The sequence below is a fragment of the Anomaloglossus baeobatrachus genome, chromosome 3, assembly GCF_048569485.1.
Source record: "Anomaloglossus baeobatrachus isolate aAnoBae1 chromosome 3, aAnoBae1.hap1, whole genome shotgun sequence".
NCBI classification, from domain to species: Eukaryota; Metazoa; Chordata; class Amphibia; order Anura; family Aromobatidae; genus Anomaloglossus; species Anomaloglossus baeobatrachus.
Window position 1 is genome coordinate 149922146 of NC_134355.1, and position 144179 is coordinate 150066324.

The 144179-nt window shown below is 46.0% G+C and overlaps 1 protein-coding gene and 2 non-coding genes across 3 annotated transcripts; 1 reads left to right on the top strand and 2 right to left on the bottom strand.

The window, feature by feature from the left end:
- TRNAL-UAA (transfer RNA leucine (anticodon UAA)) lies at positions 1-83 on the top strand. Its single transcript has one exon. It is a non-coding gene; the product is annotated as a tRNA-Leu (tRNA).
- A 269-nt stretch (positions 84-352) lies between these two features.
- Positions 353-435, bottom strand: TRNAL-UAA (transfer RNA leucine (anticodon UAA)). The gene has a single exon. It is a non-coding gene; the product is annotated as a tRNA-Leu (tRNA).
- A 23502-nt stretch (positions 436-23937) lies between these two features.
- On the bottom strand, positions 23938-108074 carry STX11 (syntaxin 11). Its single transcript, XM_075338152.1, has 2 exons — positions 107902-108074; positions 23938-27213 (listed from the first exon to the last, which is right to left on the bottom strand). Exon 2 carries the CDS (start codon positions 27206-27208, stop codon positions 26351-26353), a length of 858 nt encoding a protein of 285 aa, XP_075194267.1. The 5' UTR covers positions 27209-27213; positions 107902-108074; the 3' UTR covers positions 23938-26350.
- Positions 108075-144179: the final 36105 nt, after the last annotated feature.

The following is a 144179-nucleotide window of genomic DNA, read 5'->3' on the forward strand; positions in this document are numbered from 1 at the left end:
ACCAGGATGGCCGAGTGGTTAAGGCGTTGGACTTAAGATCCAATGGACATATGTCCGCGTGGGTTCGAACCCCACTCCTGGTAAGGTTTTTGCATACAAAAAAAATACAACTCATTAAATAGTTAAAAATCTCAGGTTTCACAGTCTTATAAATTACTATGGAATAAGCATGTTGCATATAATTTTAGATATATATATTATATGTGCATGTAAATTAATTTTTGAGTCACTGCTAGAAAGGTGTATGAAGACACTGAGCCTAATATCAGCTTTATGTGCTTTCTGTATCAACTAAGAAAAAAATATATATCTATAAAATATAAAAAAAAATATCAAAAACAAAAAAAAATTCTACCAGGAGTGGGGTTCGAACCCACGCGGACATATGTCCATTGGATCTTAAGTCCAACGCCTTAACCACTCGGCCATCCTGGTGAACACAGGGAGGAGGCGCTCACAGTCTCTTACACGTACTGTGTGATGTAGTATGCTGTATAAGGACGGGGCGGTGCAGACACTTAGCGTTATCATGTGCTTGTAACTATCCTCGCAGAGACTATCCGCCATTACTGGAGTACAGGGAGTGCGGGCTGAGAGAGGACAACACACGCTACACGGCCATTAATACAGCTGAGCTGGAGCGCTAGTCTGACCACCTCACGTTATTTCCGGAGTTACTGTTACCTCAGATGTTACTCATGTCAGCCTATCACTAATTTCACGGAGCGCTGTTTTCCAAGCCTGCACTACAACACTACAAGCCCCAGCATGCGTTGTTATATACTCGCAAGGCATGCTGGGTGATGGCTGGCTGCTTCCGCCTCACACAGATAGTAACAGTAATGGCAGCCGCGCTCCAGTCAGTCACTGTGCTCAGGGACAGCGCCACAGCCAGAGCAGCTGCCAGTATACAGAGTCTGCCCCCATGACAACACCCACTGGAGCTCACCAACATAATGAGCTGCATTTACCTCAGTGACAACCGTAGCAATAGTGAAAATAATCTCTCCTCTTCTAGAACATGTAACATGTAAGCAGTGAAGGAAAGGCTGACATTTCTCCTGGTGGTTCTGTGGATTATACAAGGAGAATAAACTCAAATAAAGCGATATATTTCTGCAGGTTCTTCAGAGTAAAATCTACCTGAGATGCTGCCATATTTTAGGGAATTTTACAGCAAATGAAGCAGGACCGTGGCACTGATCGTCACCTGAGCCACCGCTCTAATCCCTGTCAGTAACGCTAGGGTCACACCACCGCTTTCATCCCTGTCAGTAAGGGTCTCACCACACTCTAATCCCTGTCAGTAAGGCTAAAGTCACACCACCGCACTAATCCCTGTCAGTAAGGGTCACACCACCTGTTTAATCCCTGTCAGTAAAACTAAAGTCACACCACCACTCTAATCCCTGTCAGTAACGTTAGGGTCACACCACCGCTCTAATCCCTGTCAGTAAAGGTCTCACCACACTCTAATCCCTGTGAGTAACGCTAGGGTCACACCACCGCTCTAATCCCTGTCAGTAAGGGTCACACCACCACTCTAATCCCTGTCAGGGTCACACCACCACTCTAATCCCTGTCAGTAAGGGTCACACGACCACTCTAATCCCTGTCAGTTAGGGTCACACCACCACTCTAATCCCTGTCAGTAAGGGTCACACCACTACTCTAATCCCTGTCAATTAGGGTCACACTACCACTCTAATCCCTGTCAGTAAGGGTCACACTACCACTCTAATCCCTGTCAGTAACGTTAGGGTCACACCACCGCTCTAATCCCTGTCAGTAAGGGTCTCACCACACTCTAATCCATGTGAGTAACGCTAGGGCCACACCACCGCTCTAATCCCTGTCAGTAAGGGTCACACCACCACTCTAATCCCTGTCAGTAAGGGTCTCACCACACTCTAATCCCTGTGAGTAACGCTAGGGTCACACCACCGCTCTAATCCCTGTCAGTAAGGGTCACACGACCACTCTAATCCCTGTCAGTAAGGGTCACACCACCACTCTAATCCCTGTCAGTTAGGGTCACACCACCACTCTAATCCCTGTCAGTAAGGGTCACACCACTGCTCTAATCCCTGTCAGTAAGGCTAAGGTCACACCACCGCTCTAATCCCTGTCAGTATCGCTAGGGTCACACCACGCTCTAATCCCTGTCAGAAGCACTAAGGTCACACCACTGCTCTAATCTCTGTCAGTAAGGGTCACACCACCACTCTAATCCCTGTCAGTTAGGGTCACACCACCACGCTAATCCCTGTCAGTAAGGGTCACACCACCGCTCTAATCCCTGTCAGTAAGGGTCACACCACCGCTCTAATCCCTGTCAGTAACGCTAGGGTCACACCACCGCTCTAATCCCTGTCAGTGAGGCTAAATTCACACTACCGCTGAGAAAGTGACTGATAAAACTCTTTTCTGATTTTCTCAATGATTGAGAAGATTAAAAAAAAAATAAAAAATTCCATCTTCTCCATTCTGTCAGTCCACGAAAATCGGATCACACTCAAATGTCATCCAAGTAGTGGACAATTTTTTTGACGGACCCGTAAACTTCCCTGGTCAAGTGCAATCTGATTTACAGAGGCAAATTGTGCATTCTGAGGTTTATTTTAGGTCCGAGGAAACATTTGGATTTGTGCATGGTCTCAGAATAACACGGGGAGAGTGTGGTTCGTCACAAAGACACATAACATCCATCCAATTATTATGGTTGTGTGCACGAGCCATTAGGGTTAGCTTAACTCCTTCATGACCTAGGACGTAACGGTACTTCTTAAGTCATGAAAGGGTGATCACCAGCGGCTGCTGCAGTGAGCTGGCGGTAATCCCTACACATCTGCTGATTTGAACAGCAGACGTGTGCCTCACAAGTGCAGGTGGATCTGCACCTTTCCCCGCCGCCATCGGAGGCCATGTCAGGAGAAAGGAATTAGCGATCAGACTGCTGATCCTTATAGCCCCCTAGGGATACTAGTAAAGTTAAAAAAAAAAGAAACCTAAAAGTTGAAATCAACCCCGATTCGCCCCATTGAAAATAAAAGGGTTAAAAAAATGTACAAAAAACAACCAAATACATATTTGGTATCACCACGTTCAGAAAGGACTGATCTATGAAAGTATAAAATCGGTAAACGGCGTAGCGTCAAAAAAATTCCAAACAACAAAATTTAGTTTTTTGGTCATCGCAAATTTTGCACAAAATGCAATAACAGTCGATCAAAACATAGCATCTGCGCAAAAATGGTACCATTAAAAACATCAGCTCAAGACACAAAATATAAGCCATCACTGAGCCCCGTATCCCGCAAAATGAGAACGTTACTAGTCGTAGAAAATGGTGCAAAAAATACGCCACTTTTTTTTCAAACAAACTTCATAATTGTTTTAACCCCTTAAATAAAAGTAAACCCATGAATGTTTGGTGTCTACAAACTCGCACCTACCTGAGACATCACACCCACACATCAGTTTTACCATATAGTGAACACGGTGAATAAAATACCTTCAAAACAATCGTTGAATCACACTATTTTTGCAATTTTTCCGCACTTGGAATTTTTAATTTCTTACCTGATTTTTATTAATTTGTTTTTTCTTTTAGTTATTTTACACATTACGCCCTTTAGGAGGTCAGAAACAACATGTTGGGGGCATTTCAATATTTAGCTTTTTTGTTTGTTTATTTTCAACCAATTTTACATATAACTGGGAACGGCATATTAGCCCCAATTACAGAAGACTGTCAGCCTCCTGGCTGCATAGCATAGATGACTGGCTCTCCTAGGACTCAGAAGCGCCTACTTTATTCCTAGACCCAAAGATCACATGACCATTGGGTCTGAAGGAGGAAGTGCCATTAGTGTTTTCTAATGTGTATACTGTGAACGAGAACACAGACACGATAACAAACCATCTCTGCCTTCTCTTTGGGGAGCCCAGCTGTGTCTGACTGCCAGATCACCACTCTACTATATACTACTATGTGCTTTAGAACATCGCTGCAGAGTAGAATATGGACCACACTAACAATTATCATCTATGGTTGGTCCAGAAGTAGTTAAAGGGGTACTCCAGGGAGATGAAAAAATTGCACTATCCCTACCCTCATGCACTATGAAGCTGAGCTGACCACTGCAGTTTTCATATCTTTAGATCACTTGTAAATCAATAAACTATGAGCTGTTCCTCACCCCTCCCATATAGTACATTACGGGAGAAACTCCATAATAATACTTATGGAATTAGAACAGGTATCCTAAAAACTCCTGTAGGTGTCCAAATTCTTTTGCCCATATTCTGTGCTTTTATGTAGTGTAGTTCTAGGAAAGATCAAATGCTTATGAAGATTTAGGCCATTTGCGCACATGTGCGTTTTGCATGCGTTTACGCGGCGCTTTGCACTGCAACATAAACGCATGCGTCCTGCGTTCCCAGCAAAGTCTATGTAACTTGTGCAAATTCCATGCGCACGTTGCGATTTAGAACGCAGCGATTTGCATGCTGAAAATTGTGGCCAAATCGCTGCGTTCTAAAAAGCAACATGACCCTTCTTTTGTGCGTTTTGGATGCTTTTCCCACTCTGTCTATGGCAGAGCAAGCATCCCAAACGCATAAATTCTGCACTCAAAATACATCCAAAACGCAGCTTTTCGGCTGCATTTTGAAACGCACATGCAGTGACAAAACGCTGCAGAATATTTGTCACGGCAGAACGCAACGTGCGCACATAGGCTTAGGCCACTTTCACATTTGGGCCAGTTTTTGAATCGGTAATTGTAAGCAAAAACCATGAGCAGGTCAAAAACGTAAAAGATGTTCTTTCCAACCAAAATGATTAGTGTAAGCACTATGTAGCTTCTTATGTACATTTTTTTGTTCATCTCATATTTTGATACTTTTGTTTTCAGTTAAATTTCATTTTTCTCAGAAGGTTTTAATGCTCTGTTCATGTCTATAAGGCTATGTGCGCACGTCGCGTAAAAACATGCAGTTACGCTGCGCTTTGTAGCGCAGCGTAACTGCATGCGTCCTGCGTCCCCTGCACAGTCTATGGAGATTGTGCAGGGGCTGTGCGCACGTGGCGTTTAAGAGCGCAGCGCTTCGGCTACTGCTGAAGCGCTGCGCAAAAAGAAGTGACATGTCACTTCTTTCCTGCGCTTTGCCGGCAGCTCCTGCTCTGTCTATGGGAGGAGCTGCAGGCAGAGCGCATGGAATCGGCGCTCACTACGGACATTTCTGCAGCGATCTAAAGCGCACATGTGCTCTTCAGATCGCTGCAGAAATTTCTGCAGGGCTTGTACGCAACGTGCGCACATAGCCTAACACAGTATGAGGCATTTCATTTCAGTTGAAGATCATTAGGATTAGAATAATCTCACAAAACTTTTCTGATTGTGGCCAGAGGAAACAAAATGTTTATCTACAATGTTAACACAGTACTGCATTCATTAGATAAAATATCTGTAGCTGTGATGTAACCTTAAACTTGGTGGCACTTTTATATAAGGCTGACGCTAAACACCTAGCTAAATTAATATATAATGACAACAGTAGCATAGCTACTGGGGGACAGAGGGAGCAGGCACCACGGGCCCCGCAATCACAGGAGCCTATCCAGAACTACTGCCACTGTTAACTGTATCGGCCTCTGCAGCACAGCACACCGATATAGGGTAGTTAGTGTCTCCTGGCTCTGCTGCAGAGATTATGTCCCTGCTCTGCCGCTTTATGTTCTGTAGACCTCAGGGTTCAACCCCTTCACCCCGGGCAATTTTCCATTTTTCGTTTTTTCCCCTGCCCATCTTCCAAGAACCATAGATTTTTTATATTTCCGTCATTATAGCCATATGGGGCTTGTTTTTTGCGGGACGAATTATACTTCTGAATGACACCATTCATTCTGCCCCATATTGTACTGAAAAACAGGTAAAAAAAAAAAAGTCTGAGTGCCGCAAAATTGCAAAACAAAGTGCAATTCCACAATTATTTTTGGATTTTTTTTAATTTAACATGTTCACTATATGGTGAAACTGACCTGAAATTATGATTCCCCAGGTCAGTAGGCGTTTGTAGATACCAAACATGTCTAGTTTTACCTTTATATAATTGGTGAAAAAAAAAATCCGAATTTTGTATAAAAAGAAAAAAAAAAAGCACTTTTGTTGCCATTTTCCGAGACCCATTGCGTTCTCATTTTTGGGTAGATCTGATATATTGATCACCTGTTATTGCATTGTATTTGAATGTTACGGCAACCAAAAAAACGTAATTCTGGCGTTTTTAATTTTTTTTTCTTCATTATGCCCTTTACCATTCAGATTACTTGATTTTTTTTTATTTTGATAGATCGGGCATTTCCGAACTCAGTGATACCAAATATGTGTTTTGTTTTGTTTTGTATTATTATGTTATTTTCTATGGGGCAAAAGGGAGGTGATTTGATCTTCTAGTTATTTTTTTTCTTTTCATATTTTTGAAAACTTTAATATTTTTTATTGATTTTACTAGTCCCATTAGGAGACTTTATGCCTACACTATCCGATCGCTTCTGCTGATTACAGCGATGCTTTAGCATCTCTCTGATCAGCAGAAATACTGATTTCCTGTGAATGCTGGCACTCTGCTGGCACACAGGAAGTGAGTTGTGACAGCAACAGAAGTTATCAGCTGAACCCATGCGGTCATGGCAACCCATTAGCGCCCCATGATCGTGTCACAGGGCAGCTGATGGCAGCATGGAACAGCGCGATCCCACCAGAGTGCGTTAGATTGTGCTGTCAGAGTTTGACAGCGCAATCTAAGGGGTTAACACACCCAATCTAAGGGGTTAACAGAACACATCTGCTAATCAGATCAGCAGACATGTGCGGGGAACAGTGCGGGCTTGCCTTGCGAAACCGCATTAAAGGGACAGACATGGCCAAGGATGTATATATACATCCTTGGTCATGAAGGGGTTTAGCCTCCAGTCTAAAGAACAGCAGGATGATAGCGCATACACAGGATATCAGAGTCCCAGCATGGTGACGTCAGTGCGCAGTAACTGGACTTGGACATCCGGTGCGGGCAATGAACGGCCTGTGATGAACTAATCAGGACCCTGGATCTTGGATTAGAGGAGTATATGATATTTGTTTGTTTTTTTAATGCAGAACGGGGGACTTGTATACCAGGATGAAGGACATATATATCATGATGTGCCCAGGATGGGAACATATATACCAGGAAGGGGCTCAGGATAAGGGATGTTAGTACAGGATGAGGTAAATTACGACAAAGAAGGTGGAGCAACACATTTCTGTATAGGATTTAGAAATCTACAAGGGACCATGTATTTGCCCAACATGCAGATAGGTGGGAATGGGTGGGACCAGGTCCAAATCTTGCACTAGGGCCTATCGGACTCTTTACGCCACTAGTGTGGAGGGCCCTTATAGAGTGTGGGGGGGCCATTACACAGTGTGAAAGCTAATGTGGTGTTCATTATACAGTGTGGGAGATAATCTGAGGTCTGTAATAAACTCTGGGGACTACTTTGAGGGCCCTCATACAGTGTGGTGGCTATACTATGGTGGCCATTATACAACGTGGGAGCTACTCTGGGGATCATTAAACAGTGTGTCAGAAAAATGCTCTAGTCCCTCATTGACTTCCATTGAACTCGGGTACTCAAGTCACACCCATCCAAGCATCCGACTGCTTATTACGAGCACACGAGCATGGTAGTGCTCGCTCATCACTAGTGTGGACTACATGGGATCAGCAAGGGATTTCAAAGATAAGTCTTAGAAAAAAAATTACAACATTCTATACCTAATAATAATATTCTAAACTCCTTTTGTTAAGTAATTGAACAAAATCTCTTTTCTTACATATCTGGTTACATTCCTACATGGTGGAAAATAAACTGAGTGTCAAACTTGGATTATAAGGAAGGCTAAATTCCAAGAATGTGTTAGCCATCTAGGGTTCTTCATTGACTATCATGACTGTTTGGGTATGCTCACATTAATGTACAGCATTCAATGTGAGAATCGTATGTGATATGCTAATGACATTCAGCTCAAACTCTGCTGCGAGTGTGAACTGAATGTCACTCACTGTGCAGAGAAGATGGAAAAATTAATCTCTCCATCTTCTCCATTGTTTGTCTCCATTTATCGGACTGCAGTTGGATGACATCTGACTGCAGTCCGGGTGCATCTTGTAAGGGTGCGAGTGAGCCGAGATACTCTGCCATTCACAGCATGCTGTGATTTCTTTCTCATGCTGAAATCGGCATGACAAAAGAAAGATATTGCAGATCTGACCTGCATCGTTGATTAACATTGGTCAAAGTGCAATGCGACATTTTCTCGCATTGAACTCCTCCGCGTTATACGGCAGTGTGAGCATACCCTGATTAGACATCAAAAATACAGAGCCGAAGCTATGTTATTAACATTTTATGGTTGTTTTATTTAGACATAATGTACCACTCCACATTTTTTTTTATTGTAAAACTGAAGAAATGCACTGCTACACCTGTTGGTACAAGTGCAATGGTACATTCACACTGTGGCGATTAATAGACAAAGCCTAGAATGAAAACAAGTGAGCAAAATATCATGTAATAAGTAAATATACAGTACAGACCAAAAGTTAGGACACACCTCATTCAAAGAGTTTTCTATATTTTCAGGACTCTGAAAATTGTAGATTCACATTGAAGACATCAAAACTATGAATTAACACGTGTAGAATGAAATACTTAAAAAAAGTGTGAAACAACTGAAAATATGTCTTATATTCTAGGTTCTTCAAAGTAGCTACCTGTTGCTTTCATAACTGCTTTGCACACTCTTGGCATTCTCTTGATAAACTTCAAGAGGTAGTCACCGGAAATGGTTTTCCAACAGTCTTGAAGGAGTTCCCAGAGATGCTTAGCACTTGTTGGCCCTTTTGCCTTCACTCTGCGGTCCAGCTCACCCCAAACCATCTTGATTGGATTCAGGTCTGGTGACTGGAGGCCAGATCATCTGGCATAGCACCCCATCACTCTCCTTCTTAGTTAAATAGCCCTTACACAGCCTGGAGGTGTGTTTGGGGTCATTGTCCTGTTGAAAAATAAATGATGGTCCAACTAAACGCAAACCGGATGGAATAGCACACCGCTGCAAGATGCTGTAGTAGCCATGCTGGTTCAGTATGCCTTCAATTTGGAATAAATCCCTAACAGTGTCACCAGCAAAGCACCCCTACACCATCACACCTCCTCCTCCATGCTTCACGGTGGGAACCAGACATGTAGAGTCCATCCGTTCACCTTTTCTACAAAGACACGGTGGTTAGATCCAAAGATCTCAAATTTGGACTCATCAGACCAAAGCACAGATTTCCACTGGTCTAATGTCCATTCCTTGTGTTCTTTAGCCCAAACAAGTCTCTTCTGCTTGTTGCCTGTCCTTAGCAGTGGTTTCCTAGCAGCTATTTTACCATGAAGGCCTGCTGCACAAAGTCTCCTCTTAACAGTTGTTCTAGAGATGAGAAGGTGTGTCTAAACCTTTGGTCTGTACTGTATATATACTGCTCAAAAAAATAAAAGGGAACACTAAAATACCATTGTGCGGTTGAAGTGTTCCCTTTATTTTTTTGGAGCAGTATAGTAATAGTACATGTAAATTACATAGAGCACTTAAGTAGCACTTAGTTTTTTATTGTGTATTACCTGTGCTGTCAGTGTCACTGTTACTTAGTTTGAATGGTATTTTTGGAGGATATTATTTAGGCCACGTTTGGTCATTTTGTGCCAGGTTATGCTACTGAAAGACCCTGCTTGGTGGTACTCCCTTTATTCCCAAGCAACTGAAAATTATTATCAGTGCACATTTTTTTGTATAGTCTGCGAGGTAGTCTGGGCATCTTTCAGTGTTAGGCATCACTCATGTTCACATATTAACACAGAAAAAACAGCTGTGGAAAAACAAGCGCAATAGGGTCTTACCCCAATATGTAAGGGGTGGGGATAGGGGAGTAAACCTACTCACCAATTGTAGTTGTGAGAAGCCACAACTACTATAATCGCATATATCAACCGATCCAAGGCTGCAGCCACCAAATGGTAGATAACAGAGAGCACAAGAGAGAGGTGTTCAATGCCGCGCCAATAGATCACTTCAGAAGATGTTCAGATCAGTGTCACTTTATTGTGATTCAGGTCGACGCGTTTCTGGGGCATCTGCCCCCTTCATCAGGACCACCAGAAAAAGAAATAACATCCAATCTGTCCATTTAAGACAGTGCATACAATATATAGACATAGTGACGTCATAGGAACATCCCTCAAAAAAAAAAAAAACGAGCGGGAAAGAATGCCACGTTGCAGGTTGTGACGTCCTATATACATTTAACATAAAAATACAAAAATTCTCCAAGTGTAACATATATTAGTAGATAATGAACATATATTTCCTTATAAAAAGGACACAAACTATTTTTCATATTTATACAAAAAGAAAAGAAAAACCATGGACAGTGTGTACAACACATTTGCCTCTATGAGTGAGAGTAAAATATATGTGCGTGTAGACCAGTGAGTACCATACTTGTCTCATGCGCCGGACAAGTCAGCGATCTCCCAAGGAAGGGAGAGAACCCACGACCTTATATGTTTATTTTACATCGTATGTAATGAAAACACGGCATTGTACCCTGCCGCCACCAGTGATTATACATCTTTCACCTTGAAAAAAGACATACAGGTGCTGTGTAATAAAGAAACATTGGAACATTAAGAAGAACCGCTACTGATCAATGAACTCAGACCGCAGTTCAAACAAGGGCAAGACCGTGGGAAAAAATGGAAAAGAGCATGTGCCGGAGCCCAGTTCAGATAATGAGCCGGCCCAAGTTCACGGGAGGGCAAGAGCATGGGAACCAACACCATTACGCATGCTCGGTCACTATTAGTCTTCGTGACACCGCACCAACCGATTAAACCCATCTGACCCTAGCTTTTTGGACAAACCGTGAAAAAAATCTAGATCACATAATTATCAACTGAAGTTCAGATCACCACCACAGATCCCAATAGTGATTAGACACACAATCAAGGCCGAGACATGTCTCAGAGCCACCCGTGTGGGATGAACAGGCAGAAGTGGAAACTTCAGACCTAGTCCTTAAATACATAAATAAATATATAAATATATAAATAGACAGAACATTAACCAACCCTTATTCCAAACTTAAAATGCAGATACATGGAAATAACATGCATGCAAAATGCAAAAAAAACACAGTAAACCCACCGAAACCACAAAATATAGAGAGGACGCTCATTAGTATATATACTCGGGGAAGAAAAGGCACGATCAATAGTATATCCAACAGCGACTAACGTTACTTCTCCCACCGGGGAACCTCATTTCCCACCGGAGAAATGAAGGATCAGTTATGTACAGGAAGCTTTAAGAATGCTGTCCAATAAAGCACATTATGAGGTGGTGCAGGGTTCTGCATACCAGGAATCTATTGGTGCATACCGTATTCTAATAAAAAATGCTTCTGACAGGGGAATTCTCAATCAAAATGAATACAAATTTTTGGATATTAAAAATCCTAGAACAGCATTTTATTACCATTTACCAAAGATTCATAAAAGCTTGACTGACCCCCCTGGGAGACCTATTATCTCAGGCATTGGGTCCCTGACCGAGAATTTGGCGGCATACGTTGATTCCATTCTAAGAATTCATGTGACAAATCTAAGGAGTTTCCTGAGAGACTCGCCTCACCTCATTAATATCCTAAAGGAGGTCGTTTGGAAGGAATCATTTCTTTTTATGACTCTAGATATTGCGTCCCTTTACACCAACATTTCACATAATTTAGGGCTTGAGTGTGTCAAACAGTATCTTGAGATGGATGACCGTCTACCTGCGGCACAAAAAAGTTTTGTTTTGGACAGTATGGAATTTATCTCTAAAAATAATTATTTTATGTTCCAGGACAATATGTACCATCAGCGGTGTGGCGTTGCTATGGGTTCTAAGGCAGCACCAACCTTTGCTAATCTGGTAATGGGACTATTTGAGATGCAGCATATTTACTCCTCGAGATTGTTTAAACATGTAGTTGTCTATAAAAGATATATAGATGACCTGTTCATCATTTGGGACAACACTGAAAACAATTATCTAAGTTTCCTGGAAGGGATAGAAAACAATAGTTGGGGCCTAAAATTCGCCCCCACTGTGGACAAGGCCTCTATTAACTTCTTAGATCTCACCATCTCACATGCGGAGGGCGCTCTCCTCACGAAAACCTTTTTCAAAAAAGTTGACAGCAACGGGTATATCAACTTCAATAGTAACCACTATGATAAGTGGTTACTTAATATCCCTAAAAATCAATATCAAAGAATAAGGAGGAATTGTACGTTAGACAATGACTTTAAGGTCCAAGCGAAGATTCTAAAAGAGAGGTTTTTGGATAAAAAGTATCCGCTTACAGTGGTGAAGAAGGCATATCGAGATGCTAGACTTCAGGGGCGAAATGTAAGCTCTAGTGCTGATAATAATGAGTCTGATAGAACGGTGTCCACCACCACTAATGGGATTTTCTCATCCAATTTTTTGACCACTTTTAGCTGTGATGGAGAGGCCATCAAGGGGATTTTAAAGAAACACTGGCCAATAATATGTAATGACCCATACCTTAAGGGAGTGGTGCCATCCCGACCGGGGGTCACCTTTCGCAGGGCCATGACAATAAAAAACCAGCTGGCCCCTAGTAGGTTAAAGGGTCCACCGAGCTATGTAGGGACCAATAAGCCCATGGGGTCCTACAAGTGCTTGACCAGAAATTGTCTGTGCTGCAGGTCGATCCAGCATGGACGGGTTAGTTTTGGAGGTAGTCCTGGAAGTATGGAATTTGTTATACGAGGACACCTCACGTGTCAATCAGATTATGTCATCTATCTGATTGAATGTGACTGCGACAAACGGTATGTAGGAAGAACTACTCAAGCCCTTCATAATCGTATCAACTCTCATAGGCACAACATCAGAATAGGGTACATGCTCCATGGTTTGTCCCGACATACTACTATTTGCCATGATAAGAAAATTGCCTTGAAGGTTACCCCGATTGAGCATATACCGTTGTTTGTTACGAATAGGATGGAGACCCTCAACAAAAAAGAAACATACTGGATCTATAAACTTAATACTTTAAAACCCCATGGCCTCAATGAGGTCACTGATTTGTTTCACTGATTTTATATATATGGTTTTATATATAGGTTTTTTATTAATTTTAATATGTATAATTGTTTTTTATATTCATATTCTGGTTTTATCGTTGTAATGGATTATATTTATGTTTTTATGCATTACGAATTTTCATTAGGTCACCAGATCTGCACCATATATATGTGTGGACAGATATATATATATATATATATTTTTGTCCGGTTTTACAGAATTTCAAAATAACGTGGTTTTATGGTTTATATTTATATACTCTGCTGGATTTGGTGCCTCTTGTAGGGACCGATCCTTCATTTCTCCGGTGGGAAATGAGGTTCCCCGGTGGGAGAAGTAACGTTAGTCGCTGTTGGATATACTATTGATCGTGCCTTTTCTTCCCCGAGTATATATACTAATGAGCGTCCTCTCTATATTTTGTGGTTTCGGTGGGTTTACTGTGTTTTTTTTGCATTTTGCATGCATGTTATTTCCATGTATCTGCATTTTAAGTTTGGAATAAGGGTTGGTTAATGTTCTGTCTATTTATATATTTATATATTTATTTATGTATTTAAGGACTAGGTCTGAAGTTTCCACTTCTGCCTGTTCATCCCACACGGGTGGCTCTGAGACATGTCTCGGCCTTGATTGTGTGTCTAATCACTATTGGGATCTGTGGTGGTGATTTGAACTTCAGTTGATAATTATGTGATCTAGATTTTTTTCACGGTTTGTCCAAAAAGCTAGGGTCAGATGGGTTTAATCGGTTGGTGCGGTGTCACGGAGACTAATAGTGGCCGAGCATGCGTAATGGTGTTGGTTCCCACGCTCTTGCCCTCCCGTGAACTTGGGCCGGCTCATTATCTGAACTGGGCTCCGGCGCATGCTCTTTTCCATTTTTTCCCACGGTCTTGCCCTTGTTTGAACTGCGGTCTGAGTTCATTGATCAGTAGCGGTTCTTCTTAATGTTCCAATGTTTCTTTATTACACAGCACCTGTATGTCTTTTTTCAAGGTGAAAGATGTATAATCACTGGTGGCGGCAGGGTACAATGCCGTGTTTTCATTACATACGATGTAAAATAAACATATAAGGTCGTGGGTTCTCTCCCTTCCTTGGGAGATCGCTGACTTGTCCGGCGCATGAGACAAGTATGATACTCACTGGTCTACACGCACATATATTTTACTCTCACTCATAGAGGCAAATGTGTTGTACACACTGTCCATGGTTTTTCTTTTCTTTTTGTATAAATATGAAAAATAGTTTGTGTCCTTTTTATAAGGAAATATATGTTCATTATCTACTAATATATGTTACACTTGGAGAATTTTTGTATTTTTATGTTAAATGTATATATGACGTCACAACCTGCAACGTGGCATTCTTTCCCGCTCGTTTTTTTTTTTTTGAGGGATGTTCCTATGACGTCACTATGTCTATATATTGTATGCACTGTCTTAAATGGACAGATTGGATGTTATTTCTTTTTCTGGTGGTCCTGATGAAGCGGGCAGATGCCCCAGAAACGCGTCGACCTGAATCACAATAAAGTGACACTGATCTGAACATCTTCTGAAGTGATCTATTGGCGCGGCATTGAACACCTCTCTCTTGTGCTCTATGTTCACATATTAGACACAGTTACTAGATGTGACCAGGTCACTAATTTAGTTGAAGAAATGTACAATATTATATTAAAAAAATCCTTGCGTTTATTTATTCTTATGTAAAATAAAAGTCAATTCACTCAATGCAAAATATCATGGCGTAATTTCTTGGCTACAGTTGACAGTTTAACCAGATAACTATTGTTAATAAAAATGCTTTATTATTCTGTGGATGCTTATTCTAAATGGAGTCAGACTTGCTCTTACCCATCAGTTTAATTGATACCTATACCTAGTAACAAGTCTTGAAAGAGCTTTGCAAAAGCTGGTTTCACTGCCTGTAATGTGGCAAAGTGAATTTAATTCCTCAAAACCTCAACACTATGTCTACACCGTAAATCTAACCTAGCTGAATTACTAGAAGTCTGCTTTATTTCAACCACTAATGGAGCCCAGCAGAAGAAAGATTTTGCATAGTTTCAAATCCTACTGTGATTGGGAAGTGGTGCCCAAGCTCATAACATATACAGTAGATAGCACAATGAAAAAGTTCCCAACTGTACAATGTAGAAAATACAGAAATGCAGCTCACCTAGTGTAGAAAAATGCACAAAAATCCATCAATTTTAACCTGTAGCACAGACCACCTAAAGTCTGTGCGGACGGCTACACCAAGCTAGGCAGCAGCACCCTTCTCCTGCTACTAGGCTATCATCTTCAATGCAGGAGCGACCGACATAGGATTTTACAGTGCTCGCGCCCATATGGAGGACAGTAGCAGTACGCTGCTTAGTTTAGTGTAAGCTGCAGCAGAGACTTAGGGTATATATTGCTCTTTATCACCAAAAATCACTGCCAGAGGCCTGCACTGTAATCATTTTCTTGTGAAAAGTGTAGGTATACATTCAAGAACAGAGGGTACAGTAAGTATTTGATACACTGCTGATTTTGCAAGTTTTCCCACTGACAATGGAGAGGTCTGTAATTTTCATCGTAGGTACACTTCAACTGTAACAGAATAAAAAAAAAAATCCAGAAAATCACATTGTATGATTTTTAAATAATATATTTGCATTTTATTGCATGAAATAAGTATTTGATACAACAGAAAAACAGAACTTAATATTTGGTACAGAAACCTTTGTTTGCAATTACAGGAGGTCAGACTTTTCCTGTAGTTCTTGACCAAATTTGCACACACTGCAGCAGGGATTTTGGCCCACTCCTCCATACAGATAGTCTCCAAATCTTTCAGGTGGTGGGGCTGTCGCTGTCAAACACTGAGTTTCAACTCCCTACAAACATTTTCTATTGGGTTCAGGTCTAGAGATTGGCTAGGCCACTTCAGAATCTTAAAATACTTTTTACGGAGCCACTCCTTAGTTGCCCTGGCGGCGTGTTTTTGGTCATGGTGATGCTGGAAGACCCAGCCACAACCCATCTTCAATGCTTTTAGTGGGAGAAAGAGGTTGTTGACTAAATCTCGCGATACATGACACCATCCATCCTCCCTTCAATACTCTGCAGTCATCTTATCCCCTTTGCAGAAAAGCACTCCCAGAGTATGATGTTTCCACCACCATGCTTCACAGTTGGGACGATGTTCTTGGAGTTGTACTCATCCTTCTTCCTACAAACATGGCAAGGGAACTGGCTACAAAAAAAAAAAAAAAAATTCTACTGTGGTCTCATCTGACCACATGACCTTCTCCCATATATCCTCTCGATCATCCAGATGGTCATAGGCAAAGGACTGGACATGTGCTGCCATGAGCAGGGAGACCTTGCGTGCTCTGCTGGATTTTAATCCATAATGGTGTAACGTGTTACTAAAAAGTAATCTTTGAGACTGTTGTCACAACTCTCTTCAGGTCATTGACCAGGTCCTCCTGTGTAGTTCTGCGCTGATTCTTGACCCGTCCCAGAATTATCCTTAACCCACTAGGCAAGATCTTGCATGGAGCCGCAGACCGAGTAAGACTGAGAGTCCTCTTGTGGTTTTTTCCATTTTCTAATAATTGCTCCAACAGTTGTTGCTTTCTTAGCAAGCTGCTTGCCTATTGTATTCGTAACGAGCAGTAGGACGCTTGACTCATGTACCAATATACTTTAAGTCAATGGGAAATTCTAGCACTTTTCCCGAAGATTTTCCAGAAAAATGCTCAAGTTCCCCATTGACTTCAATTACATTCGGTACACGATTCAAGCCCATCTAAGCATCCAACTGCTCATTACAAGTAGACATGAGCAAACTCTAAAAAGTTCACAAATCTCAAATTCGGCATGAGCCTTGCCCATTTGGGTTCGGATTCCCAAACACTTTCCAAAATCAGCAAAATTCGGCCTTTGTTTGTTAATTGTTCACGTTTGCACTGAAATTTTTCTTGTAACTTATTAGGATATGGCTAGGACAGTAGTGTTGTATGATGAACAGCGACAGGTGCTTGATGAGAGGAAGGGGTGGGTAGAGGTGAGAGGAGTGGCAGACTGCTTTTTTCCCCTTAACTTAATGTGTGGATGCTCCGGCAGCCAATCATACACAAAAAACCACACACAATGTTCAGACACAAGGGCTTGTGTCATTGGCTGCCTAAGTCACGTCCTTCTACATATGGTCCTCTGGCACAAATAGACATTTCAGCATATAAATACTGATTGTTATTTTAGTAATAAGTGACTGACAGGTGTGGGCCTAGGGTTGTGAAACAGCTGGTTAAAAGGGAGAAAGGATACATAAAACATGAGTGGGAAATACCGAGGTCATGGTGGAAGGGTGAATAGGCGTGGTGTTCGAGTTGTACGTGAGGTAGGTGTTACTGAAAGCGCTACTAAATTAACACTGGCTCATCCTAGCCAAAAACAACTGACAACTTCTGTAACTTGTGTGCTACTTGACTCCCTTTATTTGGCAGCCGCACAGAATGAGCATGTGCTACATTGGATGGCAAGTGCTGCATTAAGGGGCCTCTCCACCTCAATATCCTACACAGTACAGTCCTCAGAGGTGGCACCTAAATTATCCTAGTTTCCCCCCACGTTACAACTGTCCAACTTCCCAAGTGACTGAGTAACCACAGATGGGAGAGTCTGCAGCGCTGGTCACACATTCTATTCGATGGCCATTAGAAATCTTCTCCAAAGATTCACAGACTCAACAGGAGGAATGCATCTTAACCGATGCCTAAAATATTTGTCAGTTGGATCTGGGGCTGGATAAAGTAGGGTCAGAGCAGAATCCTGACTTTCGTCACCAGACATTAACCCCGGGGGTGGAGGTGATCATTATGAGACTCCGATACCTGAGGCGCACGCGTACTGTACTGTACAGTAAGGGGAGCATGAGAAGAGTGACTCTTAGGGCAATGAGTGAGACAATAGAGAGGATGATGATGATGAGGTTTTAGATCCTACTTGCTGTGAACACAGGCACACAGCTGAGCAGCTCAGCAGAGGAGGAGGAGGAAAACAAGGAGGTTACATTGCAGCTTCCTACACAGACATTAAGTGATGCAACCACAACAAGCACTGCATCCTCAGCCACAACTCTGGCTGTGGCCAGCAGCAGTCGCGGGTCTGCAGTTCGCATGGGCGGCAAAGGTTTCCTAGCCTGGGCCTTTGAGACCACAATGGATGATCCAACTTACATTATCTGCCAACTTTGTAAACAGCTCAGTAGAGGCAGAAATTTCAATAATTTGACTATTACCGTGTTTTCCCAAAACTAAGCCCTACCAAGAATATAAGCCCTAGCAAGAATTTTCAGCCTTTTCGGAATAAGGCATAAATATAAGACCTACCCCCCGAAAATAAGACCTAGTTGCAGTTCAATAATGAAGTGTCCATACAGCTAAAAAAAAAAAAAAAAAGTCAAAGAATACAGCAAGAACTTTATTATAGAAAGACACCCCCAAAAGAGAGAAAAAAAAGACAGAAGACCCCGCAATCATACTCGCTAGACCCCAAACTGAAGGACCTGTGGTGGAACACACACACATACACACTGCAGACTAGGCGATGGTGTAGTTTTCAGGGTCCTGCATTTATCTCGCATTATTGCAGTCTGACACCTTTGTCGTGGCTTCTGTTGCTACTGATGTTACTAACAATTGCCATGATGGCACAACAATCAAATTCTGTGTCCAACACTTACATTAAAAAAAGCCAAGGTGTAAAAGTATGAAGCACCTAACATTCCTTTTCATTTTGCTTCCTCCTGAGTCACGACAATACCAATTTTTTTGTAAATGGAGACTCTTATTCACGTGTCCTTGTGTGTTGCTTGAATTTAACAGCGCACCATGCTTACACTGCTCACTCATGCACCTCTGATTGATCAATATTCAAGGTAGGAATGCAGGGCCGAGTCTTGTTCCAGGCCCTACTCCCATGCATCCATGCTGCACCATTATACCATTTGTACTCTGGGGCAATTGATGCCACTTTAGTGGTGTCTGCTCCTAATTTTTTGAAATGTGGAGACTCCAAGTTGGGTCTCTATGTTGTGTGTTGCCTGTAGTGGCAGGGGTCTCATAGCATCAGGCCTACACCTGTCACTCATCCACTTGTTACAGATCAATTTATTTTTTTTAAAGGTAGAAATGCTGGGGCAAGCCCTGTCCCATGCATCCATGCTGCGCTATTATACTATTTGTAGTCTGCCCCTAATTTTGGGAAAATGGATATGGGGACTCTTAGTTAGGTCTCCTTGTTGTGTGTTACCTGTAGCAGTAGGACTCAGACTGACAAGCATGCAACTACCTTTCACTCGTCGACCTTAACTGTCTAGCAATAACAGTTTATGAATCTAATAATAGTGCCACCTCAGTGTAGCTGAGCAGAAAAGCAGTTTGAGCTGTTGAATGAGGGCTCCCAGCCCACCAGGCTCACACTTGTCACTCATCCACCTTATGCTAATAGTCTAGGAAGCTAATGTCTGTGCCTTGATCTGTTTTGGCAGCTTATGCCCCCGCCCCCTTCCCCTCCCCCCCAAAAGGTATTGTCTATGCCTTTAGTTTTGCCTCCCATTGAATTCAGAGGGGTTAGGTTAAAGTCGTTGAACATCGGGAAAGTTGGCAAACCGAACCTTGGAAAGTTCGCTCATCTCTAGTTTTGAATAGAGAGCACCTGAGCATGATTCTGCTCGCTTATCACTACTGCCAATGTCAAGTAGCATGGAACCAACTGTCAATCAGTATGATATTGGCTGTGTCTGCAGAGCAGATCGGAGGAGAAGAAACCGATTTGGTCAACATGACTGGAGGCCGCAGAATCACCTCCAGGAAAGATCAGTGACTGCTCATAGCCTTCAGAGATTGATATAGTGCAGAACAGGCAGCTCTTTCGCCATTACCTGCAAGTTCTTAGCTGCATACGTAAAAAAAAATAAAAACATAAGAGAAGTCCTGAGTAACCCCTTTAAGCTTGGCTCTTTTTACTCAGCTATAAAATATGTTTATACTTCAATCTGCACAGTGTAAATTGTAGCAGACACGACAACGAGTGACAATATACAGCAGCTCTTTGCCCTTAGGCAGTTCAACATGGTGTTTCAATCAACTTGTAACATATTACAATAGCTTTTGTTATGCAACTTGTAGGCTAATTGACTGAGTCGTGGAAGTTTAACATTCTTTAGACCATGTTCCACCTTGAAAACGATTTACAAAGTACATGCATTAGGTTTAATATTACAAGAATTGCTTTTGTGGAATATCGTAGTCACGTCACCTGCGCATGGGGAGAAACTCCCATTTTAACTACTAAAAATGGGAAAGAATATATACATTATTACATGTCACATTCTTGCAATGTTACCAATGTCGAGGAGCACCTATCACATGCAGAGAAAGTGGAGTGTCTTAAATACTTTGATTAGGCTGCTTTCACACATCCGGTTTTTGCTGAGCGGCACAATACGGCCCTTTGCAGAAAAAACGCAACTTTTTTTTTTTGCCGCCGGTTGCGTTTTTTCCGCATAGACTTGCATTAGCGCCATATTGTGCCGCATGGCCTTGCGTTGCGCCCGGTTTTTGCCGGATGCGGCATATTTAGCCCATTCGGCGGCCGGATGGAACGTTGCCTGGAACTTTTTTTGTGCGGCGAAAAAACCGTATCACGCATGCTCAGTATCAAGCCGCATCCGTCAAAAAACAGACGAGCCGCATGGAAAAACTTATGCAACGGATCAGTTTTTTTCGCCGCATCCGTTGCATAGGTTTTTGAGACGGATTGAGTCGCACTGCAAAAACCGGATGTGTGAAAGCAGCCTTGCCAGAGTGTAGATTCATATTACAAGAATAGACAAGTCATCCTAGAAGAGATGAATTTAGTGGCACCATAGAATTGGGAAGACTTCTCTGTAATTGAGGCTGTGTGCGCATGTTGCGTTTTCTCATGCGTTTACGCAGAGTTTTAAACTGCAGCGTAAATGCATGCATTGTGCATCCCCAGCAAAGTCTATGAGAATTAAGCAAATTCACATTCAGTTTTTAAATGCAGCGTTTTGGATGCCAAATATTTGACAAAATTGATGTGTTTAAAAAAGCATCATGTCACTTCTTTTGTGCGTTTTGGATGCTTTTCCTCTGTCTGTGGTAGAGCAAGCATCCAAACTGCATTCAAAATGCACCCAAAACGCGTTTTGGATGCATTTTGAAACGCACATGCAGTGACAAAATGCTGCAGTTTATCACGCCAGAACGCAGCGTGCGCACATACCCTGAATGTACTGAAGGTAAGTGCAGGCCAAGTAAAGCAATGCATTTGCAAACTTAACTTTTATTTATTGGGGATATTTCTCCTACGCCAGGGAACCCAAATGAGTAGCAGTGTGTTAGTTTCCTAACAGTGCTGTATTTGCAGTATTTGGAAATAGTCATGAAATTACTCAGTACCCTGACACCCTTGTTCTAGGCTTCAGGGATTCTCCCTAATCCAACAGGTTTAGAGTTTTATTTTGTTGTATGTGTTCACAAGCAATTAAAAAGGGCTTGCCCTGGCCAAGAGCAGGAGAGGTCTTAAAATAAAACTTGCTTTACTCACCTATTCAATCCATTCCCACTCCAATGATCCCCTCTAAACCTGCAGCAATCGTGAAAAAAAAATATCCATCATTCACTTAACTGCTGCAGCCCATCAAATGACCTCTGCGCTCTTGTGTATTACAAGCAACCATGATCTCACTGATTGTTATGATTGGCTGCAGTGGCTACGTGAATCATTGATGCGACATCATGCATACATTACCAGGAGTGCCCAACAAAATCAGTGATGGAATGAATAAGCGAGTAGTTTTAAGTTTTTTTAAAATGTACACACATCAGTTTTTTGCTGTGCGGCACAATTCGGCGCATTTCTGAAAAACCGGATGCGGCGACAGCTGTCGCCGGATCCGTTTTTTTCCCACATAGACTTTCATTAGCACTGGATTGTGCCGCATGGCTGTGCGTTCTCTCCGGTTTTTGCCGGATCCGGCGTAATTGTCTGATCTGGCGGTCGGAAAAAACGTAGACCTAGACGTTTTTGGTCTCATGAGAAAAATCGCATCCTGCCGCAATGTACAATGACTGTCTATGGATGCCGGATCCGGCAAAAAACGGAATACATGGACGGATCCGTTTTTTTAAACGGAGCATGCTCAAACTGGCACAACACAGCTATATACATCCCTCACTCCTCACTGTGATGACTGCCTGCCAACCAAGGCCAACACTGCCTGCTGCCCAACCCTGCCAGCCTGCTGAAACCCTGCCAGCCATCCGCCTGCAGCCAGCCATCCGCCAGCCAGGAGGTCCCCATTTTTGAGGCACGTTTGTTTTGTACTATTATGGTCCTTGTATTTTAATAAAGAGCCATGTAGCTCCTCCATTGCAGGAAAAAAAAAAAAAAAAAAAAAAAAAAAAGATTAAAAAAAGAAATATTAAACGTGTTCCAAAACCTTGTATTTGGTGTGTCATTTTAAAGGTAATGTTACATGATTGGGTTATTTCTCAAAGGAAAGCACCTATGGTACTTTGGGGGTCTTTATTTAAAAAAACATGGTGTATACAAATGGGGAAAAATGTTTTGTTTAGTTTTTTTTTTTAAATTAAGGGTTTTTAAACCTTACATATGTGTTATATATGTAATAAAGGGGGGATTAAGGGATTTATTTCACGACTGGCCGATTTTTCGCTTTTTTTTTTCGCCATTCTTCTGAGAGACGTAACTTTTTAATTTTTCAGTCAATATGGTCATGTGAGGGCTCATTTTTTGTGGAAAGAGCTGTACTTTTAAATGAAACCATCAGTTTTACCATATAGTGTACTGGAAAACGTCAAAAATCCAAATGCAGAAAAATTCCACAAAAAGTGCGATAACACTATGGTTTTTGAGATATTTTATTCACTGTGTTCACTATATGGTAAAACTAATGCGTGGGTGTGATGCCTCAGGTCAGTGAGAGTTCGTAGACACCAAAACATGTATAGGAAAGGGGCAAAGAAAAAAAAAAAAAATATCACCAAAAAAATGGGTCCGTAAAAAAAAAACTGACAGAAAACCGTATGCGCCGGATGAAAAACCGTATGCACAGGATCTGGTTTTTGACGAATCAGATATGCGAGATCCGGAAAAAAAACAAAAAAAAAAAACGGTCTAGCGCATCTGGTTTTTCACAAATTTTGCCGGATCCGTTGCGGGACTCACACGCCGGAGTCTGCCTGACGACAAAAACCTGATGTGTGCACTTAGCGTAACATATTTCCTTCCCTGGGCCTGTTTTTTTGGAAAAATCCAGGATTGTCCTTTTAAAAAAGGAAAGCTACCCCTGTCTAAATCTACTTTTAGGATGTTAAAATCATAGCCCCTAAGATTCAGGTTGGGAGTTCAGTGGGGGGCTCAGACAGCCTATATTTCATTGTCGGTCCTTTATCTGAATGGTTGCCATTTTCCTGCAGCGGCCACAATATCTGGCATTTTTCTGGAGATGCCAGGGAGGTGCAGAATATTCTGTAGTGTCACTAAATAATCCTGAGTGGCTTAAAATATTACATTTTAAAAGGTCAGCATATATAAATACAATGCAAGATTATCATTCAGCTCTGAGAATTTCAATTTTTATTCAAAAACAGGATACAAAATGTTATACAGAAGTGATACATTATGTGCAACAGCCTAAAAAGTGATTTACAATGATAACATGCATGAGTTTTGCTTATGTATAAAGATATAAACCAAAAAAATCGAAAGGGATTGTCTCATTTTGCCTATTTTTAATCCAAAGGGTTAGCAATATGTACAAAACTGAGCTCTACGTGTTTTTCCCCAGTCCAGCGATGTGTCTCCACAACAGCCCTGGTTTCAGTTGATCAGCCGCAGCGCAGATAAAAGCTACTGTAGTTGATCGCTGTCCTCAGTGGCTCAGCCAAAGTTGATGGCACAAGCCAGTGAGCTCGGTGATTGTTGATGTGACCACTCCAGTCATTGCAGTAATTTACAGTTCTCGGGGCCACAGTAGACACAGATGGACTCAAGAAGGGCAAGTATAACTCAGTTATTATACTTATGCCTGATCCTCAGTCCTAAAAATCAGTGAAAGGAGAAAACCGCTTACCAAAAATGTACCCAATCAGCCTTTACTCACTAACAAATATTAAAAATTGACCTAAAGTCTGAGACAAATCAATATAGGTGAATATATGCTGAAATCTGTACAACTGTGATCCTTCCTATAGGCAGAAAACATATTTAAAAGGAAACCCATCAGCTGGTTCATGTATCACACACAGTCTCCTACATTCCAAGCATCTCTGTTTTATACTGAACCATTGCAGAATATCAGGAGAAAAGAAAAAAAAGGTTGAACTCGTGGGCAGGTATAAAGTATCTAGCCCAAGAGGCAGGTCCCCATCGACTTCTCCCAGTCTGCTCAGCTGGACTGACAGTTCACTCGGAATGTGTGTGTTTGGGTTTAGTCTGACTATAAATGTACATAGTTAGAGACCTGTCAGTCTAGCAGATAAGACTGGGAGAAGTCAGTGGGACCTACTATTGTCATAAATAACTCGTCCTGGCCACACTTTCAAATAGATGTTTAGGAATACAGGATCCAGTTTCTGATTCATGGGGCCTGTGGTTCAGGTAGCATGAATCAGCCAACAGGTTCTCTTTAAAAGCACCTCCCTCAAGACATCCAACTAAGAAGAAGTACATAAGAGGATCATTGTGTTGCGCATTCGGCCCATCAATTGTGCATATCTGACACTCCTAGTGATGTTGATTACACAAAAGCATTCAGCCATTAATCCCCTCAGGTTTTTTTACCCACTACAGACACTGAATGTAGTGTCTATGGACAGTGGTGCTGTTAATCCTGCACAAGGTTTGAGCAAAAACATCCTATACCTCCAACACAAAGATGAGGACAAATCAAGCCTCATTCATTGGGAATATACCAAGCAGTGCATTTTCTTAGACAGTTTCTGTAGCACCGATTCATTTTAATTGGCAAAATCTTTTCATGTGTAAATGCTAATAATAGCTTCATGTAGAAGTCCACAGTATAGCTATAGAGAACCTCCAAATTTGGAGCAGGCTACCAAAGACTTCTACAGCTAGATATGTAGAGGGAACAATGATACAACTTTCCTGGGATTGGTGAGATCACAGTGCTGACACAATCAGTGCTTGGGACATTTTCTCCACTTAAAATCGTGAAAAGTTTTAGATTAAGAAAACCAAAATATAAATATAACAAAAAGGAATGTTGTGCTAATAGTTTGTATCAAGTGTACAAGTGTTAAACTACAAACTTGCATGTCAATGGCCACAGCATTAAAGCAATAGGATTTTAAGTGTAAATCTTTGTATGAGCAAATCCACGAACTATCAAAAATCATAAAAGATGCAACTACTGGGAGAGAAAAACAAAAAAAAAAACAAAAAAAAATAAATCCAAAAACACATCTTTTCTGCTCTTCAAAACAAAGTCATGACATCAAGGAACAAGAGTCTGTCATTACCCAGGTAATGGTTCAATATGCTGTATCATTAAGAAAAATATAAAAATAAATATGGGCAGTTATATCGTATTACTCCTCAAGCTTCTAAAAACATTTGGGATTTCAAAAACAAACATTGAAAAAAAAAATGTGACAGCTATGTATTCCATTTTTAAATGGGTTACCCCTCTAATTGTAGTGGAGAAGAGAAGAAACTGTTGTATGAATAAATAATTGAGTGTAAACAGTCAGGTTTGAGGGGTTGTTTTTTTCTAATATTGTTCCTTTTTATTAAGAGCTCCTTGAAACATCCATGTTAGTTTTGATACACAACATATAAAATAAGAACTATGCAAAGAATAAAACAAGACAAAAAAACTAAGTTGTATCCATACATACATTTTAAAACAATATGAAGCACTTGTTGGATTCTTATAAGGCACTACAATTCTATAAATACGGTTGGAAACTTTATGAAAGACTGTTCATAGTCCCACAGACTAGTGTATAGTTTAGGGCTTCAGTCACAGCAAGGACAACAACAACAGAACATCCTGCGGCATGGATTCTTTTTCTTGTACTCTACAGCTTGTTTGATTTGAGTTTTTGCTGCCCCAACATAATCTTTTACTTTCTCCATGTTTAATTCAACAACATTCAGAGTCTCAGCCTGCTCTTCAACTAGTAAGGCCATCTGCAAGAACAGATCATGGACCTCTTTTATACGGGTCTCTAACTTAATGAGCTCCTTGTGTCGTGTTTCTATTTCATTCAGTGCCGATCGCGCAACTTTAACATCAGAAAGTAGATTTTCAGAGAAGACATCCCATTTCCCTTGTTCAATCATATCTTCAATCTGGTTTCCAGAAACATCTTTCCCCATAATCTCAAGCTGACGTTGGATTCGAATTTTACAGTTCTCCCGTTGAACCATCTCAGCTTCATTGTATTCAACCATGGCTTGCTGGAAAGCACGTGTAAGGGTAACATATTGAGATTTGGACACACGTGCGATGACTGAATTTTCCCCATGCTTGCTTTCAGCATCTTCACTGAGGTTTTTGAGGTTCTGGAGTCTCCTGTGTATACCTTCTCCGCGTAGCTTAATATCTTTAGCGATACTGTTGGAGTCTCTTTTTATGCTGCTAAGGCGACGCATAGAAGTAAGAAAGCGAGTGGTTTGCTTCCCCAAACGTTTCACTTCAACCTTTAACAAATGGTTTTCTGTCCGAATGAGTTGTATTTCTCGGTACATGACTTCTAAAGAATGGTCAGTTTCAAACATAGCAATGTCCTGGGCAATGTTCTCATCAGTACTCTCAACATATTGACTGTGAAGTCTTGCATATTCCAACAGCTCGCTCAGACGGTCCTTCATGATGACTGTAAACAAAATAAAGAGATTTTAGTAAACATTGGTGGAGAAAAAAAAAAAAAAAAAAGATATACAATCTATATAAAACTAATCTGCCGACCAAGACCATAGTGCGTAGAATTTTGTGCTACATTGTACAAGAAGGACATAACTAAGCCAGAGCCAGCACAGAGAAGAGCAACCAAAGTTAAAAGAATGGGTGGACTTCAACAATAGGACAGGTTATCAAACTTGGGGTTACTCAGTTTGGAATAACGAAGACTTGGGTGTGATCTTGAGGCCTGTGACAGTGACAAGGGGTGCTAACAAGGTTTAATCATAATTACAGATGGCGATTCCTTAATGCATTTAGGTGTGAGATTACAAAAAAACTCATTGCCACATGACGTAATGGCTGATTTAAAGAAATTATATAAAAAAAAAAAAAAAAAAAAAAAAGTGTAAGTCCTGGATGCCTTACTTGAAAAATATAATAATAATATTACAGGTTAGGAGTACTTTACACTGGGTGGGTGGCACGGTGTCTCAGTGGTTAGCACTGCAGTCTTGCAGCGCTGGGATCCTAGGTTCAAATCCCACCAAGGACACCATCTACAAGGAGTTTGTATGTTATCCCCATGTTTGCCTGGGTTTCCTCCGGGTTCTCCGGTTTCCTCCCACACTCCAAAAACATACTTGTAGGAAACCTAGATTGGCAACACTGTCCCCATTGGAGTTCATAATGTATGTAAAGCGCTGTGGAATTAACAGCGCTATATAAATGAATAAATATATTACTATTATTATTATTAATATTATTATTGTGAAGGAACATTTATCTGGGGAACCTTAAAGAAGTTGTCCACTACTAGGACAACTCCTTCTGATTCCACTTGTTTTCCCCCAGTTAAAATAAAAGACCCTCTACTCCCCTCCATTCAGGCACCATTCCAGTGCTGTCTGTAACTGCGGTTCGGGATTCACGTGACATTGTGACTTTACGCTAGCCTTGCATCCAATCACCGCCGGCTTCTCTCTCCCTGGCGTAGAATCAAATGAGTTAATGAACCAGAAGTAATGCTGCGGCTGCCACTCATTTCCTGTTGATTGCTCATTTGGTCCAAAGGCGTGGAGAGAGAAACAGATGGTGATTAAACACAGGGCTCTTGCAATGTCAATGTCACATGAGCCCCAAACCGCAGTTACCAACAGCGCTGGAATAGTTTCTGAATGGGAAGAGAGTACAGGGTCTTATTTTAACTGGGGGAAACAAGTGGAGTCTCAAGGTATTGTCCTAGTAGTGGACAAACCCTTGATAAGGGTTGTCTGATCTAAAATGACAAGTCTGCAGTTACTCTGTGAAATTAACAAAAGGAAGAGAAATAGAAACGGGCAGAGTATTAAATGACTTAGGCTGGAGTCACACTTGCGATTAACTCGCACGAGTGCAATGCTAGAAAATCTCCCATTGCACTCAGACCAATGTTAATAAATGAGGCACCGCCGATCTGCTATTTTTTTCTCAGTTCAAAATCGGACTGAGAAAAAAAAAAAAAAAAAAAGAAGAGAAGAGAATCGCAGCATGCTACGTTTTGGTGAGTTTCTCGCGCGAGTCTCTTCAGTGCAATTCTATGGGTGCGTGGAAAAAAATGGATGTCATACGGACCATCCTAGTGACATCAGTTTTTCTCAAAACATTTATATCATGTAGCAGAGAACACTGTAAATGCTCCTGTACATAACCGTACATGAGTAGCAGCTGCTGAGGAAAAAAAAAAACTGATTGCACACTGATGAAATGTGAGAAGAAATAGTCCTACTTTCTAGCATGAGACTCGGTCCAATTTTACACTTGCAAGTGTGATTCCAGCCTAACAAATAGTCTCAAATCCCCAACAAAAATACTTTATTGATAAATTATTAAAATATACACCCCAAAAAAAAAAAAAAAAAAAAAAAAAACCCCAACAAACCACACAAATGCACAATTGCATGTAAAAATTAGTACTAGGTCAGGATGACCAGAAGAAAAGGGAAAAATATATGCATGGAAATGGGCCTGGCAAATCCTCAGGGAAGGATACGCCCCTAGCTAACAACGGAGGGTATGACACCTTAAGTTTCCGGGCACTCCCATTCCACGTCGCCTATCCTTTTCCCTGTCCCTAGATATAAGGGGCAACCCTGACAAGAAAAAGATGGACATCACCAAAGGGGTAAATTAAATATCCAAATGATGAAATGATGTGACTAAATATACAATTAAATTTACAGAAGGTGTTAGGTCACAATATTGAAAAATTGCCCCCACTGTAGGATTAGTATCAAATGGTGTACAGTGGGGGCGTTGCCACGATCTGGGTTCGGTGCGCTGCAGTCTCTCACTTGTGTTCTCCATACGGAGGACACTTGCGACTCCGCAGCAAACAACTGACATTTTGCGGCTCGGAAAGTCGCACTGCAGATCAGTGTTTGCTGTAAAAAGAAGAAAAAAAAAAAAAAAAAAAGGCAAAGTGGGCATGGGATTTCTAGAAATCCCATCCACTATGCTTGTACTGTACAATGCAGCGTTTTGGATGCAGCTGAAGTATGCTGCGTCCAAAACACTGAACACTGATCGTGGGCACGCACCCTAAAAGAAAACACAGTGCTAATGTTTCTGTGACTTTCTGTTTTACTCCTGAAGTGTGATCAGCTGCAGCGACAGATGCTAGGGTGTGGTCAATAAGCCGTGACTATTTTTAACTTTAAGGCTATGTGTCCACGTTGCTTTTTACCTGCTTTTTTGCTGCTTTTTCAACTGCAGCGTTTAATGCCAAAATGGATGTGTTCTGCTTTTCAAGCAAAGTCTATGGGAATTTGGGTTTCTTGTGCCCACTATGCTGTTCAAACTGCAGCCATTTTCTGGCAGAAATTTGTGAAAAAACTCTGCTTTGCAGTTCAAAACGCAAATGGCAAAAACAATTGACATGTCAATTGTTTTTGCCATTTGGGTTTTGCACTGCAAAGCTGAGTTTTTGTCCAAAGTTCTGCAACAAAAAGGCTGCAGTTTGAACTGCATAGTGGGCACAAGAAACCCAAATTCCCATAGACTTTGCTTGAAAAGCAGAACACATCCATTTTGGCATTAAACGCTGCAGTTGAAAAAGCAGCAAAAAAGCAGGTAAAAAGCAACGTGGACACATAGCCTAAAGGGGGTTTCTGATAAGCACTAATGGCATCTTTTATACAGATGCTTAGGCCACGTGCACACGTTGAGTATCTGGTGAGTTGTTTTTTTTTACCTCGGTCTGAGTCTCATGCTAGAGAGTAGCATGAGCTCTGTTCACGTTATGATCAGTGTGCAATGCAACAGCAATGCGAATCTCTGATTTTTCAATTGATTGTAGTCCGTGTGCAATCCTTGTTTGATGCGTATGGGATCTGTTTTTATTCTCAGCAGCTATGTCATCTGCCATTCAGCTCTGCTACATGGCCGCTGACAGCAGATACAGACAGAGCCATGTAGCAGAGCTGAATGGCCGCTGACAGCAGACACAGAGAGCCGCGCGATCAGAATTAAGTTGGATGAACTTCACCCGACTTCATTGTCATCCCGCGGCTCTGTCTGTGTGGCATGGCCTGATTTTCGGTCACCGGTGAAGGTCTCACCGGTGACCGCAAATCCCGAGTGACTGCAGTGATATGCGCTATCAGCGGTGCCATCACTGAGGTTACCCGCGGCCACAGCAGAAGTCCTCCAGCTGAGATCTGTGGCCGTGGGTAACCTGAGTGACGTCATTGCTGATAGCGAGACTCACTTCAGTCGCTGCGGGGAGCTCACAGAGAGCAGTCGTGGTCTGTGACCGCTCTGTCAGCTTCTGATGTAGCAGAGCTGAAAGAGTCGTGGGACCTCTGTGGATTACGTCGGACCTGGAGGGGTATATGGGGACTTTAATAAAATGGTGAAAGAGGTTGTTTTTTGTCATTTATTAGGATTTTTTGGATGTGTGTGTTTATTTTCTTTAACTAACAGGTTAATCATGGAAGGTATCTTGGGGAGACACCTGCCATGAATAACCTAGGACTTAGTGGCAGCTATGGGCTGCTGCCATTAACTCCTTATTACCTCGATTGCCACCGCACCAGGGCAATTCAGGATGAGCCGGGTACAGTCCCGGGACTGTCACATCTAATGGATGCAGCAATTCCGGGCGGCTGCAGGCTGATATTTTTAGGGTGGGGGGCTCCCCATAACGTGGAGCTCCCCATCCTAAGAATATCAGCCTTCAGCTGTGTGGCTTTACCCTGGCTGGTGTCAAAATTGGGGGGGACCGCACGCCATTTTTTTTTTAATTCTTTATTTATTTTACTTCATGATATAGACCCACCCACCGGCAGCTGTCATTGGTTGCAGTGAGACAGCTGTCACTCATCGTGGGGGCGTGTCTGACTGCAACCAATTATAGGCGCCGGTGGGCGGGGGAAGCAGGGAATACGAGATTGAATAATGAGCGGCCGGCTTTTTCAAAAGAGAAGCCGCCAGAGCAGTGTGAATGCCGTGCAGCGCCACGCTGGTGATCGGGGATCAGTGAGTATGAGAGAGAGGGGCTGGGGGGAGGGGGGGGTATAGACCGACATGGGCAAAGAGATATAGACAGAGAGGGAGAGACCGACTGACAGAGATAGAGATTGACCGACATTGTGAGACCTCACTCATTTCCAGTGTTTTCTGAAACATGCAATAAATGTATTTAGAAAAACTGATGTCACTAAAATGGTGTGTGCCGTCCGTGTGACATCCGTTTATTTACCCGCTCCCATAGAGTTGCATTGGAGAGAATCGCGCGAGAAACTCACCAAAACGCAGCATGCTGTGATTTTTTTTCTCAGTCAGATTTGGACTGAGAAAAAATAGCAGATGGGAGCTGCCTCATTGATTAACATTGGTCCGAGTGCAATGCGAGAATTTTTCGCATTGCACTCGTGCGAGTTAATCGCAAGTGTGAAGCCGGCCTTAAGGCCCAGTCACACTAAACAACATCGCTAGCAATATCGCTGCTAACGAACAACTTTTGTGACGTAACAGCGATGTTGCTAGTGATGTTGCTTAGTGTGACATCCAGCAACAACCCGGCCCCTGCTGTGAGGTCGTTGGTTGTTGCTAAATGTCCTGGGCCATTTTTTAGTTGTTGCTCTCCCGCTGTGAAGTACACATCGCTGTGTGTGACAGCGACAGAGCAACAACTAAATGTGCAGGCAGCAGGAGCCGGCTTCTGCGGACTCTGGTAACCACAGTAAACATCGGGTAACCAAGAAGCACTTACCTTGGTTACCCGATATTTACCTTCGTTACCAGCCTCCGCCGCTCTCACGCTGTCAGTGCCGGCTCCTGCTCTGTGCACATGTAGCTGCAGTACACATCGGGTAATTAACCCCATGTGTACTGGATCTAGGAGAGCAGGGAGCCAGCGCTAAGCAGTGTGCGCGGCTCCCTGCTCTGTGCACATGTAGCTGCAGTACACATTGGGTAATTAACCCCATGTGTACTGTAGCTAGGAGAGCAGGGAGCCAGCGCTAAGTGGTGTGTGCTGGTAACCAAGGTAAATATCGGGTTGGTTATCCGATATTTACCTTAGTTACCAAGCGCAGCATCGCTTCCACGCGGCGCTGCTGGCTGGGGGCTGGTCACTGGTTGCTGGTGAGCTCACCAGCAACTCGTGTAGCCACGCTCCTGCGATCCCTGCCAGGTCAGGTTGCTGGTGGGGTCGCTGGAGCATCGCAGTGTGACATCTCACCAGCAACCTCCTAGCAACTTACCAGCGATCCCTATCAGGTTGGATCGTTGTTGGGATCGCTGGTAAGTTGTTTAGTGTGACTGGGCCTTTAGTAAGACAAAACCAAGTGGAGTGGAGCCATCAGAGGAAAAGTATAATAGAAACACTGAACCACTTCTGCATTTTTTACCCACTCTTGGTTTTGACTTATACATACTAAAGTAAAAAAAAAAAAAGCCTCACCAAATACTCAGCGTGTGCATGTGGTCTAAGAGGGTCAAAGCTATAACACTATCGCTCTTTTCTCCCAAAAACGATATTGCTCCCAAGATCCCCAGTTGACATCTGCAGCAGGGTCTAATAATATTCAAAACTACCATAATATAAGCACGCAACGTTGAAATAAATCTTTTTTTTTAAATAAAAATATAAAGTCTTTATTCTAAAATAATTAAAGATATGACATAAGTCAGGTTATTCCTGGACTAGTAATAATTTGTGTTTAATCCCTGCTGAAAAAAGAATTTGCATTTTAATGCCATTTGGAGTGGAGTGGTCTACATGTAGTATTTCTTCCTTAGCCGATTCTTCTGCCACTCCAACCAACATCCAGCTGCAATCCCCAAGCTACATTTAAACGGAAGCTGTCACCAGATTTTTCCCTATTAAACAAAAAATATGACCTTCTGCAGCTCTTGGGCTGCATTCTATGAAGGTGCACCTTGTTGCTGGCCCCCTTTTCAGACAAAACTTTATAAAATATTACCTTTTCGTATGCAAATTAGTTTAGTTGGCCAGATGGGTGGGCTCAATTTCACCTTCTGTCCCCCCTTTTGACTCTGTTGGTCGTCCCCCAGTCTTGATTTGCATGGATGACGACGGCCCCGTCATCCTACACGCTGATGCCCATGTCTCGCGCAGGCGCAGTTAGCAGAGGCCAGTATCGCGGGCCTGAGCAAAAACTATCCCTCTCGCGCGCCGGTGATGCATTTGCGCAGGCTCAAGATTATGGGCGGCACTGTCCATGACCTCATCAGTGTCATCCTAGTACCTGCCCATAATCTCAAGCCTGTGCGCAAATACATCACCGGCGCGCGAGAGGGTTAGTTTCTGCTCAGGCCCACAATACTGGCCTTTGCTAACTGCGCCTGCGCGAGACATGGGCATCAGCATGTAGGATGACGGGGCCATCGTCATCCATGCAAATCAAGACTGGGGGACGATGAACAGTGTCAGGAGGGGGGACAGAAGGTGAAATTGAGCCCAACCATCTGGCCAACTAAACTAATTTGCATACGAAAAAGGTAATATTTTATAAAGTTGTTTTGATTGTCTGAAAAGGGGGCCAGCAACAAGGTGCACGTTCATAGAATGCAGCCCAGGAGCTGCAGAAGGTGATATTTTTGGTTTAATAGGGAAAAATCTGGTGACAGGTTCCCTTTAAGACACTCATAATATGGATTTTTTTATATGTTAAAATGCAGCATTCCTTTAAATAGTAACTACATTTTTTTAATTTTCATAAATCAACAGTACAGGTTAGATTAGAAACTTTGTTTTCTTAGTCACTTCTGGCCTTCATCCTCAACCTGCTCAAATCTGTTTACAGTTCTGCCTTCAGTGAGAAATCAACGTTACACCTGTTGCCTATAAAAAAAGTCTATGGAGAGGGGAGAATGAAATAGCCAGAAGGAAACAGAAGCAGGGAAACACAAATTAACTACTTTATTCATTAATAGTTTAATAAGTGTCTTGCTGTGCATGCTCTAAGAGAAAGGATACAATTCACCTAAAGATTATTAATATCAGACCCAATTCATTAAAGCTTTTATAAGAATTCTGGTGTAAAAAGCTTTGAAAACTCGCATAGATTTACCGCAACTTCAAGCTGCACTAAAATGTTGCAGCTCTTGGTGCTCACATGCCATTTTTGGCCATCTCTGGCGACCACTGCTTGTCAAATTCATGTTGAGCAGTGGCGTTCGCTACGTCCCAAGGCTGTGTCCGCACTTTGCGTTTTCACCTGCTTTTCTGCAGCGTTTTGAACTGCAGCGTTTTCATGCCAAAACGCATGCGTTTTGCTTTTCCTGCAAAGTCTATGGGAAAAGTGGATTTCTTATGCGCATTTTGTTGTTCAAAACGCTGCATTTAATTTGCATAAGTTTGGGCAAAAACTCTGTTCAAAGAAGCAGCAGGTCAATTGTTTTTGCCATTTGGGCTGAAGTCAATGAGAAGTTGTAAAAAGCAAGAAACATCAAAATTCCAGCGTTTTACCTGCTTTTTAGCTGCAGATAGAATGCGTTTTGGATTACATAAACGCATGCGTTTCTGACATCAAAATAATGGAATGATATGTCCCTTTACACACATACACAAAGTCCGACAATTAAATTAGTGAAAAATATTAATTTATTGCTATTTTAGCGAAAAATAGTATAAAACCGCTATAATTATATGAAATTAACTATTTTCGTTATGATTTCAATAATTATATATGTATTCCATTTTTTTTCCCTTTTTCAGTGTTTGACTGTTTAAACTTTATTTAGCAGTGATTTAAATGTTCAAAACACATCTGTCTAATTGCAATGGAAAAGCATGTAAAAAGCGCTAAAAATGTGGCTAAAACGCGGTAAAAACGCATACGTATTTACCACGATTCTGTGCTCAAAAGCAACTTTGGCAAAAGCAATTTCTGCCAGAGGATGAGTTTAGAACTGCAACTAGGATGACGCAAAGTGCAGACAGCCTAAATCTTAAGGTACCGTCACACATAGCAAGATCGCTAGCGAGATCGCAGCTGAGTCACGGTTTCTGTGACGCAGTAGCGATCCCGTTAGCGATCTCGTTATGTGTGACACCTACCAGCGATCAGGCCCCTGCTGTGAGATCTCTAGTCGTTGCAGAATGGTCCAGGCCATTTTCTTCAAAGGCAATGTCCTGCTGGGCAGGACACATCGCTGTGTTTGACACTGTGTGACAGGGTCACAGTGACTGCTGAGATCGTTATACAGGTCGCTACTGCAACCTGTATTGTTCCTGCATCGCTGGTAATATCTGACTGTGTGACATCTCACCTGCGACCTCCCAGCGACTTACCTGCGATCCCTATCAGGTTGCATCATTTTCGGGATCTCTGGTAAGGGTACCTTCACACTTTAGCAATGCAGCAGCGATCCGACCAGCGATCTGACCTGGTCAGGATCGCTGCTGCATCGCTACATGGTCGCTGGTGAGCTGTCAAACAGGCAGATCTCACCAGCGACCAGTGACCAGCCCCCAGTCAGCAGCGACGTGCAAGCGACGCTGCGCTTGCACGGAGCCGGCGTCTGGAAGCTGCGGACACTGGTAACTAAGGTAAACATCGGGTATGGTTACCCGATGTTTACCTTAGTTACCAACTCACACCGCTTAGCGTGTGCAGGGAGCAGGAGCCGGCACTGGCAGCGTGAGAGCTGCGGACGCTGGTAACAAAGGTAAATATCGGGTAACCACCTTGGTTACCCGATGTTTACCCTGGTTACAGCTTACCGCAGGCTGTCTGACGCCGGCTCCTGCTCCCTGGATATTCAGGATTGTTGCTCTCTCGCTGTCACACACAGCGATGTGTGCTTAACAGCGGGAGAGCAACAATAAAAAAACGAACCAGAGCTGTGTGTAACGATCAGCGATCTCACAGCAGGGGCCAGATCGCTGCTCAGTGTCACACACAGCGAGATCGCTAATGAGGTCACTGCTGCGTCACAAAAAACGTGACTCAGCAGCGATCTCGCTGTGTGTGAAGTACCCCTAAGTCGTTGTGTGTGACTGGGCCTTTAGGGGTGCTTAACACAGCGAGATCGCTGCTGAGTCACGTTTTTTTGTGACGCAGCAGTGACCTCATTAGCGATCTCGCTGTGTGTGACACTGAGCAGCGATCTGGCCCCTGCTGTGAGATCGCTGCTCGTTACACACAGCCCTGGTTCGTTTTTTTATTGTTGCTCTCCCGCTGTGACGCACAGATCGCTGTGTGTGACAGCGAGAGAGCGACGAAATGAAGCGAGCAGGGAGCAGGAGCCGGCATCTGGCAGCTGCAGTAAGCTGCAACCAGGGTAAACATCGGGTAACCAAGGTGGTTACCCGATATTTACCTTCGTTACCAGCCTCCGCCGCTCTCACGCTGCCAGTGCCAGGTCCTGCTTTCTGCACATGTAGCTGCAGTACACATCGGGTAATTAACCCGATGTGTACTGTAGCTAGGAGAGCAGGGAGCCAGCGCTAAGCAGTGTGCGCGGCTCCCTGCACATGTAGCGACGTTATGATCGCTGCTGCGTCGCTGTGTTTGACAGCTAAGCAGCGATCATAACAGCGACTTACAAGGTCGCTGTTACGTCATAGAAAATGGTGGCGTAACAGCGATGTCGCTGTCGCTATGTGTGAACCCAGCCTTACTCTACTCACCGACTCAAGTAAGATAGGCGGTGAGGAGCACACAAAAGGACCTGATCCATGAAGACGCCTCTTCATAACTCTGAAGCAGCAGATTCCAGCAACCCCCCCCCCACTCCCCCGCATCCAAACTGGTGTGAACAATGCCAGTCTTGGATTAAATCAGGCCCTTAATGTTAATCCTCATGTACACACACAGTTTATTCTAAAGTCAGGTGAACGGTCAGTTCCACTTTACGACAGTTGGATATCGACTAGGAGATTGCACATGTCTAAAGCTGGGGTCACACTAAACGACAGCGACAACGACGTCGTTGTTACGTCACCATTTTCTGTGACGTAGCAGCGACCTTGTAAGTCGCTGTTATGATCGCTGCTTAGCTGTCAAACACAGCAGCCGAAGCAGCGATCATAACGACACGTGTCGCTGTTCTGCAACATGTGCAGAGAGCAGGGAGCCGCGCACACTGCTTAGCGCTGGCTCCTTGCTCTCCTAGCTACAGTACACATCGGGTTAATTACACGATGTGTACTGCAGCTACATGTGCAGAGAGCAGGAGCCGGCACTGGCAGCGTGAGAGCGGCGGAGGCTGGTAACGAAGGTAAAGCAACAATAAAAAAACGAACCAGCACTGTGTGTAACGAGCAGCGATCTCACAGCAGGGGCCAGATCGCTGCTCAGTGTCACACACAGCGAGATCGCTAATGAGGTCACAAAAAAACGTGACTCAGTAGCGATCTCGCTGTGTGTGAAGTACCCCTAAGCTAAATCTTTCATCTTTGTGTCACATTCACTCCATTATGAAAATAACTAATCAGCATTAAATGTAAATAGGAAATGTATCAAAACTAGAAAATCTGTTAAATGACTCATTATTAAGATAAGATGCAAATAAATAGCCTGAAACCACATAGCTAAAACAAACATTTGTGTAAATGTTCTAGAAAATAAACCACACATTTAAAGTCAAAAGTATGCATGTTGTCTGCTCTGTTCACTTTGTTAGTGAGCGTGATGCAAAGCACAGAACCAAATTCTTTTCACTCAAAACAGGGCAATCCACTACAGAACCAACAAACCCAATTAGAAAGCAACAGTTCTGTCGAGCCTCGTGGTTTTCACCAGACAAAAGGATCTGGCAATTCTGTTAGCCAAAAAAAAAAAAAAAAAAAAAACCACACACACAAAACAGACTTTTTTGTGAAACTATTAGGGTGAGTGCACACAATCCGGATTGGCAGCTTTTTGGAAGCAGTGTATTTTCGCTTTGTCCAAATCACTGTGTTGTACAGTGCAAGCACAGTGGATGGGATTTATGGAAATCCCATGCCCACTGTGCTTTTGCGAGTATAAACTGACCTGCGGCGCGGCTTCCCAAGTCACAACAAGTCAGTTTATTCTTGCAGAGACGCAAGTGTTTTGGGGCGGGAGAACACCACGAAAATACGCTGTGTCACGTACAGTGCATTCTCCCATGGAGAACATTAGCTTCTCCGCAAGATCAATGATGCCATGTCTAGAACACCACATCTTCTGATTGTGTGCACATACCTTAGGTTTCATAAATGAGAGCCTCAGAGAGCACAAGATAAAAGAATAGAAGATCAGTAAATCCTGTCTGGTTTTGCCATGTGAATGTATAGGCAAATCTGAAGAGTTACTAAGAAGGGCCCATTAAGTAACAGATTTTTTCATATCTACAGGTCTTGCTTTCTAAACCTTTTTACATTAACTCAGACAACCCTTAGTAGGTGAATTACTGCTCTTGCACATGTAATATGGCTGTGTGATCAGATTCTTAAAAGGGAATGTGTCAGCAGGTTTTTGCTACCTCATTTGAGAGTAGTGCAATGTAGGTAAGGAGATGGATAAGGTTTCACTTAAGGTACCTTCACACATAACGACTTACCTGCGATCCCAAAAACGATGCGACCTGATAGGGATCGCAGGTAAGTCGCTGGGAGGTCGCAGGTGAGATGTCACACAGTGAGATCTTACCAGCGATGCAGAACAATACAGATCGCAGTAGCGACCTGTATAACGATCTCAGCAGTCATTGTTATCCTGTCACACAGTGTCAAACACAGCGATGTGTCCTGCCCAGCAGGACATCGCCTTTGAAGAAAATGACCTGGACCATTCTGCAACGACTAGAGATCTCACAGCAGGGGCCTGATCGCTGGTAAGTGTCACACATAACGAGATCGCTAACGGGATCGCTACTGCGTCACCAAAACGGTGACTCATCTGCGATCTCGCTAGCGATCTCGTTATGTGTGACAGTACCTTTAGATTACTGGCTGCAGTAATTCTAACACAATCAGAATTTTTAGGTTTAGTCATGTATCTGAGCCCAGGGAGCTGCCCCCACCCACACCAGGCTCTCTATAGAGATTGACATCTCATTGTTAGTGTACAATCCCAGCAGTGGGGGTGTTGAACTGCTGTGCAGGTGAGTTTCTAGTCCTGTAATAAGGGTCCTGGTGCTTAAACATACATAAACAAAATATTGGACTGATAAGAAAGGCTTCCCTGAACCTTCTGTGTTAACCCTTGCAGCATGCTGGTTTCAGCTTACAGATCAAAAATCTGCTAGCAGATTTCTCTTAAGGCCGGAGTCACATTTGCGAGTGACTCACGTGAATCTCGCATCACATCACCCGGCACAGCCGCACACTCCTGACAGGATAGGGTCGGCTGCATGCATTTCTATGCAGCCGACCCGCTCTTGTCAGGAAAGTGTGCGGCAGTGCCAGGTGTTGCGATGAGAGACTCGCACAAATCACTCACAAATGTAACTCCGGCTTAATAGTATAAGTTATGCTCACTGTGCAAATAGTTGCTTGTTCTTATATTTTATTACTGCTGGCAACTCTGAATACTTCCATAAATCTACATAAAAAGGTTCACATTACACATTAAAGTTGACCTACCCCTGCACGCTTCCCACCCCCAGAAAATTATATATATGCAAATAAAATTCAGACTGATACTTTGATTGTCCTAGTAAGTAAACCAGTGCCAGAACTTATCCTGCTCTCCCTAAAAATGAAGGCATTGGGAGACAATCAATCATTCAGCCTACTATAGCTTTTTCTCCCCATGATCCCCATTGCATAAAGCATGCAAGATGAGCAGGTTATAGACAAACCATAGTACAGTTTGCAATACTCCCCAAGAGCAAATGAAATGGAGCATAACAAAACAACACTAAGTACACAATAGGAAGTCATTTGAACCTTGCTGATATTAACATAGCCTTTATTTACTGCACAACACATGACAGCAGACCAGAAAAACAGGATTTGAGGCCCAACTTAGTTTTTATCATCATAAAAGGTTCACATGTTGATACTAATGAGCGATTCTTTTGGGGGGTGGGGGAGGAAAGAAAAAAAAGGAAAACCAAAAACATGGGTCACCATAAATATGCTGCAATTGGAGGATGAAGAAGAAGAAAAAAAAAAAAAAAAAAAAAAAAAGTAGTGTCTTGCAGAGGACTGTGGACTCCATCATGCTCCTCTCCCCACTAAGCCCACAATGATCAATACAGATTTAGTTGCATTATGCCTCCTGTAGTCTGGGCAGGATAAAACTTGTTGATGGGCAAATTTCAAAATGTGTCATTTCTAGACAGTACCCATGGGATTGGATATCTGGAGGGAATTGTAAAAGTATCCACTGAAATGTCCTGCAATCAATCTCACATTCACTCAGTACCAGGGCCAGTCACTTCTACAAACATTGGAAAAGGATACTTGCAAAATCACCGGTTAACAGAGGTTGGCCACTACTATTACATTGATGGCCTACCCTTAAGACAGGTCATCAATGTCTGATTGTCGGGAATGCCCGGTGTCAGACATTGGCCAATCAGCTGTTCTAGGTCCCAGCTGCTGCAGCCAGAAATGGTCACTTCTGGAGCTGCCCCATTAACAGATAGAGGCTGCAGACGGGTACTGCACATCCGCCTGCCATTGAAATAAAAAAGGGGGCAGATGTGTAGTACCCAGCTGCGATCAGGCGACAGGGCAGCTCCAAAATTGAGTATTTCCAGCTGGTTTCTGCTGCCGCCAGCATGGGAACTCCTGAAAGACCATCAATGTCCGATTAACCGCGGTCTGACACTTAGCATCCCCACCAAATAGCTGTTTTAAATCTTTAAATCTGTTTTCGGTTCCAGCGGCTGCAGCTAGAAATGCGCAGATCTGGAGTTGCTCAGTCTTGTGATAGAGGCCACGGACAGGTACAGCACATCCGCCTCCCATGCAAATCGACAGGAAACGGATGTGCAGTACTCAGCCACAGCCACTATCAGAAGACAGATCAGCTCCGGAACTGAGCATTTCTGGCAGCACTGAGAACAACTGATAGGCCATCAATGTAAACGTAGTGGGCAGCCTATCAGTTGTTCTCAGTGCTGCCAGAAATGCTAGTTGCTCTGGATGCACTGGCGACATGACAGGTTTCCTTTGTGTACAGTATATCTAACGGTCCCAGCATATAGCTTATATAAACAGATCTTTAGAAAAAGTTTATGCAAGATTGTTTACCAGATGCTAATGAGGGCTGCGACTAGTCACAGGGGCATCAGTTCCCTGGCTAGTCGACCCACTTAACATGTTATCCCACCCCTGTGGGTGTGATAACATGCTTTTACAATGTCTAGTGTCAGGGCAGCACAATACAAAGCCACATATCCACTTGGCATTGTACCCTTCAGCATTGAGCTTCTTTGATGCCGGGTGCATGCGTACCAAACTTCAAGATGCTCCCTGCCCATGATTGCATGCCATCTACACTACTTAGAAGCTGGGTGTATATGTCCCAGCTTCAGTGATGAGTACTGTGCATGACCGGAAGTGCGGACTTTGTATCGCACTGCCATGAAACTGGGCATTATAAAGCAAGTTATCAAGCCCACAGGGGTGTGATAACATGTTAAGTGGGTCAACTAGCCAGGGAACTAAAACCTCTAACTAGTCACAGCACCCATTAGAATCTCATAAATGATCTTTAGAAATGCTTTTTCTAAAAGATCTGTTGATGCATGTGTAGCGCCCCTGAGCCATCAGGAGCTAGGGAACTGCATCCTGTCAGATATGCAGGGCCTACCGCAGGTACCCAGAAGACCAGTGCCGGTAACACCCAAAACACTTGGACAAACCCGGTTTTCCTCTCCCCCAAAACTGGCGACGGGCTAGGGTGCGACTGATCCAGTCCACTAGACTACAACTAGGGAGGAGGGACCAGACAGTCAGTAAGTGTAAGTGAAAGGAGACAGACGTAACGGTACGGAAGGGAGGAGAGTGTAGCAGTGACCTGTCAGGCTCAGGCGTGTGGTTGCCGAGGGAGTATGGCGGAGTACTCTCGGAACCATAGCACCGACGGGGTGAAGAGCCCTATGTCAGGAAAACACTCCAGGCAGACCTGATAAAATCTGCACAGTGAGGGGACCATCAAAGACCTCACCGACCGTAAAGTCCGGGGCACAGCAGCGACGGGAGAATCTGGGAACCAGAACAGAAATCTGACTCAACAGGGTTCAAGTTACCTGCTGTACGGACTAAAGGCCCCGTCACACACAGATAAATCTTTGGCAGATCTGTGGTTGCAGTGAAATCATGGACATATTGTTCCATTTGTACACAGCCACAAACCTGGCACCGATTGTCCACAAATTCACTGCAACCACAGATCTGCCGCAGATCTATCTCTGTGTGTGACAGGGCCTTAAGACTGAAAGACAACCAGGAGGGGACCCCCAGACTCTCCAAGCCACAGGGACCCACCAACTAGAGACAGGTGCAGGGGAAAGAAGCCACCAGGTCACCACACCGGCACTGGAATGAAGGGGGCCAGTGGTGAGGACCAGCCTCCATCGGGTTGCCAGCAACATCTCTGTGAGTAAAGAGTTACACTGCAATCCCTTGTGTGGCCTACCTTCTTTCCACGCAGTGGTATTACTAACGGACATAAACAGCAACCACCATCACCATCATTTATCCCCTGGGGCGCAGCCCTACTTGTGGAGGGCCACAACATCCAGGCTGCCATTAACATCAGCTCAAGCGGTCAGAGACTGAGCAGTGGCAGTTCCATCTATACAGCCGCAACCCGCAATTGGCGTCACGACAAAAACTTTATTATCTCTGTAAATACTCCCCTTTTAAAAAGCGCCCCCGCGGGTCACAGAACCGGGCACCGGCCATCACACCTGTGACACTTCCCAGTGAACCCAGGCCTGGGACAAAGTACTCCAAAGCTCTGGGGCGCGACATATGCTACTATATGACTGGGTGCATATCTACAATCCCTGCCTACCATCCCAGAACTACTAGTGGTTCTAGGTGCACTGGGGACCTGAGAGCTGCAGCTCACCTGCCAATGCAGAAATGAGCATCGCTGATCAACTCCTCTAAAAGGATATATATTTAAAACATATTAAATGCAGTCCATCTGCCTGCAAGCACCATGTTAGGGTGTAGATTGATATACCGTATACAGCAGTTTTGAGAGAAAAGAGTTAGTATACTGTGTTTCAGATATCCTTGTATTCACACTTCATAGTTTCATATACAAATAAAGCTATCAAGAAATGATCGGACCGCACACTGGACCAAATATCCCAGAAAGAGCAAAGAATTAAATTATTAAAACAATATTGTGATACTTTTCGGACAAAATTATACATCAATCTGCTCAGCTCCCCCTGATCTATAACACAGTGGCTGCAGATTAAACGGGATTTTTCATTGTGACAGGTTATCTTTAAAAAGGGAACCTGTCAGGTCCCATACGCCTTTTGGCCTACAAGCAGGGTGATGTATGGCCTAAAAACCTCTTCCTACCCATCCCTGTGTTCTAATATTGTGTAAAATGAACGCATAAAAAAAAAGGTTTTATAACTTACGTGTTCCCTGACAGGTTCCTTTAAAAGGAAATCTGTCAGCAGGTTTTTGCTACCTCATCTAAAAACAACATGATTTAGACAAAGATCCTGAAAACAACGATGTATCAACGATGTATCACTTGATTTACTGGTGCAGCAGTTCTGACATAGAAGTTTTAGATTTAGCGTACAGCAGAGCTCAGAATGCAAACCCCATGCACTCCAGGCTCTCATCACAAAAGGGGATGTGTTGGACTGGTAAGAATGAGGTAATTAAGTCTGAACTATGATAAAGTCAAATGCTAAAACAAAATCACTGAAATCTGTTCTTTAAAGGGAACCTGTCAGCAGAATTTTCGCAATTAAACTAAAAGATTCCCCCTATGCAGCTCCTGGGCTGCATTCTAGAAAGGTTCCTCTTGCTATTGTGCCCCCTTTCAGACCTAAATAAACAAACACTTTATAAATTCTTACCTTTTGGTATGCTAATGTGGTTTTGTCGTCACGGGGGCGGCCTGTTTTTCGTCAGTTATTCGCCCTCCTGCCGCTGTTCGCCGTCCCCCATTGCTCATTTACATACATGAGGACGCCGCCCTCATGTAACTTTGTGCTCCCGAGGTCTCGCGCATGCCCAGTGGCACTCTCGCGGGACTGAGCACTGTGCAAAGCGTGACCGCTGGTGAGGTGATTGCGCAGGCGTGAGATTATGGGCGGCGCTGCGATTGTCATCAGCAGCGTCATCCAAGTACCCACCCATAATCTCGTGCCCGCGCTTTTCCCTCTGCCTCCACCGTTATGCGGTTATGATCGGTGGTGTGCTGCTCCTCCCATCTATTTCCTGCTCCAGGGAAAGATAGGTAATAGGTAATGTGGTTGATATGGCCAGCACTTGCGCATAACGGTGGAGGAAGAGGGAAAAGCGCGGGCACGAGATTATTGGCGGGTACTTGGATAACGCTGCTGATGACAATCACAGCGCCGCCCATAATCTCACGCCTGCACAATCACCTCACCAGCGTTCACGCTTTGCACAGTGCTCAGTCCCGAGATAGTGCCACTGGGCATGCGCGAGACCTCGGGAGCATGAAGTTACATGAGGGCGGCGTCCCCATGTATGTAAATGAGCAATGGGGGACGGCTAACAGCGGCAGGAGGGCGAATAACGGACGAAAAACAGCCTGCCCCCCTGATCATAAAACCACATTAGCATACCAAAAGGTAAGAATTGATAAAGTGTTTATTTAGGTCTGAAAGGGGGCACAATAGCAAGAGGAACCTTTCTAGAATGCAGCCCAGGAGCTGCAGAAGGGGATTCTTTTAGTTTAATTGCGAAAATTCTGCTGACAGGTTCCCTTTAACCCTTACTGAATTCGGTCTTCAGATTGCATAGCAAAAACCTGCTGACAGATTCCCTTTAATGTATTAAAAAACAGTAATTTTGTAGTGTGCTCTGCGGAATACAGACGGAAGAGGGCCCCTGTGCAGGAATAGTATGTAGTTCACTCTTTGTGACCGGTTTGCTACTCACTTTACCTTTAAAGCCATTAAAATCAATGTCATGTCCGCCCCCAACTCTGGGTCTCTAAAAGGACTTATTATGGATCAGGTGGCATTTAACTACTGAAAACATCAAATCAGTTCATGTATAGTCCATCCTACTGGTCTGCAGGAACATACATGCTCATTCCATGCTGTTCTCTCCTGCTTCTAGCTCTGTGCATTTGAGTTTATCACAGACAGCGCAGCTCATACAGGGATGTTGCTGTTTATTGACGGCGCCAAGGGCGAACAGTGGCGACATTAAGCTAGATAATAGATTGAGGGGTACTCGCTGCTGCAGGGGTGATAGAGCAGTTGAAGTACTATAGATCTCAAGAAGACAGACGGAGGAGCCACCACAGTTTTAGATCCTGCAATGATTCATGGAAACCAGAAGATGTAAACACACAGCGCACAACGAGATCATTAGAACGACTTTTTCTTTACACTTCTGCTCACATCTAGTTTTAGTATACTTGTTTCCCCCTTCTAGCTCAGGAAAATCCATTGAACACATTCCCCAGAGACGGCCTCTTCCGATGGCTACAGCTTTGGAGAATACATTCACTTGCAGGACTTTATGCTAAAAGCCATTTTTAATAATGCATTCAAGTTTAGGCAATAATAACTACATAATACGTTAGTTTAAATAAAGTCTATAAAACTATACATATGAAACTAAAAATCGATGTGAACTGTGTCACTCAGTTCTAAAACTAACATTCACAGGGTGTCTGTATTTCAGATAAAACTACCCAATACTTCCTACCACAAAGCTCAAGGAAGTTGCAACAGTCCAGATTAGCAGAGTCGCTAACGGACCATTGCGCTAGAATGGTTCAAAAAGCCACTTCTATAACAAAACATATACGCAGGAATGGGTATTGCAGAAAAAGAACGAGAAAGACCAAAAAGGTGTTAGGACACCATTTAGTTACAAAAGTACAAATTGTATATTTGCCGGGCAGGCCAAACCACATCTAGACAGTCCTTTCTGGGTGAGGGGAGAAAGGGGACAAACAAAAACTTTTGGAGTGGTGCAAGGAGCAGCATATTAGTAACAATACATCAAAATAGCTAAACTAAAGCACTCCAAGTATACTGCAAAGGCTTTTAACTACCGGTTAGTGCCATTAACATTCTGATGATACAGATATATAACACCAATTCACTGATCAACTAGTAACATTCTCTAAACAGGAACTAGATAAATGTTCTGCTTGATCAGTGGGGGATTAGGAGCGGACTATTAATTATTAATTAGAATGTTTAAAGCACCTTCGTTCCATGATGCTGTACATGAAAAGAGGTTACACAAAGCACAAGTATAAATTCCAATGAACAGACTGGTACAGAGGAGAGCGGGCCCTGACATTGTGGGCTTATATTGTACAATTAGTGTTTTTATGTTCGGTTATAATTTTTACATGTTTTACAAACTTCCTCTCACATTAATAGGCTTAATTTGTATGACCTAAAAAAGATAAAAAATATACTTCCTCCTTGAATAAATGCATCATTGTGATAAGTCCATTTAAACTTGTGAACCTTGTGCTCATAATAATACATTTTTTAATTCTATAGCAATAACATACATCACAATGCAACTTACAATACAATACAATTTATTTAGCTCCTTAGCCCCTTCACCCAACAATTTTCAGTTTTCGTTTATTTTTTACTCTTTCTTCCAATAGCCATAACTTTTTTTTATTTTTCTGTCAATATAGCTGTATGAGGGATTTTTTTTGCGGGACGAAATGTACTTTAGAATGACACCATTCAGTCTGCCACATAGTGTACTGGAAAAACAGGAAAAATAAAAAAAAAAAAAGTGCAATTCCAGAGTTTTTTTTTTTTTTTTTTTTTTAACTTACCATGGTCACTGTATGGTAAAGCTGACCTGGCAATATGATTCTCCAGGTCAGTATGAGTTCATAGATACCAAACATGTATAGTTTTATATTGAAGTGGTGAAAAAAAAAAAAAAAAAAAAAATATCAGAAATCAGTGAACAAGAAAAAAAAAAATAAAAATTTGGCTCATCAGATCAGCTGACCATGTGTGGAGAAACATGCAGGCTTGCTGCGCGACCTGCCTTAGGGGGTCACGCACATCTTATGATGTACCGGTACTTGATTGGTTCTTTTAAACCCCTTCCCGAGCGGTCATCAGGATCATGCATAGTGAATTAAAAAAAGGTATGGCCATAATGATTTAATAAATACCTTCAATGAAAACCTGTAGCCTGGTTTTGGATAAATCATTAGAAGTTTGGAGTGCATTGAGGGGGGACTGTGGGCTATGACTGTGGGCAGGGTCTTTGGCTCTGCCCCAGCCCCTCCGTTGCCTCTGGTGTTTTCATCTTAAATTTTCCATAGGTATTGAAGTTGCATTTGCGCAGATTGACCTAGTAGTAGGCTTCAGTAAATTGATGCCGATAGCGGTGCATGTACAGACAGATCTCTGTTCGTCACCAAGCTGAAATCTAATCTGCACATGCACTGCTACTCTCCTTAAGACCTCCTTCACTTGTCCGTGTCTCCGGTACGTATTTGGTCCATTTCCTCATGTGCCGGAGAGACACAGGCACACGTAGATCCATTAAAATCAATGGGTCTGCGCTCACGTGCGTGTTTTGTCATGGGCTGTGTGTCCTTTTTTTAGCATACGTATGCCCCACACAGACATGTCAGGTTTTTTTTCCCGGCATCACGGGTGTCACACGGATCGCACGGATGTGATCCATGTGACAGACCAGAAAAAAAAAAAAACACACGTATCTGTGAATTAAAAGAAATTTCTATACTCCCTTCTCCAGCGCTGCAGTCTCTGCCGCTGCTGTCACTTGCTTCCAACCTCCACTCCTTACATATGTACTCCACTGCGGGCCAGAAGCAGCAGCAGGGAGTGGGCAGGACCATAGATCAGAACCACGGACAGCAACGCCAGGGACAGGTGAGCAGAAAGTTCTCGTTCTCCGTGTGTTATGAGGGATAGCACACGGAGAACACACGTATGCCATAAACATGGCACACGGAGGGCAATACGCACCTTTGACACGTCCGTGAAAAACGTGTGATTGAAAGACTGCTTGAAAATCAAATCTGCTGCTAGGATGGCAAGACATATAAAACAGGAAGAGGAGAATGACACCGTAGGCAGTGAAGGGGCCGTGGCAGAGCCAATTACCTTACTCACAGTTCAAACCAATGCATGGAAACCAAAAACCTCTCATCAGGATTTAACAAAAACGAGGCTACAGATATCTTCATTGAAGTTATAACAACAGCGTCATTACGGTCATACTTACAGTTTACCATGCAGGATCTTAAATTACAGGTTCTCTTTAACCTCAGACAACACAACAATAATGTTCCATTACAGGTTTATGACACATTACTATGTACTAACTAGGCAGCATTTACTGTATGGAAAACTTGGAGGTGAAATTGAAAGCACATATGCAGTATATTAAAAACAGAACAGTTCCTTTAGATAACAAGTCAAGAGAACAATCCAGCAGCTCTCATCAAAATCATGAATATATATCAAGTAACTTTTATGACGGGCCCAATTGTGGCATTAGAGTTGAAATTGGGCAGAAAAAAAAATAAAAAAGCAAAAAAACAAAAAAACAAAACTATGCTTTTTGGGTGGTGCTTAGGACACAGCACCCACCCTTCCTGCTAACAGATTTCCAAGAATTTATTCAATAAATGGTCTTAAAAAGGGACTGTCACCAGATTTTTGCCACCTAATCTGAGAGCAGCATACTGAAGGAAAAGAGACCCTGATTGCAACGATGTGTCACTTACTGAGCTGCTTAGTGTAGCTTTTATAGAATCACTGTTTAATTAGCAGGAGATCATCATTAGAAGACTACTTGTCCTGCTGCCAGGTAGTTCAGCATATTCATGAGCTCTGGATAACTACTAGATCTGCAGCAGAGAAAACACATTTTATCAAACCGACAGCAAATAGCTCAGTAAGTGACACTTTGCTGCATTCAGGGTCTATTTTGACAAACACTGTAAAAACTTGAACAAGAAAGACAGTTACGTGATTTATATCTGAGGCTAAGAAAATGAGTACTAACTATTTTTTCTTATCAAGAACAGGCGTGACCCTCAAAACACATATTTAGGCTACATATCCATGAAACGCTGCGTATTTGCTGTAAGATATCAATGTGAAGAAGGTGCTGGACAAAAAAACAAAAAAAAAAAAAAAAAACACGTCACCTATGGATTTTCAAAATGTGAAATTAGCATCTATATACGCAGCATAAATGCACATATGGCGGATCTCAGGACACAGCTCCTGTCTGTTTACGCTGTGGATACATTTCACAGCCAGCAGGTAGATATTTCTTAAAATATTGTGCACTTTTGCTGGCCATGTAAAAATGCAGTGGAATTTCCGCATGCAAATATGCAGTGGATAAACTATGGCTGGTGAGTGTGCAGTATTTTTTCTCGAATTATTCAATAAAATGGCACCAAAATCAGCCTATGAGCACACCACGCTCTCCGATGCCATTTTACTGAGGACACTATATAGATGACTATGAACGAAGGCGATTAAAAAAAAAATAAATAAAATTCTATCTGCGCATGTGCCACCACTCATGTTTGGGTTTCCAGAGTCTTCAAGAAAATTGCGTGGTAGATCACAGTGTGCGCATGCGCCGATTCCAGCACCATTTTATTGACGAGTTGGAGAAAAACTTGAAAATAATATTGTGCACGTGCCGGCCATAGGGTTAATTGCGGCGCCAGAGTGGAGAAATGTAAACAGAAGGAAAGCAGGCAGCCAGAGGAGTAATCCTTACTGAAGGCCCAACCCACAAAGTCCTGCCCCGATGCACATGCCGCTCAACCAATGCGCTCATTTCTGGACCTTTGATAAAGTTTTTTTTCAGCAATCAAAGATCCAATCTCTAAACTATGATTTGATTCATCATCTTAGCGGGAGTATTGCACTGCCTTTATTGTATATGTGAAAATCCTGCTGGTTGGTTCCCTTTAAGCAAAACACTAGGACAAAATGCTCCAAAAAAAAAACCAAAAAAAAAACAAACAAACCCACATCCGGTCTGCGGGGCATCTTTTCATCTTATCCATTGCTTTGCATTCTAAAATTACAGAGCGTCGTCAGAGCAGAAAACTTCCTTTAACCAATTAGCGTTCTAAGAAACCTGAGTAAGAAATGTTCAAAAGCATGAACATATGAACAACAAGTTATGTTCATTCTTTTGAACTTTTTTTCCCCTGAAATAGGTTTCTCAAAGTGGTTTCCATCTGCAAAAGACAGTGTGAACAGTTTGCTTGTGTTTTTTTTTTATTGGTCTTCTCTGCCCTCAGAATCCTGACTGTAGATTCACGCTGGGTTTGTATAGAAATGCATAGATCTCTGGCATTGTAGGTAGCTCTGTTGGGGGCACGGATTTCTAAACTTTACAATCACAATCAGCATTTCTTGAAGCTATAGAACCTCAAATCAGTAGATGCACAATGAGAAAAAGTCCCCAACATCCGAAGTTATGTAAAATATGGCACAATACCACAAAATGTATGGAAATATTTACCTCTTAATAAAATGTGTGCATCTTTAGCTGTCAAAAAAAAAAAAAAAAAAAAAGGGGAGCATAAAAGATACTCCTTAGACTTTGAGAGCAGTGGCCCTTCATCAGTCACACATACACATTGGTAAACGTGACTGTGCCTCGACAATTTGAAAAAAAAATATTCTTATGGGCATATTATATATTTCTGGGTAAATTGAGAGATATATTATATACACACATACATATACACACACACACACATATCTATAACATGCATACAAACACACAGATATAGATATATATATATATATATATATATATATATATATACATACATATACACACACACACACACACACACACACACATATTTATATATACACACACACACACACACATTTATATATACATATATATACACACACACACACACACACATTTATATATACATATATATACACACACACACACACTTATATATATATATATGTATATATAAATATATATGTGTGTATATATATATGTATATATAAATATATATGTGTGTGTATATATAAATATATATGTGTGTATATATATATATATATATATAATATGTGTATACGTATATATAAATACATGTATATATAAATATAATATATACATACATACAGACACACATACACACACACACACACACACACACATAGCTCTATCTATATCTATCACACACAAAACTCAGCCCAGATTTTACACCTTGGGGAATGGATATCAATGGCTACAATTTTGTGCTTCAATTAGTCACCAGTCTCAAGACCTCCATTTGGTTTGAGTGAAAATTTTCAAAGATCTATTACTAAGAAAATTCAATATCCCCCCCGCCCCCCCCCCCCTCCTTGGAGTTAAATACAGTACACTTTGCTTCAAAGCATCAGTGTTGGTAAAATGTCTAAACTACCAGCTTTTCTCACAGAGAACTGCCTGGATTGGACACAGAAGTTGCCAATGCTCAGTGTTAGGGCTGTGTGAATATCTTGAAAATAGTGAGAGAGTTTTAAAATGAAATGCTTTATATATTAAAGAAAAAAAAAAAAAAGTTACCTAACTTTTGACTCTATACCACATTTCAACTAAAATCTCCCTTCATTCCTGCTCAATTACAATTTGTCATCATGTGTAAGAAAAGGGTCAATAAAGGAGCCGAGGGACTTCGCTATTTTTAGCAATGCTTAGATGGCTTTTTTTCAGTTTTCTATCAACTAATGTAAAAGGAAGCTGTATGCGATTGCAAATACTATTTAAAACAGGTTACAACGTTTGAGGGCTAAGGGCAGCATTCATATAAACTCAAACAAAACACTAACCTGGATTCTCAGCCTGCTCTGTTCTCGAATCCTCCATCTTGTTACTGGACTGGATTAAAAATTACCACCAGTAATTCAAATAAAACAAATTCTAAAATTAAAATATTTGACTGTGATAGAACTAATATCCCATTGAGCTTTTAATGAGTCTGACTACAGACAGCTGGTGGCTGGATTCTGAAGAGAGTAGCTGGCTCTTGCTTCTTTTACCAGAGCAATCAAATGACTCAAGTTGCCAAAAAGGAAAAAAGAGGATGTTTGATAAAAGCAGAAATAGTACACACTTCTGTTTTTTTTTTTCTTCATCAAATTTAAAGAGTGTCATGCGGGTCAGATTCTGTCATGGAGAGATATGAGCTGCTTATTTCATTCAGATAAATTGGGGAAATAGCCGTAATAATCTGGAAGGGAGGAGGAGGGCCCATCCAAATCCTTGGAGATGGGGGTTAATGGCAGGATCCTTGGATCGGCAGGCACTGCTATCCATGTCCTCATTATAAAAGATACAGCTCAACTATGACTATACTCTGCCACCAGCTCTGATTGGTATGGAATATTAATATATCTATATCTAAAAACACACACACACACACACACACACACACACACACACACACAGACACACACACACACACACACACACTTTGACTAGTAGGAAATTGTGTGTGTCCAAAAATACACATAAGAGTAGTTAAATGTCCAAATTTTATTTGACATATACACTATACAAAACATTGTAGAATATTTAGTGATGAGCGAGTACTAAAAAGCTCGGGTGCTCGAGGCTCGGGCCGAGCAGCCCAAGATACTCGTGTACTCGGCCCGAGCACCGAGCCCAAATGTTATCCTATGGAAGACCCGAGTATTTTTATGAAATGACCCCCGGCAGCATGTAGAAACCCTGAAAATGTCACAAAAGTCTCAGAAGAGTGCTCAAATGACATGGCAACAGCATGGGGAAGACCCCTTGAAGCATTTATCACTCAAAAGTCACAGCTGTGAACAATTTTGTCCGCGTTTTACGCCATTTTTACGGACTCGCCAGAAAACCTTCAAAAATGACACCAAAATGAATTTTCATGGCGGAAATGTTAAGGGCACATACCCAATAGTGAGATAGAGCTGGTGTATGTTACTTTTGGAGATTACATGAAAGATTTTACGCGAAAACATTGTGTGGCACTTCGATGTCCCTGAGAAGAGACGTACATGAAGGCCTCTTGAGTCTAATGTGCCCATTTTGAGGAAGTGAGTCTTTGTAGTATTTTCCTTTGCCAGGGCAGCCAAAAATTGGGAGGCTCCACGTTGTCCCTGGATAGAGACGTGCATGATGGCCTGTAAACCTGAAGTGCCCATTGTAAGGAAGTGGGTCTATTGTAGTATAGCCCTTTGGCAGGGCAGCGAAAAATTGGGAGGCTCCACATTGTCCCTGGATAGAGACCTGTTAGGTTCTTAGTGCGTCCGTGCTTGCATTTAAAAACCGCACGTGTGTGCCTGTCGGTGGCAGCGTTCAGGTGCACTTGTGTGTGTTTTGCACAAACTTGAATATAACGCACAAGTATAGTGAATACACATCAGCACAGCATTGCAAAATGCGCAAGGGCGTTGGCAACGAACAAGGAAGTGGACGTGATGGTGGTGCAGGCAGAGGCCGAGGTCGTGGGCAAGCTCTAATTTCGCCACAAGAAAGGGCCACATCTACTCGCTCGCACGTCCTGTCCCAAATTCTTGGGGACCGCAGCAGTACACCGCTCTTGAACCAAGACCAGTGTCAACAGGTTGTTAGTTGGATAGCGGATAATGCTTCCAGTCAGATTGGCACCACCACAAACACTCTGTCTTCCACACGGTCAAGTGTCAGTAGCCGTGATACTGCACCGCACATTTCAGAACCTGATCCTCCTTCCTACCACCAGGCCGAGTACACGTCCACGGACATTACTGATCCCACACTTGGACACTCGGAAGAGCTGTTCACGTTTCCATTCACACATTCTGGCCTCTCGCCAGCTCCTGTTGAAGTGGGCCATGACGAGATTGTATGTACAGATGCCCAAATATTTGAGCAGTCACGTTCTCACGAAGTTGGCAACGTGTCTCAACAAGGGGTGGACGATGATGAGACACAATTGTCAGGAAGTCAGGAGGAGGAGCAGGGTGCGGAGGAGGAAGACGACGTGGTGGATGATCCAGTAACTGACCCAACCTGGCAGGAGGATATGCAGAGCGAGGACAGCAGTGCACAGGGGGAGGGAGGCGTAGCATCCCAACAGGCAGTAAGAAGCAGGGTGGTGGCCCCAGGCAGACGTCAGGCAACCGTTCCCCGGAACAACAACACGACACAAGGTGCCTGTACAAATGTTAGGTCTTCCCGAGTCTGGCAGTTTTTTTAAGTTGGCTCCAGATGTTTCTAAAAAGGCCATTTGCAACACCTGCCGTGCCAGCATCAGCAGGGGTACCAAAACTAGCAGCCTGACCACCACCAGCATGATCAGGCACATGTCAGCCAAGCACCCGACTTTGTGGGAGGTACAACGCTTGTTGTGCATGCGAGCCAATCCCCTGTCCATGCTGCCCGCGAACAAGCCTCCTCCGGCCCTGCACCTGCCCACGCAGAAATAACACCATCATCAAGCACGTCCTTGTCCCAGCGCAGCGTTCAGTTATCCATTCAGCAAACCTTTGAACGCAGGCGCAAATACACTGCCAACGCCCCACATGCCACAGTTCTAAATGCCAACATTTCGCGCCTGCTTGCGCTGGAAAGGTTGCCTTTTAGGCTGGTGGAGACAGAAGCATTCCGCGACCTGATGGCGGCAGCTGTCCCACGTTACTCGGTCCCCAGCCGCCACTATTTCTCCCGGTGTACTGTCCCCGCATTGCATAACCACGTGTCACAAAACATCACACGTGCCCTGAACAACGCTGTTTCAGCCAAAGTCCACCTAACCACAGACACGTGGACAAGTGCTTGTGGCAAGGCCGCTACATCTCATTGACGGCACACTGGGTTAATATTGTGGAAGCTGGGACCCAGTCTGAGTGAGGGACGAAACACGTCCTTCCCACACCAAGTTTTGCAGGCCCTACCTCAGTCAGGGTTTCACCCACACAACAGCTCCGGAATGTTATGCTCCTCAGCCTCCTCCTCCTCCTGCGCATCCTCATCCACTTTACCCTCCACACCAGTCCAAGCTGGAAGGGTCGCGGGCGGAGGAGGGGACGCTGCACTCTCCCACTGCTCGGATCCGACTGCCGCTGCTCTACGGCTGCTGCTGCTCGGTGGCTTGAGCGATGGCCGGATCCCGGGGACTCGAGCGGCGCTCCTCGCCCGTGAGTGAAAAGGGGTGGTTTGGGTTTTGGGGATATTGTCCGTGAGGCCACCCACGGTTGTGGTGATGGTGTGGACACCACCGCTGCTCTGGAAGGGGATCCCGGGAGCGGTGACAGGGAGCAGCTTTGTTGTTATTTCTCCCCTCCGTGGGAAGGCGGGGTTGGTTGTCCCGGGGCCCGGTGATGGGTTAGAGATGGATGACAGGCGGGTTGCGGGGCCTGATGAGGTGCAGGGTCGCAGGGGCAGCGCTGTGCCGCACGGCACGGAGGTACTCACTCAGCCCAATGATGATGACACAGTTCACGGTAAAACAAGCGGCTGGATGGACGGGTCCCTCGGACGGCTGCGGTTGTTCCTCCCTGCAGGTTAGTGATGACTGTCTCTCCTTGCACCTAAGTTCAGTGTTGGTAGCAATGGGTTCCCACCGGTAACCCGCTCCCCGACCTGGATATGGGCCGGAGGAGACCCTTTGCCCGCAGGCGCTGGCCCTGGGAGACGGTTGCCCTTGGCGGTGGCGGTGTCTCCCCTTCACGGTTGGACGGTTGCCTTCTATCGGGACTTGGCTGTTTGGAAACCCGGAGGTCCCCTTCACTAATGGATTTGGCAAATTCACGGCGACTCCAAGCCTTGCCGGGATCCGAAAGGCTCCTGCCAATGGTGCTGGCTTCTCTTTGTATACCGGTCCGGTACCGCCGGGTCACCACCCGTCCACGGTCCTTACGGCAGACTCCAATCGGCCTCCACTGCAGACGGTCACCACTGGCTGCCAACCTTGCTGTCCTGTCCGGGCCACACACTCGGACCAACTTCAGGCTCTTTGCTGTCACTTTTCTCCTCTCTACTACTTTCCTCCTTCCACTTCCTTAGCTTAACTCTCACTGCCTGTGTTTACCCTCCTCCAGGACTGTGAACTCCTTGGTGGGTGGAGGCCAACCGCCTGGCTCCACCCCCTGGTGTGGACAACAGCCCCTGGGGAAGGCAACAAGGATTTTGTGTTTTGACTATGATGTGCCTGCAGGGAGTGTGGGGTGTGTAAGTGTTGTGCTCTGTGGCCACTGGCTTGTCCAGGGCGACACAGCAGCACTGCCTCGGCGAAGCGGCAACAGGCTGTGCTGAAGCTAATCTGCATAGGTGACAAACCCCACAATGCAGAAGAGGTGTGGACAGCTTTGAAACAGCAGGCAGATCACTGGCTCACACCTCTGAACCTAAAGACAGGAAAGGTCGTGTGTGACAATGGCCGGAACCTGGTGGTGGCTTTGAGGCGAGGCCAGCTGACATGTTCCATGTGTGGCCCATGTACTCAACCTCGTGGTTCAGCGGTTTCTAAAGTCAAACCCAGAGCTGTCTGATCTGCTGGTAAAAGTTCGCAACCTGTCTGCACATTTTCGAAAGTCACCTACTGCTTCAGCCGGCCTTGCCGGCTTTAAGCGCCGTTTGCATCTTCCGGCTCACAGACTGGTGTGTGATGTCCCCACGCGTTGGAATTCAACTCTGCACATGTTGGTCAGGATATGTGAGTAGAAGAGGGCAGTTGTTGAGTACCTGCATCACGTAAGCCGTCGGGAAATGGGTCAAACTCCACACAACACCTGAGGAGTAGAGATGGATGTCCGACCTATGTACCATCCGCCAAAACTTTGAGGACTCCACCAAGATGGTGAGCGGCGATGACGACATTATTAGCGTCACCATACCGCTTCTCTGCCTTCTAAAATGGTCACTGCTCAAAAACAAACATGATGCATTGCAGGCGGAGCGCGATGAGTTGGAGCAAGGAACAGTAGTGGGTGTGGGTGATAACACACAGTCCAGCCTCGTTTCATCACAACATGTAGTGGAGGACTATGACGAGGAGGAGGATGAAGACATGGAGCAACTCTCCAGCCAAATTGAGGATATGACATGCACACCAGTCATATCCTCGGTTCAGCGTGGCTGGCCGGAGGACAGGGTAGATGATGAGGTGGAGGAAGGAGGAGGAGGAGGAGGAGGACAGCATGTTCAGTCATCATGTTGGTCAGGATACTGAAGTGATGGCTGTTAAGAGTCTGGCACACATGGCTGACTTTATGGTAAGTTGCCTGTCTCGTGACCCTCGCGTTAAGAACATCTTGGCCGACAATCATTACTGGTTGGTAACACTGTTAGACCCACGCTAAAAGGAGAACTTTATGTCTCTTATTCCCGAGGCGGAGAGGTCAGGCAAAATGCAGCAGATCCAGAAGGCCATAGTCACGGAAGTAGGCAAAGCATTCCCCTCACAAAACGCTAGCGGCATAGGTCAGGAATCAGTGGACAACCAAGGCGTACAGCCGAGAGGGGCACAAGTCCAATCCGCCAGAGGTAGGGGAACAGTCTTTAAGATGTGGGACAGTTTTCTCAGCCCCTCACATACCACAGCCCCTGAGGTGCGGGGTAGTGCCACAAGAAATCCTAAGTTTGCCCAGATGCTCAAGGAGTACCTTGCAGATCGAACAACTGTACTCCGACATTCCTCTGTGCCTTACAATTATTGGGTATCCAAGCTGGACACGTGGCATGAATTGGCTCTCTACGCCTTGGAAGTCCTGGCCTGCCCTGCCGCTAGCGTTTTGTCAGAGCGTGTTTTTAGTGCCGCAGGTGGAATCATTACAGATAAACGCACCCGCCTGTCAACTGAAAATGCTGACAGGCTGACTCTGATCAAGATGAACAAGGGTTGGATTGGGCCAGACTTCACCACACCACCAGCAAATGACAGCGGAATTTAAAGTTTGTAACGGGAATTTGCCATGTACCTCCACTCACCCATGGGTACACACTTCTGGACTTTGGCTAATCGCTGGACTGCTCCTCCTTCTCCTCATGCGCCACCATGATGACCGTTACAATAGTTAGGCCGTTGTTTCAGGTATACCCCCAGTGGTAAATTTTTTCGCCCATCCTTTCAGAATGGGCATTACAACGACAGGAGATCCGCTCCTTTGCAATGGGAACAATGTTTTGAGGCCCTCTTGCACATCTCTATCCAGGGACAATGTGGAGCCTCCAAATTTTTGGCTGCCCTGCCAAAGGGCTATACTACAATAGACCCACTTCCTTACAATGGGCACTTCAGGTTTACAGGCCATCATGCACGTCTCTATCCAGGGACAATGTGGAGCCTGATGCTGCCACCGACAGCCACACACGTGCAGTTTTTAAATGCAAGCACGGACGCAATAAGAACCTAACAGGTTTTTAGGAGCGACAATTACTGAGAAGTTTGACACTATCAGACACTGCTGACTGACGTGTATTATTCACTAGACTTGTGCGTTATATACTAGTTTGTGAAAAACGCACACAAGTGCACCTGTATGCTGCCACCGACTGCCACACACGTGCAGTTTTTAAATGCAAGCACGGACGCAATAAGAACCTAACAGGTTTTTAGGAGCGACAATTACTGAGAAGTTTGACACTATCAGACACTGCTGACTGACGTGTATTATTCACTAGACTTGTGCGTTATATACTAGTTTGTGAAAAACGCACACAAGTGCACCTGTATGCTGCCACCGACTGCCACACACGTGCAGTTTTTAAATGCAAGCACGGACGCAATAAGAACCTAACAGGTTTTTAGGAGCGACAATTACTGAGAAGTTTGACACTATCAGACACTGCTGACTGACGTGTATTATTCACTAGACTTGTGCGTTATATACTAGTTTGTGAAAAACGCACACAAGTGCACCTGTATGCTGCCACCGACTGCCACACACGTGCAGTTTTTAAATGCAAGCACGGACGCAATAAGAACCTAACAGGTTTTTAGGAGCGACAATTACTGAGAAGTTTGACACTATCAGACACTGCTGACTGACGTGTGCGTTTTGCACAAACTAGTATATAACGCACAAGTCTAGTGAATAATACACGTCAGTCAGCAGTGTCTGATAGTGTCAAACTTCTCAGTAATTGTCGCTCCTAAAAACCTGTTAGGTTCTTAGTGCGTCCGTGCGTGCATTTAAAAACCGCACGTGTGTGCCTGTCTGTGGCAGCGTACAGGTGCACTTGTGTGCGTTTTGCACAAACTAGTATATAACGCACAAGTCTAGTGAATAATACACAAGTGCACCTGTACGCTGCCACCGACAGGCACACACGTGCGGTTTTTAAATGCACGCACGGACGCACTAAGAACCTAACAGGTTTTTAGGAGCGACAATTACTGAGAAGTCTGACACTATCAGGACTATTTTAGACTGTGTACACCAGCCCCAGATATGATGAAGGCTGGTATACGGTCACCACTAGGAATGGCTATATACCCTGCCTGCCTGCCTGTATACAGCTACAATAGTCCTGAGAAGGACTCTGCTCCTGTACTCCGACCTGGCTATACCCTGCCTGCCGGTATACAAACTACAATAGTCCTGAGAAGGACTTCTGGTCACACTGTTTGCAGCCCTGCTATGGAACTAACTATAAAGGGCCGCAAACCTTTCCCTGAAGCAGCAACACTCTCCCTGCACTGATGGCTGTGTGCAGAGCACAGCGCGCCCGCTGGTATAAAGGCTCGGTCACGCTCTGCAGGCCGGCCAATCACTGCAATTCCACAACTAACAGGGCTGTGGCATTGCAGTGGTCTGCTAGCCAATCCCTGCATGAGGGCTGGCTCTCAAAAGAGCGCCAACATGCAGGGATGAAGACCACGAGTACAGCACGAGTATCGCCAGATTACTCGGTCCCCGCCGAGTAGCCCGAGTACAGTGATACTCGTGCGAGTACCGAGTAGTGACAAGCATACTCGCTCAACACTAAATATTGTATACACCAAATCAGTGACAACTCATGGGTCAAAATGGGGTGTGTGAGACAAATACAAGGAGTAAAGAAAAACTCCACAGGGGTGGGAGCAAGGACAGCAATATTGAGAAGATAAAATAATAATAATAAATAATAATAATAATAATCATAATCATCATCATAATCATCATCATAATCATCAAAGGTACATTCCAATCAGCAAACAAATCTTGCACATAACCCATGGGTCACAGTGGGGTGTGTGAGACAAATACAGTTGTATTGGGGTTGTGTCACAGATGTGGTGCAGTGGCGTAGCAAAAGGGGGGGGGTCCGCCCCGGGGGCATGTGTCAGGGGGGGCGGCATTTTGGGGGTAAAAAATAAAAATAGAAAGCTTATAGAAAAGGGCCATTCGCAGCTGCATTCCTGAACATCTTTAACCCCTTAACAACCCATGACGTACCCAGAAATCGCAGCCCCAGAGAACCGGTGGCTGCGATCGGTGTGCAAAAAGATTCGGGGAGGAGGGGACCTCTGCCTGACCTCAGGAGGGGTGGTGTCTCCCCCCCGGACCTACAGAGGCTGTGAGTGGCTGACGAACGCCACTTAGCCAATCACTATGATGTTTCAGCCATTGAAAATGGCTGAAACATTAAAATCCAGCCATGATCAGTGTAGCTATAAGTACTGATCATTGGCTGGAGCTGGGTGAACTTTGTTTAACCCGCCCCCAGCTCTGATTGGAGAGATCGACCTTGTGACCAATCTCTCCAATCACCTTGGATCTGGGGCCGGTGACCTGTAGGTGACCACTCCCCTCAGCTTTACTCCATCCGTGAAAGCTGAGGAGAGTGATCCCTGCAAGTACCATTTTGTAAGTGCCCCGGATTCACCGCTGCGCCCGATCAGCCTCCACAGCGGCAGCAGTCACCACCCCGATCCACTGCCGCTACTACCTCTGATCTGTCACCGCCCTCCTCCATCTGCTGCCCCCCCTCCATCCGCCACCGGTCTCCCCATCAGCCGCTGCCCGCCTTCATCCACCTCCGCTCTCCCCATCAGCCGCTGCCCCCATCAGCCGCTTCCCCTCCCCGATCTGCTGCCCACTTTCTCCCACCTCTCACCCTCCTCCATCTGCTGTGATCCTGCTGTCTAGATCCATCCTGTAAGATAGCTATCCCCAATCTCACCTTCCACCCTCCCTCCCTCCTTCCTCCTCACCAACGGAGGGGGGCGGCAAATTTGACGACCGCCCCGGGCGGCAAAAGCAGTTGCTCCGCCACTGATGTGGTGTATACAATTTTTAATGTTTTGTATAGTATATGTCAAATAAAATTGTGTTGGACATTTAACTACTCTGTGTCTTTTTGGACACACAAATTTTGAATAGTATGGAGGAGTATGTCCCTTCATTGGGAAATCCGATAATATAGGGGATTCATTATGCATGCACAACAGTTGAAGTTTAAGATGAGGATGTTGTCCCCTGTGTCTTCTGTGAATTACCGTATATACTACCATTTCCTGCTAGGTTTACTTTAATCTGATTTTTGCTACTTCATCTGAGAGCAGCATACTGTAGGCAAAGATTCTGGAAGTAATGTTTGACTTTGCAGAAGGCTACACCCAGTAATCAATAGTAAGACCCTGTGCGCACACTGCGTTTTTACCCGTGTTTTTTGTGCTTTTTTGCTGCAGAAATTTCTTGAGAAAAAGAATGTGCATGTCACTTCTTTTCTGCAGGTACCTTCGATAATGGTAAAAAGCAAAAAACGCAGGGACCAACCTGTGGAAAAAAAAAAAAAAAAAACAACACCAAAACGAGGCAAATTGTGGTAAAAACGCATGCATTATTGGTGCGTTTTTTTTAACGCAATGCGCTAATCTTCCAGACTCAAGAAATTTCTTGCGAAAACTCTAGTGCACACAAGGCCTAAGAATTGAGTGTAAGAGTTGGGAGCTGTCCTCAATCACACCAGGCTCTCAATAGAGACTGTGCATTGACTAAAGGCCCAGTCACACTAAACAACTTACCAACGATCCCAACAACGATACAACCTAATAGGGATCGCTGGTAAGTTGCTAGGAGGTCGCTGGTGAGATGTCACACTAAGTGACGCTCCAGCGATCCCACCAGCAACCTGACCTGGCAGGGATCGCTGGAGCGTCGCTACACGTGGAAGCATGCTGCGCTTGGTAACTAAGGTAAATATCGGGTAACTAACCCAATATTTAGCTTGGTTACCACTGCACACCGCTTAGCGCTGGCTCCCTGCACACCTAGCCACAGTACACATCGGGTTAATTTCCCGATGTGTACTCTGCTACGTGTGCAGAGAGCCGGCACTGACAGCTGAGAGCGGCGGGGCTGGTAACGAAGGTAAATATCGGGTAACCAAGGAAAGGGCTTCTTGGTTACCCGATATTTACATTGGTTACCAGCGTCCGCAGAAGCCGGCTCCCTGCTCACTGCACATTCAGTTGTTGCTCTCTCGCTGTCACACACAGCGATGTGTGCTTCACAGCAGGAGAGCAACAACTAAAAAAATGGTCCAGGACATTCAGCAACAACCAACGACCTCACAGCAGGGGCCAGGTTGTTGCTGGATGTCACACACAGCAACATCGCTAGCAAGTTGTGCCTCAGCAGAGATGTTGCTTAGTGTGACGGTACCTTAAGGTGTCAATCACAGCAAGGGGCATGCCAGACAACATGGCCCACAACTTTCAAGTCCTCTAAAGCTAAATCACAGGGTAATAAACCCTTTAGATCAGGTAAACAAAGACTCACACACAAATAAAAGAAGCACCATTGTTTTTTCTCTTTTAACCCTTGCAGCATGCTGTCTTTAGCTTACATTGCAAAATCCTGCTGACAGATTCCTTTTAAGGCCCAGTCACACTAAACAACTTACCAGCGATCCCAACAACGATACAACCTGATAGGGATCGCTGATAAGTTGCTAGGAGGTCGCTGGTGAGATGTCACACTAAGCGACGCTCCAGTGATCCCACCAGCAACCTGACTTGGCAGGGATCGCTGGACCGTCGCTACACGGGTTGCTGGTGAGCTGTCACACAGGCAGATCTCACCAGCAACCAGTGACCAGCCCCCAGCGCCGCGTGGAAGCGATGATGCGCTTGGTAACTAAGGTAAATATCGGGTAACCAACCCGATATTTACCTTGGTTACCAGCGCATACCGCTTAGCACTGGCTCCCTGCACACCTTAGCCACAGTACACATCGGGTTAATTACCCGATGTGTACTCTGCTACGTGTGCAGGGAGCAGGAGCCAGCTTCTGCGGATATTGGTAACCACGGTAAACATCGGGTAACCAAGAAGCCCTTACCTTGGTTACCCGATATTTACCTTCGTTACCAGCGTCCGCCGCTCTCACACTGCCAGTGCCTGCTGTTCCCTGCACACCTAGCCACAGTACACATGGGGTTAATTACCCGATGTGTAGTCTGGCTATGTGTGCAGGGAGCAGGGAGCTGGCACTGACAGCTGAGAGCGGCGGACGCTGGTAACAAAGGTAAATATCGGGTAACCAAGGGAAGGGCTTCTTGGTTACCTGATGTTTACCGTGGTTACCAGCGTCCGCAGAAGCCGGCTCCTGCTGCCTGCACATTTAGTTGTTGCTCTGTCGCTGTCACACACAGCGATGTGCGCTTCACAGCAGGAGAGCAACAACTAAAAAAATGGCCCAGGACATTCAGCAACAACCAACGACCTCACAGCAGGGGCCGGGTTGTTCCTGGATGTCACACACATCAACATCGCTAGCAACATCGCTGCTACGTCACAAAAGTTGTTCCTTAGCAGCGATGTTGCTAGCGATGTTGCCTAGTGTGACGTGGCCTTTAAAGAGGTTGTGCACTACCTTTAACATTGATGGCCTCTATTTAAGATCGGCAACAATGTCTGACCATCCGGGGGTCCCACATTCTGCATTCCCTGCTGTTCAGCTGTTCTTGGTGCCAGGGACAGCAGGAAATGTTCAGTCCTGGAGCTGCCCAGTCTGATAGCAGTCAAGGACGGGTACTGTACAGCAGTCTCCTATCCTATTGATTTGAATGGACTGTTTGACAACAAGTGTCCCAAAGAATTTGGTGTGAAAATTATATATTTCTATTACACACACCACAATTTGTAATGCAATGTGTTTTGCAGTTTGTAATAACCCATATACTTTTAAAAAGAAAAAAAAACAAAAAAACTTTAGTTACAAGTAGGGCCCAAAATGGAATGGTAATTAGTCATTTTTTGACCAGTCATTTGAGAGAGAGAGATAAAAAAAAAAAAAAAAACAAACAAAACAAAACCTGCTTGGCAGCATGAGTTAAGGTTTCCAGTGCTCACATGTTCTTTTTAAATATATGACTTTTTGATTATTTTTTTTATGTAGAAATGTGGTAGGATAAAATGGGACATTACTCTATAGTTGAAAGGGACATTTATTACAGGGGGGTGGGGGGGGGGGGGGGTGGGAACAAAACATAAAAAAAAAAAAAAAAAAAAAAAAAAAGGAACAAGGGAGCAGAACTAGTTACCACAACATGATCATTGCATAGGTGTCAAATTGGACTCATTGTACAATGCTTTTTGTTCATTGTTATATGAAGTCAGTATATGGCAATATTAACTGTCCCTTAGTAGTTTTGGCCTTAAAATCCTTAAAATACTAGGACTTTTTCAGTAATATGCAGGGATTATTTAGCCAAAACTGTAAAACTATATCCATATCTAGACGTAGGTAACAACTTGTCCAATGCACAGGCAAAGATATCAAACTATAGAGGTCTATAACTTTAGTGATGTGCAATAATGAGAAATGAAAAAGGGTAAAGTATTGAACATGAAGAAAGAGGTGCAAAAAGCCAAAGAAAGTCATGACACCAGCAGAAATCTATTAGTAATTAGACAGTAATCCTGTCACTTAGTGAAAAATATTAGCTGGTTCAACTGATTGCCTATAAAAAAAAAAAAAAAAAAAAAAAAAAGACACCTCATTACCAAAGTGCCACACAAGAAATAACTCCCGATGGGTAAAACAAGCACGCTTTCTCAAGCTCTCCGCAACCTTATTATTGCAAAAAAACTGAACAAAACAGAGGAATTAAATCGTCCAATAGCTAAGCAATTACTCACAGAAAAATGGCAGATGTAAACTGCCCAGGCCAAAAAAACGAATGCACTACCAGGATGCAGCAAGAACTCCAATAAATTGAGGTATCACAGGTGCAAAAGGAGCACGCTTCAGTTTCCAATGATTGAGGGAAGCGATTGCTTGATGGTAAATTGCACACTTGTATATTGCACAGGGCACCGTTCACATACTGATGGCATTGGTTTCCGAAGAATTTCTAAACTACTGAAAATTTCAGTGAGCACTGTTGGGACCAATAATCTTTTCACCATATACCGGCCATGATGAGTAGTTCCTCTCAAGATATCAGACAGAGGAGTGAAAAGAATTACTAGAAGTTGTCCAAGAGCCAAGGACCACCTGTGGAGAGCTACAAAAAGACTGGGAATCAGCAGGTAAAATGGTTTCAAAAGAAAACAAAAGTAATGCAGTCAATCTCCATGGCCTGCATCCATAATCACTGCGCAAGACTATTGCTGAACAAAAACTATGTTCAAGCATGTTAAACGTTTGCTAAGCAACATTTAAACAAGCCTGTGAAATACTGGGAGAATATTGTCTGGTCAGATGAGACCAAAATTGAGCTTTTGAAGTTTGCAGGTGGTAACATCATGGTGTGGGGCTGTTTTTCAACAAACAGCACTGGAAAACTTCATATAAATTGCGGGGGGGGTGGGTGGGGGGGGGGATGAATGAACAAATTTACTGAGAGATTTATACAAATCTGCTGCCAACTGTATGTAATTACATCTATATTAACAGTATATCGCAAAAATGAATACACCCCCTCCCATTTTTGTAAATATTTTATGTGACAACACTGAAGATATGACACTGACTACTTTACATTGCATCAGTATAGAGCTTGTGCAACAGTGTAAAGTTGGTGTGCCCTCTAAATAACACAGACATTATTGTCAAAACCACTGGCAAGAAAAGTGTGTACACCCATAAGTGAAAATAGCTAAATTGTGACCAAATTGTTGATGTTTTGTGTGGCAACCATTATTTTTACATGCTGCGCTAACTCTCTTGGGCATGGAGTTAACAAGAGTTTCATAGGAGCCACTGGTTCCTCTACCATGACGACACCATGGAGTTGGTGGATGTTAGAGACTTTGCGCTCCTCCACCTTCTGTTTGCACATGCCTCAAAGATCTGGAGACATGATTGCTCAGTCCAACACCTTTACCCTCATTTCTTTAGCAAGGCTGTGGTTGTCTTGGAGGTGTGTTTGGGGTAGTTATGTTGGATTACTGCCCTCTGGTCCACTTTCCGAATAGAGGGGGATCATACTCTACATCAGTAGGTTACAGTACATGTTGGCATTCATGGTTCTCTCAATGAACTGTAGCTCCCCACAGTTGGCAGTACTCATGCAGCCCCAAATCATGACTCTCCCAAAACCATGCTTGACTATAGGCAAGACACACTTGTCGTCTTTGTATTTCTCAGCATGTTGCTGCTTGTCACCATCTAAACCAAATAAGTTTATCTTGGTCTTGTCAGACCACAGGACATGGTCCTTGTAATACATGCACTTAAGCTGGGTTCACACATAGCGACAACGACGTCGCTGTTACGTCACCATTTTCTGTGACGCAGCAGCGACCTAGTAAGTCTCTGTTATGATCGCTGCTTAGTCAAACACAGCAGACGCAGCAGTGATCATAACGACACGCGTCGCTGTGGAAGCCATGCTGCAGTTGGTAACTAAGGTAAATATCGGGTAACCATTAGCCGATATTTACCTTGGTTACCAGCGCACACGCTTAGCGCTGGCTCCCTGCTCTCCTAGCCTGGGTACACATCGGGTTAATTACCCGATGTGTACTCCGGCTACGCGTGCAGGGAGCCAGCGCTAAGCGGTGTGCTCTCACGCTGCCAGTGCCGGCTCCCTGCTCACGTAGCTGGAGTACACATCGGGTAATTAACCTGATGTGTACTCTGGCTAGGAGAACAGGGAGCAGGGAGCCGGCACTGGCAGCGTGAGAGCGGCGGTGCTAGTAACTAATATAAATATCGGGTAACCAAGGAAAGGGCTTCTTGATTACCCGATGTTTACCTTGTTTACAGCTTACCGCAGGCTGCCAGACGCCTGCTCCCTGCTCGCTTCAGTTTGTCGCTCTCTCGCTGTCACACACAGCGATGTGTGCTTCACAGCGGGAGAGCGACGAGCAAAAAATGAAGCAGGACATTAAGCAACAAGCGGCGACCTCACAGCAGGGGCCAGCTCGTTGCTGGATGTCACACACAGCGACAGAGACGTCGCTGCCACGTCACAGAAAATGGTGACATAGCAGCGATGTCGTTGTCGCTGGGTGAGACACCACCTTTAGTCTGCTTGTCTTTAGCAAACTGTTTGCGAGCTTTCTTATGCTGCAGCTCAATTTCAGGGTGATGGCCTAGGGTATAAGTAGGCTGCCATCTTTATGTGGAGCAACTATTTATTTTTTTTTTTTTTTAACAGATCCTCAGAGTTTTTTTTCGCCAGGTGGTGTCATGTTGAGATTCCTGTGACCATTATGAGAGAGCGTGTGAGCGATAACACCAACTTTAATACATCTGCTCCCCATTCACACCTGAGACCTTGTAACACTTAGGAGTCAAAATGACACCAGGGAGGGTCATTTGGCCATTTTCACTTAGGGGTGTACTCACTTTTGATACCACTAATATATTATAAGAACTATTTCTGAAATTTTCACAATTTTGAGGTCCATAGTAATTTTAAACCCATAGCATATAAGTAAAACTTAATATTACTTTCATGCTAAAATCTCACACAAAAAGTGATTCGGTGGTCAAGTACAGTATGTCTCCTGATCTGAACCCGATCGAATAACTCTGGGGAACTCTGAAGAGGTAAGTTGAACACCACTCTCCATCCAAAGTCGTTTTTGAAGAATGGAAAAAAGATAGATGTTGCAATATGCTGCCAACTTGTTCATTCCATGCCTAGAAGACTTGGTGTGGTCCTTAAAAATCATGAATGTTATACAAAATCCTAGATGTGTCAATTCATTTTTACATCAACTAGTTTGAGTAATACTGAAGATTTTGTAATTCATTATTAACCTTACTTTTATGTTATGCATTAAAGAAATTTTCTATGAAACAAATTGTCAAGATTTTGAAAATTGGTTCTTGTGCTCTGCAAGATATTTATTAACATCTTACTTCTCAAACGAGGTGTACTTGTGTAAGCTAAGCACCAATAGGGTACTTTTAGGGAATGAAGAATGTACCGTATTTTTCGAATTATAAGAAGCACTTTTCTTCCCAAACATTTGGGAGTAAAATGAGGGGTGCGTCTTATAATCTGAATGTAGCTTACCTGGGGTGGTGGAGAGGGATTACAGAAGGAATGCTGCAGTGGCTGGGCTGATGCTGTGTCAGCTGGGCTGGAGCTGCAGGGCGGGCGGTAAGGACTTCAAACAATGGTGCCCGGAATCAGCGCGTGTGAAGACGGAGCTCTTGGTTCAAGATCTCATATGCGCATGCGCCGCCTCCAACCCATTGATCTCCCAGTAGCGGAGTTAAGGAAAATGAGGCCCGGAGGTGGTGATTGCGCAGATCTCAGCTTGCCATTGAGAGGAGAGAGAGATCAATCTACACACGTATTGACTCCGGGCACCATTTTTTTTGAAGCCCTCACTGGCCACAGCCCCAGCTGCCGCCACCACTTCAGCCCAAGCCCCAGCACAGCTGCAGCCCCAGCACAGCCGACATTTTTTTTCCCTTTGAATTTGGGGTGCGTCTTATAATCCGTTGCATCTTATAAAACGTAAAATATGGTATGTAGATCTTAATTGGATTCACCCAACTAGGAGTCGAGGTCCAGAAGTTGTCCTGAGCCCCATAGGACTCTAGTTACGCACCTGTGTGGAGCAGACATCGCTTTACACTACCAAAACAAGGGGATTTTGTGGAAAAATCTATGGCTATGACTGACACATACACAGCAAACAAACAGTGAGGACATTTTAATAACATTACCTACTAACAATTGCACCTGTCATGGCATAGGATATATTAGGCAGCAAGTGAATGTCAGTTCTTATGTGGAAGCAGGAAAATGGACAACCCAAAGGATCAGACTAACTTAGAAGAGGGCAAAATTGTAATGGCTAGATGATTTGGTCAGATTATGTTCACAATGGCAGGTAGAAGGTATTACCAATATGGAGGGGATAGCACGTACCAAAAGTGGTAAAAGGAAGGACAGAAGTGAATCAGCAATAAGATTATAGGCATCGAAGGCTCAGTGATGCATGTGGGGAGCAAAAGCTAGTCTATGGCACAAACTGCTACAAATATTAAAGAAAAGTATCAGAACACAAAATTACTGTATATAGCAGTTCCTATGGACACGTTAGGATCAGATAGGTCTTATGCAAGGTATGGTACTTTCTGAGGTGGACAGGGTTCAGTATGGACATTCAGTGCAATAACAGAAAGTGGTCTTTTCTGATAAATTAGGTTTCCTTTTACATCAGTGTGACAGGTGTGTGCACGCAATGCTTACCAGAAGAAGACATGGCATCAGGGTGCACAATTATAAAAAGACGAGACTAAGCAGGCAGTGTGATGCTCTGAGCAATATTCTGTTGGAAATGTTGGGCCTTCACATATATGGGGATGTTACCTTGACAAATAACTGCCTAAACATTGCGAAAGGCTGAGCACACCCGTCATGGCAGTTTCATTTCCCAAAGAGAGACAGCATATCCATAATTCTATTTCTCCGGTAATCAATGGAAACGAATGAGAACACTTTTGTGTTCCTCTATATAAAGTATGTGTGCACAGCAGGCTACACGCACTAGATACAAACTGCATACTGAAAAGATTTCTACCACACTATAGTTGCTATATTTGCAGTTAGCCTTTACTGGATAATTGCCCTTTTTTAGGAAGTGGTAGTTAATTCGTGCCTGCCGCATTCTCCACATACTTTAGGAGAGATGTAGCTTTATGCAGACTCAGCCAACTTTCTATTCAAATGTAGAGAGAATGTTTGGGCAGGGACTTTATGAACAAAAAGGTCAAAAAGCAGTAATGAGCCCTCCAGAATGAATGTTGCTGATGGGCTCTTAGTAATATAGTTTGTCAAACTGGGGTACCAACAGTACATACATTAACAAAACCAAAAGCTGAATTATTTCAAATAGTAAGATTATAGTCGGCTCTCTAAGCCAATTCTCTGGAAATATAACAATGAATGCTCTCAGAGTTCTTTATTTGCAGTTCAATACTCTCTCGATTGTAGTGATCAATAGAAATACCACTGAGCGTATGAAAGTAAAGTTCAGAAGAATGAAGCAAAACTTGTTATATTACCCTTATTGCTATGGCAAAAACAGGAAAAATGTAACTGCTAACAAAAACAGCTGTTTATTTTTTTAATGTACATGTTAAAAGGAGGCTGTGATGTCATCCATTACCCATAGGCTAGAGTTGGCTCTGTTCAACAGTGTTTTGTTTTGGAAAAAGTTATCTATCCATAGGTTGGACAGTGCAGCCATGTCTGCTTGGAGCTGACCGATCAGTAGAATCATGTTTTTTTTATCCCCCATCAGAATGGAGTGGCAATGCGCATGCTCCACATACTCCATGTAAGTATGCCGAGTCTACTTTTTTAAATTGTATTGTGAAACGCTTTACCAGCGTACACACTGAATATGATATAAATAGTTCCTTACCTAGACAAATTATGGAAGCTTTTAAACCAATTTTATTCACCCTGTTTGACACCTTATGAACAATGCACATAAAATGTCATACTGTCTTAAGGTCCCTGACAAACAAACCTTCAACCCCCTCATGAGGTCTACAGCTAGTCAAGTTTCTTATTTCTATACCCAAAGTAAAACGTAAAATGTTAGTTTACCTTGTGCAAAATCTTCATCAGCATTAAGGCAACCACTAAGAAAATAAACTTTATTCAATAATAAGATCCCAACTGTTATAAAGCCCTCACTGAAACATGTCAAAAGAAAATCTATTGGACCAGCAAATTTTGAGCATCAAACAAATTACTGGTAGTTTCAAGATGTGGTCTATAATTATAAAACAGAGCATTGAGAAAAGAGTCTGTCACGCAAGGTACGGCGAAGTACCAAGCGAATGGTGAATTAAACCCTGTGTCTATGGAAGGGGAAGATAGTGACCCCTGACCAAACTTACAGCTGGGTCCTGGCTTTCCTCACTACCCTAGATTGGTTGGGCACATATGCACCGAACAGGATGCCAGACCCTGGCTGACACAAAAGTAGGCCCTAGTTGGGGAGCGGATGAGATTAGCGCTTAGTGAACTCCACCAAGCAATAAAGAAAACACAGGAATAAAACAGGGGGATAGTGAACAAACAACTTATTTCCAGATGGCTCAGGGAGATGAAGTGCAACAACCGCAAAAGATTCTCCAGGTGTATGCAAGCTGAATGCTTGCACTGAAGACTTGTTAAAGGGTATAAGAGCCATCACCAGTACCGAGTAATAGGAAGTGTAGGTATATAATGACACCAACAGAAAGTGCTGAGGAAAAGCAGCTAAAAGGCTGAGGAACTCTGCAGCGTCCGAAGGGGATGAAACTCAAGCAGAAATAATAGAAGGTCAGGGAGCAGTTTGCACAGCCAAACGCCGTGACCGTCTATAGCAGGACACCACAGGACTGTCACCTGTGAGGGGCACAGCCAGTAGGAGTTGGTCAAAAAGAAGAATCTGTATGCCTTAAAATGTCATGGACTCTTAACTAGGTGATGAATTTTATATGGACATCTAGGGCCCTAGAGCTAAAACATTGGTTTGTTGGAGGTATCTGCACAAGTGTGTTTTGTTTTCTGTGCGTTTTCTCTAGAACAGGGGGTGTACAAGATTCCTTGGTCCAAGGGCCACATTGTCATACTGAACCAAATCAGAAGGGCTGCACATTTTTTTTAAAAAGGTACTTACATAAATATAAATCACCAGAACAAGTCAGTCATTAATACATCATTTGAACCAGGGATTAAGAATTTATAAAAAATGTGTTCCAGAAAAACAAAAAAACCCCCCCAATTTACATAGTTTAGAGATTATGAGGAATGTGATTGAGTTACTGCTCCAAAAGCAAAGTTTTTTGGATATTTCAGTTTTAACATGAATCACGTTATATATTGGTACATGGTCAGAATGAAATCAATACATTAATGTAGTGCCTAAACTACAATGAGTACACGAAAACAGTGCCAGAACATGAATCACCTTATCCACTGTCAGTACAGGAATACATCACAAAGCTTAGCGCAGTGATCAATAGCAGTTTCAGGTCAGCCCCATATACACTTGTATCACGTGAACCTACAAGGTCCAGTATGTCCTTATCAATTGTAATACTGGGAGTAATTGTTACAGTCTTCAGACTGCGGACAATATAGGAACAACAGCACCAATGAGAATTAGGCAGGATCACAAACATTTACATCCTGGTATCTTATAGATTACACAATCCCTGATTGAAGCCCTTCTCATACCTTTTGTTTGCAAGACATTTGTCATAATACAGATGCCATGGTGAGATTTTATACTGAGAGCTAATCTCTCCAAACTTAAAAAAACAAACAAACACTGGAGTGGTGCTTTATAGGGAACCTGTCAGCAACAATAACTGTACACTGAAATTAGAGATATTATACACACACACACACACACACACACACACACACACACACACACAGTTTGCTAGTGCATTGGTGGGTTTATCAGCCCCACTTTATTATTGCAACAGCACCTCTGTCACGCTGTTACTCAAGAAGTGGACGGCAAGTGCATGGATCAAGAAAATACAAATTTCAGCATAATAATTTCATAGGGTAGCGTAAAACATTATGAAAGATGATGTGGCGTCTGGCATGAACACCCCAGCACTACAAGCAATTTATCAAGAACACCACTCGTTCGCACCACACGTCGTGCTACTGTAAATTGTGACGCCACTTCCCACACTCACTCAACTATTGAAATAGGCTGACATTGACATAAGCGGACCAACAGCCAGTTCTTACATCCATTCCACATATTTCGCTGCCACAGCTTTCTCTTTTGATAAGCCAGCAAGATGACTGCACTGGATCACACAGTAGCAGACACGCCACTCAGCAATATCGAGCACCTAATGGCGTGTTCCCTGAAAATAAGCCGAATTTTTCGGCGTTTTGGGAGGAGCTCGCTTAAAATATAAGCTCCAACTCCAAAAATGAGCCCTAGTTGTAGTTTATTTTTGCGCACCCTACTAACAATATCCTGAAGTAAGACTTGGGCAGTCCTTTCAGGATATGTAACTTTTATTGCTGTCTGTTGCCCCGTTGTGTTGCTGTAAGCCATGAAAAATGTATAGTTGCGCATCGGCTGGTAATGCAAAGTTAATATTCACACCTTCTCCCACCCATAATCCTGCCCACCACTCTGCACCAGCATCCATGATTGGCTGCAGTCAGGCTGTCTACTCTACTGACCTGAGCGTTACTTAATGCATTTCTATGCAGCTATCAATGTCAGGTCAGATTAGACAGCCAGCAGACAGCCAGTCCGAGGACTATGATGTGATCCTTGGGCACGTAACATGCAGTCTGACTCTTCCCAATCACTGATTGTGGTGCTAAGTGGTGGGTAGGATTATGGGCAGGAGAAGAGGTAAATATTCATTTTCCATTACCAGCCAATGCAAGACTATACATTTACTGGAGCTTACAGCAACACAACGGGTCAACGTAGAACAATAAATGTTACATATGCTGAAGGGGCTACCCAAGTCTTATTTCATGATAATAGGCATTAGCAAGGAATGAGAGGATATAGACTCCAGCTAGGCATACAACTTGGCAAAGATAAAATGTAACTGATTTCATGTAGATAAAATGGTATTACAACAGTGAATACACTGACCATGTACAACGGTCTCACAAGACTACGCGTTTCAGCAAGGGTCAGCCTCTTCAGGTCCAAACAAACATTTATCAAACAGATTTTATTTCATTTATTAAATCAGTTTGATCAAATGTTTGTTTAGACCTTGAAAAAGGCGACACTCGCAAACACGTAGTCTCGTGAGACTGCTGTACATATTCAGTTGGATGCCTGGCTGGAATCTCTATCCTCTCATTCAATACATACTATGCGGTTAGCTACCGCTCTGTCTGTGCCAGGATCCCAGGCAGCAATTGGGAGAGCGATCAAGGCCACCTCAGGAATGGTGAGCTGACTCAGTTTTCTCCTACCTAATTTTTTTCACATCGGTATTCGGGCTTCTGCGCACGTTGTGTAATTGCAGGCATTTATGCTGCGTATTGTACTGCAGTGTAAATGCATGCATCCTGTGTCCCCTGCACAATCTATGTAGATTGTGTATGAGACGTGTGCACGATTCTTTTATGAACGCAGCAATTTGGATGCCAAACGTTTGACCCAAATACGTGCATTCATAAAATGAGCATGTCAATTATTCCGTGCGCCATGGATGCAGCTCCCACTCTGTTTATGGTGGAGGCAGCAGCCATAGCGCATGAAATCGGCTTTTTTCTACAAAAAAAACTGCATCCATTATGCAATGTTTGTGCAGCGATTTGAAGCGCACATGTGCTGTCAAATCGCTGCAGAATATTCAGCAGTTACGTGCGCCTGAGCCCTTAAAAGGGGTTGTCCACTAATTTTACATTGATGGCCTATCCTTAGGATCAGTCATCAATGTCTGATCAGCCAGGGTCCGACACCGTCCACCCCTGCAAACAGCTGCTCAGTCTCAGCGGCAGAGGGCGGCAGCCAGAAATGGTCAACTCTAGCACTGCTCCGTCTTCTGATTGATATAAACTGAAAAATAAGGAGCGCTGATAGTGTAATACCAACAGATCAGTGAGGTAGATCAGGAAAAATACACTCACCTGAAAAGGTTGTGATAGTCACAACCACTGATAGAGCATAGGATGATGGCGTCTGCTGCAGCCCCACGTGGATGTGCAAACAAATCAGAGTGAAGAGGGGGTTAATGCTGCGCATCAGCCAAAATGAAGATGTAGCACGTTGATGTTATAAACGTATTCTTTTATTCCATCGGTCTACGCGTTTCGAGGATATACCTCTTCTTCAGGACCAGTGCATCAACATAGTATCTGATTGATATGAATGGGAGGCGGATGTGCAGTAGAAGAAAACGGAGCAGGGTATTACTGGCTGCCTTCAGACGAGATCAAGAACAGCTGATCGGCGGGGGTGCAGCCGATCAGACATTGATGACCTATCCTAAGGATAGACCGACAATGTAAAATTAGTGGCCAACCCCTTTAATATAGTACACAAAAATGATCTAACAGATTCCCTTTAAAGAATACAGCAGGACACTTCAAAGAAATGCAAGACAACCCCTGAAAATAAACCCTAGCACATCATTCAGTGTAAAAAATAAGACCATGTCTTATTTTCGTCGAAGCACAGTAAGTACTTTTTCAACTCTAACATACACAGGGTAACACAACCAAGCTATTCTTGCCCTAACTATATAACTTAGAACACCATTTATGATAGTCTAGAGAGATCGAGACTATTACACACACACCTCTATGTCCCCACGGCATTTCTATCTTCCTCTGATGTTACAACTGTTGCTACACACTGGCCCACTTGAAAGGAGTGTCACAGCTGGTGATGATACGTGCAAAATTCATCATAAAAATACTTAAAAGGGAGTGCAGGGAACCTGCAATTATGTTGTAATAGGGCTTAAAGCTCCAATACTCCACCCCTTTCACCAATTTTATTTAATGAATTATTTCAGTTTAAAGAAAAAAAAAAACCCCTTTAATTACTTTGTGTAAGGAATGGGCAGAAAAGTTAAAGTTTTTTTTAAATTATTATTCCATGTTAATAGTCTTCATGTTGACGGAAATTATTTTGCAACCCTAGACATTACAAGCTCTTAAAAAGGGGTGTCAAGTTCTTAAATTGATAAAATGCTTGTAAAAACAAATGATACACTACTGTGCTTCCCAACATATACTGTATACAATGAAGACTGCTTCTTTAATACCCTTTAGTATAGATATAGATTTAGTATAGATATAGATAGTATGTCTTTAGTATAGATATAGATCTTTAGTATAGATCACAGACTGACCATGAGTCAACAATGTGATGAAGCAGCAAAAAAGGCAAACACCATTCTAGGATGCATTAACAGAAGTATACAGTCTAGATCACATTGTCATTTTCCTCCTTTACTCCTCTTTGGTAAGACCTCATCTGGAATATTGTATCCAGTTCTGAGCACCACATTTTAAAAAAAAAAAACAAAACAAAACACATCAACAAACTGGATCAAGTTCAGAGAAGAGTGACCAGAATGGTGACTGGTCTGCAAACCATGTCCTATGAGGAACGGTTACAGGATTTAGGATTGTTTAGCTTGCAAACAAGAAGACTGAGAGGAGACCTAAAAGCGGTCTACAAATATCTTAGGCTAGTTTCACACTTGCGTTGTGCGGCATCCGTCGCATTGTGTTGTGTGACGGATGTAACGGATGCGTTGCATATAGTGGCACAACTGATGCGACGGATACTGCAAAACAACGGAATCAGTTTTAGCTTTTTTTTTCAACAATTACTCAACTGAGCATGTGCAGTTGTGTAAAAACGGATGCGTCACAGGAATCCGTCAAATGACGGATTCCGCCACCAGAGGCTTCCATTATAAAAATGACGAATGCCGACAGAATCCAGCGCATTGCGTTTTTTTTTTTTGACGCTCAGGGAAGCGCAGAAAAACGCTACATGCGGTGTTCTTTCCGCCCGGTGGATGCAACACAACGTCTGCAACGCAGGACCATCAGTCGCAATGCATTGTCCATACAAGTCTATGGGAAGCAGCAGAATCCGTTAACTGATTCCGCTGTTCTACAAAACGGCAGATTGCGAAAAAAACGCTAGTGTGAAACTAGCCTTAAAGGCTGTCACACTGTAGAGGGATCAGTTTTAGTCTCATTTTCACAAGGAAAGACTAGAAGCAATGGGATGAATCTGATGGGGAGGAGACACATTAGATATTAGAAAAAACTTTGACAGTGAAGGTGATCAATGAGTGGAACAGGTGGCCACGAGAGGTTGCGAGTTCTCCTTCAATGGAAGTCTTTAAAAAGAGGTTGGACGGACACCTGTCTGGGATGATTTAGTGAATCCTGCTTTGAGCAGAGGGTTGGACTAGATGACCCAGGAGGTCCATTCCAAATCTAATATTCTATGATTCTATGATACCCTGAAGAGTTTCAGGTCTATGACAAATAGTGACACAAGTGAATTAAATTCAATGAAATTAAATTGAATAACTGTGTACTTTGAGACAAACCTACAAAGTAAAACAAAGACGGAACTATAAGTAAATAAATTAGTGTATACTGGGAGATGAAATGGAGACCCAAGATGATGGTTGTCTGGAGTGATCAGTGGGGCAGCAGTGGCAGAGTACTGGTGCTGAATAGAGACCTCAGCAGTACAGTGGGGCCCAGAGCTGTGTGGGGATTGGGGCCGCAATCAGATTACACGGAATCAGGAGGGCGCTCCCCATGTGATTGAAGCTCTGACAGGCAATGCAGATTGTGAGCGGCAAGAATAGCGAGGGAAACTAGGAACCCCAGCCAGTGGCTTCCATAGTTACCCGACTGCGTGTGACGTCACTGGCTCAGAACAGACTACGGACACCTGTAGGGGCAAAAGAATTCAATGCATTTGAAGGCTAAACATGCCTTTTCATCAGCGATTGACCTGCATGAAACAGGCAAGGTTTTTATAGCTTGCCGCAAATATGCCTGTAAATAGGGGTTAGGCCACCTTCACACGCACGTGTCTCCGGTACGTGTTAGGTCCGTTCCTGCACGTACCGGAGACACGGACACATGTACTCCAATGTTAATCAATGTATGGAGTTACACGTGCGTTATCCCATACGGTGCGTGTGTCCGCGATACGTTTGTTTGTCCGTAAAACACGGATGCATGTCAGTTTTCCTCACGGAACACGCACCCATTAAACTCAATGGGTCCGTGAGCACATGTACGTGACATGGATGCAGCTCCGTATGGTCCGTGTCAGTTTTGTGCTTCTTTGAAGTGATGTCAATCTTTTTTTTTCCTGTGTATGTCAGTCAATCTCCCTCAGTCCGTCGGTCGGTCTCTCCCCCTCTCTCATACTCATCGATCCCCGATCACCAGCGCGGCGCTGCACAGCTGTTAAAAAAGCTCCGGCGGCTTTTACCATTTTGAAAATGCCGGCCACTCATTCAATCTCGTATTCACTGCTTTCCCCACCCACCGGCGCCTATGATGGGGGCGTGTCTAACTGCAACCAACGCTGAGTGACAGCTGTCTCACTGCAACCAATCACAGCCGCCTGTGGGCGTGTCTATATTGAGCAGTAAAAATAAAAAAAAAACCAAACAAAACACACAACAACAACGAAGTGCGGTCCCCCCAATTTGGATACCAGCCAGGGTAAAGCCACACGGCTGAAGGCTGGTATTCTCAGGATGGGGAGCTCCATGTTATGGGGAGCCCCCCAGTCTAACAATATCAGCCAGCAGCCGCCCAGAATTGCCGCATCCATTAGATGCGACAGTTCAGGGACTCTACCCGACTCATCCCGAATTGCCCTGGTGCGGTGGCAATCGGGGTAATAAGGAGTTAATGACAGCAACCCATAGCTGCCACTAAGTCCAAGATTAATCATGGCAGGCGTCGCCCCAAGATACCTTCTATGATTAACCTGTAAGTTAAAGTAAATAAACACACAGTCAAAAAATCCTTTATTTGAAATAATAAACAATAACAAACACCCTTGTTCACCACTTTATTAAGGCCCAAAAATCCATCCATGTCCGGTGTAATCCACAGAGGTCCCGCGACACACTCAGCTCAGCTACATGAAGCTGACAAGAGCTGCAGTAGAACACCGCTGCTCCTGTCAGCTCCACGCAGCAACTGAAGTGAGTCGCGCGATCACAGATGACGTCAGTCAGGTTACTCGCGGCCACCGCTGGTTCCTCCAACTGTAACAGCAAGTCGCCCGAGTGACTGAAGTAAGCTGCGCGATCAGCGATGAAGTCACAAGTGAGTTGCAGTCTCGGGTGGAGGACTCCAGCTGGCCGCGGGTAGCCTTAGTGACAGCAGTGCTATTCGCGCTGCTCACTTCAGTCACTCAGGGGATTAGCGGTCACCGGTGAGTCCTTCACGGGTGACCGCTAATCAGTACGCGAAACAGACAGAGCCGCAGGATGACAATGAAGTCGGGTGAAGTTCACCCGAGTTCATTCTCATCACGCAACTGTTTGCCGTCAGCGGGCATGTAGCAATTTTATTGTGCATCACACTCGGATCATTTCACACGGACAACACACGGACATTATACGTACGTATCTCACGCACACACGGCTAGCATACGCCATCACACGGATGTCACACGTACCGGAGAAACGGACATAAAATACGGAACACTGACCCGAAAAACGGAACGTAAGACATGCACGTGTTTTTCACGTGCGTGTGAAGGGGGCCTTCGTATGTGAATGCAACAAGGGGATTGTGTGGTGTTGTACAATAATGCCCTATTACCCTAAAATAACTCAGACAAACTTAGTGAGCGCAGATATGAGAATACACAGAGACCGAGATAGGAACATGCATTAGGACAAACACACAGTTATACGATTATAAATTTACTGTGCGTATGTCCTAATATATGCTCCTTGCTTGGTCTCTGTGTAGAAGAAGAATCGGTCAGGAATTAGCTGTGGCTACCACCTGTAAAACTATTCCCTTTTTGACATTTACCTTGCCATTGCCGCTTTAGTGCTCTGTTTTTTGCTATCATTCGTGCCAAAGTAAGTTCACAATGGCTTACGGTACGTGCCCATGATCCAGACATACTGTGACCTACGGGGGCATGAGTGCTCTCCGCAGGAGACTGCAGTTGCCAGTGCCCACGATCAGGGTTCGGGCCTCTGCGGTCTTTATCTGTTTTCCCTTAGAAGAACTGTCACGGCTCCGTAAGCAATAAATTGCCACGCTGCGAATGGGGAAGCCACACTGCAGGTGAGTTTACACTGCAGGGAACACAAGTACAGTGAGCATGGGATTTCTAGAAATCCCATCCACTGTGCTTTTACTGTAGAACGCTTCATCTACCTTTTTTTTTTTTTTTTTTTTTTTTTTTTTTTAAAAAAACAGGATAATTCAAGACTGAAAAAAAATACATTTTAATAAAGGTTTTCCAAAAATGGACACAATTGACTAAGCATCTCCTGATGCATTCCTGTGACCTTTCACATTAGGAGTTATTTGACTGAGTAGTTATCAAAAAAAGTGGTCTGTGAGCAGAGACCCCCATAGATCACAAGATCTCAGTGCTCCTATGGCTTTTCTGTAATGAATGTCATTGATTAATGGGTATCGCTTAGATGTAAAACATTTATGGCTTCTGTGAATCCTAAAGGTCCAGTCACACTAAGCAACTTACCAGCGATCCCAACAACGATAGGGATCGCTGGTAAGTTGCTAGGAGGTTGCTGGTGAGATGTCACACTGCAACGCTCCAGCGATCCCACCAGCAACCTGACCTGGCAGGGATCGCTGGAGCGTCGCTACACAAGTTGCTGGTGAGCTCACCAGCAACCAGTGACCAGCCCCCAGCGCCGCGTGGAAGCTGCTGCGCTTGGTAACTAAGGTAAATATCGGGTAACCAACCCGATATTTACCTTGGTTACCGCTACACGTGCAGAGAGCAGGGAGCAGCGCACACTGAGCGCTGGCTCCCTGCTCTCGTAGTTACAGCACACATCAGGTTAATTACACGATGTCTGCTGCAGCTACATGTGCACAGAGCAGGGAGCAGCGCACACCGCTTAGCGCTGGCTCCCTGCTCTCCTAGTTACAGCACACATGGGGTTAATTTCCCGATGTGTGCTGCAGCTAAATGTGCACAGAGCAGGGAGCAGCGCACACTGCTTAGCGCTGGCTCCTTGCTCTCCTAGTTACAGCACACATCGGGTTAATTAACCCGATGTGTGCTGCAGCTACATGTGTGAACAGAGCAGGAGCCGGCAGCACAGGCAGTGAGAGCGGCGGAGGCTGGTATCAAAGGTAAATATCGGGTAACCAAGGACAGGGCTTCTTGGCTACCCGATGTTTACATTGGTTACCAGCCTCCGCAGAAGCCGGCTCCTGCTGCCTGCACATTTAGTTGTTGCTGTCTCGCTGTCACACACAGCGATCTGTGCTTCACAGCGGGACAGCAACAACTAAAAAATGGCCCAGGACATTCAGCAACAACCAACGACCTCACAGCAGGGGCCAGGTTGTTGCTGGATGTCACACACAGCAACATCGCTAGCAACGTCACAAAAGTTGTTCGTTAGCAGCGATGTTGCTAGCGATGTTGCTTAGTGTGACGGGGCCTTAAGCTTCACAAGTTAAACAAGCAATAAAATCTATAAAAGAGGCGCTCACCTATACAAATCAGTGTACATGCTACAAATCTACAGGCGGCTGTGAACTTTACACAAAGTGACTAAAGCATGGTGGTTTGTCACCAAACCATAAAACTAGCTCAGACAGTAAAACTCCTACATTCCAACAAATACAAGGCAAATCAACCAGAGCAAAAGTGATAATAAAACACAGAAACAAGTCAGAGGAAGTGTGATACAGACCAACCTAATCCACTGTTTACCATTCCCTATGGATTTCAATTATGCTATTATTTATACAACGTGAAAAGTATATGAGAATTAAAGCCATATTTGTGTCTAAGCATAGCTGGTATAGCTCCAATGCCAAAATTAGGAGTTTCTCGTATTGTAAAAATTCTTTTGTAACCCACCCCATGATCCTTATGTTATTTACCACACAATTCTAATAGTTATAACCACCACCATCCTGTGTTTTTTTATTCTGTTCTGGCAGGGAGGGTGCTTTTTATTGAGCATACACAAGAGCTGCCGAACGGCCACCTGTCTCCACTCTATTGAGTACATGTCCACCAGGTGTAGTCTTCTGCTGTACTTGAAACATTGATGAACGGCCAAAGCCCATACAATTCATCGCAATTCAGACATGAGCTTCACTGCTTCAGGTTTTTATGATAAAGCGTATCTGTCAGCAGGTTTTTGCTACCTCATCTGAGAGCAGTATGATTTAGGCATAGATACTCTGAATCCAACAATGTGTCACTTACCATATTTTTTGGATTATAAAATGCATTTTTCCTCCCAAAAGTTTGGGAGGAAAATGAGTAGTGCATTTTGTAATCCGAATGTAGCTTACCGAGAGGTGGAGAGGAGGGGATGCTGTGGGCCACAGGCACTGTGCTGCAGGCAGTACTGCAGGGGCTGCCATTCTGAAAACTTTGGCAGCGCGGGCTTCAAATAATGGCACCCGGAGTCAGCACATGTGCAGATCGAGGTCCCAGCTCAAGCTCTCATCTGCGCATGTGCCACCTCCGGCCCATTGATCTCCCTGCAGGAGACTTAAGGAAAATGGCGCCCAGAGGTGACACGTGTACAGCCGAGATCTCCGCTTGTCATTTAGCCGAGAGCTCCATCTGCGCATGTGCTGACTCCAGGCACCATTTCTTTGAAGCCCGCACTGCCGACAGTTTCAGTATGCTCCTCCTGCCTCACAGTGCCCGCAGCGAGCATCTGGGACACCCGCCGCACCACCCACAGCATTGCCCTACTCCAGCACTGCCCCTGCCCTATCGCTGCCACCCCCCCTCCCGATAAGACCCCATATTTTTTTTCTTTAAAATTTGGGTGCGTTTTATAATCCGATGCATTTTATAAAACAAAAAAGTACGATAGTTTACTGCATGCAGCTGTCATGATGGAGTTTTTAGATTTAATGCACCAGAGTGCAGAAAGTTAACCCACACACACCAGGTTCTCTATAAGAAGGTGTTATCTATCACCTGGGATTATAATTGCCCAAACTACACTAGTCTCACTATGCCCCCTCCCCCTCTGATTAGCACTTCACAGTGTCATGCTAATCAGACGGGGAGGGGGCATGGTCAGACTAGTATAGGGGATAACCCCTTTAACCTGTGTGGCTCTGCCAGGGAATACCCAACAAAGAGACCACCAGCTAATCGCAGTAGGGAACCTTACCAGCGCTCCTTGGGACAGAGTGTAAAACATAATACTACTGCTTAGAGAAAATTTACAGATGAAATCTTCATATAAATGTTAAAGGGTAACCGTGCTTTCCAGTAACTATTCAGAATGAACTGTCCTACGTGAGTACATAAGGAATAACACCATGTCTGGATGTCTGGCCATGATGTGACTGGTATCCTGCATCCTCACCAGTTTTACCCTCTCTGCAACTTGCAATCCACTGATTGCTGTGGAGTAGACGCAGTGATTTCTGACTGCGCCTTCACTTTTTAGCTCAAAGACAATCTTTCCATCATCGCTCCATAGAGGATAATTGGCTGTGTCTTATAACCCCAGTAGTCCATCTGGTCCAAGCAAGGAGATGCACAGTAAAATAGTAGTTCATGACAAGTTCAGGAGGCACAGAAAGGGAGAAGGGTGATCAAGGAGAGGAAGAAGTTACTGATAAGTGGGGAAGGAAGCCAATTTTTCTGATAAGATACAGTACAAAGTTTCTTATAACCTTTTACTATTGATTTATGCAACAATTATTGCATATTCTGTTTTAAGCAACATTACAAATACATTGCTTTAGTTATCTCGTACTGAACATCATGTCTTGTAACTCACTTACCGAGGGCTGGGTATGTACCGCCCCCGCGTCAGCCGCCTGCCGCCGCTACTTGGATCCGGATCTCTGGGGTCTCTGGGTCTCTGCACCCGGGGGTCAGGGGTCGCTCGGCCAATCGGAATAAAAGGGGGGTTATTTACAGGGGATTGTAAGGACAGTTCATGACACCACCTGTGGTGCGTGGTAAGGTGTAGTACCACCGCTGCAATGGGGAGTAACCGGTGGTGATAGTATGGGAAGTCAGATGCTTAACCCTTCCACGGGTAGAGGGGATGCCCCGGGACTCAGTGTTGGTGACAGGGAGGAGCCGTTGAGATGGTCAGGGATCACTTTAGTACTCACTCAGTCCAATAACGCTGACACCAACAACTGTGGTAAACCAAAGTTCTTAGCACCGCTGCAGCAGGGAGGGAGCATGCCTGGATCCCATGCCCATTGGTGTTGCTGGTTAGCCTGTGGCCTTTTCCGTGGCACCTCACTTCTAATTGGTCCCTCTAGCATGGAACTATCGGGTCCCGCTCACCAGTAAGGCTAACTGGGTGAGCTTGCTCTCAGGGTTCACGCTTGGGATTTTCTGGCTATCTAGTGGGAAAGTCCTATCCCCCTCGTTGCGCTAGTACCCAGATTTTGGAGCGGGTGGTGAACGGATCTCGAAGGCTCCGTCCTTGTCGGGTAAATTGTCAAGACGCTTAAAGCTCCTTTTTGACCCAGGGTCCACGTACCCAGTTGTGCCCTGGCCCCTGCCCGGTGATGGCACAAGGCCGCCGGCTGTCCTCCTCGACAGTCCGTGCCCTTGTCATGATCCCCTGTGACTGGGGTCCAGCTCCTACCAGGCCCAGACCAACGTCTGCCACCTAGTAACCAAGGAGCACAGCTCCTGACCTCCTCACCCTTTTGCCTCCAACACTACACTGTTCTGTTCCTAACACTCCTGATTCCCCCTTATCCAACCCCCCAAGTGGGCGACCCTATTCCCTTCAGGCCAGCCACTGGTGTGTCTGGTGGGTGTGGGGCAGAGTGTTCCTAGGAATTTTGATTAGCTTGTTCTTGGCAACACTAAAAGGTCAGAGACCCATACCCAAGGAGGAGGTGGATACTGTGCAGAAGGGCAGATTGCACAATACCCTGTGACGACCTGATTGGCTGAATATGTACCTGTGACGCCCTGGCCTATTTCCAGTTAGCTCTCACATCTACCAGTGCCTGCATAAAATATACCGTACACTGCTGTGGTACATGGGATAAGGTGTACTACACTACATACAGTGTTGGACTGGGGTGCCAAGGGCCCACCTGTAATATCAATTCTGGGGTCCACTGTTCATCCATGCAAATGTGACATTTTCCTCATTCACAAAGTTGTATATTAATAAACTGGGCAGTTTAATTGAATGATGAGATAGGGAATTAAGAGTGCCAACTTCTGTTCATATAGGAGGGTGGGGGCCACTCCTTCACAGGGCCCGCCAGGGTATTCACCTATCCCATGGGCCAATCCGAGCCAGAGTATATACTTTGAAGTATACAATTTGCAGACCAAAATATATAAAAAAAAAAAAAAAAAAAAAAAAGCACAAAAGGGGTTTTCATTTGGGAGCCCTGCAGCATGGATACAAATTAGAACATAACATGCTGATTACATCCCCCACTAGAGGAGTATTCAGTAAGCCGCTTCGCTCCCTTTAGTGGCAACAAGGCAACTAGAATGTACAACATGTTTTCTGTGCACACTTTAGGCAATTAAGCTACAATTACATCCAAATGTTTTCACAAAGTTTGCTGCTTCAGTCTTTTTAGATCTTTTAGTCCGAGGTCTCTTTAATTGCTGAGCATTTCATAAGTTTTTACTCTTTTATTGCCTTATACATCAAGTTTATGTGTGGCGCCCCTGAGGCTTCAGTCACCACAGAGGTACTGCACCTCAGCCAGAGGTGTGGTATCCCATCCCTGGGTAAGGAAGAGGTCATTCACCGGTTCACACAAAAACACAGACACACTCATTTAGCAGCTCCCCACCAGGTCAGGGTTAGGGCTTGGTGTCACTGAAGCTATGGGGTGGCATCTCCCTCCCCCTAATCCGACCTAGCCTGGGGGTGGAGTCTAATTAGTGGGCGCCGACTATAGAAAGAGGAGAGTTGAGAAGGAGCATAGGAGGAGTGAAGACCTGTGGTCTGGAGCTGGTGCAGCTCAACCCAGGTGCAAAGAGGAAGGCTACTAGAGCCACGGGACATGTGCCAGACTCCCGTGGACCCATTCCACATATAACATATCGGAGTGGAAGGACGTGGCTACAAACAGGAATCCAGTCCCTAGACTAAAGGAGAAGAACCAACGTGCTCATCTAGTAAAACCGGAGGCCAAGGTGACTGCAAGCACCGAGGCCTCATCTGCACATGAATCCGCTGGAAGGTGACCACAGAGGGCCACGGGATAGAGCTTCAAGCCACCCGACAAGGTCCACGGACACCGTCTCAGGGCACTGTGTGTGTAGGTGTGGGACAGGAGGGAGAGAAGTCAGCGCAGGAAGACGACCAGGGAAAGGAACACACGAAGGGTGCACCAGTATTGACCTCTGAACCACCCAGGATAGGCTGGAGCCGATCACAGTGAAACCCAGCACTCCGGAAGCAGTTACTGACTAGTCATGTTACCTTGGAACTTGCTACAGTGAGTAAAAACATTGAGACTGCATCCCTCTGTCGCTCCGTTATTTGCCTGTGCCTCCGGTCCTGCTCCCCCGCCATCATAGACTACTACTCCCGTCAGCCCTGGGGCCCAGCTCTACCTGTGGAGAGCTATACCAACCGAAGGGAGATTTATCAAAGTGATGGCTAATAAACAGAGGTGAGAAAAACTAAAATTTTACTAAATGACAAAACAACCAAAATTTATCAGATAAATCCCCTACTGCTTCAGCTCTTCTGCTCCTGCCTTCTCCACTAATCTTCGTTTACTTCTCTTCAGCAGCCATGTGGTGTTACCCCTGTTATCCCTGTAGCCAGTGCAGTCCGTCATTAACCTTAGGCTATGTCCGCACGTTGCTTTTTACCTGCTTTTTTGCTGCTTTTTCAACTGCAGCATTTAATGCCAAAATGGTTGTGTTCTGCTTTTCAAGCAAAGTCTATGGGAATTTGGGTTTCTTGTCCGCACTATGCAGTTCAAACTGCAGCCTTTTTGTGGCAGAACTTTGGTCAAAAACTCAGCTTTGTAGTGCAAAACCCAAATGGTAAAAACAATTGACATGTCAAAAAAAGCAACGTGCAGACATAGCCTCAGGCTAGTTTCACACTTGCGTTGAACGGCATCCGTTGCATTGCGTTGTGTGACGGATGCAACAGATGCGTTGCATGTAATGGCACAACGGATCGTACAAAGCAACGAAAAGTTTTGTTTTTTTGTTTTTTTTACAGTTTTACCGGCAGCAGACTATTGTGAACGATCAGCTGATCACCCGGCGGCCGGGCGCTCAGCTGAAAGCTCTCACATGCCGGCGGCCGGGCGCTCAGCTGAAAGCTCTCACATGCCGGCGGCCGGGCGCTCAGCTGAAAGCTCTCACATGCCGGCGGCCGGGCGCTCAGCTGAGAGCTCTCACATGCCGGCGGCCGGGCGCTCAGCTGAACGTTCGGCCACCGAAAGACAAAATAAAGTTTCTGTGATTTACAACAACAACAAAAAAAAAATAATAAAGAGCATGCGCAGTGAAAAAGAGGATTCCGCTGCTCAAAAAACGTTACATGCTGCGTTCCTTCCGCCCGGCGGACGCAACGCAGCATCGGCCAGCGGAAGCAATACAGGTACTTCTGGCACTATCAGTCATCCATACAAGTCTATGGGAAACAGGGAATCCGTTAACGGATTCCGCTGTTTTTTAAAAGGGCGGATTGTGACGGAAGGAAAAAAACGCAAGTGTGAAAGTACTCTTAGTCTTGCACTGTCCATCTCAGCCTCACTACCGAGACCAGCGATTGGCTGCATTGGTCAGACGGCCCATGAAGGCTGCAGAGAAGAGATTCATTGGGTAACTTATTGTTTTGTTATTTTCTGACATTGACTGCCTTTAACCCCTTCACGACCATGGACGGATATATCCGTCATGGAGCGTGTCCCGTTAAGCCCCGCCCCCTGCAGGCGGCGGTTGGCACACATGTCAGCTGTTTTCAACAGCTGACATGTGTGCCTGCTAGCCGCGGGTGGAATCGCTTCCATCCGCAGCCATTAACCCCTTAAATCTTGCTGCCAAAGTCTGGCAGCAAGATCTATATGCGCGCGGCCATGTTTTTTTACTTACCGCCGCCCCCACCGGAAGTCACATGCATGATCACATGACTATCGGTGGTTGCCATCGTTCCACAGGGTCATGTGATGACGCCTGCAGCTATGATGTTTCACTTTCGTTTTCCCTCGGCACGGAGCAGAGGGAAACAGAAAGTGACTGTATCTGCTGTTTACAGCTGTATAGCTGTGATCAGCAGATAGATAATAGCGATCGGATTGCTGATCGCTATAGCCCCCTAGGGGGACTAGTAAAGTAAAAAAAAAGTTAAAAAAATAAAAAATAAAAAAAACCCAAAAAGTTCAACTCACCCCCCTTTACCCCCATTGAAAATTAAAGGGTTAAAAAAATAAATAAATATACACATATATGGTATCGCCACGTTCAGAAATGACCGATCAAAATATAAAATCAATGAAATCTGATTGGTAAACGGTGTAGTGGCAAAAAAATTCCAAACGCCAAAATTACGTTTTTTTGGTCGCCGCAAGTTTTACGCAAAATGCAATAACAGGCAATCAAAACGTAGCATCTGCGCAAAAATGAGAAAGTTAGAAACATCAGCTCGAGACGCAAAAAATAAGCCATCACTGAGCCATAGATCACAGAAAAAAAGAAGGCTACGCGTTTTGAAAAATTGCGCAAAACGTGCGTTACTTTTATTGGACAAAGTTGTGAATTTTTTTTTAACCCCTTAGATACAAGTAAACCTATACATGTTTGGTGTCTACAAACTCGCACCTCCTCAGGCATCATACCCACACATCAGTTTTACCATATAGTGAACACCGTGAATAAAATATCCCAAAAACTATTGTGCCATCACACTTTTTTTGCAATTTTTCCGCATTTGGAATTTTTTTTGCTGTTTTCCAGTACACTATATGGTAAAACATATGGTTTCATTTAAAAGTAAAACTTGTCCCGCAAAAAACAAGCCCTCATATGGCAAGATTGACAGAAAAATAAAAAAGTTACAGCTCTCGGAAGAAGGGGAGAAAAAACAAAAACGGAAAGTGCCCCAGGGCTGAAGGGTTTAGCAATATTTGTTTATCTTGGAAAATTAATGTTAAAAAATATTTGTATTTCAAAAAAGTGTAAAGGCCAAAAGTCTGATTCACCATTCTTCTGACTTTAAAGCGTAACTTGATAAATCAATAGAACACATGGAAAAAAAAATTGCTTCTTACTCTTCCTGTATTGATCCTTCACTCTCAATTCATGGGTAAAATCTGTCTTCAGTTAACACATGTGTAAGATCGGATTTGATAGTTGGTTCAAATAAAGTTCTATGGAAAGCTGAGGCAGACACATTCTGCTACAACCACAGCTATGCTTCATCCATGAGTCACGTAAAAGAACTCTTTATCCTAAAGCCTGCTTTACACGTTGCAATTTCGCATACGATATCGTATGCGATTTGCAACGCCCCCATCGTATGTGTGGCATGTTCAATTTGTTGAACGTGCCGCACAAACGATTAACCCCCGTCACACGTACTTACCCTTCCATATGACCTCGCTGTGGGCGGCGAACGTCCACTTACTGGAGTGGGAGGGACGTTCAGCGTCACATCGACGTTACGCGGCAGCCGGCCAATAGAAGCGGAGGGGCGGAGTTGAGTGGGACGTAAACATCCTGCCCACCTCTTTCCTTCCGCATTGCTGGCCGGGAGCCGCAGGTAAGATCTGTTCAATGTTCCCGAGGTGTCACACTGCGATGTGTGCTGCCTCGGGAACATTGAACAACCTCACGTTCAATTCATGAGGAATGGATGACGTGCATGCAATGAACGGATTTTCATTCAATTGCAATCGCACGTAGCTGTTACACACTACAATGTACCTTACGATGTCGGATGTGCGTCACTTACGATGTGACCCTGCCGACACATTGTAAGATAAATTGCAGCGTGTAAAGCTGGCTTTAGAGTCTGTGCACAAAGTCCTTATGGCAGCGAATCACCATAGTTCTGTATTACGTACCTAAATGCACTCATGTGTCGCTAGTCATTTCTATTTGCCAGGCTCCTGGAACATGGTACTACTCAGGGGTGGACATATCATTGGTGCAACCTTTGCAGCTGCACAGAGGTCCAAGTGGTAAGGGGGCCCATTTCTACCCCCAAACCAGGTGAAATTGTGCATTTTAATGAGCTCTTGTCCTGCAAGAGGCCCATGTGTTGTTCTTGCACAGGGGACCTTTTCTGTCTGTGTCTGCCAGTGGTACTACTGTAATCAGATTATAAATGAAATCTTACAAAAGAGATAAAAAAATAAAAATTAAAGTTCTGTATAATTGCATGTGCAATTAAAAAAGGCACAACATAGTATGGAACCAGAGCCGGCTATGCCCACCATACTGTATTCAGTACAAATCCCTTAATATTTCCATGAGATGAAATCTAAGCAGTCAAAAACAATTAAAAGAACTATCCCCCTTTCGTCATTTCAATATTAAAAGGATTTCTCAACTCCATTGTGAAAGTACATATAGAAAGTTTCAAAACAGCTTATAGCTTGTGTCTTCACAGAAACGCCTCTTCTAACAAGTTCTCACTTGCACCACACAGAAAGAAGCCAGCTTATACAATTATCTACCATGTTCTACATCCGGCTACATTACTGTATGTTGATGAGAACAGTATTTGAATTACAAAAGAAAAACAATATTGCATTGCGTTATTGATGCCAATTACTGGATAAGTAGGCCAGTTACCAGCTCTCAAAAGTTCTAGTCAGCAGGTTATGGTGGGATAGTCAATGGTAGACTGCACACAGATCTCAGAATTTTTAAGAGGGGTTTCCGATTGACTTACAAGGAACAAAGTTATCAAACTGAATCAAAGCTTTGCTTATTTTTTGCTCTATGTTTTCCCCCAGTAGATTATAAGACTTTCCGCAACTACGTAGCTCCATAATCATTAATTCGCTACAGTGAAGTGCCCAAACAAAGTGCAGGAGGACATCTTAACCCCTTCAGGGATCTAGGATGTAAACAAGTGCATCTCAAATTAGAATATCAAAAAGTTAAATTTCAGTAATTCAACATAAAAAGGGAAACACATTATATAAATTCTGGTTACAAATACAGCACTCCTTATAAACTTTGTTGGTGCTCAGATAGGGTCCAACTCCATAAACAATTAAATAAGATCCAACACTCAAACTCATAGAATTTGCAAAAAGAATTTTTTTATTGACAGGCGTAGTATTCTGTGTGACAATTAATATTCAATATAACGTTTCGGTCATATGTGACCTTCAAAATATTTCGCACAGGCTGCCTGTGTCAAGGGTCTCTCCACTGATAAGCATGCTATTCTGATATGCTTCCACTCAGGTCCTCTTTAGTATGCGTCATTGCCACATTGCCAAAAGAACCAATACCTGGTTTAACAACCACAGTATCAAGGTGCTTGACTGACCAGCAAACTCGCCTGACCTAAACCCCATAGAGAATCTATGGAGTATTGTCAAGAGGAAGATGAGAGACTCCAGACCCAACAATGCAGACGAGCTGAAGGCTACTATGCCAGCAACCTGGGCTTCCAGAACACCTCAGCAGTGCCACAGGCTGATCACCTCTATGCCATGTCGCATTGATGCAGTAATTAATGCAAAATGAGCCCCGACCAAGTATTGTGTGCATTTACTGTACAGACTTTTCAGAAGGCGCCAACATTTCTGAGTTTAAAATTATTTTTTCAGTTGCGCTTATATAAAATATTCTAATTTTCTGAGATAATAACTTTTGGGTTTTTACTGGCTGTAAGCCATAATCATCAACATTAACAGAAATAAACACCTGAATTAGCTCACTCTGTCTAATGACTCCATATAATATATGCGTTTCCTTATTTTATTGAATTACTGAAATAAATTAACTTTTTGATGATATTCTAATCTCTTGAGATGCACTTTTATATACACATCCTAGGTCGCCTCCATCCTGTTACAAGCAGTTATCCTCGCACATGTCTGCTGATCTAATGTGCTGTTAACTGGCGCGGGTGGATTGGAGATTCACCCACACCTGTTAACCCTTTAGATCGGACTGTCAAACTCAGTGATCCAACACGCTCTGGAGGGGATTGCGTGATTCCCCAACACAATCGGTGGCCCCGTTGTGCCAATGGGTTGTCATGACAGCGTGGCTTCAGATGGTGACCAGTCGCTGCCATGGTTCACTTTCTGTGAATGCCGGAACTCACAGAAATACAGCATTTGTGCTGATCAGAGCACAAGAGATATAGGAGTCTGAAGTCAAAGTCCCATAGGGACTAGTAACAAAAAAAATAACAAAAAACAACAACCTTCCTTTTGCTCTATTGAGAATGAAGAAAAAAAAATGTTTAATTTACATATTTGGTATTGCGATGTTCAGAAATGCGCAATCAATATATAAAATCAATAAATCTGATTCGTAAAAGGAAAAAAAAAAAAAAATCCAACACACCAAAATTAAGTGTTTGGGTTGCCACAACATTGCATGAAAATGCAATAACAGGCAATCAAAGCGCATCTACGCAAAAATGTTGTTATGATTAAAAATGGCAGCTCAAGATGCAAAAAAAATAAGCCATTACCAAGCCCCAGATCCTGAAAAATGTTAACGCTATAGGTCTCAGAAAATGGCCACAAAAGCTAAAATTTTTTTCTCTTCTGCGGATTTCTGATTTTTTTTCCCACCACTTACATAAAAGTAAAACTATACATGGTCAGTATCTATAAACTCATACCGACCTGGGGAATCATAATGTGAGGTCAGTTTTACCATATTGCGAACATGGTAAATTAAAAAAAAAAATACCCAGAACAAATCGTGCAAGTGCGCTTTTTTTTACAATATCATCGCACTTGGAATTCTTTCCCCATCTTTCAGTACAATATGGGGCAGAATGAATGGTAGCATTCAAAAGTACAACTCGTCCCGCAAAACACAAGCCCTGATATGACTATATTGACAGAAAAATAAAAAAAAAAAAAAAAATCAGGAGAACAGGAGCTGGGACTGTAAGTGTAGAAGTTTATCGATACATACATTCCTGGACCACCAGGTGTGACATCCTCTATTGGAACCGCATCCTGAAAAATTACATGTGATACACAGTGAACCATATATGGGATTAGACAAACAGCGCCACACCTGCCAGTTATTTGGGATTGTAGTTTAGCGGCAACGAGGTAGTGGGCGGACATATTATTGGTGGCACCTATTCAGTCGCAAAAGGACTCAAGATGTAAGGGGGACCATTTCCCAAGCAGAACAAAAAGAGGTGAATTTAATGAGCTATTGGGTTTGCATATCTTTTCTATATCTATCTGCCCCTGAATAATGTGGTTTCTGTGCAATCCTTTTAAGGCCCAGTTCTTACAGTATTTTTGTGACAAAAAAAACAAAACAAAACAGCAGCATAAATATCCAGATTGAGAGAGGGGAGCCAGCACATCAGAGTGGCATGCATCAAATAAAAGTGTAAATTCACAGATTTATTCCAACTGTACTATAATACATAAATGAGAGTTTTAAAAAAAAAAAAAAAAAAAAAGTGATCAATTTTTTTTATTTTTTTAAGTATAAATAAATATCCAGATTGGTTGCCTTGTATAACTCCTGTTGTAGGCACATGAATACGTGGAAGTAAACCATGACTACAATTACTGGAGCCACTTTTCATGAAACCAGGGCTTGACTTTCTTTCAACCCATGACTGACAAGTCACCCGATATATGACAAAAATTTCTTGCCAGTGCAGTTTTTAGAAATGCTCATTGTTGCCGTAGCACCTGTGTGCAAGCCTGAGGATATTCTATTACAAAAAAAAAAAACCCACGTAGGTCATCTAAGTGTGAATAGGATACCAAATAGTTCACCCTACAGAATGTTTTCTAACAAGATATTTACAGATCCAGCACTGGCAGTCATTTGCATGAATAATTTTTACACATTTTTTAAAAACACAAAAAAAAAAAAACTGTTTAGAAGAAAAAGACAAAGATCTTTTTCATCCAAGATCTCATCACACTGCTGCACACTGGGCCGCGGGATGACACGCCGGCGCCCTGCCCCATTGACCTTGCCTCCAGTCCAAGCACATGCCTAATTTGCATGTGCCGCCCCTTCACATACAGTTTAGCCATGTATAGTGCCCAACCGACACAGCCGTCCACCTCTGCTGCGTCTGTGGCTAGGGTCCGGTGAAGGAGGGTGGCCCGGGGCTTAATAAAGCTAAGCAATTCTTCACCAGGCCCCATATACCAGTCATAGTTGTAATGCCTTTATGGCGGCCCTGCATGACTATCAAAATATTGTCAATGAGGCAGCTACCTTCTGTGAACCATACCCCAGTGAGAGCCACTTACAGTCTCTGAATGACGCCCTCTAGAGGTAAAATAACAACATTCAGGAACCAAAACTCTGTGAAACCAGGTATTTAATTGATTGTCTGCAGGTGGGAGTGCTTTTGACTACAGGGATTTTATCTTTAAAGGGAACCAAATCACCAGGATTTTCATATATAAAACTTAAAGCCAGTGCTATACTGGCACTATCAGGCTGATTCTATACATACCTGTAGTGGTCAGCTCAGATGTTTAGGTTTTGAAATCCAAGAAAGTAAAGTTTATAAAATCAACAGCTTCTTGAGTGACAGCAGCTGAGGATATGAGAATAGCTGGAGGGTATTCATAGTTATTCCCAGTTAGAATTAGCATAAGTATTATACAATTGATTTAATTTTTCACTAGCAGGACCTGTGTGAGGTCATACCCATGTGACCAGAAGGGGCGGGGCCTCAACCAACAAAGGTGATATCAGGAAGCAACAATTTTCTGTTGGCTGAGGCCCCACCCCTTCTGGTCACATGGGTATTACCACATAGATCCTGCAAGTCAAACATTAAATCGATTGTATAATACTTATGCTAATTGTAACATGGGGAGGGGATAACTATGAATATATTATCTGCTCTTCAGCTGCTGTCACTCAAGAAGCTGATGATTTTATAAACTTTACTTTCTTGGATTTCAAAACCTATACATCCGAGCTGACCACTAAAGCTATGTCTGGAATCAGCATTATAGTGCCAGTATAGCACTGGCTTTAGGTTATATATGAAAATTCTGGTGATTGGTTCCCTTTTAAAGGGAACCAGTCACCAGATTATTCATGTGTGAACTAACACTAGCACCTTCAGCAGCGCCTGTGCTGCATTCCATAACAAGGTGCATATTACCCCATGAGTCCCCCTGTAAAACCTTTTTTTATTCTCCTGCTCTGTATGTAAATCTGGACAGTCCGGTTCGATAAGTGTGCTTGCTGCGGCGTTGTATCCTTACTCTCCGCCGCTCTCTTATTGCGTGGCTGACTACTCCTGTGTCTTCCACATAGCCAGAAGAAATCTCCCACCTGCACGTACACATTGCCAGCTCATGCATGCGCCACTTTGATTTGCCCTATTGTGGACAGAGCCTAAAATATAAGTGCGCATGTGTGAGCTGGCGATGTGTATGCACAGGTGTGAGATTTCTCCTGGCTATACGGATGATGCAGGAGCAGTCACCCACGTCAATCAGATGACAAGGACTGCAATCAGCAGCGGAGAGTGCTGGAACCAGATTTCCCCCAACTATGTGGATGATGCCTTAGCCTGGCGAAATTTCATTTCCAGCACATGCATGCACACTTATATCTTAGGCTCTGCCCATAGGAGAGCAGAGCAAAGTGAGCATGCACAAGCAGGCAATGTGTATGCGCAGGAGCAAGATTTACCCTGGCTACCTGGATCACGAAGGAGGAGTCATCCGCGTCAGTTAAATGAAAAAAAGGACTGCAACCAGCCGTGGAAAGGAAGGATACACTCCACAGCAAGGACGCCCATTAAACCAGACCGTCTGGATATACCTAGAGCTTGAGAATATAAAAAGAGTTTTTTTTTTGGGGGGGGGGGCATACAGGGGATAATGTACACCTTTATGGAATTCAGCACAGGCGCTGCTGAAGGTGCTGGTTAGTTCACGCATGAAAAATCTGGTCATAGGTTCTTATTAAATAAGTATTCACTTGTTATGAACACATTTAATAGGCATCCAATTGAAATCCATAAGAACTGGTTGTTTTTGGTGAGAAGAGGAAAGTGATCCAGGATCATCAGAAAGCCGGACTGCCCATCACTATGTCAAAGCCAAATATCAGGAACTCTCAAAAACATCTGTGGTTAAACGAGTTGTCAGACAAACTCAAAAATTTATGGTAAGCTAATCTGTGCTGTATTGTCATAAAACACCCCTACATTGTTATTTTTTGTTTTCTAACTTTTGTTCCTCTTGAATTATGACTTTATTCTCTGCAGCTCTTTGTTTACATTCAGCTCCAGCAAACATGATAACTTCCTGTGCTAAACCTCCCAGTCAGAGCTGGCACCGCCCGGCCCCAGTGTCCAGCCCCGCCATCTGCACACACATTCCCTGTCAGTATTCTGCCCCGGCACCTGACCTGTCATCACTCTAGCATTGGAAAACAGCCCCACATCAAACTCTGCACCACACACACACACACACACACACACACACACACACACACACACACACGCCGGGTTCTGCAACCCTCCCCACACACAAACACACGGCGCTCTGTACCGACCCCCCCCCCTACTCCCATAGGGAACACATACTTACCCCTCCTCGGTCCCCGCCACTCCTGCACGTTCGTCCGCTGTCTGGTCTGGACATATCAGCACAATAGTGACATCACCGCTGTCCTGAACTGTCAGACACGGACAGCGGGACAGTGATGAGATGCAGCGCTGCGCTCCCTCTCATCAGTGCTTTCAAATATATCGGCATCACAGATGCTGCTGATACATTTGAATGTGCGATCCTGAGCAGGGGTCCCGATGCTGGCGGTGACACCACGGCAGCCGCAGGCAGGCCCGTCCCCTCAGCTCACGGATCCCACAGCAGTGCCGGGGAAGGTTGCGGGGAGAGTACGGGGTGCGGAGGAATGTGTGGGAGGGTGCAGAGAAGGGGGGCGGGGACTCACATGCTGTTCCCAGATTTGCATGTCAACATGGTCCTGCTCATGTTGACATGAAATGACCGGAAGCAGCAAAATCGCGGCAGGAGCGGTCACATGACCCCTCTGAGCCGGGGGAGAGGGGCTGACAGCAGGGCAAGTAAGTGGTCTCTATCTACTTACTTGCCCCAATGTAACCCCTTTTAATCTTGACATTCCAAAACGAAAAAACTTGCTTGTAAAAAACAGAAGTATCCTTAGATTGTGTGCTCACGATAAGTTTTTAGTTACTTTTTGACACTGCATATTTTTACTGTGTCCAAATTCAGCATCTTACAGTTCCAGCAAAGTGGATGGGATTTATAGAAATCACCTACCTCTTTGTTTTTTCACTCTGTGTAACCTGCCCTGCGGCGTGTTTCATATTTGCACCATGTCAATTTCTCTTGTGGGTACGCTGAGTTTCAGGCTGGAGTCACACGAACGTATGAAAAAGCGGTCTCACTCTTGCGCACGAGACTCGGATGAGTGGTATCCGTGTGTACTGCGAGTGCTGTGTGAGTTGGTGATTTTCTCCCTAATTTTCATCCGTGTGCAATCAGTTTCTCAGCAACTATTTGTCACTTACAGGACCATTTACAGTGTTCTGTGCTACATGATGGTAATGTATCCATAAAAACGGACATCAGTAGGATGGTCCGTGTGGCGACAGTTTTCTTTTCTCGCACCCATTGACTTGTATTGGCGACACTTGCACGATTTCGGAATCCAATCGCAGCATGTTGGACTTTTCTCTCATCCAGAATCTGGATAAGAAAAAAGCTGACCATCTGCATACCCTCATTGACTAACATTGGTCTGAGTGCAATGAGAGATTTTCTCGCATTGCACTCATCCGAGTCATACGCTTGTGTGAGTGTACCCTAATGTGCAGATTTCATAGACTTGTGTAAGATGCAGAAAAACTGCAGGGAAAAAAAAATAAAAATAAATAAAAACAATGCGTTTCTGCTGTGGAAATACGTAAAACAAAAAAAAAAAAAAAAAAAAAAAAAACCACACACACCACACACATGCGTATCTCTACCGCCCAGCTCAGATCCAGACCTTCAGTGGGTGGCTCGAGGGTCTCCGGACCCAGGGGTCTCACGGTCACTTCAACTAAAAGGGGGATTGTGGTTTGGGGACGTAGATGTACGGCCAGAGCAGTGTTAAGTTCGTGACGCCACCCACAGGATGTGGTCAAGGTGGACACCACCGCTGCAGTTACGGGGCACCGGGACCCGTTGGGGGTGTTTGGTGGTGCAGGGAGATGGGCGACCGGAGGGTGCTTTTGTACTCACTATTAGTAAACACACGAGTCTCTGGTAAACCAAGGTGATGGTGGTCAGTGCCCACAGCCAGCTGCAGTCCGGTCCCCCACCCGGCTGGTGGTCTCTGTCTTTCTCCCACACCTGTGTTGGATGGTGGACTGCCTGTGCTTGCAACTTCAGGGGTCCGCTCCCGGCTTGTTGTTGCCTAAGGAGCCCTTTGCCCGCAGACGCTGGCCCGTGGGATCTGAGCCGTGGCAGTGGCTGCTTATCCCCCTCATTGGGCTGTTGACTTCAGTCGGGACTTTGGGTGGGACAGGAGCTCTAGTCCTGGCCACAATCAGTTAATTAGCTAGCCCCTAGTAGCTTCTGGACCTAGCTTTAAGGTCTGAGTACCCCCCTTTGTGCTCCGGTTTCCGAGTCTGTTCCTTGGGTCGGTACCGGCGGGCTACAACCCTGTCCCGGTCCACCTCTGTACCACCGAGCAGTCTTCCCGGCTCCTGCAGATGGAGACCGCCGTCTGCCTCTTAGCCAAAAGGTACCAGGACCCCTACCCCAGCACCTGCTCAAATTGGTTTCTCAGTTGCACACAGCTCCAGCCTACACACCTCTACAACTTGAACTCAAACTCAACTACTGTTTACTTTCCCGCCTCAGGCTCTCTGAACTCCTCGGTGGGTGTCTTCCAACCGCCTGGTTCCGCCCCCTGGTGTGTCCATCCAGCCCTGAGGGTGGTGACTAGGGTTTAAATGTTTTGCTGTGTGTTACCTATGAGGGACAGGTGTAATGCAGGGCCCTATTCGTGACTACCTGGCCCGGCCAGGGCATAACATACCGCCCCCGTGCCAGCAGGCAGAGATGCTCTGATCCGGAGCCGCGGTGGCTCGAAGGGTCTCCGGAGCCGGGGATTCGCACGAACACTCAAATTCAAAAGAGAGGGATAGGTATGTACAGGGGATGTGTAAGTTCATGATGCCACCCACTGTGCGTGGTAATGTAGGAGACCACCGCTGCTGTTGGGGAGCCTGATGGCGATGGTGTAGCAGCAGGATGTTTAACCCCTCCGTGGGTAGGGGTTTTTGCCCCAGGGCCTGTTGGGTGATGGTGACTGGGGTGCCGTTGGGTAGAAGAAAAGGGGCTTTTCAGTGTACTCATTCAGTCCAAGAATAAAAACTCCAACAGCTTGTAAACCAGAATTCTGAGCACCGCTGCAGCATGGAGGGAGCATGTGTGGATCCGTGCCCTTGGTGTTGCTGTTAGCCTGTGGCCTTTTCCGTGGCACCTTCTCACTAGTTGGACACTCAAGCTTGAAACTTTTCGGGTCCCGCTCACCCGTATGGCTAACGGAGTGAGCTTGCTTTCAGTGTTCACGCGTAGGATTTCTTTGGACTGTAAATTTGGGAAAGTCCTATCCCATCGGTGCGCTAGTGCCCTGATTTTGGAGCGGGTTGGGAATGAATCTTGAAGTCTGCACCCCCGTCGGGTAAATTACCGGGATGCATGAAGTTACTTCCTGGCCTAGGGTCCACGTTCCCCGTCATGCCCTGGCCCCTGCCCGGTGATGGCTCAAGGCCGTCAGATGCCCTCCTCGCCAGTCTGTGCCCCTTGACGCGATCCCCTGCAACCGGGGTTCCAGCTCCTACCAGGCCCAGACCAACGTCTGCCACCTAGTAAACTTCAGGAGCCCTGCTACAGATCAGTGACCTCACTCTCGGAGAGTCACCTTCCACCTCCTACTCCTTTCACTCATGTTTCACTTTCTCTCTTTCCCCTACCAACCCCCATGTGGGCATCCCTATTCCCTTCAGGCCCCCCAATGGTGTGTCTGGTGGGTTCGGTGCAAAGTGTTCCTAGGATTGTCACTGGCTAAGCTGTTAGCAACACCAAAGGACCAGGATCCATAACCAAGGAGAAGTGGATACTGTGCAGAAGGGCAGATTGCACAATACCCTGTGACGACCTGATAGGCCAGGGCGTCACACATGTAATAGTGGCGCCCTGGTCAAGCCAGGTCGTCACAGGTACTGCAACAACACACCCCGGCTAGGCACACCAAAGTCGGACAAAAATCCTTGTTGCCTCCCTCCAGGGGCTGATGTCCACACCAGGGGGTGGAGCCAGGTCATTGGCCCCACCCACCGAGGAGTTTACAGTCCTGGAGGCGGGAAATGGAAGTCAGAGGAAAGTGTAGGTCAGATCAGTTTTAGAGTGGAAGTGTGAAGTGGTAGTGGAGCAGACAGACCGTGTCCGGGTGCGTGGCCCGGGCACATACAGCAAGGTTGGCAGACGGTGGTGACCGTCTGTAGGCGAGGCTGATTGACGTGAACCGTAAGGACCGGAGACGGGCGGTGGCCCGCCGGTGCCGGATCGGGGAGCGAAGAGAAGCCAGCACCATTCGGCAGGGCCTACGGACCCCGACCAGGCTTGGAGTCGCCGTAAAACCGGTCAAATCCATTAGCGAAGGGAACCTCCGGGGTTTCCCAGCAGTCAAGACCCGATTGAAGGCAACCGCTCAAACCATAAAGGGAAATACAGTCACCGCCAAGGCTACAGTTCCCAGGGCCAGAGCCTGCGGGCAAAAGGGGCTCCCTCAGCATCCATCCAAGCTGGGGAGCAGGTTACCGGTGGGAAGCCACCAGAACCAAGAACTTAACACAGGTGCAGGGAAAGGCAGTCACCGCCAACCTACCGGGAGAAGAACCACCGCAGCCGTCTGTGGGACCCGTCCATCCAGCCATTTGTTTTACCGGAGACTTTGCATTCATCATTGGCTGAATGAGTACCACCGTGCCGTGCGGCACCGCGCTGCCCCCGCGACCCTACACCTCACCAGGCCCCATAACCCACCTGCCATTCCTCCCTCACCGGGCCAACCAACCCCCCTACCCACGGAGGGGAAGAACAACATCCAAGCTGCTCCCTGTCATCGCTCCCGGGATCCCCGTCCAGAGCAGCGGTGGTGTCACAACCGTGGGTGGTGTCACGGACAATAAATCCCCCAAAACATTCCCCTTTTTCACTCACGGGCGAGGAGTGCCGCTCGAGTCCCCGGATCCGGCCCACCGCTCGAGCCACCGAGCAGCCAGCGAAGCGGCAGCAGTGCCGGACCCGAGCGTGGTGAGCGCAGCGTCCCCTCCTCCGCCCACGACATAATCAGCACATCAATAACGTTTTGTCAAAGCGAAATCAGAAAGTATCAAAAACAAAGCAGCTTTATTTCAAACATGACACCAAAAATTTAAAACACACAAAAAAAAAAAAAAACCGAACTTCAAAAATCCTAAATACTCGTGGAAACAGTCTAAAAGTAGTAATAGTATCTCATGACTATCACACAATCCCAACATCACTCTATAGTCAATGATATTAGGGGAGCGCCATATTAAAAATAAATAAATAAATTGTGATGATGCTCAGTAAGTGCCTCTCTCCTCAGCCTGATGGCAGCTCACATTGACCAATGCAAGTTTCTGAACTGAATAGTAGGAGAACAGAGTGCACGTGACCGCTGATACAAGCTGCTTGGTCCAAGTCTTATAATTGAGTGACCCCACCAGCAAAAACTGTTCTATAAAATGCTGCACATGCCTATATGCCTCCAGCACCACTTAGCCCGTCATATGTGGGCTAAGGCTATGTGCACACGTTGCTTTTTTTTTTTCAGCGCGGAAAAAAAACGCACCCTCTGGCAGAGGGGAGAATTGTAAACAATGCTTTTTGAGAAAAACGCATCGAAAACGCATGCAATTTTCATGCGGTTTTCATGCGGTTTTTTTAGGTGCGTTTTTTTAAGACTTGTCAGTGTTAATAAAGTTGGTTGAACACAGACCTTTGGGAAAAAAAACCTGTGATGTCATTTCCTTCTCCACATTCTGTTTGGATAAATGGGAGGGCTTGGAATGGAAGGAGCACCATTTGAATTTTGGAAAAGTTGAAATAAACTTCGCGCACTGTGTCACATTAGCAGGGCCCCTTGGGTACCTATACGTCAGAAAACCCCCACAAGTGACCCCATTTTGGAATCTGCACCCCTCAAGGATTTTATTCAGGAGTATATTAAGCATTTTGAATCCACAGCTACTTCACCCAAAATGTTGCTGTAGCAACAATATTCTCACTTTTAGGCCCGTTTCACACGTCAGTGAAAAACACTGACGTTTTTCACTGGCGTGTAAAACACGCACATGTCCCTCCGTGTGCCGTGAATCACGGCACACGTGGGTTGTCTAAGTGCAATCCGGGCTCCGTTCTCCGTGGCCGTGATTGCACTCAGTAATCAACTCACCTGCGCCCGCTCCCGCTCTCCATGGTGCTGATCGCTCCCGCGGTGCAGCATCCGGCTGGCGCTGACCCCCGCAGCAGCTGCTTCCGGGTCGGCTGTGTCGCGCATCATGAATATGCGCGACAATAATGAGCCGGCTCAGAAGCAGCAGGCTGCACGGGCTGCAGAGGACATCGCTGGACGCCGGGTGAGTTAAAATGATTTTTATTTTAAAAGCACATTTTTTTCTGGCACGTGTTTCACGGACCACATCACTGCGTGGTCCGTGGAACATCAGTGATGCCAGAAAAAAAATGGACATGTCTCCGTGCGGCAATCACGCACACGCGGGTACGCCGCACGGAGACACGTGCAGTGAAAAATCACTGACGTGTGAGCAGACCCATTCATTATAATGGGTCTGCGTATGTCAGTGATTCTGGTACGTTTAAAAAAAAAGCACAAACGTCCCAGAATCACTGACGTGTGAAAGAGGCCTAAGGCTATGTGGCCATGATCCAGCGACACGGCGTCTAGTACACAGTGTCAGCCTAACTGCAGAGATGTGAGTGTTGTCCACGGGAGAACGCAGCTGCCCATGCCCACGATTTGGGTTCAGGCTGCTGTGGAGCTCTATTCTACCTGCAGAGAACACTCTCGTCTCCGCAGCATAAATTGACATGCTGAGGCTCGGGAAGCCACGCCACCGGTCAGTTTATGCTGCGGAGAAAAGAAGCACAGTGGGCATGGGATCTCCAAAAATCCTTCCACTGCACAACGCAGCGTTATGGACGCAGGGAAAACACTCAGCGCCCATAACGCTGCAAACCCTGATTGTGGGCACACAGCCTAAAAAGCGTCAATGGATGTCAAATATATATAACGTCCCACCCCCGCCTGCATATTCTAAGCTGGCACCTTTAGTACCTTTCATGTGGCACTAAAGGGTGCCTAGCTTAGTATTTATCCCAAAAAAAAAAAAAAAAAAAAAAATGAAAAAAATGGCGTGGGGTCCCCCCTGTTTTTGATAGCCAGTCAGGGTAAAGCAGACAGCTGTAGCCTGCAAACCACAGCTGGCAGCTTCATCTTGGCTGGTGATCAATTTGGAGGGCTCCCCAGGCTTTTTTTTTTATTTATAAATAAAGAATAAAAAAAAAAAAAAATAACGTGGGGTCCCCCCAAATTAGATCACCAGCCAAGGTGAAGCTGACAGCTGGGGTCTGGTATTCTCAGGGTGGGAAGAGCCATGGTTATTGGACTCTTCCCAGCCTAAAAATAGCAGGCCGCAGCCGCCCCAGAAGTGGCGCATCCATTAGATGCGCCAATCCTGGCGCTTCGCCCCAACTCATCCCGCGCCCTGGTGCGTTGGCAAACGGGGTAATAAATGGGGTTGATACCAGATGTGTAATGTCACCTGGCATCACGCCCAGCAATTAGTGATGTCACGGCGTCTATCAGATACCAGACATAACTAATTGACAGTAAACACAAGCAAAAAAAAAAAAAAAAAAAAAAAAAAAAAAAAAAAAAAAAAAAAAGACTCCCCAAAACATTCCCTTGTTCTCCAATTTAATCAAAAAATTTGAAAAAAAATGGGTCCTCAGAAATCCATTTGGACGTCCCACGTCGCCTCTGGACCTTCTACAATATGGGGGCACGTTCAGGGAACGTATCCCCCATTTTCTAGGAGGGCAGACCCTCCATTTGAGGAGAGTGGGTGCCAAAAATCTGCACCCACTCTCCCCGGGTCACAGCTGCAGAGTGCGAGCAGCCAGCACAGCTCACACTGAACACAGTGCTGGCTGTCAGCTGCTCTGCACATGTGACCGCACTGACCGGCGTCTGCTGTGAAGAAGGAGGGGGCCGCGGGGGATCAGCGCTGCGACCGGACAGGTAAGGGGGAATACCGGGGGGAATAGGGGGTGACCTGGCAGGGTCTGGGGGGCATTTTTCTGTCGCATGTCTCAAGACACATGCGACAGAAATCATAGGAGCAGGGCGGCCGGTGCGCTGCTGTGCACGCGGCCATGTTGGATTTTCGGGAGGAGGGAGGGGGGGGGGGGGGGTCGGGGGTCGGGGTGGGTACTTTGGCGACACCGGGGGCTTTCCAGGACTTTGCCAGGAAGTGAGGTCAACAGGAAACCTCTTGACCTCACTTCCAGGTAAATGCCTGCGTTCTGGCATGCCGACAAAGCCCGCGGACCGCAACAAAAAAGCAGCTCACTGCGGTGTAGCTGCGTTCTGACCCCACATCATTGATTTAATGGGGGAGAGAACGCAGCCACACCGCACAAAAGAAGTGACATGCTGCTTTTCTTTCCGCACCGATTTTTGGCATCCATAACGCTGCGTTTAGAAACACAGCGTGTGCACTGATTTTTCGGCTTTCTCATACACTTTGCTGGGAAAGCTGAACGCATGCAATTTGCCACTGAAACGCTGCAGTTCTAAACGCAGCGTTTCCGCGGTAAAAAACGCAACGTGTGCACACAGCCTTAGCCCAGCAATACAATGTACCATCTTACCCAGGGACAGTGCTCACCTGGAGTGTCTAGCATAGCACAGAAGGAAATATTACCTATGCGATTAATAAAGGGCAAAAAATACACAATACGCCAATATTACCCCAACACATGACCCCCGATTCATCAGTTTAAGGCTGGAATCATACTTGCGAGTGTAAAATCGGTCCGATTCTCATGCTAAAAGTCGGACGATTTTAGTTCACTTTTCATCAGTGTGCAATCAGTTTTACCCTCAGCAGCTGCTATTCATGTACTGTTATGTACAGGAGCATTTACAGTGTTCTCTGCTACATGCGTGAAATGTATTGAGAAAAACGGATGTCACTAGGATGGTGTATGTGCCATCCGTGTGACATCCGTTTTTTTCAGCACCCATAGACTTGCATTGAAGAGACTCGTGCGAGAAACTCACCAAAACGCAGCATGCTGCCATTTTTTTCTCAGTCCGATTTGGACTGAGAGAAGAAAAAAAAAATAGCAGATGGGAGCTGCCTCATTGATTAACATTGGTCCGAGTGCAATGTGAGATTTTCTTGCATTGCACTCGAGCGAGTTAATCGCAAGTGTGAAGCCGGACTAACAGAATTGTGATACTGAACGTTCAACTCAGTTGTGCAAAAATGTGGTGACTTTTGGCTTTGTGTTCTTGCCAGTGCCAGCTAACTTGGTCAATTTTTTGAAAAGTGTGCAAAACTAAGCCAAGAGGGAAAAAATAAGCCAAGAGGGTGCGTGGCCGAGTACGGCCAATAAATTCATCATAATTTACACCACTGAACTGTCCCTGAAATAGAGGTCACCTGGTATCATGGCAGAGGAAAGGTTCGCTAAACTATTTGGCACAAGACTGATGTACAATATGTTGGTTTTAATGAACTGGGGCAAAGATGTTTATATGCAACATTAAATATCAATGGAATATTAGCAAACGATACACCACCAATACATATGTAGCACAGTTGTTAAACTCAGACCTGCTGGACTGACAAACACAGCTCTTGTATGTCAGACAAGCTTTGCTCTACTGTCGCTAACACACACTTCTGCTGCATCTGTAGAGTCCTCTCCTATACACATAAGAAGAGAGGATCTGCTACAGCTGAAGATCTCCGCTCTAGAAACCACAGACATGCAGAGCTATACTTCCCTGTTGTCTGTCACATTGTCTGAACTTGTCCACTCAGCAGAGCTGCTTTAGAAATATAAGGAAGTGCAGACTATAATGGGTGTCTATACCATCACCCCATCTTACCTCCCTTGTTCCTCTCTTACCCCCAATAAGTTGCTTTCTTTCCCTAATCCTTTCCTTGTTCCCCAATGTTCCATACGCCAACCCCCCAACACACAATTTGTTAATTGATAGTTACTTCTAATGCTTTGTTATAATTATTATATACACAAAATGCACAAGCTTTTGTTACAACTTGTTCACTTTCCGAGACCAATAAAAACTTTTGAAAACACATTACTGCCAGAGATTGGACCCCCTCCCCAGACTTCGAATGTGGCCACCACGGACAAATAGAGAATAGGGCCCCTGTGCAGGAACAATATATGGGCCCTTTGTAGTCCAATAGCTTCAGAATGAACATTTTCACCTGCTTTGGAAGTAGAAATCGACCCCCTTACCTTTTGGGCCCCTGTACAGGTTGCATCAATGATGTCCACCCCTGGTGGCCACTAATGGTAGTTTTTAATTGATAAAAGTCATCAAAACCCATAACCCCAGCCCCGTACACACTCACCGGCCGTGGATCTGACCAATTTCTATCTGTCCGTATTATGCACAAGAGAGAATGAAGCTGAGCCGCGTCCACCGGTCATTTCCCCGGGGTCACCATGTCTGTATGTCCCGTGTGCTGCTGCCTGGAAGTCGTGATTTCCTCTGTAGCGTCTCACATACAGGTGCAGGGAGTGACCGGAGGAAGCTGTGAGAGATATACTCTGCATCTGAGAGGAGGTGTTTCATCACATGCTGCTTCACCCTGCATTCTCCTCCTGTGATTGTGCTGGATGTAATGTGGACTGTATGTTACCAAGTGTGGCTGTCTGTGTGTATCCTGCCTGAGGTACAGCTTGTCACTGCCACTCGTGCCCAGTGGCGTAACCTGAAGCTTGTAAAATCTCCATCAGGCCCCCTGACTATCACAGGTCTGTAATAGTGATGAGCAGGCACTACCATGCTCAAGTGGTCGGTACTCGTAACCAGCAGTTGGACGCTCCGACGGCCTCCACTCGTGTGTAGAGTAGTCAATGGACAACTCAAGCATTTTTCCAGAAGATCTTCCAGATAAAATGCTCAAGTTCTCCATTGACTTCCATTATACTCTGTACACGAGTGGAGGCCGTCCAACTGCTCATTACAAGTACCGACCACCTGAGCATGGTAGTGCCCGCTCATCACCAGTCTTCTATGAGTCCCCAGGGCACGGGTATGACGCCAACTGTTGAATAGCTACGCTGGGTGATAAAAGGTCTGTGCACACTGCTGTGATAGTCTAATACAATGTTCACACTTTTTTGCAGCATTTTGCATTTTTTTTATGCAAATTAAAGGCTTCATTTTACAGTACCAGCAAAAGCAATGAGACTTCAGGTACAATTGCTAATTTTTTTTCTTCACTTAATGGAAAAATCGTTGCTTTTAAATTTGCATCATGTCAATTCTTTCAGCGGTTTTCCACCATAGGAAGCAATGAGGAAGTGCAAAAACGCTGCAAAAACGGAACCATGCATTTATTTACAAATAAAACTAACTTAATTAAACGTACTGTAAACAAATGACAAAATTCACACCATTCACATTCAAAAAAAAAAAAAAAAAAAGGCAGCAAAAAAACACAACAAACCCAACTGTTTGGAGGCAACTTCTTTACCACCAAGAGAGCAGATTTTAACTGTAGAGAGAGAAAAAAACCTGCTAAAACTCAACGTGTGAACATACCTTTAGCCTACAAGTGTTGAGGTTAATACAGGACAGGCATAGCACAGCCTTCACTTTATCAGCAGGAACTTACTCGGAAGGGAAAATGTATTGTGGGCTTTCCCTAGGCTAGTAGCTGGGGGCCACATCACTGTCTGTTCTGCCTCCCGCCCACCTCTCCACACTGTGAATGGGAAACTGACTGAGTGGAAACTCCTTTGAGAGTACGTCAGTTTCTGGTTACTATCAGCAGAGCAGGTGTCATCATTTACTAGAAAGGGATAATGAGCAGCAACCATCAGAAGGAAGCCATAATGTCACTTCTCTGCTTATAATTAACCAGGGGCAACCTGAAGTGACCTAGGGAGACGAGGAAAATTGCACCAGATAGAAACTACCCAAAGGCCGCACTGAGTATTCGGCAATTTTTTTTTCTTTCCCCTCAGTATTTCTAACTCAAAACCATGAGTGGGACAGTCAGAGCAAAAGTATAATAGACACATGGCACCACTTCTGTATTTTTCACTCCTGATTTTGGCTGCAAATACTGACAAAAAAAAACTCACCAAATACTCAACATGTGCACAAGGCCTAAGGCCCTGTGCCCACGCTGCGGATTTTGATGCAGATTTCGACGTAAATTTTCATAAATCTGCAGCAAAATCTGCATGGCCAGCAAGGTCTGAGAATTCAGAAGTGCTGTGCCGACGTTGAGTATTTTTTCCTTGCGTATTTGGTGCAGATTTATTTTTTTCTACACCAAATCTGTACCAAATACGCAAGGGAAAAATAAGCAACGTGGGCACAGCACTTCTAAATTCTCATAGACTTTGCTTTGATTTCTGAAAATACGAGTCAAAACTACACAGCGTGGGCACTGGGCCTTAGGCTATGTGCCCACGGGAGCTTGTATTTGCGGATTTGTCCGCGGAAAACCTGCGGATTCATCTGGATTTTCCAGATAAATCCGCAGGTTTTAGCATGTACAGTCACTCCCCATGTTATCCTATGGGACATCGGGAGTGCTGTGTCTACGCTGCGGAAAGTGCAGCCGCCGAACATGCTGCGGATGTCGGCATCCGCAGGTATAATTGCATGTCAATTATTCCTGCGGATTTATCTGCGGATGTCCCGGCCCTCCGCTATGGAGATAAGAGGCCGGGACGTCCGCAGGTAAGCCGCATGAATCTGTGCATGTTTCCCGCAGCTATTCCGCTGTAATCTAGCAGCTAAAAATAGCTGCGGACGCCGGCAGGCAGCTGCGGGACACATGCGCTCGTACCTGCGGATACATCCGCAGGTACGAGCGCCCGTGGGTACATAGCCTTAGGCTGCAGATTTACTGCGGATTTTGCCATGGATTTGCTGCAGAAAATGTGTCTAACATTGCTGCAGTCAATTCCCCAGCAAAACCTATGGGTTTTAAAAAATGCTGTGCGCACACTGCGTTTTTTTATACCCGCGGATTTTCCGCTGCGGAATTAATGAGCATGTCACTTTTTTCCGCAGGTACCTGCAGTTTTTGCCATAGATATTGGTAAAAATCCGAGGGGACCAACTTGCGGAAAATCCGCAGAAAATCCGCGGAAAATCCGCAGCAAAAACGTGGGTGCGGTTTTACCGTGGTTTTTACCGCGGGTGCAGGATTCTTTCAGAGGGTCCATTTTTTTCTTAAGAAAAAGTCACTTTCTAGTGCGCACATAGCCTAAGGCTACTTTCACACATCCGGTTTTTGCTCTGCGGCACAATACGGCACTCTGCAGAAAAACCGTAACCGTTTTTTTTTGCCGCCGGTTGCGTTTTTTTTTGCATAGACTTACATTAGTGCTGTATTGTGCCGCATGGGCTTGCGTTCGGTCCGTTTTTTGCCGCATGCGGCAGATTTAGCCGATGCCGTGGCCGGATGGAACGTTGCCTACAACGTTTTTTGCTCCGGCAAAAAAAAAACGCATCGCGCCGCATCCGGCCGCTGCGGTGCATTTTCAATTCATGCCTATGGATGCCGGATGCAGCGCGATGCGGAAAAAAACGCATCCGGCCGCCGCATGCGGTTTCTTCCACTGCGCATGCTCAGTAGCGTGTCGCAACCGGAAAAAAAACGGACCGGCCGCATGTAAAAACTTATGCAAAGGATGCGGTGTTTTCGCCGCATCCGTTGCATAGGTTTCACAGCCGGATTGAGCCGCACGGCTCAAACCGGATGTGTGAAAGTAGCCTAAGTGAGTATTTCCCCATTCAGAAAATCAGAGTCCCCAGGTACAGTGTTATATACATACATACATATAAAAACCCACAATTTACTCATCATCCGCAGGTCGAGCACTGTGCCTCCACCACTGTTCCAGTATTTGATCATGGCTGCAGCACTGACATGATTTGAACAGAGAATCACTGAGCTCAATGGCTTTGAGTTGAGTCTTCTGTCTATTACTGAGCTCAGTGATTGTCTTCCCCTTTGTTAACATAATGTCAGTGTGACGCCCTGGGCAAGCCAGGGGTCACAGGTAATGACATCACCACACCCTACACCCCGGTTAGGTACACCTAAGCTAGACCAGAAATCCTTGTTGCCTTCCTCCAGGGGCTGATGTCCACACCAGGGGGTGGGCCAGGCGGTTGGCTCCGCCCACCGAGGAGTTCACAGTCCTGGAGGCGGGAAAACCAGGCAGAGGAGATTTGAAGTTAGAGTTGAGTGGTAGAGGAGCAAGTGAGAGGAGTTGGAGTGAAGGAGAAAGTGACAGTTTGAAAGCCTGAAGTTGGTCCGGGTGTGTGCCCCGGACTGAGACAGCAAGGTTAGCAGACGGCGGTGACCGTCTGCAGTGGAGGCTGATCGGAGGTGCCGTAAGGACCGTGGACGGGTGGTGGCCCGGCGGTACCGGACCGGTACACAAGGAGAAGCCAGCACCATTGGCAGGGGCCTTTCGGATCCCAGCAAGGCTAGGAGTCACCGTGAATTTGCCAAATCCGTCAGTGAAGGGGACCTCCGGGTCTCCAAACAACTAAGTCCCGATTGAAGGCAACCGTCCAACCGTATGAGAGAGACACCGCCACCGCCAAGGCACCAGTTTCTCAGGGCCAGCGCCTGCGGGCAAAGAGGGGCTCCTCCGGCCCATATCCAAGTCGGGGAGCGGCTTACCGGTGGGAACCCATCGCTACCAACATTACACAAGGTTCAGGGAAAGAGACAGTCACCTGTCACAAGCAACAGCAGCTGTCCGTGGGAACCGTCTTTCCAGCCGTGTGTTTTACCGAGAACTGTGTCACCGTCTCAGGCTAAGTGAGTACCACCGTGCCGTGAGGCACAGCGCTGCCCCCCCCCGCGACTCTGCACCTCACCAGGCCCCGCACCTGGCCTGCCATCCCTCATCCTCCACCCCATCACTGGGCCCCGGGACAACCAACCCCTACCCACGGAGGGGAGAACTAACAACTCTGCTGCTCACCTGTCACCGCTCCCGGGATCCCCATACAGAGCAGCGGTGGTGTCCACACAATCACCACAACCGTGGGTGGCGTCACGGACAATAAATCCCCAAAACCAATCCCCTTTTCACTCACGGGCGAGGAGCGCCGCTCGAGTCCCCGGGATCCAGCCCATCGCTCGAGCCACCGAGCAGCAGAGGCCGCAGCGGCAGCCAGACCCGAGCAGTGGGAGAGCGCAGCGTCCCCTCCTCCACCCTTGACAACTTGGCGTCACGAACAGGATCTTACCGCTCTGCCGTTGGATAGAGGTGCGCCTTGTTACCGCCGGAGGTGTCCGGCCGAAAAATTTCAAAAGCCGCCATCTTTGGCGCGAAAAGTTCCCGCTCGAGCGTCTTCTCGAGTAGTGGAGGCGCGAAGGCCAAAACCCCGCCCCGATAGAGGAGGGGCCGGAAAGAGGCTAAGGGGGACGAAATGGCGACTGGTCGCATGTAGCCGCGGCTATACAGATAAGGACGCCGGGACCCCACAATCCGCTGACCCCTGCAAAGAATGTCCGCTCCACCTAGCTATGCGGAGGCTACCAAGCCGGTGCCCGGGACAGCGGCATGGCTGAGGGCCCGAACGGCAAGAATCTGCCGACACTACGGAGCCAGATCTGTAGGCTGATGGAGCAGTGGACCGCGGAGGTGGAGGACGTAGCTGCAGTTGCACGGGTGTATGGAATGGAGACCATGGTGGAGGAGCTGGTGAGTGACCCACGCCCCTGTGTCCCCGAGGGACCGGCCGTTGCGGCTGAGGGACCCGGTCTACCTCTGGCCCCCATGCCGCCTCCATCCTCCTTGCCCGTGCACCGCGCTGCACCTGGCCCGTCGGGCATACACCCCTTTGTCACAGTGGCCGAGAGAGTGGCGAGCCTGGAAGCTGCGGCAGCTGGCGGCAACCCGCCTGGCGCAGGGACGGACAATAGTGATTCTGGGCCTGACACCGAGCCTGTTTCAGAAGAAGATGAAGGAGTCGTCGCTCTGCATGGCATGGAGGCCACATAAATCCCCCGGAGTGGAAATAACGGGTATCGGGCGGCCCTTCCCCGCCGCGCTTGCTATGCGCTGGAGGGGCTGGTGCCCATGTTCTTCCACCCAGAGCCGGGTGGGGAGGACGAAAGTGCACAGTAATGGCAGCTGAGCACCGTTGTTACCGTCCCCGTTGGGACCACCTGTGTGTGTTTAAAGTTTTAAAAGTTGAAAGTTATGAGAAAATGATAAGTGATCAACTGATGAAGTCACCTGATTGAACCGTGATTTGAAACCGGTCGTGGCCGGCACTGTTGTCCCCGTGGGGACCGCTTGAAAGGTTGCGTAAGGGACTCCTTACGGACAAGCCCGTGATCTTGCAGGGCAACCACAAACGTTAGTGGCTTGTAAATAATGTTTTGTTGCAGCTTACCGTTACCGCCTCCGGAGAGGCAGATTGGAGGGAGGGCCCGCAGTAGAGCAGGCTGGGGCCCAGCCACCACCGGAACCGGTGGCTACCCTCTGGGGGTTCCAGGGGCTCCCCATGGACGTGGGTCCCCTGGAAAGGACAGATCCCGCTCGGGTAACTTGGTGCTGGACTGGGGTCAAGGGGTGCTGCCTGTTTCTTAGGGGCAGCATCAGGGCCAGGTTATTTGGGTGGGTGAGAGCGGAAGCCGTAACCGTTTGAAACTGTTACCGTAACGTTTAAGAAAAGTGCCTCCCGTTGTGGGATGATGTTCTTCTACTTGTATTGTTTTCTTATCTTTTTCAGAAAAATAAAACCGGTGTTGGACGGGCAGCCCGCGGACGGTCTGCATTTTGCTAAGGGGGAATGTGACGCCCTGGGCAAGCCAGGGGTCACAGGTAATGACATCACCACACCCTACACCCCGGTTAGGTACACCTAAGCTAGACCAGAAATCCTTGTTGCCTTCCTCCAGGGGCTGATGTCCACACCAGGGGGTGGGCCAGGCGGTTGGCTCCGCCCACCGAGGAGTTCACAGTCCTGGAGGCGGGAAAACCAGGCAGAGGAGTTTTGAAGTTAGAGTTGAGTGGTAGAGTAGCAAGTGAAAGGAGTTGGAGTGAAGGAGAAAGTGACAGTTTGAAAGCCTGAAGTTGGTCCGGGTGTGTGCCCCGGACTGAGACAGCAAGGTTAGCAGACGGCGGTGACCATCTGCAGTGGAGGCTGATCGGAGGTGCCGTAAGGACCGTGGACGGGTGGTGGCCCGGCGGTACCGGACCGGTACACAAGGAGAAGCCAGCACCATTGGCAGGGGCCTTTCGGATCCCAGCAAGGCTAGGAGTCTCCGTGAATTTGCCAAATCTGTCAGTGAAGGGGACCTCCGGGTCTCCAAACAACTAAGTCCCGATTGAAGGCAACCGTCCAACCGTATGAGAGAGACACTGCCACCGCCAAGGCACCAGTTTCTCAGGGCCAGCGCCTGCGGGCAAAGAGGGGCTCCTCCGGCCCATATCCAAGTCGGGGAGCGGGTTACCGGTGGGAACCCATCGCTACCAACATTACACAAGGTGCAGGGAAAGAGACAGTCACCGTTAACTACCGGGGAAAAGCAACAGCAGCCGTCCGCGGGAACCGTCTTTCCAGCCGTGTGTTTTACCGAGAACTGTGTCAACGTCTCAGGCTGAGTGAGTACCACCATGCCGTACGGCACAGCGCTGCCCCCGCGACCCTGCACCCCACCAGGCCCCGCACCCGGCCTGCCAAGCACCCCTACCCCATCACCGGGCCCCGGAACAACCAACCGCCTACCCACGGAGGGGAGAAATAACAACAAAGCTGCTCCCTGTCACCGCTCCCGGGATCCCCATACAGAGCAGCGGTGGTGTCCACACAATCACCACAACCGTGGGTGGCGTCACGGACAATAAATCCCCAAAACCAATCCCCTTTTCACTCACGAGCGAGGAGCGCCGCTTGAGTCCCCGGGATCCGGCCCATCGCTCGAGCCACCGAGCAGCAGAGGCCGCAGCAGCAGCGGCAGCCGGACCCGAGCAGTGGGAGAGCGCAGCGTCCCCTCCTCCGCCCGCGACATCAGTACTGCAGCCAATATCAGATGTCACGTCAGGAGCAATGGTGCACACTCAGAGCTGCACCCAAAAAGAATGAATATAGAACTGTTTTTTTTTGTTTTTTTGTTTTGTTGGGGTTTTTTTTTTTATAACAAACTGACCCTGGGGAGTGAGAGCGTTTGAAAATGGACAAGCCTTAAGGCTACATTCACAAGTAGTGGTCACAATGCAGCTTTGACAATGATTGCTCAGTGCTGCTATGGTCAGGGACAACATAAAGAATGAGGCCCTATAGCAGAAGTTCTAATTGCCCCCAATAAATAAAGTAATATTTGGCTGGGTCACATAGAAACATATCTCACAACTTTGCAGCCCTTACAAAGTAATTTTCCTCCTATTGATGCTTACATTCCTTTTTCATTACTGCTATAACGTATGATGCCAACTGCCAACAAAAGTGCCCGACAAACTGTATGTTACCTCTACACTGAATTCCTCCCCTATACCCTCCACACGTACAGTAAGTTGACCCACCTTCAACTACCCCAGCAAATTATGCAGATTTCAACACAGTATAGTCCCCATGCCCAACTGTGACCCCCACACAGTATTGTAGCGCCCCTGACTATATCAGGGTGCTACAGGGAGCTGCATCCTGTTCCTTAGGGTGCAGGACTCAACCCTCATGGATCCAGGTTCCCAATAACCGGTGTCACACCATCAGCACTACAAATCCCAACCACACCTCACATCAAACCTGTCAGACACACCAGTGGGATGGTCAAGATGGAGTAGGGCCACCCACCTAGGGGTCAGGCAGACTGGTGGAAGGGAGGAAGTGGAGAGCAGAGTAGTGAGAGCCCTCAAAGAGTGAGGGAAAACCAGGCAGAGGAGTTTTGAAGTTAGAGTTGAGTGGTAGAGGAGCAAGTGAGAGGAGTTGGAGTGAAGGAGAAAGTGACAGTTTGAAAGCCTGAAGTTGGTCCGGGTGTGTGCCCCGGACTGAGACAGCAAGGTTAGCAGACGGCGGTGACCGTCTGCAGTGGAGGCTGATCGGAGGTGCCGTAAGGACCGTGGACGGGTGGTGGCCCGGCGGTACCGGAGGAGCTGGGAGTTGTAGCTCCTGGGGAGCTAGACCAAGGAGACGGTGGTCCGGGACCACAGGAGTCAGGGACCGGTGGCAGCAACATTGGAAAGGGTGCCACGGACATAGTCTAGGAGGACTGTCGGCATCAGAAACCCAAAAGAACTGACCGGTACCGAGCACGGTGGGGTACAGGACCCTAGGTCAGTAGCAGGTTCATCCGTCCTGATAATTAACCTGGGAGGGAGAGTATCTTCACAAACTTCCCTAAGAGCTCAAACATTGAAGGCATCAGCACAACGCAGGGGATAGGGTTCTCCATATAAAACAGCCCAACTGAAATCCCAAGTACCAGCCATCAAGAGCACAGCTGCCCTACACACAGGTAGCAAGGCCCCAACAGCTTCATGCCAAGGGGCCACAACAGACAACTAAAATTGAGCACGGAGGCAGGGTCCGGACTATCAAGTGACACCGGTGGGAGTGGACACCTGGAAGGGGTCCCCTGTAGAGACTGTGATGCACAGAGACTTTGGTTTATCTTCAGTGTGAGTGTCTGCTTTATAACCCACAGTGAGTACTCTGTTCCCCTGCAGTCTACGCTCCCCAGCATCTACCAAAAACCCCAGAGGCTGGGGCCTTACCTACCAGTGGAGGGACTGACACCTTTCTGCCCCACACCATCTGCCCCGGTACTCCTTCCAGCAGCGGCGGTATTCCCATTACCGCAACCCGCAGGTGGCGTCACGACCTTCTCCCCTGTAAATATCCCCTTTCAAGGATCGGAGTGTTAGCCGAGCCCGGGTCTGGACCCCTCGAGTCATGACCATCCCAGATCCGAGCACCCCGATTTTTCTTCGGGCGGCACAGTACAATGCGGTTACATACAGTATAATGGCCTCCACACCTCTTCACACTGTACAATGGCTCCCACTAGCCCCCCAAACAGTTAAATAACCCCCACACAACCCTCCGCACAGTATGATAGACCCCACGCAAACCCTCACACTGTATCTTTGAAAAACGAAGCCGACATTCCACTCTATCCTCCCCCAGCATTACATCCTCCATCAGCAAACCACCCATCGCTTGCTTAGTCGGGCTGACCAATTCACCAATGCGAAAGGCCCCAAAAAACGCCAATACAAAAGCTACCGAAAACAACACCCGCTCATAAGGAGACGAACACAACTCCCCTAAACACCCCACTAAACGAACCAACAATGGCAATGACACCGGCCGCCTCATGTCACGCGACTGGGCCCCTTTGCGAAAACCCTTCATTGCCTGCCGCACCAGAAAATCCTTAGTCGCGTCCCGAACCCCTTGCATCTGAAACAAGAAGGCCAACGCCGCCAACTTGTAACCAATCACCGAAATGGACCGACCTGCCAAAAAGTCCCCACTAATTAACATCAGGACCCCCAACACTCGGCCCTTGTAACCCGACTCCATGAAGTCCCCACTTTCCAACTCTGCCCATTCCTTCCACACCGCCTGATATCGGCACCAAGTAGCCTCAGCCACCGATCTCCTAATTCGTTCAAATGCTATACCGATGCCAGGCCCCACAGCCATTCCGGGCAAGGTTCTCCATCCGCGTCCGCTCCCGGCACCAGCGTCCTGAACCTGCAAAACTGAAACCGTGATAGCGCGTCAGCCACCTCGTTTTGAACCCCTGGCACATGCCGAGCCACCACGCAAATGTTTAACTCCAAGCAACGCAACACCAGATGCCTTAAATACCCCACAACCGGTGGGGATTTTGCCGACAGTGCATTGATGGAATGCACCACCGCCATGTTATCACAATGCATGCAAACCCTTCTTCCGGAAAAAACGGGGCCCCACAACTCCACCGCTACAATAATGGGAAACAATTCCTGCAGCGCCAAATTCTTTACCAAACCTGTTTCCACCCAAAGCCGTGGCCACTTTCCCACACACCAGCGCGTCTGAAAAATTGCTCCAAAACCTGTCGCGCCAGCCGCATCAGTATACAATTCCAGCTGGCTATTGGACAATGCCTCGCTCATCCAAAGGGTCCGACCGTTATACCGGTCCAAGAACTCCTACCAAACCAACAAATCCCCCTTCATCACTTTGGTCACTCTGACAAAGTGATTTGGAGCTTTCACCCCCGCGGTTGCGCTCGCCAGTCTCCTATTAAATATCCGCCCCATCGGCATAATGCGACAAGCGAAATTCAATTTCCCGAGCACTGACTGCAAATCCCGCAACCGCACCTTCTTGGCCTGAGACAAAAACCGCACCGACACCTTCAAATCCATAAGCTTCCCCTCCGGCAACCGGCATTCCATCGCCAGTGTATCAATTTCGATACCTAAGAAACATAGAGCCGTCACTGGCCCTTCCGTTTTTTCTTTTGCCAACGGAATACCTAGGCTCCGCGCGATCCGCTCTACTGTAAATAACAACAAGGAGCAAACCGAAGAGCCCGCCGGACCAACGCAAAAGAAATCATCCAAATAGTGAATCACTGAATGGACTCCTGCCACATCCTTGACTACCCATTCCACAAAAGTACTGAATGCCTCAAAATAAGCACACGAGATGGAACAGCCCATCGGCAGGCAGCGATCCACATAGTAATCACCATCCCACATACACCCCAAGAGATGAAGGCTCTCTGGATGCACCGGGAGTAAACAAAAAGCTGCTTCTACATCCGCCTTTGCCATCAGGGCCCCCCGCCCTGCAACCCTTACCAACTCCAAGGCCTTATCGAACGATACATAACATACCGCCGACAACTCTGGTGATATCCCATCATTCACCGACAGTCCCGCCGGATAAGATAAATGATGAATGAGCCGAAATTTGTTCAGCTCCTTCTTAGGTACCACCCCAAGGGGGGAAATCCTTAAGTTGGAGAATGGCGGGTCCTGGAATGGGCCCGCCATCCTCCCCAACTCCACCTCCTTTTGCAGCTTTTCCTTCACCACCTCCGGATGCTCTTTCGCGGACCTCAAATTCCCCGGGCGAAACACCGGCACCTCAGATTCAAACGGAATCCGAAAACCCTCCGTAAAACCACGTGCCAACAACTCTGCCGCCCGAACATCCGGGTATCTATTTAAATAGGGAAGCATCGCCTCTACCCTCACTGGCGTCCTCCCTTTTTCCAGACCCCTCCCTCGCCTTTCCCTTTCCTTTCTTGAAGCACCTGGCCAAGGAGTGGGAACCTCCACATCCGGAACACTCATGTTTGAACCGACATGAGGCCCCGAACTTACACTGTCCCTCGTTATATTGCCAACAAGCTCCCTTTTTCTGTCCAGCCGGGGACCCGCCGCTCGCACCCGGGCTCCCGGCACCCCCTCGAAAGGGCTGAGCCGGAGCCGTCATCAACCGCATCCACAAAGAAATATCTTTGTGACCCCACTGGACACCAGGCCGCAGAGCCTTCCGTTGCCGGAACTGCTCGTCATATCTTAACCACCCTAAACCGCCGTACACTCTATACGCCTCCCCTATCGCGTCCATATATCCAAATAGGGTGGAACAATGCTCCGGCTCCTTTTCCCCGATCACGCTGGCTAAGTTCGCAAAGGCCTGTAGCCAGTTAGTAAACGTCCTCGGGATCAACCTATACCTTCGTTTTTCTTCGTCCTCTTTCTCCTTTTTTGTATCACTGGGTTTCACTTTATCCAAATTAAACTTCTCCAAGGGAAGCAGGGAAAAAATTTCCACATACTCCCCTTTCCAAATCTTTTCCCTCACCTCCTTTTTCAAATGGACCCCTAACTGACTTTCAAAACACACATAAATTTCACTCCGCGCCCTATCATCCAACCGCACAACCTCATCCTCCTTTTCCTTTTCCGCCTCCTTACTCGCACCCACGTCAGCCGCCCCACCGACCGCCTGTCCCGCACCCACCGCCGAGGTAGGGTCCCGCGCCGCAACCTCGCGCACCGGCGCCTCTGTCAGCACCACCTCCGAGGGGCCCACCCACGCCCCCACCGGAGCCCCAGGCCCAATCCGACTAACCCGTTCCGCCGACAACCCCTGCAACACCCCCAAAAGCTGCCCCCAAAACTCCGGGCCCAGTAAACCAGACTGCTGTCCGACCCTGCGTAACGCTTCCCGCGGAGGAACCCCCGCCCGCACTACCCACAGCATTAAACATTTCTGTCGTCCGCTCACCAGGCTGCCGTTGAACCGAAGTCGGAACAGCCGTGCCACGATCTTCCTGCTGCCGCTCCGTCCGACCTGCCGCTGCCATCGACCCTTCTTCCTCTCCGGAGTCTGAACTGCCGCTGCAGGCCACAGGGGGGACCAGTGAGGGGACAGCCCGCACCTGGCGGCCGTCGACCCCCACGGTCACCGCACCCCGCTCCTCCGGTCGTCTCCTGCTGGATCTCGTTCTTTTTGCGCGACGTGGCGCCTTACCGCCGTCCATCCCTGCCGGTCTCCTGTGTGACGGCTGCGCCGCCGCTGCATCCTCCCCGCTCAGTGGGCTCCCTCCCTGCCGGCTGCAGGAAGGCCGTGCTGCTCCTGACAGACGCTGGGTACCCCCCGCAGCCCGATCCTCGCTGGAGGGGACCGTAATCCGGGACCGCATCAGGCCCTCCAGGCCACCGTACTCCTCCCCCGCTAGTCTCTGGCTGCCGCTGCGCTCCACCTCCGCTGCCCGTCTTGAGTTCCTCCCCTGCTGCCTGCAGAGAGTCTCCTCCGCAGATCCGTGACGCTGGGCTCCACCCCCGGCCCGCACATCCCCGGGGGCTGCCGCTACTCTGGTCCGGGGCCTCACAGGCCGCGGACCGGAAGTAGGCCTCGCCGAAGCTCCGCCCACCTCCGACCCGCGGGATCTCCGGCGAGGATTCCTCCCGGCGGCCGGCAGCACCACAGAGGCAGATGCGGAGCTCCCTTGCCCCGGAGGGTCCCCGAAGGGGCTCCTTGATCTCCTGCTCCCCCCCCGCTGGGGGAGTAGCGCTCCGGCGTCCGCGCCCGCCGAGCACGTAGAATAGGCCCGGGCGCCGGGGCAGCAGGCAACACTGCTCCAGCACCGCAGACCGCCGTCAGCTGCTCCCGCAGCACGTCCACCCCAAGGACCTCCGACGCCCCGCGCACCATCTCCATCAAAGTGGCCAGGTCAGCCATCGCAGGGGGATGCAGTACGGACGTCCTGGGTCACAAAGTTCACGGCGACGAAAGGGGAGGTAATATATTTTACACCCCCTTTATACCTCCTACTACACCCCCACCCCTTCCTTGCTCTCCTCCAATCCCCCCTCCAGTACCATCCACCAATCCTATGCCCCCATCTACCTCCCCCATCCTAACCAAAACCTTTAACTCCTTACTACCCTGCACCCTCCCGATCGTCATGGGCCTGTTCACCCCTATGGGGCTCACTGCCCTTCTTTTATGTTATACTGTAAATTCTATCCAGCTATATGTGAGTGATCTAAAAAACAATAATTCACACTTATATTAAGAGTGGCTCTAAAGTTGTAGATGAAACTTGAGAAAGAGAACAAATAATATTATTGAAATGTGGTAAACCTCAATCCTCGTGGCTAGCCTATTCTTGTGTTCTCATATGACTATTATGCAATAAATGCAGGATAAATAATGCACTCAATGACAGGCCTCATGTACTCGACTACATTACAGCTTAGCTTTATATGTGCAGTGCTATAATGGGCTATTCACAGGTGAGAATGTGGCCACATTACAGGGTCTTGTTTCTGTCTGATTGTGTACATTGGGTATCATATTTGGTCATTTAATAGGCTGCTTACAACTCATTTATTAACCAGATTGCTTGGTATAGTGCATTACAGAAAACAGGAAAAGAACAGAAAAAGTCTGAGAGATGGGAGTGAGATGTTTGGATTATGGAGGATTGAAGTTTTAGATCATTAGCAAAATGGCTGTACTTTACTGCTATTCACACACGCTACATTTGTAGATCATGCACAACGATGGAGCTTCGCGTGAACAGTTTTGATAATAAATTGGTGCGGAAGGGTTTTACCACATTACTACAGGGGACAATATGGGCACATTACTACAAGATGGGGACATTAGTAAAAGATGAGGACCAGGTTGGAAATATAACTACAAAATGTTGGCCAAAATTACTTTATGGTGGTAATTGTAAAACAATACTAGAGAAAGAAAATGATAAAATGTAAAAAAAAAATCTAAATAATGATTTTTTTTCCCATAAAAAATATTTTTAATATATAAACTGAAATTAAAAAGTACACATTTATTATAATAAGCAAAAAATGTTCAAAAAACGTGATCCAAAGGTGTACAGAAAAAATGTGATCACTAAAAAGTCACTAAGTCCAGCAAAGAATGCTGCCCCTCCAAATAATTTTTTTTTATGTGTTGTCCTTCTACTCAGCCAAGGTTGAGACCCCTGGCCTAGGCTATAAGATTTCCAACACCCTGAAACTGAGCTGCAGCGTGATGGCCAAGACCATAGAGCGGTTTAACAAGACAGGTTGCACTGATACCAAGCCTCAACGTGGTCAACCAAAGAAGTTGAGTGCACATGCTTAGCGTCATATCCAGAGGTTGACTTTTCAACGTAGATGTCTGAGTGCTGCCAGCATTGCTCCAGAGGATACATGGTTGGGGGGGATCAGCCTTTCAGTGATCAGACCATGCACCACACACTGCATGGTCTGTATGGCTGTTGTCCAGAAGGACAATTATTCTAAACATGATGCAGAAGAAAGCCCGCAAACAGTTTTCTGAAGACAAGTAGACTAAGGACATGGATTGCTGGACTGTATCCTGTCATCTGATGAGTAAAAGATAAAGTTATTTGATTCAGATAATGTCAAGCGTGTGTGGTGGCAACCAGGTGAGTAGTACAAAGACAAGTGTGTCTTGCCTCCCAGTTAAGCATGGTGATGGGAGTGTCACGGTTTTAGGCTGCATAAGTGCTGCCTGCTGTGGGGAGCTACAGTTCATTGAGGGAACCATGAATGCCAACATGTACTGTGACACACTGAAGCAGAGCATGATCTCTTGCCTTCAGAAACTGGCCGCAGTACTCCAACATAGTGACTCCAAACACACCTCCAAGACAACGTCTGCCTTGATCTAGAAACTGAAGGTAAAGGTGCTGGACTGGCAACGCATGTCTCCAGACCTAAACCCTATTAACACTAGAAGTCCCAGAGAGGGGTCATTTAACATTTCTACCTTTGGAATGAGGGGAGCTCGAAATTTCTGGGACTTCTAGTGTTAAGCATCTGTGGGGCCTCCTCAAATAAAGGTGAAGGAGTGCAAGGTCTCTAACATCCACCAGCTCATTGTCATGCAGAATGGAAGTGGATCCAGTGGCTCCTATGAAACTCTAGTGAACTTGGTGCCCAAGTGAGTTAGGGCAGTGCTTTAAAATAATAGTGAATCCACACTACAATTTGGGCATTTTCACATAGGGGTGTACTCACTTTTGTTGTCAATGATTTAGACATAAATGGCTGTGTGTTGAGTTATTTAGAGGGCTCCACATTTACACTGTGATACAAGCTGTACACTGACTACTTTACATTGTGTCAAAGTGTCATATCGACAGTCCCATGAAAATATATAACAAAATATTTACAAAAATGTGAGGGGTGTACTTATTTTTCTGATATGCTCTATCTCCTATATTACTGCTCCTATTAACAAGAATATTACTACTATTCTACTGGTTCCTATTTATTAGAAAATAACAATAATTATTAAAAATGATAAAAGTTCTCGTTAATATTGAGGAGACTTTGCAAGCCAGTCTGGCTGCCAGGTAAGGGGACTTATAGCTGCAATGCCCCTCTGGGAAATATTCAAATTGTCTCTCCAGTAAAGGAGACAAACTCTAGCACAGCGCCACCTATTGGAAGTAGCGATCCTAAAAGTCACAAGTGGATTTTCAACAATCCTTTGCAATATGACTCAGGATATATAAGCCAGATCAGAATCCCAATTTGCAGACACGGTGTTTCGGGGTGCTTGCCCCTCGTCAGTGCAAAGTATGGGGGTGTCTGATCTGGCTCATGAGAAAGCTATGTGGGGACCACGGGGGAACACTATTCTCCTTAAGGAGACTTTGCAAGCCAGAGGGGCATTGCAGCTATAAGTCCCCTTACCTGGCAGCCAGACTGGCTTGCAAAGTCTCCTTAAGGAGAATAGTGTTCCCCCGTGGTCCCCACATAGCTTTCTCATGAGCCAGATCAGACACCCCCATACTTTGCACTGACGAGGGGCAAGCACCCCGAAACACCGTGTCTGCAAATTGGGATTCTGATCTGGCTTATATATCCTGAGTCATATTGCAAAGGATTGTTGAAAATCCACTTGTGACTTTTAGGATCGCTACTTTCAATAGGTGGCGCTGTGCTAGAGTTTGTCTCCTTTACTGGAGAGACAACGTTAATATTGAATATTTCTTTTTTCCCTTCCTCAGTTTCGCTTCCCTTTGGTGTTTCGCTGTGTCCTCAGTGTCTGTCAGTTTCTCTATACATGGTCTAATGCTGCAGGAAGGATTTGGAAAGATTATTCACCAATTTTAAGTGATCTTTATTTATAGACCAAATTGATACTTTTTACCACTGCTCCCATAGAAGCTTCAGATTTCTGATTTCTTTGCATTTTACTTTCTCTGATGTTACTGTGGTTGCCTAGCAACAGGCAGAATAAGCATCGGGTGTGTTTTTACGCTTTATGATGTGATGATGATTCTCTACATCTGGACATGCAGGATCCGACTATTTGGACCATATGACCGTTGGCACACAGTTTTGGATAGTAGGTCATATATCGTGACTCTGTGGCTTTGGTTTCGCACTAAATCAGTCATGTGAAAGCAGATAATGCTCCTTCTTGGAGAGATTAAGTTCCCTTGTGTTAAATAACAGCACATGAAGAACCTACTTAATATGGCCAAGCTGTACCTGAATAATACTGTCATACACAGTCTACATACTATGGCCATATAGAACCTTAATAATACTGCAATACAGAGCCTCCATAATATGGCCATATAGTACCTGAATAATACTGCCTTACAGAGCCTGCATGATGTAGCCATATAGGACTTGAATAATACTGCCAAACAAAGCCTACATAAAAGGGCGATATAGTACCTAAATAATACTGACATACAGAGCCTGCATACTATGGCCAAATAGGACATAAATTATACTACCATACAGAACCTTCTTAATATGGCCATATGGTATCTGAATAATATACTGCCATATAGAGCATACATAATATGGCAATATAGGACCTGAATAATACTGCCTTATAGAGCCTGCATGATATGGCCATATAGGACCTGAATAATACTTCCATACAGAGCCTGCATAATATGGCCATATAGTACCTGAATAATACTGCCTTATAGAGCCTGCATGATATGGCCATATAGGACCTGAATAATACTGCCATACAGAGCCTACAAAAAAGGGCCATATGCTACCTAAATAATACTGACATACAGAGCCTGCATACTATGGCCATATAGGACATGAATTATATTACCATATAGAGCCTGCATAATATGGCTATATGGTACCTGAATAATATCCTGCCATACAGAGCATACATAATATGGCAATATGGTATCATAATAATATACTCTCATACAGATTCTGCATAATATGGCCATATGGTGCCTGAATAATACTAGGTGCAGAATTTTTCCAAACATCCAGCAAACATCAATATGTCAGTCTTCTCTTCATTAAAAAACAGGTTTTTCTTTATTAATGCATTGATAAAAAATTAAAAGATGATAGATGAGTCCCTTACGCGTTTCGAGCATAACAGCTTAATCATAGGGCTATGCTACATACAGAGCCTGCATAATATTGCCTAATAGGGTGCCCACATAATACTGGCATATAGTGCCTACAGAATACTTCTATCTGATCCCCACATAATATTATAATTTAATTCCCACCTGATAGTATAATGCTGGCATTAAAATGCCATAGTCTGCTGAAATGGTATTGCTATATAATGCGTACATGTAATATACACTTTTGCTGTCCTAGAATGAATTTTTCTTATTTATATCCAGAGGATAAGTCAGTTGTTACCTAATACTCATCACAGCTGAGGGGTGGTTTCAATTGTCTCCAGTCTGGACAATCCTCTATGATCCAAACTTCCCCGAGACATCAGACAGATATATTGTAACAAACTATCAGGACAGACAATTTTACTTCTTCCAGAGACTTGTGAAGACTGAATATAATTGTAACAAACCTCCAGCTGTGAGCATGACTACTTCTGTAAAGCTTTTCAGCTGTGCATCTTCCCATTTTACTGACAACAATCAGTGATATTGAAATATCACGAGAAATGTTTCTCATCTTTTTCACATAAAACTCTCCAGTCGGGATGTTTCGATGGATTTATTCATCTTTAGCATTAATGTTTTGCACCAGTAATGGCGAAATGATCGTCCACAGCTTACAAATTCAATGTATCCCGGCCATTTACTGACAGTGACTTCTTAAATTGTACGAGGCCACGGCTTTGTCAGCTGCAGAGATTGCATAGGTGGATAGGACTTGCGGCAGCAGCAGACGGGTGGCAGCCTCGATGTCCCTCTGGGATAGTGTGCGTCTCCGGCTGCGGGTTGTCAGATGTCCGGCTTCGCTTGCGATCCTGTCCAGTAGGAGGTTGACCACAGATGACATGACGTCCACGGCCTGCGCGGATATCTGGCTGCCTGGGTGAACCTCCCTCAGGATATTTACAATGTAGGAATTGAATGAGGCGGGACGGTGATCTGTGGACGTGCCGGCCATCGCTCCGGCTCTCCTTCTGCCGCCTCTACGGCGCTGTCCTGAACCTCTTGCCATGATGTCAATTGTCAACTGGCACTAACTGCACAAACTGCCTGCTAAGCCCCACCCATAATGAGAGCAATATGCAGAACAGTGATTGGCTACAATATGTAGTGAGCAGTCCAATAAAAATGATACATCACTATGCATATAAACCCAACAAACGAGCTAAAAAATGGCCAAATAGGGGATGAATGGAAGAGGCCAATTATGTTATTACCTCACCCCTACACACTAAAGATGAACTGCCTAGAGGAGTAACCTGAGGGAAGAGCGCAGCTCTGGAGTATAATACAGGATGTAAAAGTACAGGAAAAGTGACAATATAAGGCTATGTGGGTATGTTGCAGATTTGGTGCAGAAATTTTCAGCATGAAATCTGTACACTGTGTGCAGACTTATTAGGCAAGTTGTATTTTAGAGGATTTTTTTTTATTATTGATCAATAACTATGTTCTCAATCAACCCAAAACACTCATAAATATCAAAGCTTAATATTTGTGGAAGTTGTAGTGATTTTTTTTTTAGATTTGGCTTAGGAGGATATCTGTTTGTGCAGCTAACTATTACTGTGCAGAATTATTAGGCAACTTAATAAAAACCAAATATATTCCCATCTCACTTGTTTATTTTCACTAGGTAAACCAATATAACTGCACAAAATCTAGAAATACACATTTCTGACATGCAAAAACAAAACCCAAAAAAAGTTAGTGACCAATATAGCCACCTTTCTTTATGATGACACTCAACAGCCTACCATCCATAGATTCTGTCAGTTGCTTGATCTGTTTATGATCAACATTGCGTGCAGCAGCCACCACAGCCTCCCAGACACTGTTCCAAGAGGTGTACTGCTTTCCCTCCCTGTAGATCTCACATTTTATGAGGGACCACAGGTTCTCTATGGGGTTCAGATCAGGTGAACAAGGGAGCCATGTCATTATTTTTTCATCTTTTAGACCTTTACTGGCCAGCCACGCTGTGGAGTAGTTGGATGCATGTGATGGAGCATTGTCCTGCATGAAAATCATATTTTTCTTGAACAATATCGACTTCTTCCTGTACCACTGCTTGAAGAAGTTGTCTTCCAGAAACTGGCAGTAGGTCTGGGAGTTGAGCTTCACTCCATCCTCAACCTGAATAGGTCCCACAAGTTCATCTTTGTTGATACCAGCCCATACCCGTACCCCACCTCCTGGTGTCTGAGTCAGAGTGGAGCTCTCTGCCCTATACTGATCCATCCTCTGGCCCATCCATCTGGCCCATCAAGAGTCACTTTAATTTCATCAGTCCATAAAACCTTTGAAAAATCAGTCTTAAGATATTTCTTGGCCCAGCCTTCACGGTTTATCTTATGTTTCTTGTTCAAAGGTGGTCGTTTTTCAGCCTTCCTTACCTTGGCTATGTCACTGAATATGGCACACCTTGTGCTTTTTGATACTCTAGTAATGTTGCAGCTCTGAAATATGGCCAAACTGGTGGCAAATGGCATCTTGGCAGCTTCACGCTTGATTTTCCTCAATTCATGGGCAGTTGTTTTGCGCCTTTTTTTCCCAACACGCTTCTTTCGACCCTGTTGGCTATTTGCCATGAAACAGTTGATTGTTCGGTTATCAAGCTTCAAAAGTTTGGCAATTTCAAGACTGCTGCATCCCTCTGCAAGACATCTCACAATTTTGGACTTTTCAGAGCCCGTCAAATCTCTCTTCTGACCCATTTTGACAAAGGAAAGGAAGTTGCCTAAAAATTAAGCACACCTTATATAGGGTGTTGATGTCATTACACCGCACCCCTCCTCATTACAGAGATGCACATCACCTGATTTACTTAATTAGTAGTTGGCTCTCAAGCATATACAGCTTGGAGTAGGACAACATGTATAAAAAGTATCATGTGATCAAAATACTTATTTGCCTAATAATTCTGCACACAGTGTAGATTCTGGCAGAAAACCCTCACAAAAATATGCAAGTTATTTTGGTGTGTTTTTGTGCCATGCATTTTTCTTAATGTAGTCAAAAGGTGGAAGGGTTAAAAAAAAAAGGCAGGAAAAACGCACCAACAATTGACATTCTGCAGATTATTTTCTGCACCAAATCTGCCAGGATAAATAAGGAACGTGCGCACAGCACTTCAGAATTCTCATTGAATTTGCTGGCATAGCTAACATTGGCACTTGGCACTTCAATTGTAGAAATAATTATTGAATATCTAGACTATATACATGACAGACATTTCAGGTCAGCATGGACCTTCATCACTGTGCACTGTTCAAGTCTGATAATGCTTCAGGGAAAGCAGGGACTGTGTAGCAATCGCAGTGTTCACCGCTGTAATGAGTGCTGCCCATTTTCTGGTATAAAGATAGCTAGGATCATACACACCCTAGAAAAATTAAGAGCAAGGGTTGCATGATGACCCTCTAAAAATTTGCAGCAAGGGTCGCCAGATGACCCTGTAAAAATTTTGAGTGAGGGCCGCATGATGACCCTCTAAAGATTTTGAGCGAGGGCTGCCCGATGACCCACAAAAAATTTGGAGCGAGGGCCACCTGATAACCCCCAAAAGATTTTAACCATGTACTGCCTGATGACACTCAAAAGATTTTGAGTAAGGGCCATCTGATGACCCTGTGGTGGAGGAGGAGGAGGACAAGAAAAAGAAGAAACCATGAACCATATACCTGTTTTATTATTCCCACATCGGCACTAAAAACCCGCTCTGACAAAACACTACTGCAGAGGTGTATCTAGGCTTTCCAGCACCTGGGGCAAGAATTCAGTTTGGTGCTCCCCCACCCCAAGCAGTTTGGATGGTCGTCATGTGACCCATCACTCATAGTTGATTTGCATACCTGCAGTCATGTGATGACGAATTGCTCTTAATAATTCTCTCAATGTTCAAAGAGAAACATAGGAAGAAAAGCTAATTGTCACATGCAAGTATGAAAATCACATATGAGTGGAGTGGCCATGTGGTGACCAGTGAGCAGAACTGAATACTGACAGTGAGTATATTACACGCTGTTAGAACTGAGGATACTACACTGCTTAATTTTATAATTCAAGGGGTTGTCCAGTTTTGAGATGAAAGTCTGCAGTGAATCTATTTGTGACTTCACGCTTCTGAATTCTTACAATGCATGTTCTGCACATCTTTAGAATTCTTCAGTGTTAGTGATGAGAGTGGACGATCATGTAAGCACAAGTATGAGATTTGTATACTGCTGGCCACATTCTGATTTGATGTTTCCAGCCTCAGTCAATTCATTTTCATTGAGCGAGGCCATGCATGTCTGTTCAGCATGTGACCACATCTATGTAAATCGCAAACTTGCAGCTCCATAACCTCCCACTGTCACCGCCGGCACCAAACAATACTGACAGCGTGTAGTGTGCACACTGAGAATTCAGACATCTGCAGTCACATAGAGTGACACATGAAGTGACTGCAGACTCATCACAAACTTGGACAACCCCTTTAATGCTCCTAACACCATAAGTAAAAATATAGTAACCCTTAACTTGTCAGACGGCACAAGACTTTATTAAAGAGATTGTCCACTACTTTAACATTGAAGGCCTTTCGTTAGGATAGGTCACCAATGTCTGATTGGTTGGGGTAAGGCACCTGGCACCCCCGCCAATCACCTGTTCTAGATGCCATGCCAGTGCTGGCAGGTGGCCGGAAGTGCTCAGTTCTGGATCTGCTCCATCTTCTGATAGTGGCAGCAGCATCCTATTAAAATCAATTCGGTGGATGTGCAGTACCTGGCCGCAGACACTATCAGAGGATGGAGCAGATTCAGAAATAAGCCACCTGCACCAAGAACAGCTGATCAGTGGGGGTCCCATTGCTCTCATATCAGAAGCAATGCGCAAGTGGGACCAAGACCTAATGATGGGACATAGTCAGTATCACAAATAAACATTTACATTCAGGTACTTTATAGATGATGTTGTTTCTGAGTCGTTTCTTTCTATTCGTTATCTTGTCCAGATGCCATGATTATTTTTCACATTCACAGCTCATCTCTGCAGATTTCCATCTTCTCCATTCTTCTGCAGCACATCCCGACACGATGCGCCTAAAAATAGCAAAATGATTATAATACTCCTATTTAAAAATATCTGCCCTATGCTGTGTCCCAGAAAAAATAATGGCCCCTCACTGTGTTCTCTGTGCAAATTATGACCCACACACTGTCCCTCTTTTGGTACATGCCCCACACACTGCCCTCTCCTTTCCATACTTAGCTTACTCTTCACATTGTCCTTTACACTGTACCACCCTATACTGCACAGTCTTTATACTGTGCCCTCTCATCCCACCCCCTCCTTGCAATGGCTTCACACTGTTCTCCCATTCTGCCCCCTCTCCATACCACCCCCCTCCACTACCCAGTCTCTAGTCTGTGCCCCCTCACATTTTCCTCATCCCTTACTGTCTCCTCACTACCTCCTGTGTCTATATACTTTTCTCCCTCACCCCCATCCTGCCCACTTGCTCCTTATACCATGTCACTCTTTATTGTGTCCTCAAAATTTCTTTCCCCTGTTTTCTCCCTATACTACATCTATATACATTCCCCCAATCGCTCCACATACTATGTCTGTATAAATAACCCCTCACCCTCTCTCCTCATACATCACCCTTCACTCCATATACTATGTCTATATACATCACCCCTCACCTCACTTCCTATACTATGTCTGTATACATCACCCCTCTTTCCCTATACTATGTCTGTATACATTACCCCTCACCCTCACTCCCTATACTATGTTTGTATACATCACCCCTCACCCTCACTTCCTATATTATGTCTGTATACATCATGCCTCACTCTCTCTCTATACTATGTCTGTATACATCACCCCTCACCCTCACTCCCTATACTATGTCTGTATACATCCATCACCCCTCACCCTCACTTCCTATACTATGTCTTTATACATCACCTCTCAATCCTATACTATGTCTGTATACATTACCCCTCACCCTCACTCCCTATACTATGTCTGTATACATTATCCCTCACTCTCAGTCCTTATACTGTCTGTATACATCACCCCTCACCCTCACTTCCTATACTATGTATACATCACCCCTCACCCTCTCTCCTTATATTATGTCTGTATACATCACCCCTCACCCTCTATCCCTATACTATGTCTTTATACATCACTCCTCACCCTCACTCCGTATACTATGTCTGTATACATCACCCCTCACCCTCTCTCCCTATACTATGTCTGTATACATCACCCCTCACCCTCTCTCACACCATACTGTGTCCAAAGATACTTCCCACTACCCATCCTCTCTTCCTACTGCACTGTGCCCACAGATACGTCCCTCTCTCACCCATACTGTGTCTATAGATACTGCACCCTCCCCACCCTCTTTACCCCCATACTGTGTCCACAGATAGTTCCCTCTCCCCACCCTCTCTCCTCCATAGTGTGTCTATACATACTGTCCCCTCCCCACCTTAGCCTCTGTCCCCCCATTCTGTGTGTATAGATACCTCCCCCCTCACTGTGCCTCCTCCGTGTCTTCAGCTCCACTGGAGCACTTATCATCAGTGCTCTCTGTCGCCTCTGCGCTGCGGCCCTGACTTCTAGGTCAGCTGTGTGATCAGCTGACCTGATCACACTACAGCCGTCTCTCTGACCTGGAAGTCAGCGCCGGCGAGCACCGCTTCAATTGTCCTCACACCTGATACAAGGACAATTGATCAGTGAGACCCGGCGCGCTGCAATTTCTATGCGTGCGGCTGTCAGCTAAATAGCTGCGCTCAGAGAATGGCCTGCTTCCACTACGGGGAAACTTTCACAGTGCCACATCAGGCAGCCCGACAGAGCACCCTGACAGTTGCGCCTGGGGCAGATGCCCCGCCAGCCCCTCCAGATACGCCTCTGACTACTGGCAGGGCAGGTCAGCACCTCCAAGGTGTAGAGGGACAGTTCATGCCACGTGTCCAGCTTGGATATCCAATAGTTGTAAGGCACAGAGGAATCACAGAGAATGCTGGTTGGATGATGCTCCTTCACCATCTTCAAAAACTTTTCCATCCTTGTCAGACTACCCTACGCATTAGGGCCTTGGCGAGAGTAGATTCTAGTGAAACTGTTACAGACCTTTGATAGTATTCTGCCGCCTATGTTGTACTTGGTGTATGTTTCCCTTACCTCTCCTCCTTGATTGCCCAAGGCACTATGACCTCTGCCACCAGAGTTGTCATATGCATATTTTTGTACTTGTTCAGCTAGGTCTTTCTGGCATAACACCATTTTACTTTCCCTGTCCACTGCAGGAAGTAGAGATGGAAAGTTATCCTTGTAGCGTAGGTCGAGAAGGCTGAACAACCAGTAATCCGTGTTGGCCAAAATGCATGTAACGCAAGGGTCATGTGAAAGGCAACGGGACATAAAGTCAGCCATGTGTGCAAGACTCCCAACAGACAACACTACCCTATCCCTACCAGGAGGATGACTCTCCATGTCCTCCTCTTCCTCTCTCTAATCCTCCTCTTCAGCCCATCCACGCTGAACAGACAGGATAAAGCTGATGTGGGTAATTGTCACAATTGACAGGCAGTCCTGTGGTGTCTGGCTATAGAAGGTCACGTGTCCACGTGTCGGTCATTAGGTGGACATTCCAACTAACTACGTTGGACAGGGCACAGGTGATATTATTGGACACATGCTGGTGTAAGGCAGGGAAGACACATAGGGAAAAATAGTGGCGGCTGAGAACCAAGTACCAAGGGACTGCCGCGGCCATGAGGTTGCAGAAACCCTCAGTGTCTTTGTGCTGCTGTCTTTGCTCTGCATGGTACCTTCCCAGGTTGGATCAGTGACTTCATTGTCCAGCACCCCATCTTCCACTTCCGCACTCTGGTCCTCCTGAATTCTTGAGTTGTTACAAACTGTGTCTCATCATCTAACTCTTGAGAAACTAATTGCTGTTTCCCACCGTAGTCTTCTCCTGACCGTGGCTGCTCAAATATATTGGACATCACTATACAAAATTGCCTCTTGTCCCTCTTGAAACGTGCAGAGTGAGAGCCAGAATCATTAAATGGAGATATACAGATTTTTTCAGAGTGTTCAAGTGTGGGATCACATGTCTCTTGGGACTCTCCATGCTGGGAGAAAGGAAGAACAGGGTGAGGTTTATGTGGTCCAGACTCTTTGCTAGTAGGACTGGACTGTGTGGATGACAGAGTGGTGCTAGGAAACATACTGGAAGCACTATCTGCCATCTAACCAACCACCTGTTCACACTGTTTTGATTTCAAGAGTGGTGTCCCGTGCCCCCCATGAAAAGTGGGCAGGAAACTCAGTCTCATGAATCAGCATGTTTCTTGTGCTCCCACAGCAGGCACAGTTTAACCTGGCCCCATGGCCCTGGCCACTGCATGCACCATCAGCAGCACGTCCACTTTCCCATCCCTTACTGCACGTCTTGCACATTTTAAATTAGGTAGATAATATATGCCTGCAAACTTTACAGTGTTAGTAGGGAAAAGAAAATATGTAGCCTTGAAAAGGACTTTTCTTTTAGGTTGCATCAGCAGTATACGTATAGAATGACTGTAAGACAATAAACCCTGTCTATATGCCTTGTAACGCACTGGGCATTATAATGCAGTATGGCAGTAACACAGACCGCAAACAGTCCATGTACAGGGAACATATGGCTTTTATTTCCAACCACCTAGATCCCACTCAAAACATCATATGGCAAATATAATTGTGGCGCCCCTGAGGCTTCCGTCGCCACAGGTCATTGCACCCCATCAGCGGTGTGATGCCCCATTCTGGGAGAGGAAGAGAGTGAACTCCGGTCCCCTGGTAAATCCACACTACACCCATTGCTAGGGACACATAGGACCAGGGAAAGTGGCAGGCAACCCTCCCATGCTGCATGCTGAGAGGGGCTGTAAGACCCATCCCTGCTCCCATAGGGTGGTAGCTTAGCAACTGGGGAGGTGGGAGGAGCCACCAGAGAGCAGATAGAGAAAGGAAGGTCAAGTTAGTTTCAGTTTACCTCAGGGAGTGAGAGAAGCAGCATGTAGTTGGAGGAGAAGAACGAGAGAAAGGAGGGAGGAGGAGGCCTGCTGAGGCAGGCAAGGAGGAGAAAGAAGAGAAGGAAAGAAAGGGTCACAGGGCCGCGGGTAGTCCTGTAGGTACCACGAGCAGTCCTTGTTGGGTACCGCTGCCGAGGGCCCAGAGGCGCTACGGGTAGCTGCAGGCTGCGGTGGCCCGTTCCACAGTGACATCGGTGGAGTGATCAGCTGCGACAGGGGACGGTCCCTAGAAACTGGAGGAGTGAAAAGACAGTCTCCAGACAGTAAAAACCGAGGCCCAGGGAATTGCAAGCTCCCAGGGCCAGAACCCAGTGCAGACCTTCAGAAAAGGGGTAATCAGCCGACAGGTGACCCCCCCAGCCTGGAGGCTGTAATGGAGGCCAAGCCAAGTCCATCTACCTAAGGCAAGGCTAGTGAAGACAGCAGAAAAAGAGACACTAAAGAGAGGGAACCGGATTTCACGCTCTGAATCATCCAGAACTGACGGAGGTCCCTGACAGTGGTCCCAGCAGTCTGAGGGTCCCTGCAACTGTGACGGAAACTGTGAGTAAAAGAACTGGAACTGCACCTTTGGACTCGTCTCTGTTATTCCATCTGCATAGACACTTACAAGCACCAACTGTGCCCCGGGCATTGCTCCACCTGTGGGGAGCAGTACCACCATAGCTGCCATCACATCATCCCGGTGGCCTCACACAGCAGCGGCGGCTTATTAGCCGCATACCACAGGTGGCGTCACGAACACAAACTTTAACTTAAGCCACATATTCTACTGACACCCACCAGGGCCACGGAGCCGGGCCCAGCCACCACTGACTACCACCGGACTAGTCCAGCCCGGCACCGGGTGTCCCATAGCCCTGGGGTGGGCGAGTCAACTTTGGCGTCACGAACAGGATTTCGTGCCCGGTCTAACCGGGTACTGTGCGCCTGGAGAACCGTGTGACAGACTGTGTACTTTACTAGGAAACCGCCGCCATTAGCGCTGCTGAGAGGGGGAAGAAGGGGGGCGTGCAAGAAGAAAGGGTGCGAAGAGAAGCCCCGCCCCCTTGTCCAAGAAAAGCGCGCGAAGCGGTGCCCGCCATAGAAAGCGGAAGAAAAAGAAGTGGTGACCAAATAAGCTGGCCGGCTGGCAGACAGAGTTTAAAAAGCCAGACCAGCAGACAACGAAAATGTACCTTATCGCAAGCGGAGTGATGCCGGTCGTGGTGGGCTGGGCGCCAGTCTGGCGCCAGATGCAAGTGCAGCCTCCGGCCCCGCCGGCGAGAAGGGAAAGGGAGAAGCCGAGTGGCGTGGTTGAGCACCCGAGCAGTAATCCAGCAAGCGTTCCCCAGGTCGGCAGCATGGCAGAGAGGCTGCAGGAGTGTACACCTGGGACCGGGAAGATGGATCCCGAGCTGGACCTGCTCCGGGAGGAAATGCGAATCCTGGCTCGGAGACTGCGTAACCTGCAAGCAGAGGTGGACCGGCGGAGTGAAACACCGATGGTGCCGGAGAGTGTTCGCCACAGGATGGAGGCCGCGGAGCAGCGACCGGGTGAGCAATGTGAAGCCCCGACTCGTCCGGACCCACTGACCCACCAAGCGCCACCGCCCTGTCCCTCCACTGTCCCGCAGGCCTTCCCCGCCAGCCCCGCAAATGCTCGGTGGGGCACCGGAGGCCTGCCCGAAACCCCCGCAGACGGAGCCTGGGGAGGAGTGGACCCCGACCAGCTAGTGGGCCCCCTACCGAGTCCCCCTGTGAGTCTCCTGGGAGCGACATCCCCGGGAGTGCACTGGGACGCAGCGCCCATAGAGAGTAGGGGACTGCAAAAGCCCCTGCGCCCCAAGGAAACCGCACTGGCAAACGAGCTGACCTGCCGGAGATTGGTGCAGGAGTACCAGCAGGAGCGGGAGGCCCGGGAGGAGACGGCCTCAGAAGAACCGGAGTGGCGCCGCACTATGCCAGCGTGCGGCGTCTCTCCTGTCAGCAGCAGCCGCAGCACTACCTCAAGGCAGACCCAGGTCACAGAACTGAGCAGAGGTCCTGTGACAGCCACGCAAGAAACGCAGACCAGGATCTCCATGGCCTACATGCTGCCCAGGGCCCTGCCAAAGAAGGACCCCTGCAATGAAGAGTAAAGATGAAGAGCTGCTGAACTGTAAATAGCCCCTGTTTGCCCCTCATTCTTTTCGAAGATGACACCCTTTCCTGCTGTCCTGTCCCTCATGCTTTTTGAAGAAGTCCCTTGTGTTCTGCCCCTGATTCTTTGTGAAGACGTCACCCCCCCCATGTTATGTGCTACCGGGCCACTGAACTGGAATGTGGGCCCCGGTGAATGTTTAGGTGTCCTGTCATACCAAGCCACTGGACTTAGTGGCTGGTGTGTGGTGTATGTGTTTTATGTCCTACCAGGCCATTGGACTTAATGGCTGGTATGTTGTTGATCTGTCTGATGCAACCAGGCCATTGGACTTAATGGCTGGTCGAAGATGTTACTTTGTTTGTTTGAAACGAACTGACGGGCTACTGGACTTGTAGTAGCCAAAAATGTAATTAGTTGCACCCGTTGTGCCCCCTACCAGAATTATGGGGGATTTGCCTGAACCGTGCAATGGACTGGAAGTGCACACTTAGAGTTTTCTTTATAAGAAGTTCGCAACGTTCACTGATATGTGCCTCCCATAAAGGGAAGAAATGTTTTATTGTTTTATGTTTTGCATAACAAAAATTTTGCAGTTTCTCCACATGTTTTTGTTGTTTTTCAGCCCGAGGACGTGCTGGGATTTGCTGTGGGGGAGTGTGGCGCCCCTGAGGCTTCCGTCGCCACAGGTCATTGCACCCCATCAGCGGTGTGATGCCCCATTCTGGGAGAGGAAGAGAGTGAACTCCGGTCCCCTGGTAAATCCACACTACACCCATTGCTAGGGACACATAGGACCAGGGAAAGTGGCAGGCAACCCTCCCATGCTGCATGCTGAGAGGGGCTGTAAGACCCATCCCTGCTCCCATAGGGTGGTAGCTTAGCAACTGGGGAGGTGGGAGGAGCCACCAGAGAGCAGATAGAGAAAGGAAGGTCAAGTTAGTTTCAGTTTACCTCAGGGAGTGAGAGAAGCAGCATGTAGTTGGAGGAGAAGAACGAGAGAAAGGAGGGAGGAGGAGGCCTGCTGAGGCAGGCAAGGAGGAGAAAGAAGAGAAGGAAAGAAAGGGTCACAGGGCCGCGGGTAGTCCTGTAGGTACCACGAGCAGTCCTTGTTGGGTACCGCTGCCGAGGGCCCAGAGGCGCTACGGGTAGCTGCAGGCTGCGGTGGCCCGTTCCACAGTGACATCGGTGGAGTGATCAGCTGCGACAGGGGACGGTCCCTAGAAACTGGAGGAGTGAAAAGACAGTCTCCAGACAGTAAAAACCGAGGCCCAGGGAATTGCAAGCTCCCAGGGCCAGAACCCAGTGCAGACCTTCAGAAAAGGGGTAATCAGCCGACAGGTGACCCCCCCAGCCTGGAGGCTGTAATGGAGGCCAAGCCAAGTCCATCTACCTAAGGCAAGGCTAGTGAAGACAGCAGAAAAAGAGACACTAAAGAGAGGGAACCGGATTTCACGCTCTGAATCATCCAGAACTGACGGAGGTCCCTGACAGTGGTCCCAGCAGTCTGAGGGTCCCTGCAACTGTGACGGAAACTGTGAGTAAAAGAACTGGAACTGCACCTTTGGACTCGTCTCTGTTATTCCATCTGCATAGACACTTACAAGCACCAACTGTGCCCCGGGCATTGCTCCACCTGTGGGGAGCAGTACCACCATAGCTGCCATCACATCATCCCGGTGGCCTCACACAGCAGCGGCGGCTTATTAGCCGCATACCACAGGTGGCGTCACGAACACAAACTTTAACTTAAGCCACATATTCTACTGACACCCACCAGGGCCACGGAGCCGGGCCCAGCCACCACTGACTACCACCGGACTAGTCCAGCCCAGCACCGGGTGTCCCATAGCCCTGGGGTGGGCGAGTCATAATGGCATGGGTTCATACCCCTCTAACCTCACGGTACTGTATGCTATTTCAATAGGCTCATAGCACCTTCTTTTTAAGATGAAATGTGAAGATCATACTATTATTTCCTATGCATACCAGTAGTGTTGTAGCAATTAAATGTGAGTTTAGCTCCTTCTTTCTTTATACTATGAGGTTTTTTTTACCTATCTGTAGTAACCTTGCTTATAGAAACACTCCTCTTTTTTTGGTATGCAAACTCCTTATTCAGGGTTTACCCTCATACTTATGCCACCCCCATTTTGGGCGTGTATTAACATGTGATAATTCAGTAACTTTTCTGCCCCCCCCCCTTTCTTCTACCTCTCCATGATTTTTATGCTTTTATTAATTGTATTTTTTCTGTGATTTTTTTTTTGTCAATTTTAATAAAGATTTTATCTACAATATGTTTTTTTGGTGCTTTACATTTCGTTTTCTCTTGTCATAAACCTATCCATACCAGCTGTATCTGCCGTACCCGCTGCTGCACCTATCCATACCAGCTGTATCTGCCGTACCCGCTGCTGCACCTATCCATACCAGCTGTATCTGCCATACCCGCTGCTGCACCTATCCATACCAGCTGTATCTGCCGTACCCGCTGCTGTACCTATTTGTACCAGCTGTATCTGCCAAACCCACTGCTGCACCTACCCGTACCAGCTGTACCTGCCATACCCACTACCGTCGTGCCTGCCACTGTGGCATCTGCCTTGGGACCAGCTGTCACAGCACCAAGTCTCCCTGAGTGGCACCTGGTGGCTACTTGCAGCCCATCACATCCCCAGCATTAGTGGCTCTGGTGAATACTTGGTGTGCGCCTAAATCAGACTCCTCAGTTGTACCATGTGCTGCAGCCCAGTGGGTCTACTCCCGCTTCCACCCGCAAGCTACTACAGTATTTCATTTATTGGCAATTATTCTGTGTGTGTTTAGGGAAACAAGACTACTCACACTTAGATGTCTTCACAGGACAAAATGCTCATTTTCTTTATTGAGCAACATACAAACAGTGATAACACCAAACACTGATATACTCTGTCTATCACATTACTCGTCTCACATAACGTGGTATTTTGGAGGTACTTGCCCGCTTCCTCATGTGTACTTACATAGACCAACAATATTATGAGTACAGACTTATTTTACAAAAAAACTCAAGTAGAATGAGAAATAATTCAGCAATATACAGTATGTACACAGCGGGTGAAATAAGTATTCAACATGTTACCAAGTTTTGTTCAGCAATGGATCTTGTTTGGTGAGCGGGCATATAGGCCATGAAAGTTGAGTACATTAAAGTAGAATGAGAAATAATTCAGCAATATACTGTATGTACACAGCGGGTGAAATAAGTATTCAACATGTTACCAAGTTTTGTTCAGCAATGGATCTTGTTTGGTGAGCAGGCATATAGGCCATGAAAGTTGAGTACATTACTTACTTATTGTTTTCTTTGAAACAATTGTAATAGTATCTGCTTTTTTTCTGTAGCTCTCCACAAGTGGTTCTTGGCTCTTGGACAACTCTTCAGATAATTCTTTTCACTCCTCAGCAGGGCTGTATTTTGCCTTCATGCTGCCCTAGGCACTTTAAGTGGTCGCGCCCCTTAGTGACAACGTAAAACTATGAGTTTTTGCACACGACATCTGTTTAAGGCAGATCTACTTTGTAAAACACTTTAAAAAGTATCAATGAGAAACGAAGGGCACTAACCCCCCCAATGGGGATCACCACAGGCACATCAAAACATAGCATGAGTATAAAATATTCCCACCACACCGTCCCCACTTATATATTGCGACTGTCACACTGCCCCTAATAAACTAAAACACCACACTGTCCTCACTTATAAACTACTATATACCCACCAACACCTTCCTCGATTATATAATACGATCTGTACATTGTGAGGAGGGAGCAGCATGATGTGAGGACAATGTCCCATGCATGCTGCCCCCTCCTCACAATGTCCCATGCATGCTGCCCCTCCTCACAGTGTCCCATGCATGCTTCCCCCTCCTCACAATGTCCCATGCATGCTGCCCCCTCCTCACAGTGTCCCATGCATGCTGCCCCTCCTCACAATGTCCCATGCATGCTGCCCCCTCCTCACAATGTCCCATGCATGCTGCCCCCCCTCACAATGTCCCATGCATGCTGCCCCCTTCTCATAGTGCCCCATGCATGCTTCTCCCTCCTCACAATGTCCCATGCATGCTGCCCCCTCCTCACAGTGTCCCATGCATGCTGCCCCCTCCTCACAATGTCCCATGCATGCTGCCCCCTCCTCACAATGTCCCATGCATGCTGCCCCCTCCTCACAATGTCCCATGCATGCTGCCCCCTCCTCACAATGTCCCATGCATGCTGCCCCCTCCTCACAATGTCCCATGCAGGCTGCTCCCTCCTCACAATGTCCCATGCATGCTGCTCCTTCCTCACAATGTCCCATGCAGGCTGCTCCCTCCTCACAATGTCCCATGCATGCTGCTCCCTCCTCACAATGCCCCATGCATGCTGCCCCCTCCTCACAATGTCCCATGCATGCTGCTCCCTCCTCACAATGTCCCATGCATGCTGCTCCCTCCTTACAATGTCCCATGCATGCTGCCCCCTCCTCACAATGTCCCATTCAGGCTGCTCCCTCCTCACAATGTCCCATTCAGGCTGCTCCCTCCTCACAATGTCCCATGCATGCTGCTCCCTCCTCACAGTGTCCCATGCATGCTGCCCCCTCAGTGTCCCATGCATGCTGCCCCCCTCCTCACAGTGTTCCATGCATGCTGCCCCCTCCTCACAGTGTCCCATGCATGCTGCCCCCTCCTCAAAGTGTCCCATGCATGCTGCCCCCTCCTCACAGTGTCCCATGCATGCTGCCCCCTCCTCACAGTGTCCCATGCATGCTGCCCCTCCTCACAGTGTCCCATGCATGCTGCCCCCTCCTCACAGTGTCCCATGCATGCTGCCCCCTCCTCACAATGTCCCATGCATGCTGCCCCCTCCTCACAGTGTCCCATGCATGCTGTCCCCTCCTCACAATGTCCCATGCATGCTGCCCCCTCCTCACAGTGTCCCATGTATGCTGCCCCCTCCTCACAATGTCCCATGCATGCTGCCCCCTCCTCACAGTGTCCCATGCATGCTGCCCCCTCCTCACAGTGTCCCATGCATGCTGGCCCCTCCTCACAGTGTCCCATGCATGCTGGCCCCTCCTCACAGTGTCCCATGCATGCTGGCCCCTCCTCACAGTGTCCCATGCATGCTGGCCCCTCCTCACAGTGTCCCATGCATGCTGGCCCCTCCTCACAGTGTCCCATGCATGCTGCCCCCTCCTCACAGTGTCCCATGCATGCTGGCCCCGCCTCACAATGTCCCATGCATGCTGCCCCTCTCCATGAGCTCCTAATGCTGCCTTCCTCTTTTCCATAATGACACCTCCATTTTGCCCCACTCATGCTAAGACCACCACACTAGCGCTTATGCTGAGACACCCCCCACACACACACTACCCCACTCTTGATATTGACTCCCATACATTGCTCCACTCCATACTGAGCCCACACATGAGCCCCTTCTCCATAATGAGCTCCCAATGCTGCCCCCCTCTTATCCTTACACTCCCACCCATCGATTTTGTAATTGCACTATCCCTCAACCCTTGTCCCCTGTCTCTAGCATTAGTCCCTATCTCCCACTCCCCCCGCAGCAGCCTCTCTCCCCCCGCCTCCAGCAGCAGCCTCTACCCCAGCATCAGCCTCTCTCCCACCAGCCTCCCCCAGCATCAGCCTCTCTCCCACCAGCCTCAGCCTCTCTCCCCCAGCATCAGCCCAGCCTCACTCCCCAGTCTCCGCCAGCATCAGCCTCTCTCCCTCAGCCTCCGCCAGCATCAGCCTCTTTCCCTCAGCCTCAGCCTCTCTCTTACCTCAGCCTCAGCCTGTGCCTCCCCCAGCCTCAGCCTGCTCCAGTCTCAGCCTCTGCCTCCCTCCAGCCTCCCCCCAGTCTCAGCCTCTGCCTCCCTCCAGCCTCCCCCCAGTCTCAGCCTCTGCCTTCCTCCAGCCTCCCCCCAGTTTCAGCCTCTGCCTCCCTCCAGCCTTCCGCCAGTTTCAGCCTCTGCCTCCCTCCAGCCTCCCCCCAGTCTCAGCCTCTGCCTCCCTCCAGCCTCCTCCCAGTCTCAGCCTCTGCCTCCCTCCAGCCTCCCCCCAGTCTCAGCCTCTGCCTCCCACCAGCCTCCCCCCAGTCTCTGCCTCTGCCTTCCTCCAGCCTCCCCCCCTAGTCTCTGCCTCCCTCCAGCCTCCCCCCAGTCTCTGCCTCTGCCTCCCTCCAGCCTCCCCCCAGTCTCTGCCTCCCTCCAGCCTCCCCCAAGTCTCAGCCTCCCTCCAGCCTCCCCCCAGTCTCTGCCTCTGCCTCCCTCCAGCCTCCCCCAGTCTCTGCCTCTGCCTCCCTCCAGCCTCCCCCCAGTCTCTGCCTCTGCCTTCCTCCAGCCTCCCCCCCTAGTCTCTGCCTCCCTCCAGCCTCCCCCCAGTCTCTGCCTCTGCCTCCCTCCAGCCTCCCCCCAGTCTCTGCCTCCCTCCAGCCTCCCCCAAGTCTCAGCCTCCCTC

Bases quoted from the DNA above. Each gene is read 5' to 3' on its own strand.
- STX11 (XM_075338152.1), bottom strand. From the start codon at position 27,208: ATGAAGGACCGTCTGAGCGAGCTGTTGGAATATGCAAGACTTCACAGT.